This window comes from Tachyglossus aculeatus, chromosome 7, assembly GCF_015852505.1.
Source record: "Tachyglossus aculeatus isolate mTacAcu1 chromosome 7, mTacAcu1.pri, whole genome shotgun sequence".
NCBI classification, from domain to species: domain Eukaryota; kingdom Metazoa; phylum Chordata; class Mammalia; order Monotremata; family Tachyglossidae; genus Tachyglossus; species Tachyglossus aculeatus.
This window is the reverse complement of record NC_052072.1, coordinates 32,033,801-32,176,875: the sequence shown is the minus strand read 5'-3', so window position 1 is coordinate 32,176,875 and position 143,075 is coordinate 32,033,801. Positions and strand designations below refer to the sequence as shown.

The 143,075-nt window shown below is 44.3% G+C and overlaps 2 protein-coding genes across 2 annotated transcripts; both read left to right on the top strand.

The window, feature by feature from the left end:
- The first annotated feature begins 11,385 nt into the window (after positions 1-11,385).
- On the top strand, positions 11,386-41,010 carry AMPD1 (adenosine monophosphate deaminase 1). Its single transcript, XM_038749432.1, has 15 exons — positions 11,386-11,497; positions 22,235-22,409; positions 24,269-24,434; positions 26,536-26,701; positions 30,903-31,122; positions 31,887-32,016; positions 33,129-33,323; positions 33,776-33,907; positions 34,086-34,249; positions 34,609-34,735; positions 34,937-35,100; positions 39,169-39,289; positions 39,999-40,172; positions 40,409-40,519; positions 40,846-41,010. Exons 1-15 carry the CDS (start codon positions 11,386-11,388, stop codon positions 41,008-41,010), a joined length of 2,322 nt encoding a protein of 773 aa, XP_038605360.1.
- A 16,801-nt stretch (positions 41,011-57,811) lies between these two features.
- On the top strand, positions 57,812-141,643 carry DENND2C (DENN domain containing 2C). The gene is made up of 19 exons (XM_038749301.1): positions 57,812-57,878; positions 98,794-99,856; positions 100,426-100,574; positions 101,424-101,536; positions 102,521-102,691; positions 117,683-117,779; positions 123,345-123,389; positions 125,573-125,760; positions 126,784-126,893; positions 130,747-130,816; positions 131,531-131,608; positions 133,231-133,371; positions 133,754-133,902; positions 134,803-134,980; positions 136,504-136,545; positions 137,206-137,311; positions 138,249-138,488; positions 139,009-139,095; positions 139,544-141,643. The coding sequence occupies exons 2-19, from the start codon at positions 99,021-99,023 to the stop codon at positions 139,573-139,575; spliced, it is 2,832 nt and encodes a 943-aa protein (XP_038605229.1). The 5' UTR covers positions 57,812-57,878; positions 98,794-99,020; the 3' UTR covers positions 139,576-141,643.
- The last annotated feature ends 1,432 nt before the right edge of the window (positions 141,644-143,075 follow it).

Here is a 143,075-nt window from a genome sequence, read left to right as displayed (position 1 = left end):
CCCCATTCCTCAAAAACCTGCAACGGTTGCCCATCCGCCTCTGCATTAAACAGAAGTTCCTCACCGTCGACTTAAAGGCACTCAGTCATCTCTCCCTCCTACCTAACCTTGCTGATTTCCTGCAAACCAGCCCGCGCACTCTACCCCCCTGACACCAGTCTGCTTTCTGTACCTCAATCTCATCCATTCCACCACCTACCCCTTGCCCACATTCTCCCTGGGGCCTTTATATTCTCCCTCTGCCTTTATACCCAATAATCCAACACTCTCCCCACCTTCAAAACTTGCCTAAAATCACATCTTCCAGAGGCCTTCCCAGACTAGCCCTCTATTTACCCTCTGCATCAGCTATGAACTCACCCCAGCCCAACAACACTTATTTAAATAATCTTACGCTCCACTATTTCCCCTATCTCTAATCTATTTTCATGTCCATCTCCCTCTGTCGATTGTAAGCTCCTTCTGGACAGGGGTCGTGTCTACCAGTGCTGTGTTTAGTACAGTGCTCCGCACTCACTATGCACTTAATAGGTACCATTGACTGCTTAAGTGAAAAGAACTTGCCCTAGCTCAGGAATCACAGGAATAAAGCTGGTTTTATGAGGAAAGCTAATTTGGTTTTCTTTTGATCGGTTAGGTTTTATTATCTACCACTGATGCCTATGTTTTGTTTTGGCGGAGTTTTTTCATGGAATTTGCTTACAGTGTGTCAAAAGCAGTTTTAAGCGCTGGGGTGGATAGAAATTAAATCAGGTTGGATATGGTCCATTTTCTGTGTGTGGCTGACAGTCCAAATGGAGGGGGGAACAGGTATTGAATCCTTTGCACAGAGATGTTTAAGCGACAGTGCCCAAGGTCACACAGCAAGCAATAGACAGTCATCATCATCATCAATCGTATTGAGCGCTTACTATGTGCAGAGCACTGTACTAAGCGCTTGGGAAGTACAAATTGACAACATATAGAGACAGTCCCTACCCAGCAGTGGGCTCACAGTCTAAAAGGGAGTCGGAAATAGAACCCAGGTCCTCTGCCAGACCTGCGCTCTCTCCACTACGTCATGCTGCTGCTTATCTTTGCTTGGACCCACGAATTATCTGGAAAGCCATAAAATACTTGCTTCACATGTCCCTTATTTCCGGAAGCATTTGGCTTAAAATGATACTGTTGTGAAACATAGCTGCCAAATAAATATTATCATGATCTGAGAGCCGTCCATAGGAATGTAATTTCAGTGGCATCCCTTTGTATGAGGTTTATTCTTGGGAGGAGGAAGCTAAGGGTCTTTTTGGAAGCCATAAAATGTACTTTATATGTTTTTTCAGTCAATCGTATTGAATGCTTACCGTGTGCAGAGCACTGTACTGAATGCTTGGGAGAGTAACAACATAGCAGGCACGTTCCCTGCCCACAAAAAGCTTACAGTCAGATGCCAAATGCGGGAAAAATTATTAACTACAAACCTGCTATATTGCCCAAAACTGATGGCATTGAGAGCCTAATGAAAGGGCTAGTTGTTCATTAAGATGGATTTCTCTGTTCTGAAATACATTTAAAGTTTTATTTAAATTTCAAAAGTGCTTATTTTTCTTGCTAAGAAGTTAAACAGAGCAAAGCTAAATTCACTATTCATTTTTTTCCCACCAAAGTGCCATAATTAGAAACAAATATCAGTCATAGCTCTTGAAATCTAGCTTAAAGACAGTGAAAGAAAATGTAATTTCCTTATTCCATCAATATAACTTTCATTCATTCATTCAATTGTATTTACTGTGTGCAGAGCACTGTACTAAGCGCTTGGGAAGTACAAGCTGGCAACCTCTAGAGACGGTTCCTACCCAACAGCTGGATCACAGTCTAGAAGAGGGAGACAGACAACAAAATTAAACATAGTAACAAAATAAAATAGAATAAATATGTACAAATAAGAGTAATAAATATGTACAAACATATATACATTCATTCATTCAGTCGTATTTATTGAGTGCTTACTGGCTACCTACCTAGCTTAAACTCTGGCATTGTCAAGTGACTCTTACGGTGAAAACAAATCATTTAAATATTTTAAAGCTTTTATTCTACATCATTTTGGTTATCCAACCAAGCCCAGCTGAACCTAGGGCGTTTCTCCAGGGGCAAGCCCAGAGCCCCCAGTTTGCTCTAAAGTCTCTGCATTCCCCTTTCAGATCTCCCTGAACCCGAGAGACACTTTTAAATCATCATCATCATCATCATCAATCGTATTTATTGAGCGCTTATTATGTGCAGAGCACTGTACTAAGCGCTTGGGAAGTACAAATTGGCAACATATAGAGACAGTCCCTACCCAACAGTGGGCTCACAGTCTAAAAGGGGGAGGCAGAGAACAAAACCAAACATACTAACAAAATAAAATAAATAGGATAGATATGTACAAGTAAAATAAATAGAGTAATAAATATTTAAATCCCAGAACTGTGCCAGAAACTGCGGTGGGGGGAGGCTGGGCCTCAAAATAAAAATACCAAACGTGCCCAGGGCCTTTTCCTTTCGGGCCCAGTGAAGGCTATATGAAAACTGGATGAGCGGCCAACGCTGTCGAGATTCTTCCTCCCAATGTCCGTTGATGTCACTGTCAGAATACGGGGCTGGACATTTGCTCTGTATTCAGAATGACCATTATTTAATGTTCTCAGTTGACTTCTATGACACATCTAGAAGAACTCTCCCCACAAATATACCAAGTATTTTTTTCTGCTCTGCTCATCTCCAACAAAGAACAAAATCAAAACTTGGGAGATTGGTAAGGAACTGTTTTTCTCTGCTGGCAGAGATCTCCATAGCACATCAAGAAGAAGGCAGCGTGATTACTTTCCTGGCTCTAATGCTGGCTTTTTTAAATACCTGGCACAAAGCTTCAGAAGGGCTTTCAAAGATAAACGGCATAAAGAACTAAAGCGAGAGGGCTTTGGTTGTTGCAGTTCTGAGTCAGCTGTGTATTTCTGCTAAGTCTTCATTAACTGCCCCTCTCAAGGTCTCAAAGGTCAATTCCAGTTGCACAGTTTATTTGATATAGTCAAAAATAAACATGAGGGGAATGAAAAGTTTCACTAGTGATCATTTTGCTAAGCAGGAGTGACCAAACTCACTATCTCCATAAGGTAACACAAGCAACATGCTCAAGAAAACTTGGTGTACATAAGCAGAGGGAGGGTGGATAATAAAATAAGGTTCTTTATAAACCATATAAAGGTACTGGGCCTTTTTCTTAAGTATCTTAAAGATGCTTTCAGAGTTTAACTGCTGAATTTTTGTACTGTTTAGCCTTGAAAAGATGGAGGAGAAAACTGACTAGGCAACCAGTGACTAGCGTAGAAAAGTAGAGAAGCAGTGTGACCTAGTGGAAAGAGCACCGGCCCGGGAGTCGGAGGACCTGGGTTCTAATCCTGGCTCTGCCACTTCTCTGCTGTGTGGCCTTGGGCAAGTCACTTAACTTCTATGTGCCTCAGTTACCTCCTGTAAAATGGGGATTAAGACTGTGACCCCTCTGTGGGACAGGGACTGTGTCCAACCTGATTAACTTGGTTCTACTCCAGTGCTTAGTACAGTGCCTTGCACATAGCACTTAACAAATATCAAAAAAACAACCAACAAACGTAAAAAAAAAAACAGGTTTCTTTCCAATTAGAAAGGTTAGCACCATTCCAGATCTTGGGAGGGAAACAAGCTTGTAGAAAATATTCCAACCCCTATTTAGGTGCTGTTTTTATTTTCCAGAACACAGTTCTTAAAGGAAGTATTTTAGATTTAAATTAAGTACTCAGGCAGAGCACTGGATTTCTCAACTACACTTTGGTTGGCTGCTGGCCGATCATCATCAATGGTATTTATTGAACGCGATCATCATCAATGGTATTTATTGAACGCGATCATCATCAATGGTATTTATTGAACGCGATCATCATCAATGGTATTTATTGAATGCTTACTAAGTGCAGAGCACCGTACTAAGCACTTGGAAGAGTTCAATACAACACATTTGGCAGACCCATTCCCTGCTCACAATGAGCTTACAGTCTAGCGGGGCAGATGTAGAACAGTGCTTTGCACATAGTAAGCACTTAATAAATGCCATCATTATTGTTATGTGTGAAATAAAACAGGTGCAGTTCAAAGGATCCACATTAAAGATAACAGATGGACAGCATTGTTGAAAGCAGAGAAAGAAGGAAAAGCAAAAGCAAGTACAGGATATGACTCTCTTCTCTTCTACAGTATGGAGTAAAAGTAACACTGATTCCAGGTTCTGTAAAACTATGCGTCCTACATAGGAAAAATAGAATTACCAAGAATCATTTTAATGCTATGCCCTTAAGATTTATTTCCTTCCCCCATATTAGTAACTAGATAAGTGGAGTTGTGCTAAATTACAAGTTGTGTATTCATTCAATCGTATTTATTGAGTGAGCGCTTGCTGTGTGCCGAGCACTGTACTAAGTGCCAGATGAGGTCACTGAGGCACAGAGAAGTGGAGTGACTTGCCTAAAGTCACACAGCTGATAAGTGGCCCCTCCCCACCCCCCCACCTTACCTCCTTCCCCTCCCCACAGCACCTGTATATATGTATATATGTTTGTACAGATTTGTTACTCTATTTATTTTATTTTGTTATTTTTATTTTTAATTTTTTATTATTTATTTTATTTGTTATGTATTTTATTTGTACACATTTATTCTATTTATTTTATTTTGTTAGTATGTTTTGTTTTGTTCTCTGTCTCCCCCTTCTAGACTGTGAGCCCACTGTTGGGTAGGGACCGTCTCTATATGTTGCCAACTTGGACTTCCCAAGTGCTTAGTACAGTGCTCTGCACACAGTAAGCGCTCAATAAATACGATTGAATGAATGAATGAATGTTAAAACACTTCTGTCACAAAAGTTTAGGACTGTGCTCTGTACACAGTAAGCACTCGATAAACAGCCTGGCTTAGTGGAAAGAGCCCGGGCTTGGGAGTCAGAGGTCACGGGTTCTAATCCTGCTCCGTCTTTGCCAGCTGTGTGGCTTTGGGCAAGTCACTTCACTTCTCGTGCCTCAGTTACCTCACCTGTAAAACGGGGATTAAGACTGTGAGCCCCACGTGGGACAACCTGATTACCTTGTATCTACCCCAGCGCTTAGATCAGTGGTTGGCACATAGCGCTTAACATATGCCATCATCATTATTATTATTATTATTATAAACACCATTGATTGATTAATAGCAGGCCAAGAAATCATAAATGTGGGCCTTGAAGGTTACTCTTGGCTGAGACGTGCACTCAATGACCTTGACACTGAACATACTGTATAAAGATTAAAATGAAACTGAATCATGATACCTCTCAAGTAGTATGAATGCCGAAATTGTTTAACACTTTCGGCTCTTCATCCCAGATCCTGCAACATTGTGATTCTTTGTTTTAGGGAAGCACCGTGGCCTAGTGGAACGACCGCCGGCCTGGGAGTCGGAGGGCCTGGGTCCTAATTCCATCTACCCCCTTGACTGCTGTGTGATCTTAGGCAAGTCACTATACTTTTCTGTGCCTTAGTTTCCTCTATCTGTAAAATGGGATTAAATCTTTCTCTTATTCAGACTGTAATTTGTGTCAGCACTTAGTACAATTCTTGGCATAGTAAATGCTTAACAAATGCCCTAATTATTAATTTTTATTACTCAGGAAACCACCACAGGATTCCCCCACTGTAGAAACAGCAGCAAAAATTGCCCAAATGAGCTCAAAATCAATATAGTAACTTGCCTGTAGACCATATTCCAGAACTCTTCAGCATACACCTTCTAATTAATATCAATCTTCCAAATCATCATCATCATCATCATCAATCATATTTATTGAGCGCTTACTATGTGCAGAGCACTGTACTAAGTGCTTGGGAAGTACAAATTGGCAACATATAGAGACAGTCCCTACCCAACGGTGGGCTCACAGTCTAAAAGGGGAAGACAGAGAACAAAACCAAACATACTAACAAAATAAAATGAATAGATATGTACAAGTAAAATAAATAAATAAATAAATAGAGTAATAAATATGTACAAACATATATACATATATATTCGAAATAATTCCCTTGTGATGTCTGCCTGTTAGATTTTGATATTTGCCCCAACCCCACAGCACTTATGTACACATCTTTAAATTATATATTATAAATTACTTATATTAATGTTTGCCTCCCTCTCTAGATTGTAAACTTGTTATGGGCAGAGAACGCCTCTGCTAATTCTGTTGTACTCTCCCAAGTGCTTAGTAAGAGCTCAATAAAATGAGCTCAAAAATCAATATAGTAACTTGCCTGTAGACCATATTCCAGAACTCTTCAGCATACACCTTCTAATTAACAACAATCTTCCAAATAATTCCCTTGTGATGCCTGCCTGTTAGATTTTGATATTTGCCCCAACCCCAGCACTTATGTACACATTTTTAAGTTATATATTATAAATTACTTATATTAACGTCTGCTTCCCCCTCTAGGCTGTAAAATTGTTACGGGCAGAGAACGCCTCTGCTAATTCTGTTGTACTCTCCCAAGTGCTTAGTAAGAGCTCAATAAATAGGACTGATTTATTGATTTTTTGATTGATTTTTTCATGCCAGTTACCAGAGACATGCTGCTTGTTCACGGAGGCCTTGGACCATAATTATTGCAGTAATGAATTCCACTGGTCCATGCCCAGGGCAGACCCTGGGGTCTTGTACTCTGAATTTCCTGACTGAAGACAAAAGGGGGGCTGCCTCTCCTCCCCTTTATTCCAATGGTGGGGATCAATCCTAGATTCCCCTCAATATCCAGCATTCTCCCAGCTGGCTAGCATACATTTTCCATTTTATCCCAGTTGGGCAAAAACCAATCAATCAATCAATTGTATTTAATGAGCACCTACCCTGCTCAGAGCACCATTCTAAGTGCTTGGAAGAGTATATTATAACAATATAACAGAGTTGGTAGACACATTCCCTATATGTTGCCAACTTGTACTTCCCAAGCGCTTAGTACAGTGCTCTGCACACAGTAAGCGCTCAATAAATACGATTGATTGATTCCCTGCCCACATCCAACTTACAGTCTAGAAGGGGAGACGGGCATTTGTATAAATAAATAAATTGTAGGCATGTACATAAACGCCGAGGGGCTGGAAAGGAAATCAGGGTGATGCAGAAGGGAGCGGAAGAAGAGGAAATGAGGGCTTAGGGAAGGCCTCTTGGAGGAGGCGTACCTATAATATGCCTTTGAAAGTGGGGAGGGTAATTGTCTGTCAGATATAAAGAGGGAGGGCATTCCAGGGCAGAGGCAGGATGTGGGCGAGAGGTCGGTGGCGAGATAGATGAGAAGGAGATGCAGCGAGTAAGTTGGCATTAGAGGAGCGAAGTGTTTGGACTGGGGTGTACGACAGCAGAGAGATGAAGTAGGAGGGCCAAGGTGATTGAGTGCTTTAAACAACAACAACAACAACAACAATCGTATTTATTGAGCACTTACTATGTGCAGAGCACTGTACTAAGCACTTGGGAAGTACAAATTGGCAACATATAGAGACAGTCCCTACCCAACAGTGGGCTCACAGTCTAAAAGGGGGATTTAAAGCCGATGCTAAGGAGTTTCTGTTCGATGCGAAAGTGGCTGTGCAGGGGGTTCTTGAGGATCAGGGAAACATGGACTCAATAAATACGATTGCGTGAATCGTACTGCATGGCTCAGTGTAAGGAGCGTGGGCTTTGGAGTCAGAGGTCATGGGTTCGAATGCCGGCTCCGTCACATGTCTGCTGTGTGACCTTGGGGAGGGCACTTAATTTCTCTGAGCCTCAGTTACCTCATCTGTAAAATGGGGATTAAGGCTGTGAGCCCCAAGCCGGACAACCTGATCACCACGTATCTCTCCCAGCGCTTAGAACAGTGCTCTGCACATAGTAAGCGCTTAACAAATGCCATTGTTATTATTATGAATGACTATGTATATATGTTTGTACATATTTATTACTCTATTTGTTTTACTTGTACATATTTATTCTATTTATTTTATTTGGTTTATATGTTTGTTCTGTTGTCTGTCTCCTCCTTCGAGACTGTGAACCCGCTGTTGGGTAGGGACCGTCTCTAGATGTTGCCAAAACTTGTACTTCCCAAGCGCTCAGTACAGTGCTCTGCACACAGTAGGCGCCCAATAAATACGATTGCGTGAATGTTTTAGTAGAACAACGAGCCAGGCAGCGAAGTGAGAAATGGACTGGAGTGGGAAAATACGGGAAGCAGGGAGGTCAGCGAGGAGGCTGCTACAGTAATCAAGGCAGGATCGATTAATCCTTCAGTGGTGTTTACTGAGGGCTTACTTTGTGCAGAGCACTGTACTAAGCACTTGGGAGAGCACAATGCAGCAGAATTAGCAGACGTGTTCCCTACCCGTAACGAGCAGTGCTTGGATTAACATGGTGGCAGTTTGGGTAGAAAGGAAAGAGTGGATTTACATTTATTCTCTATAATTATGGAAAACGGCATAGCTTAGTGGAAAGAATACAGGCCTGTGGGTCAGAGGACAGGGATTCTAATCCCTGCTGGCTGTGTGACCTTGGGCAAGTAACTTAATTTCTCTGTGCTTCAGTGACCTCAATTGTAAAATGGAAATTAAGACTGTATAGCTTGTATCTATTCCAGTGCTTAGTATAGTGCCTGGCACATAGAAAGCTCTTAACAAATACCATAAAAAAATAGTATTTAAATCCCAATTTGTCTCTTGTCCAGTGTCTCCTCTAAAACATAAAACACAAAACGCAGTGTCTGAGAAGCAGTGTGGCTTGGTGGAAAGAGCCCGGGCTTGGGAGTCAGAGGTCGTGGGTTCTAATCCCGGCTCCGCCACTTGCCTGCTGTGTAACCTTGGGCAAGTCACTTAACTGTGCCTCAGTTACCTCATCGGTAAAATGGGGATTAAAAGTGTGAGCCCCACGTGGGACAACCTGATTACCCTGCATCTACCCCAATCAATCAATCAATGAATTGTATTTATTGAGTGCTTACTGTGTGCAGAGCACTGTACTAAGCACTTGGGAAGTACAGGTTGGCAACATATAGAGACAGTCCCTATCCAACGGTGGGCTCACAGTCTAAAAGGGGGAGACAGAGAACAAAACCAAACATACGAACAAAATAAAATAAATAGAATAGATATGTACAAGTAAAATAAATAAATAAATAGAGTAATAAATATGTACAAACATATATACATATATACAGCTGCTGTGGGGAAGGGAAGGTGGTAAGATGGGGGGGATGGAGAGGGGGACGAGGGGGAGAGGAAGGAAGGGGCTCAGTCTGGGAAGGCCTCCTGGAGGAGGTGAGCTCTCAGTTGGGCCTTGAAGGGAGGAAGAGAGCTAGCTTGGTGGATGGGCAGAGGGCCTGGCACATAGTGAGTGCTTAACAAATACCATAATTATTATAATCATTTTTATGAATAATGTCATTTTCATACCCTATTGTAAAATGCCATAATGATTTATTATTATTCATCAGGGAATCTTCACAGATTCCCCCACTGTAGAACTGACAGAAAAGATGCCCAACGTTGTAGTTTAAGGAATAGAATTTCCAGAGTTAAGTAACACAATGGTATCAATGCTGAACAAGTAATTGAGAATAAAGATAAAAGCATAAATGTGGGCATGAATGGTGAGGACAGGAATAGATTGCATACACCCTAAGCGGGGAGGTGCGTTGATACAAGTAGGGTGTGTTTTGTTGTCTGTCTCCCCCATTCTATACTGAGGCCCTTGTTGGGTAAGGATTGTCTCTATCTGTTGCCCAATTGTACTTTCCAAGCACTCAGTACAGTGCTCTGCACATAGTAAGCGCTCAATAAATACGATTGAATGAATAAATTAATCAGGGAGACTTCCTGGAGGAGGTGAAATTTTTAGGAGGATTTTTAAAGACGGGTAGGCATGTAGAGAAGCAGCATGGCTCAGTGGAAAGAGCACGGGCTTTGGAGTCGGAGGTCATGGGTTCAAACCCTGGCTCCGCCAATTGTCAGCTGTGTGACTTTGGGCAAGTCACTTAACTTCTCTGGGCCTCATCTGTAAAATGGGGCTGAAGACTGTGAGACCCCCGTGGGACAACCTGATCACCTTGTAACCTCCCCAGCGCTTAGAACAGTGCTTTGCACATAGTAAGCACTTAATAAATGCCATCATTATTATTATTATTATTATTATTATGTAGTTTGGCACATTTACGGGGAGAGAGTTCCAGATGAGAGCAGTATGAGCAAAAATAGAGCATGAGCTGGGGAGTAGCAGAGGAAGAGAGCCAAGATGTAAAATGGAAAAGGCTGGTTTAGAGCCTTGACACCAAAATTAAGGCTGAGTATGCATAGATAGAGCAGATTTCTGAGGAGTGGAGAGAAATGTGTGACTCTAGCCATCTTTTCGTTTTTTTTTTTCATTCCATCAGTGATTTATTCTGGGCCTGTCTCCCCCTTCTAGATGGTAAGCATCTTAAAGGCAGGGATTGGATCTTTTATTCCTATTGTACTCTCCTAAGTGCTTTAAAACAGTGGTCTACATAGACTGTGAGCCTGTTGTTGGGTAGGGACCGTCTCTATGTTGCCGACTTGTACTTCTGAAGCTCTTAGTACAGTGCTCTGCACACAGTAAGCACTCAATAAATACGATTGAATGAATGAATGAGTAGGGCCTCCACCAATTAACTGATTCGGTGGCAGAAACATCGAAACAGAAACCAGACCAAAATGTCTCATTATAAACCTTGAAAATTCCAGGACACCCATTTAGCCAGGTTTGAGCCCTTAAAAGATGGATTGCACTTCAGCAGGCTGAGCGGCAAAGACTCTTTCCAAGTAGCAATCAATCAATCAATCAATCGTATTTATTGAGCGCTTACTGTGTGCAGAGCACTGTACTAAGCGCTTGGGAAGTACAAGTCGGCAACATATAGAGACATATAGAGACAGTCCCTACCCAACAGCGGGCTCACAGTCTAGTAGCAAAAGCTCTCTAGAGTAAACGAGAAATATGGAAGTTTGACTCCCAAGATGAAATGCAATTCTAATCATCTCCTATTAAAATTAAATCTTGGTTCAGAAGCTAAAAATGAGGAGCTTCATCAGTTGGGGTGAAACCGCTCCAGGACTACGGCCCCGGCCCGGTTAGGCCCCAGTGAAAAACGCCAGCCGGCTTGCAGCCTGCATTCTGGTGCCAAGAGTGTTAAAGAGCCCCCGCTTCACCTGTTTCACTGTCAACTACTTACGGCTTTAAATAGGCCCCGATCTAATTCTGCTGCTTCTTTTAGTTGGGTAGAGTCAGGTTACGGGAGCGGGGACAAAATAATAAAATTAATGTCAGGCAGTTTTATCGTATCCACCAGTCTCCCCTACTTTCCGTCCCCTCTCTCCAGCCCTGTCCCTGCACCAAGGTTCCCGGCAACCATGCCGCTGGTTAAAGTTCCAGGTAGGTGACTTAAATTGCCCAGACAGCTCCAATTTGGTTGTTGGGTTTTTTTTCTTGTGTAAGATACAAATCTTTTACGTCGGTGTTCATAGCAACTTGAAGCGACGTGTAGAAGCAGCATGGCTCAGTGGAAAGAGCCTGGGTTTGGGAGTCAGAGGTCATGGGTTTGTATCCCGCCTCCACCACTTGTCAGCTGTGTGACTTTGGGCAAGTCACTTAACTTCTCTGTGCCTCAGTTACCTCACCTGTAAAATGGGGATTATGTCTGTGAGCCCCATGTGGGACAACTTGATTACTTTGCATCTACCCCAGCGCTTAGAACAGTGCTTTGCATGTAGTAAGCACTTAATAAATGCCATTATTGTTATTATTATTATTGTTATAATGGATTACCACAAAATTGGTCATTTCCAGGACTGTGGTTGGGAGAGGAGATAAAGAATCACCATAATGTGTTAACTGGATTTGAAAGAGATTATTCAAATTGAGCGTGAATCACATCCATGAGGCTCTCTAAAGTCCTCCGGGGCTGTAAGGTCAGCCGGAATTCTGAGAAAGGGAGTGACAGGGTCTCCTGTGTGAGGAATGACTACAAATTGGAAGAAAGGCAAAAAACGGTGACTGCCAAGCCTCACTCAAATGCATGTTGTCAGCTGAGTGTCTGGGGATTTGCTGAAAGCAATCTGAAGGGCAAGGAGCAGAGAAGGAAAGAAAATGCACAGAAAATGGCCCGCTCCCAAAATCATTGAGTGGTGATAAATCTGAGGCAAATGGGGGTGGGGGGAGGAAGAGGAGTAATAATGATACCCTACTGTGATTCTCTTTTACATTTATCTGCACATTATTTTGTTTGGGAGAAATGACTCATAACACTTTCTGCAAACAGCTCAAGAAAACTGTGAGTATTATATTTATTCTGCCATTTTTTGAAGCCTCAGTTGGATGAACAGTGATTACATTTTAGTTTAGAAAAGATGGTGTTTTCAGCAGTGTTTATGAAATGATACTAATAATAATGATAATGATGGTTACCAGTGTCACAAATAGTCTTTTTAATTGGCTAGCATTTTTCGAGAGTTTCAAACTTTTAACTTTTTGAAATGGAGTTCTAATATTTTGAATATTTTGACTTCTTTCCCATCACTGTAGACAATACCACTATCCTCCCTGTCTCACGAGTCCATAACCTTGGCGCTGTCCTCGATTCATCTCCCTTATTTCACCCAAATATCCAATCTGTCACCAAGTCCTGCCAGTTCTCCCTTCACAACATTGCTAAAATCTGCTCTTTCCTCTCCTTCCAAACTGCTACCGTGTTGATCCAAGCAGTTATCCTATGCCCCCTTGACTCCTGCCTCTACTTCCTTGCTGACTCCTATCTCTCCCCATTCCAGTCCATACTTCATTCTGGTGCACAGATGATTTTTCTTAAAATACATTCATTTGTCTCCCCACTCCTCAAGAACCTACCTCCAATCGCTGCCCATCCATCTCCGCATCAAAACAGGAACTCCTTACCACAACTTTAAAGCACTCAACGAACTCGCCCTACCCTAACTCACCTCACTTATCTCCAACTCACTGGGCCCTAATCTAATCTATCTCACCACCAATCCCTTTCCCAAGTCCTTATCTCCCTTATTTCACCCAAATATCCAATCTGTCACCAAGTCCTGCCAGTTCTCCCTTCACAACATTGCTAAAATCTGCTCTTTCCTCTCCATCCAAACTGCTACCATGTTGATCCAAGCAGTTATCCTATGCCTCCTTGACTCCTGCCTCTACTTCCTTGCTGACCTCCCTGACTCCTATCTCTCCCCATTCCAGTCCATACTTCATTCTGGTGCACAGATGATTTTTCTTAAAATACATTCATTTGTCTCCCCACTCCTCAAGAACCTACCTCCAATTGCTGCCCATCCATCTCCGCATCAAAACAGGAACTCTTTACCACAACTTTAAAGCACTTAGTGAACTCGCCCTACCCTAACTCACCTCACTTATCTCCAACTCACTGGGCCCTAATCTTATCTATCTCACCACCAATCCCTTTCCCAAGTCCTCCCCCTCCCCTGGAACTCCCTCCCTCTCCATATATGCCAGACCACAACTCTCCCTACCATCACAGCATTACTGAGGTCACATCTCCACCAAGAAGCCTTCCCTGATTAAGTCCTCCTTTCCCTGGCTCTCTCTCCCCTCTGTGTCATCTGTACATTTGGATCTTTGACCTTTGGGCATTTGACATTTGCCCCACCCTCAACCCCACAGCACTTACATACATATCTTTAAATTATATATTATAAATTATTTATTTATATTAATGTCTGTCTCCCCCTCTAGACCATAATTCGTTATGGACAGAGAAAGCAACTGCTAATTCTATCGTATTGTGCTCTCTCAACCTCTTAGTACAGTGCTCTGCACATAATAAGGACTCAATATAGATCATTGGTCAATTGAGTGATTCATTCATTTATTAGGCACAGACAGGAAATGTCCTTTTGGATGCCATTTCTTCCTATTGGTTTTACCAAGTCCAGGAGAGAGTATTTAAATGACTGAAAGGAAGGGTCTTCCCTGCTTTATCCTCTTCCTAAATGAAATAAACATTTCCCAGTTCATTTACAAGGACAGTTTATGCAGTTTCCCCCTCCATCCTAATCCTAATGGAGTGTTCTCCTTGGACTGTCTTATTGTAGTTAGGCTATTAAGGTGACTCTAGCAATAAGTCATGATGTCGGATGCAAGACTCCACGGTCTTGCCTTCCAAGCAGGAATTTAGAAAGCAGTGTTGAGAAATAGACGTGTTATCCTGATTTGGGGTAAGGAGCCAAGCATGACTCCCTTTTCCCAAGTTTCCTGCAACCGCTAGATTCAGGGTCATCGCCCTCCCTGAGTAGCCCTTAGAAGCTGGAGCTCGGGAGCAGAGAGCCAAACTTAGAAAAAAATCAAATATCTTGTAACTCAAAATCTCTGTGAAAGTGTAACGATGAGGGAACTCATGATCATTCATGAAAAAAGAAACAGTGGTTCCTCTGGTTATGATTACCTATCCCAAACTTGCAGATATTCCACTGTGTAGACAGTACTAGGATTAGGTTTGTCAGCATAATTATTCATTCATTCATTCATTCAATCGTATTTATTGAGTGCTTACTGTGTTCAGAGCACTGTACTAAGCACTTGGGAAGTACAAGTCGGCAACATATAGAGACGGTCCCTACCCAACAACAGGCTCACAGTCTAGAAGGGGGAGACAGACAACAAAACAAAACACGTAGACAGGTGTCAGAATGATCAGAACAAATAGAATTAAAGCTATATGCACATCATTAACAAAATAAATAGAATAGTAAATATGTACAAGTAAAATAAATAGAGTAATAAATCTGTACAAATATATATATACAAGTGCTGTGGGGAAGGGAAGGAGGTATGGCAGAGGGTATGGGGAGAAAGAGAGGAAAAAGGGGGATCAGTTTGGGAAGGCCTCCTGGAGGGGGTGAGCTCTCAGTAGGGCTTTGAAGGGAGGAAGAGAGCTAGCTTGGCGGATGGGCAGAGGGAGGGCATTCCAGGCCAAGGGAAGGACATGGGCCAGGGGTCGATGGTGGGACAGGTGAGAACAAGGTACAGTGAGGAGGTTAGTGGCAGAGGAGCAGATGGTGCGGGCTGGGCTGGAGAAGGAGAGAAGGAAGGTGAGGTAGGAGGGGGCGAGGTGATGGACAGCCTTGAAGCCGAGAGTGAGGAGTTTTTGCTTGATGTGTACATTGACAGGCAGTCACTGGAGATTTTTGAGAGGGGGAGTAACATGCCCAGAGCGTTTCTGCAAAAAGATGATCGGGGCAGCAGAGTGAAGTATAGACTGAAGAGGGGAGAGACAGGAGGATGGGACATCAGAGAGGAGGCTGATGCACTAATCCAGTCGGGAGAGGATGAGAGATTGAGCCGGCCAGGTAGCGGTTTGGATTGTTGGCTGGTGACAATTTGCCTAAAACTAAATGCCTTTAAGTCAATAAACCAAAAGCCTGAAGTTCCATCCCCAGTCATCCTACCATCTGGCAATCAATCTCGAGCAGGCAAATTGAAGCTGCTTTTCAGATGGCCAAACCCGAAGTCAATCAGTCAATCATATTTATTGAGCGCTTACTGTGTGCAGAGCAAATCCCCACTCCACCACTTGTCTGCTGTTGACCTTGGGCAAGTCACTTCACTTCTCTGTGCCTCAGTTACCTCACCTGTAAAATGGGGATTAAGACTGTGAGCCCCACGTGGGACCATCTGATTACGTTGTTTCTACCCCGGCACTTAGAACAGTGCTTGGCACATAGTAAGCACTTCACAAATAATATCATTATTATTATTACAAAATAACAATAAACAGACATATATACATGTATATATGTATATATGTTTGTACATATTTATAACTCTATTTATTTATTTATTTTACTTGTACATATCTATTCTATTTATTTTATTTTGTTAGTATGTTTGGTTTTGTTCTCTGTCTCCCCCTTTTAGACTGTGAGCCCACTGTTGGATAGGGACTGTCTCTATATGTTGCCAATTTGTACTTCCCAAGCGCTTAATACAGTGCTCTGTACATAGTAAGCGCTCAATAAATACGATTGATGATGATGATGATGACACATTCCCTGCCCACAGCGAGCTGGTGGAGGTGGTCCAGAGTGGACAAGAGGTTGCCTAAACTCCTTCCCTTTCTTCCCCTCCTCTCCCTTCTTTTCTTCAGCAGCTGAACTGGGTCATTCCTTGAAATTTCCAACTTGACTCAATCCATCAATCTCTCATTCGATGATATTTATTGAGCACTTACCAAGTGCAGAGCACTCTACTAAGCTCTTGGGAGAGTACAACAGCTTTAGCAGACATGTTCCCTGCCCGTAATGAGCTGACAGACTCCAGTGATGTGTTTCTGGCCAGGCTGGAGACTCAAAGGAACAATCCTAGGTGGGCCAGGTGGGCTATGGGGGGATCACCGCCACTACTGTCTCTCAGCAGTCACGCCTTAGCAGCTGCTCCCAAATGGCAGGTGGAACTATAGCTACCTGGACAACAGCACGGCCTAGGAGATAGGACATGGGCCTCGGAGTCAAAGGACCTGGGTTCTAATACCATCTCTGCCATTTGTCCGCTGTGTGACCTTGGACAAGTCACTTAACTTCTCTGTGCCTCAGTTACCTCATCTGAAAAATGGGGTTAAGACTGAGAGCCCCATGTGGGACAGGGACTGTGTCCAGCCCAATTATCTTGTATCTACTACAGTGCCTGTTACAGCGCCTGGCACGTAGGAAGTGCTTAACAGATGCAGCAATTATTATTATTAATAATTATTAGTCGGGGTCCTGGCTAGTGGCGCTGTGATCTGGACCAAAGACAGATAAGGAGTGGTTGGGAGAACGAGTGTCTGTCTTTCTGCCTATCTTCCTTTCCCTCCCCCATCTCTCCCCCTTTCTCACCCTCCTTTCTCTCTGTCTCTTTCAGTTTTTTCCCCACTCCCTCTCACACTGCTTTATGTGAGGCAGGGGATGGGGAAGAAGGGAAGGGTCCTTGCCTCTTGCCCCAAAGCTGAGGGTTTTGGATGGGCTTCTCAAAGTCACCTTAATGTGTCTGGAATTGATTTGGTTTTGTCAGTGACCGGCCTTCGGTCAGTTTGGTTTTAGGCCATCTATTATCTGTTGTTTTCTTAATGCTACTAGTTAAATGCTTACTCTGTATCAAGCTCTGTACTAGGCGCTGGGTTAGATACAAGATAATCCGGTTGGGCATAGTCCCTGTGTCCCACGTGGGACAGCCTATGTAGTTTCTCACAGTTTACTCTGTATAACAGTGCTCTGCACATAGTAAGCGCTTAAGAAATGCCATTATTATTATTATTATGTATATATGCTTGTACATATTTATTACTCTATTTATTTATTTATTTTACTTGTACATATCTATTCTATTTATTTTATTTTGTCAGTATGTTTGGTTTTGTTCTCTGTCTACCCCTTTTAGACTGTGAGCCCACTGTTGGGTAGGGACTGTCTCTATATGTTGCCAACTTGTACTTCCCAAGCGCTTAGTACAGTGCTCTGCACACAGTAAGCGCTCAACAAATACGATTAATTGATTGATTGATTGATTCCCCCAGATCACAGACTTGGGCTGCAGGTGCTTGCGGCCTAGGGAGGAATCGCTTCTTTCCCTGGGGAAATGAGTTGGGATTTGAATGTGTTTACTCTTCTGACTGTAAAATGTACTTAAGATTTCTCCAGAACTCAGCAGAGACTTGCATTCGTCAACAGGGTTTTTATGATATCTGAATTCTTGTTTTCAGTTCCCCAAACTGTGAACTTTATACAACAAATAAACGTTGCAGAAAAGCCCAAGTCAATGTCTTAGACTTTTTGGCGGGGGCTGGGGGGGTGGCTAAATTTTCCATGTGAAAAGTAGGTCACATTCTAGATTGCAGACTTCTCTAATTTTGACCATGGTGTAATCACCCTCTCCTTTTATAACAGTAGTAGTAGCATTTATGGAGCACCCACTTGATGCGGTGTTCTGTAGTAATTATGGTACTTTCTTAAGTGCTTACTATGTGCCAGGCACTATACTAAGCGCTGGGGTGGATACAAGCAAATCGGGTTGGACACAATCCCTGTCCCACGTGGGGCTTACAGTCTCAAGCCCCGTTTCATAGTTGAGGTAAGTGAGACCCAGAGAAGTTAAGTGACTTGCCCAAGGTCACATAGCAGACAAGTGAAAGAGCCAGGATTAGAACCCATGCTCTACCCATTATGCCATGCTCCTTCTGTGAGCCCCATGTGGGGCCCTGGGCTATGTCCAACCTGATTACGTATTTATTCTGTTTACTTTATTTTGTTAATATGTTTTGTTTTGTATTACTCTATTTATTTATTTTATTTGTACATATTTATTTATTTATTTTATTTTGTTAGTATGTTTGGTTTTGTTCTCTGTCTCCCCCTTCTAGACTGCGAGCCCGCTGTTGGGTAGGGACCGTCTCTATATGTTGCCGACTTGTACTTCCCAAGTGCTTAGTACAGTGCTCTGCACACCGTAAGCGCTCAATAAATACGATTGAATGAATGAATGAATGATTATCTGTATCTACCCCAGTATTTAATACAGTGCCTGGCACATAGTAAGCACTTAACAAACACTAACAACAACAAGTACACTTTTCTGCTGTTGTTTTCTCCCTTGGAATTTGTTCTGACTGCCTATCAGAGAAGCAGCGTGGCTCAGTGGAAAGAGCCCGGGCTTGGGAGTCAGAGGTCATGGGTTCTAATCCCGGCTCTGCTGTGTGACCTTGGGCAAGTCACTTCACTTCTCTGAGCCTCAGTTCCCTCATCTGTCAAATGGGGATGAAGACTGTGAGCCCCACGTGGGACAACCTGATCTCCTTGTATCCCTCCAGCACTTAGGACAGTGCTTTGCACATAGTAAGCGCTTAACAAAAGCCTTCATTATTATTATTATAATATGATCATTATTACATCATGATCATTAATGACATATCAATGAAAATGATATAATATAGAATAATGATATTTTATCAATGATAATAATAGTGTAGGGCCTGTTCCATGTCCCACCCCCACCCACCCCTATAAATATAAGATTGCTTTCCTTGTAGACGGTGAGCCCACTGTTGGGTAGGGACTGTCTCTATATGTTGCCAACTTGTACTTCCCAAGCGCTTAGTACAGTGCTCTGCACACAGTAAGCGCTCAATAAATACGATTGATTGATTGATTGACTGGTATTTGCTAAGCGCTTACTATATGCCAGGCACTGTACTAAATGCTGGGGTGAATACAAGCAAATCGGGTTGGACACCGTCCCTATCCCTCATGGAGCTCACAGTCACACTCCCCATTTTTCAGATGAGGTAACGGAGGCGCAGAGAAGTTAGGTGACTTGTCCAAGGTCACACAGCAGGCAAGTGGCGGAGCAAGGATTAGAACCAATGACATTTTGACTCTCAGGCCCGTGCTCTATCCACTATACCACGCTGCTGGGAAGCCCTGGAGAGTCCCAGCCTAACTACATCCACAGTTCTGGGAATCAGCGGGTCTCAGAACTAACCATCTCCCTGGAATTCTGAGGCCCAGGATTATGCGGGAGCCGGTCTGATGGGAGTCCATGGCCCAAGGGAATGGAGCCCTCGGAAGAAGACCAGAGTCGGCTGGATCCTGGCCCAGATTGAAAAGGTTTTGATGGGGCTAGGTCAGTCCCGACACACCGGGAACAGAAACGAGAAGCCGATCAATGGCTCAACCTTCGGGGATGTAATCTTCTTTAATTAGATCCCTTCTCTGCGAGTTGTCCAAAACTGCGCAGATGATCTCACTTCCTTTTTGCTTAAAGCTCCCAAAATACCTCGCTGATTTGAATCTGCCTAGAAAACGTTAACGGAGAAGCTTTCTGGAACTGGAACTGAGCCTAGTGAAGAAGACAGTCCCCTGTGCTCTCCTACTGTAACTTCCTAAAGAGGAGTGCATAAGTAATGAAAAAATGATTTATATTAACGCCTTTACTGGACTCTAGACCGTGAGCTCGTTGTGGACAGGGAATTGTTGTACCGTACTCTCCCAAGGGCTTAGTACAGTGCTCTGCACACAGTAAGCAGTGAATAAATACCATCGATTGATTGGTAGTCGTTATGAATGAATGAGTGAAAGAATGAATATATATGCCTCCCTGCCACGACTAGATTCATTCTATCTTCTCTCATTATTGTATCACTTTGTCTGGCCGTTTGCCGTCCTCATTATTGCTACCCTTGATAGAATGAGGTACTCCAGGAGGCTGGGACTTATAATAATAATAATAATAATAATAATAATAATAATAATGGCATTTATTAAGCACTTACTATGTGCAAAGCACTGTTCTAAGCACTGGATCAAAAGATATGTCAAATGCCAAACGAAATGAGGGCTAAGTGTGCATGTCAAGCTCAGGTAAACCAGGCCAGACCTCTTTCCCAACAACATGGGAGCTTTTGGGGAAGATTGGCTCTCTTCCTCTGAGAACCTGAAATCTCTTTACTGATAAATAGAGAAGCAGTGTGGCTCAGTGGAAAGAGCAAGGGCTTTGGAGTCAGAGGTCATGGGTTCAAACCCCGGCTCTGCCAATTGTCAGCTGTGTGACTTTGGGCAAGTCACTTCACTTCTCTGTGCCTCAGTTACCTCATCTGTAAAATGGGGATTAAGACTGTGAGCCCCCCAAGGGACAACCTGATCATCTTGTAACCTCCCCAGCGCTTAGAACAGTGCTTTGCACATAGTAAGTGCTTAATAAATGCCATCATTATTATTATTATAAATTATTGCTGACATTCTCATTTTAATGGCTTAGTGGAAAGAGCCTGGGCTTGGGAGTCGGAGGTCATGAGTTCTAATTCTGACTCCTCCACTCATCAGCTTTGTGACTTTGGGCAAGTCGCTTAACTTAGAGAAGCACCGTGGCTCAATGGAAAGAGCACGGGCTAAGGAGTCAGAGGTCATGAGTTCAAATCCCAGCTCCACCAATTGTCAGCTATGTGACCTTGGGCAAGTCACTTAACTTCTCTGTGCCTCAGTTCCTTCATCTGTAAAATGGGGATTAAGACTGTGGGACAACCTGATTACTTTATATCTACCCCAGCGCTTAGAACGGTGCTTGGTACATAGTAAGCACTTAACAAATACCATCGTTATTATTATTATTTTACAGAAACTAGAAAATACATAAAGGAACAGAGAAAAGCAACTGAAATGATAGGGAGATGGTGTAGCTTCTGTAGGAGGATAGATGGAAAAAATAAGGACTCTTCAAGTGGGGAAACTGCAGATCGAGAGGAGATATGTTTGAAGTTTTTATAAAAGTGCGAAGGCTTAAAAGGGGCACAGATTGTTTTTCACCAAATCCCCTAACAGGAGGAGGAGAAGGAGGCAGGAGTCACTGGAGTTTGAAGGTAGTAGTTCACTTCAAACAAAGGACAACTTCATCAGAAAAGAAAGTGTCAAACATATGGGATTTATTACAGTATGAAGCCATACAGGCAGAAAATAGCAATGCACTCCTGGAGGGTTTGGATCAATTCATGTTAGAAGAAAAACGTGCGGAAGGCACATCCCAGACGACTAGATTGCATGTTGAGGAGAACAACCATACCACAATTTCTCTGAGAGTCCTTTGATGCCACTGTCTGAAGCAGGACTGAACATAGTGGACCACTGGTCTCATCCAGTGAGGCAGTTCTTAGCAGTTACTGTAAAACAAAGACATACCAGAGGTGAACGGCCTTGATCGAAGCCAGACATTTAGGTAAGGTCATAACTTAAAGAAAAGTAGAGGAGTTCTGACCTCTAAATCTTTACCCTAAGACATGTATACTGAACCCTTCACCATCATAAAGCTACTTTCTCAGAGTTGGTGGATGGTTGGGATGGGAGAAGTGTGCAGAACTCACAGAAACTTTTGCACAGAGGAGGGAAAGGATAGATCTGCAAGGAATAATTGAGACCCATTTAGGGAGTTATGCTGATTTAAGGAACTGCGTTGTAAATAGAAGTTGAGCAAACAGGAGGAGTGTAAATCAGATAGTTGAATTCTGCCATGTTTTCAGAGCCCAGATGTGAGGGAAGCACAGTTTGCATCCTCTGCAATCCCTTGTTAGGAGACAGCTGCACAATGATCTGTAAAAACTTCCTTCTTTAGGTATGGATGATGCAATGCGTAGCTTGGCTGAAAGAGTTTTTGCCTCTGAAATGAAGGATGAGGGAGGTCGACATGAACTCTCCCCATTTGATGTGGATGAAATATGCCCCATTTCTCACCACGAAATGCAAGCTCACATATTCCAGCAGGAGATGAAAACTCCCGAAGGAAGAGGGTAAGACGCGTGGGATGGGAAAATAAAATATTCTCGGAGAAATTGCCAGGGCAGTAAACAGCAGAAGGACGAGACTGAATCGGTCAATCATACGTGTTGAGAGCTTACTGTTTGTGGACAACTGTACTAAGCGCTTGGGAGAGTACAATATAAAATTATAAAGGGCATATTTCCTGCCCTAAATGAGCTTACAGTGCGGAGGAGACTATCTGGACTGCAACCCAGATCAATGAGTGACCCTTTCCTCCGAGTCAGCTGGGCCCAATCCAGAGACGAACAAGATGCCATTGTCCAGAAGGAGGTCTGGTGTCAGGCATACTTGTACACAGCAGTTATGTACACATCTTTAAATTATTTTTTCATATTAATGTCTGTCTCCCCCTCTAAACTATAACCTCACTGTAGGCAGGGAACATTTCTGGTAATTCTGTTGTACTGTGCTCTCCAGTAGTGCTCTGCACATAGCAAATCAGCATAGCTTAGTGGCAAGAGCATGGCTTTGGGAGTCAGGGGATGTGGGTTCTGATCCTGGCTCCGCCACTTGCCTGCTGTGTGACCTTGGGCAAGTCACTTCATTTCTCTGGGCCTCAGTTACCTCATCTGCAAAATGGGGATTGAGACCGTGAGCCCCACGTGGGGAAACCTGTTTACCCTGCATCTACCCCAGCGCTTAGAACACGCTTGGCACATAGTAAGTGCTTAACAAATGCCATCATCATTATTATTAATAGTAGTAGTAATGCTCAATAAATACGATTGATTTGATTGAATGATTGAGCCACCTCTGCATTTGCTCCCCACTGGAAAAGTAGATCAATCAAACAATCAATCGGAGGTATTTACTGAGCATTGACTGAGTGCTGAGCTCTGTACTAAGCACTTGGGAAAGTACAATACACAGAGTTGGTAGATATATTCCCTGTCTACAAGGAGCTTAGAGTCTAGAGGGGAAGACTGACATTTAAATAAATTAAGGATAGGTAAATAAATGCTGTGAGGCTGAGGGTGGGGGATACAGCTCCAATTGCAAGGGTGACAAACAATCTATGCCTTCAACATCTAGTTCAATTTTTAATAATAATAATGATAACTGTGGTATTGTTCAGCATTTATGAGGCATCAAGCACTGGGGCAGAAATGACAAAGTCCAATCAAATACAGTCCTGGAAGAGTTGTTGTTCTATGGTATTAAATTTGAGAAGCAGCATAGCCCAGTGGAAAGAGCCTGGGCCTTAAAGTCTGAGGACCTGGATTCTAATCTCAGCTCTGCCAATTATCTGCTCTATGTCCTTGGGCAAGTCACTCAACTTCTCTGTGCCTCAGTTTTCTCCACTGTAATTTGGGAATTAAATCCTACTCCCTGATTAACTCGTACCTACTCCTGTGCTCAGAACAGTGCTTGATACATAGTAAGTGCTTAGCAAATATAATAATAATTGTAATAATCATAAAAATTACCACCACTGCTAGAGGAGGACCCCTGACTTTGCCAGGGCAGGTGAAAAGATAGCTGCCACCCCTGGGTTGGACTAGTGATGGATGATGTGTTTCCTTAGCAGGACTGAAGTTGGACCAAGTTGGAAATTCCTCTGCCTCTGATCCACACCCAATTTCTTAGGCTTTTTATGGCACTGCAACAATGGGCTTCTCTGTGAACATAAATGTCGCCTGCTACAGCAGGTAGAGGTGGATGTGAACGCACATCCTGGAAATACTTGCCTTGATCATTCTCCAACCCCTACTCTCCTAAACGATCGCTTCAGAGGGTTTCAAAGTTGCCTAAAATTTCATTCCACAGTGAAACAACATCTGTCCCCGAGGGACAGCTGGTGGGGCTGAGTTTGCTCTCTTTAACCCAGGAAGAAACGTTTTCAGAGTCGGAAGACGGTTGTTCTGTCTCATCCATCACTGGAGGAACCTTCAACAAATCTGCCTGCTACTGATGACCGCGTTTCCTCATCCCCATTATACCAGACAGTGCCTGACTTCCAGAGAGTTCAGATTACCGGTGACTACGCCTCTGGGGTGAGCTTCTCTTACCTAAAACACTGCAGTCAGACCGCAAAGTGCCATATTCTACTTGTCTATCGGAACACCCTCTTCTGGGCACTCCCCTGGCCCTCTCCCTCGCTATTATTTTTCTTCCTCTAGAATGTAAGTTCGTTGTGGGCAGGGAACATGCCTTGCTAACTCTCTTGCATTGTACTCTCCCAGGACCTTAGTCCAGTGGTCTGCACATAGTAAGCACTCAATAAATACCACTGATCGATGATTGATTGATTGTTTTTCATAGCAATGCCGCCCTGTGCCATGAGCATTGGAAGGATAGATTAGCTCACACTTGGACAGATCGATCAATCAATCAATTGTATTATTGTTTAAAGTAACACTAGTAATAATGGTATTTGTTAAGCACTTACTTTTTGCCAGGCACTGTACCAAGTGCTGGGGTGGATACAGAGAAAATCGAGTTGGACACAGTCCCCGTCCCATGTGGGGCTCACAGTCTCAATCCCCATTTTACAGACGAGGTAACTGAGGCACAGAGAAGTGAAGCGACTTGCCCAAGGTCGCATAGCAGACAAGTAGCATAGCCAGAATTAGAACCCATGAGAAGCAGTGTGGCTCAGTGGAAAGAGCACGGGCTTAGGAGTCAGAGGTCATGGGTTCAAATCCCGGCTCAGCCACTTGTCACCTGTGTGACTTTGGGCAAGTCACTTCACTTCTCGGGGCCTCAGTTACCTCTTCTGTAAAATGGGGATTAAGACTGTGAGCCCCACGTGGGACAACCTGATCACCTTGTATCCTCCCTAGCACTTAGAACAGTGCTTTGCACATAGTAGGCACTTAACAAATGCCATTATTATTATTATTATTATTGTTCTGACAACCAGTCCCATGCTCTATCCACTATGCCATGTATTTATTGAGTGCTTGCTTTGTGCAGAACACTGTATTCCCTGGGAATTCCCAAAACAGAGGTAGATGCTCTGGTGCCACTAAGGGTCGTAAGTGCATTGACAGGCAGAGAGATGGGAGGGAGAGCCTGGGAGCAGCATAAATAGAAAAATGACTCCTTCAAACAGAAAGTGGAGCTACGTTCTGAAATCCGCAGCTTACTCTCTTCTCTGTACTGCAAACCGCATTGCTCCCCTCTTTGGTTTCTTGTAGATCCTAAGAAAGCACTGCACCATTTTAAACAAGCTTTTGTAGTGGGGAGCAAGGTTTCTATTTGAGAATGCAGGACACTGGTGACAATCTGGTTTCACCCATCCTTTGCTGCTGAGGAGAGGAGAATCTTACCACTAAAATGTGAGCTCTTATGTGTTCCTTCCCAAGAGTTCATTTCAGGAAAATGGGACAGGGAAGTGCCATAAGGTACAGTCCCATATATAGGGAATGTCAAGAAACCCTGTGATTTGATGTACAGGCTAGTAAATCCACAATAAACCAATCCGGCCTCCCTACCCTTCCCAGAGCTCTTGTCCAGGTAACAAATCTCTACCACATGGACTGGCAACACCAGCAGGAAATCGACAAAACTAAAGCCAACGAGCACACACCCCAACTGCAGTTTTTATAGCCAGTCCCTGGCCCTCTTCTCAGGTGACTGTTTGAGTTTTAAAGCTCAAATCCCAAGGGTTAGCCCCTTAAAAACTACTGGCTCTTTCTGTGCTGAGAAATCCACTCTCAGGGATTTCCTCAGGTCAGGTAACACTCCTCAAAAATACTCCATTGACACCTGCCTCCCTCAGACTTTACAGATCTTTAAAGATAATAAGCTTGACCTGAATCAAGATGGGATAATAAACTACGGGAGTTAATTCTGCAACGATCCAAGGAAAAGGGTCCGGCAGAATCCATAAATGCCTTTCTGCCCCAAATTCTTGACTCTGTTTGCTTCAGAATGGTAGGACTGATCTTTGCCTACAAAATGATGACATTTAGTGAAGGGAAAACGAGTCCTTCTAGAAGATTCCTAGCTACTCTTGCCCTGCATATGTTCAGTTTCTTCCTGTTTTTCGATTGCCGAAACAAGCCTCATTATATTAATTACTACATTAAGCGTCTCTGAAATACATGAATTCTCAAAGGCCAGGGTTTGAGATTCAGTTTCTTTTTGTAGGTCACGGTTGAAGATTTTGAAGTTGTGTGCGCAGGTTTCTATCGGGCATTATGTATTCGGGAGAAGTATATGAACAAGTCATTTCAGAGGTTCCCTAGAACCCCTTCCAAGTACCTTCGTAAAATGGAAGGAGATGTTTGGAAAGTAGACGAGAGCTTATATCCAGGTAATTATTTTTCTTACTTTGATACTGACGGAAAGTCTCTAAGTTCCACTAATACAATGCAATGTTTCCATCTTAAATAAAACCCAGAATTCACCTCCTCCAGGAGGCCTTCCCAGACTGAGCCCCTTCCTTCCTCTCCCCCTTGCCCCCCTCCATCCCCCCCTTCTTACCTCCTTCCCTTCTCCACAACACCTGTATATATGTATATATGTTTGTACATATTTATTACTCTATTTATTTATTTTACTTGTACATATCTATTCTATTTATTTTATTTTGTTAGTATGTTTGGTTTTGTTCTCTGTCTTCCCCTTTTAGACTGTGAGCCCACTGTTGGGTAGGGACTGTCTCTATATGTTGCCAATTTGTACTTCCCAAGCGCTTAGTACAGTGCTCTGCACATAGTAAGCGCTCAATAAATACGATTGATGATGATGATAATTACCACAATTCAATAGACATTTATTGACAATTCAGGCATGCATAGTTGAATGGGAATAACTCCGTCTTCCTCAGACTGAAGATCACAGAGTTACGATGGGGCCTCAAACTCTGACTTCCACAACATATTCCCCTCCCCTTCAATCACCACTTTCCTCCGAAGCAATATGGTGTCCATATGTGACCTACCGTCTCCACCCAAGGACCTTTCTCTCCCAGAGCAGCATGCTGGTTCATCGTTGTGTGTGGTTGTTGGGTTTTTATTTTCTTTTTCTGTGCAGTATTGCAGAAGTCACTGGGGTTCCAAGCTGAAAACCTTTTAGAACCTCTGGCCTAGGACCTCAGAAAGACAACATCAGGGAACCTTCCGTAACACAGAAGACTGGTGGCCTATTTAATTGGTGTCCGTGCCCTGATACGCACAGAGGAACGCAAGCTGGTTGCTACACTGTACCTTGTCCCTTTAAGAAATTTGCATGTTCTTATTACGTTGATTTTTGCTACTATTTTTCTGGGCATAGAAGTGAAGTTTATAGGCCCATTAAAATACCCAGAGCCATCTGTTTGCTTTTTATAAATGACACAAACTCCTGGTGCATCCAATTTCCAGGCACATTCTCAAAGAGCCTTGCATGAGTCAAAATCCTGGCTCCCAATCCAAACCGACATGGTGTCCAGATCATTTTTTCTAAAAAACTGTTCTGTGCATGTATCCTCACTCCTCAGAAACCTCCAGTGATTGCCCATCCATCTCTGCATGAAGCAGAAATTCCTCACCATCAGATTTAAAGCACTCAATCAGCCCTCTCCCCACTGCTTCTCCCCACTCCTCTCCCACTCAACCCAGCCCACACACTTTGCTCCTCTAACACCGACCACTGGGCCTCGATCTTTATCTCATTTCTCTCATCATCAGTCCCTTGCTCAGGACCTCCCTCCTGCCTGGGACTCCCTCTTCATATCCGTTAGACTGTCCCTGTTACCCACCTTCCACCGCCGCTCCCCCCCACCACACACACTCCCCATCTTCAAAGCCCTACTAAAATCACACTTCTTTCAGGAAGTGTTCCCTGACTAATCTCTTATCTTTTCCCCCTAACTTTCCCTCCCTTCTGTTTCAATTACCTCACCCTGTCCTAACTTAACTCACTGCTCTCCTACTATAATTCAGCCCACACACTTCACTCCTCTAATGCCCACCTACTTGCTGTACCTCAATTTCATTTATCTCTCTGCCAACTTCTTGCCCATTCTTTCCTTCAGCCTAGAATGCCCTCCTTCTTTATATCCGACACACAGTCACTCTTCCCACTTTGAAAACCTTATTGAAGGCACAGCTCCTCTAAGAGGGCTTCCCTGACTCCCTTCTGCATTGTCCTTGCACTTGGATTTGCTCCCTTTGTTCACCCCTCCCTCAGCGCACAGCACTTACATACATATCCGTAATTTATTTATTTATATTAATGTCTGTCTCTCCCTCTAGGCAGTAAGTTGGTTGTGGTCAGGGAACATGTCTACCAACCACACTGTTATATTGTACTCTCCCAAGCGCTTAGTTAAGTGCTCTGCACACTGTAAGCACTCAATAAATATGATTGATTTATTGATCAATTGACCTAAGCACTTAAGTCCATACCCACTAAGCACTTGAGTACTCACTCCACCCCTGTCCTCAAAGGATTTATGCACATATCCTTATACTACGCTAATAGTAGTAGTAATATGGTATTTGTTAAGCACTTATTTGCCAAACGTTGGTCTAAGCACTTGGGTAGATGCAAGTTATTCAGTTTGGACATGGTCCCTGTCCCACATGGGACTCAAAGTCTAAGTAGGAAGGAGAACAGTTCAGTTGCTTCCCCCACCTCTAATTTATTTTAACATCTGTCTCCCCCACTGGACTGTAGACTTCCCGAGGGCAGGAATCGTGACTACCTTCTACTGATGTTTGTAGATTCAGTACTTACTTATGGATTTCTAGATATGCACAAGACTTATTCATTCATTCAACCTTGTTTATTGAGCACATACTGTATGCAGAGCATTGCACTAGGATTTATGCACATATCCTTATACTACGCTAATAGTAGTAGTAGTATAGTATTTGTTAAGCACTTATTTGCCAAACACTGGTCTAAGTGCTGGGGTAGATGCAAGTTATTCAGGTTGGACATGGTCCCTGTCCCACATGGGACTCAAAGTCTAAGTAGGAAGGAGAACAGTTCAGTTGCTTCCCCCACCTCTAATTTATTTTAACATCTGTCTCCCCCACTGGACTGTAGACTTCCCGAGGGCAGGAATCGTGACTACCTTCTACTGATGTTTGTAGATTCAGTACTTACTTATGGATTTCTAGATATGCACAAGACTTATTCATTCATTCAACCTTGTTTATTGAGCACATACTGTATGCAGAGCATTGCACTAGGTGCTTGGAAAGTACAATTCAGCTACAGAGACAATCCCTACCCAACAACGGGCTCACAGTCTAGAAGGGTGGAGATAGACAAGTAGACAGGCATCAATAGCATCAAAATAAATAGAATTATAGATCTATACACATCGTTAATAAAATGAATAGAATAATAAATATGTACATATATACACAAGGGCTGTGGGGAGGGGAGGGGGTAGAGCAGAGGCAGAGAGTAGGGGAGATGGGGAGGGGAGGTCAGGAGCAGAGGAGAAGGAGGGGCTCGGTCTGGGACGGCCTTCTGGAGGAGGTGAGCTTTCAGCAGGGCTTTGAAGGAGGGAAGTGTGCTAGTTTGGTGGATGTAAGGAGACAGGGCATTCCAGGCCAGAGGTAGGACATGAGCCAGGGGTCGACGGCGGGATGGGCGAGAATGAGGAACATGCAGGTCTGATGGCACTGTGGTCAGTGCTCTTACCGGCGGCTGGAATTTTATCACGGTTCACATTGCTTCACCCTGCCAAGCCCCATCCCAAACCACCTGACCCACGCAAAGATCTACTTGCACTCTGCTACAAGTTTTCTACCATAGTAGCTGTTGGCACTGAAGTCACTTCGGTCAATTACTTTTACCAATTTGGCAAGCAATCCACCACTGACTGCAGACTTTAGTATGCTTAGCCCTGCTGCCACTTGGTTTCCCACTCTCCCAATATTTCCATGGCCTGTTCCTCTTCCTGATTCATTTAATGGGTTGACAGGCACATTTAAAAAAAAAATAGTATTGAACTTCTCTATCCTTTTGGTTTCACTTATTAGATGACTTCCCTTTTCCTAATAATGGGTGATGCTTTTCTTTATCTTTCCCTTATTCCTACTGTCCTTTTGTCCTGGCTCGTTTTTTTGTTCTCCAAGTTGTATCTCATCCTCAGCATTGACCTGTGGGTAGGTCTTATGCAGAAAGTGGTCATTAGGAATGGCCTTAATGTGTGTACATTGCATTTCATTTTGCAATGATTTCTCAGCTCCCCGCTGATCAAATTTGATCAGAGAAGCAGCGTGGCTCAGTGGAAAGAGCACGGGCTTTGGAGTCAGAGGTCATGGGTTCAGATCCTGGCTCTGCCATCTGTCATCTGTGTGACTTTGGGCAAGTCACTTAACTTCTCTGTGCCTCAGTTACCTCATCTGTAAAATGGGGATTAAGACTGTGAGCCCCACCTGGGACAACCTGATCACTTTGTAACCTCCCCAGTGCTTAGAACAGTACTTTGCACATAGTAACTGCTTAATAAATGCCATTATTGTTATTATTATTTGCTGATCTATTGTTATGTGTTTTTCTTTCCAAAGTCTTTACCCCTCCCGTGAAGAAGGGAGAAGATCCTTTCCGAACAGACGATCTCCCTGAAAACCTTGGGTATTATTTAAAAATGAAGGATGGTGTGGTTTACATATACCCTGATGAAGCAGCTGCCAAAAGAGATGAGCCTCAACAACTGCCTTACCCGGATTTGAACATCTTCCTGGAAGATATGAATTTTCTACTAGCATTAATTGCTCAGGGTCCTGTGTAAGTATTCAGCATGAATCCAATGACAAAAAAAAACAAACAAGGCACCCCAAAACCCTTCTTATCTCTATGTTGATTCATCCTTACCCCAAATTTAACTGAACACTGGACACAAATGTGTTGCCTGTGTAGTATATATGAATATATAAGGTTTTTTATTTATGTTACTGTCTGCCTCCCCCTCTAGACTCTAAGCTCATTGTGGGCAGGGAATGTGTCTACCAACTCTTTTGTATTGTACTTTCCCAAGTGTTTAGTAATAATAACAATAATAAGAATAAAAATGGCATTTGTTAATTGCTTACTATGTGTGAAGCGTAGTACACACAGTAAGCCATCAAACATAGCCTAGACAAAGAGCATGGCCTTGGGAGTCAGAGGACCTGGGTTCTAATCCCCCCTATGCCAAATGCTTGCTGTGTGACCTTGGGCAAATAGCTTAACTTCTCTGGCCTCAGTTCTCCTGTTCTCCCTCCTACTTGGGCTGTGAAGCCTGTGTGTGATAGGGACTGTGTCCAACCTAATTAACTTCTAACTACTCCAGTGCTTAAAAGTGTTTGACACAGAGTAAATGCCTAACAAATACCATAAAAGTAAATGAATAAATAAGTAAATAAATACCATTGTTGATGCTGAGGATGATGATGACATAGCTTTAGACTGATGGTACCACTAGATAATGAGGGTTCAAAGACCATAAATGGTAACTAAATGCAGAGAAAAACATCTTAAAATGATTCTGACTGTAATTTTCTCTTCGTTAGTAAAACCTATGCCCACCGACGCCTGAAGTTTTTGTCCTCCAAGTTCCAGGTTCATGAGATGTTAAATGATATGGAAGAAATGAAGGAACTGAAGAACAATGCTCACCGAGACTTCTACAACTGTAGGAAGGTAATAATAATAATAATAATAATAATAACATTTATTAAGCACTTACTATGTGCAAAGCACTGTTTTAAGCGTTGGGGAGGTTACAAGGTGATCAGGTTGTCCCATTGAGGGCTCACAGCCCTAATCCCCATTTTACAAATGAGGTAGCTGAGGCACAGAGAAGTTAAGTGACTTACCCAGAGTCACACAGCTGACAATTGGAAGAGCCGGAATTTGAACCCATGACCTCTGACTCCAAAGCCCGGGCTCTTTCGACTGAGCCACGCTGCTTCTCCCGACAACTGTGAAGCGAGGTCGTCTCCTGAGACCAGAGTTGGAAGCCTTTGCTTTGTCCACTTTCCCACCAAGTCATAGGAATATTTCCAGCTATTTGGCAGGCTGCAAGGAAGCTGGAAAGGGAAGAAAGAGAGGGAAAGAAGTGTAAGGGGAAAATAAAAATGTGGACTAAGGGGAGAATGGAAGTTTTCCTGGAAGTTGTCTTTAGAGAAGCAGCGTGGCCTAGTGATTAGAGCACAGCCCTGGGAGTCGGAAGGATCTGGGTTCTAATCCCAGCTCTGCCACTTGCCTACTGTGTGAACTTGGGCGATTCACTTAACTTCTCCGCGCCTCAGTTACCTCATCTGTAAAATGGGGATTGACCGTGAGCCCCATTTAGAATGTGGATAGTGTTCAACCTGATTACCTTGTCTCTACCCCTGCGCTGAGTACAGTGCCTGGCACATAGTAAGCACTTAACAAATACCATAAGAAGCAGCAGTGCTTCTTCAAAGCACGCTGCTTTGAGAAGCAGCGTGGCTCGGTGGGAAAGAGCACGGGCTTTGGAGTCAGAGGTCATGGGTTCAAATCCTGGCTCCGCCACTTGTCAGCTGTGTGACTTTGGGCAAGTCACTTCACTTCTCTGTGCCTCAGTTCCCTCATCTGTAAAATGGGGATGAAGACTGTGAGCCCCTCGTGGGACAACCTTATCAACTTGTATCCCCCCAGCGCTTAGAACAGTGCTTTGCACATAGTAAGCGCTTAATAAATGCCATCATTATTATTATTTATTATAAAAAAAAAATCAGAAAGGTGGTGAACGGGGACCATTGGGTTTTATTTCTCTTCCTGCGTAGGTGGACACACATATCCACGCTGCTGCCTGTATGAATCAGAAGCACCTGCTACACTTCATTAAGAAATCCTACCGGCTGGATGCTGACAGAGTGGTCTACATCTCCAAAGAGAAAAAGCTGACCTTAAAGGAGCTCTTTGCCAATTTGAAAATGCACCCCTATGACCTAACTGTTGATTCTTTGGATGTTCATGCAGTAAGTGGCATCCGTCTTCCATCCGATGAGCTAGGTCCCCTTTACTTCCTGAGCCGTCTCTTCTAGAAACCCCCTCCCATTCCTGCCTCTCTAGATTTCTCTGATCTCAGCCAATTCCCTGGTAAAGGGGTTGTTAATGTCAATCAATCAATCAATCAATCAATCGTATTTATTGAGCTCTTACTGTGTGCAGGGCACTGTACTAAGCACTTCCACCTCCCCTTCTAGAAAACCCTCTCCCATTCCTGCCTCTCTAGATTTCTCTGATCTCAGCCAACTCCCTGGTAAAGGGATTATTAATGTCCATCTCCCCTTCTAGACTGTGAGCTTGTTGTGGGCAGGAAATGTATCTGTTTATCATTATACCGTACTCTCCCAACCACTTAGTCAGTGCTTTGCACACAGTAAGTGCTCAATAAATATGATTGAATGAATGAATGAATGATTTGCAGGGACGTCAGACTTTCCAGCGTTTTGACAAGTTCAATGATAAGTACAACCCCGTGGGAGCCAGTGAGCTGCGGGATCTCTACCTGAAGACAGACAACTACATTAATGGGGAGTATTTCGCCACTATTATCAAGGTGAGATGGAGGCAACTTCCACTTTGGAGGGTGGACAGGTCAGAGCCATCCACCTTCCCCTGTTGCCGAGGTACCTTGAAGAGTGCGTTGGTGGTGGTGGTGGGGAGGTGGGGTGGCGGTGGTCTTCTCAGCCCTGCTTGGCTCCCCGGAGCAGCTGAGGCCTCGATTTGGCCTTCAGGAGGTGGCCGCAGACCTGGAGGACGCCAAGTACCAGCACGCAGAACCCCGGCTGTCCATCTACGGCCGCAGCCCCGAGGAGTGGCCCAAGCTGGCTTCCTGGTTTGTCCAGAACCGAGTCTACAGCTCCAACATGATGTGGATGATCCAGGTCCCTAGGATCTAGTATGTGCCTGCTTCCCTGGGTGGTCTCGGTGGAAATGGGAGAGAGCACAAAGGGCAGAGCCCCCAGCCTTGCCATTCAAGTAGGCCTCGGATTTATGCTCTGCCACATGATCCGAACTCTAGCTCTTCCCCCTGGCTGTGATTAATATGCCAATTCTTCCCAACTGTTTTCCCCTCCCGCTTCTCTCTCCCTCTCACTGCCCCTGTAACTTCTGAGGGAGTTAGTGCGGTGTCATGGGGGTCTTAAGGGCTGTGGCTCTCCCAAAGCCATAGAAGTAGAAATGAGGCTCTCTGCCACCCAGCCCCACGCTGAAGATGCCGAGCCCGGGTACCTCCACTTACCTCTCTTCTACCCCCAGTGATGTGTTCCGGGCCAAGAATTTCCTCCCACATTTCGGCAAGATGCTGGAAAATGTATTCCTGCCAGTGTTTGAGGCCACAGTCAATCCCCAGGCCAATCCGGACTTGAGCATCTTCCTCAAGCATGTAAGTGCGGTCCCTTAAGTCTCCCCTCACCCCATCACGAGGCCAAACTTCCTCTGGTTAAGGCCTGGACATGTGACGTGAAGCCACTGAGGTTCCTCTGCAGGCCTCTCGCCCATCCCATGGTCGGCTGTGGGACAGAAGCACTGAAGGGGAGACTGGGCCTAAGGTCTCACTGGGGATCCATCGCACTCTCCCCGGCAGATCACCGGCTTTGACAGCGTGGATGATGAATCCAAACACAGCGGCCACATGTTTTCGTCCAAGAGTCCCAAACCTGAGGAGTGGACGATGGAGAAAAATCCATCGTATACATACTACGCATACTACATGTACGCCAACCTCGTGGTGCTCAACAGTCTAAGGAAGTATGTGAATGAGGGACTTTGGGGAGGGGCAGTGTGGAGTGAGAGAATTTCAGTCTGACACCTCCTTGCTTCCTTTCCAGGAGTTGTATCTGGGTCCAGTGTCCCCCACATACGACTGAATTGGTGCTAAGCTGCCAGAATCAGGAGTGGTGCATCTGGAGCTGAAACTTAAAGGCATTAAGGAGGCTGTTGGGGAGGCAGAAGCAGGGAGACAAAGATTGAGAGATGGGAAAGGGAGGATTGACTGTTAGGAGCTGCCAAAAGACCAGTTCATATAAACAGGAGGTGGGGTTTAGCGGGCATCAGGAGACGAGAATACTTCACAAGTAGGGTGTAATCAGAGGGGAGAAAACTTTGAAAGCAACCCTCAAAAAGCTATAGTTGATCCACAGGATGATATGGAGCCCCTGGAGTAGTAGGAAGCGGTGGACATGAAAGATGATTTGGGCTGTAGGATGTGCAAATTATTTTGTGTGAGATGAATATAATAATGATATTTGTTAAGCGCTTACTATGTGCCAAGCACTGTTCTAAGTGCTGGGATAGATACGAGGTAATGAGGTTGTCTTTTCATTCATTCATTCAATCGTATTTATTGAGCGTTTACTGTGTGCAGAGCACTGTACTAAGCGCTTGGAAAGTACAATTCGGCAACAGATAGAGACAATCCCTTCTTTTGTGGGGCTCACGATCTTAATCCCCATTTTACAGATGAGGTAACTGCGGCACAGAGAAGATGGCAAAGAGAAGTGAAGTGACTTGCCCAAGGTCACACAGCAGACAAGTGGCAGAGCAGGGATTAGAACCCATGACCTTCTGACTCCCATCCCCATGCTGTATCCATTACACCATGCTGCTTTAGGAGACTGGCAGAAGAAAGGTTGTTGTAGATGATGAGGTGGAGAAGAGGTGGCCAGGATCTGGACAAAGAATTTAGTGAAGGGGACAGAGAAGAAAAATCAGATTTGAACAATATTACAAAGAACAGACGGAAATTGTCAACTGCTTTTGTGGGGGTGGGGGTGAAAGTTTTGGAGGCACAAGGGTTACAGTGCTTTGAACTTAGTGGGCAGGTAGGATAGTGGCTCAGGTCTTGGAAATTGGGAATATGATCTACATGTCAAGACTGTAGGGAAGACAAGAAGTCCATTCTCCACTTTATTGAGTTTAAAGAAACATCAGGATATCCAGATAGAGAGAGACTAAAGACTGTTGGTGATCTAGGACTGAAGAAAGGTATTTGAGCGATTTATGAGACCAGTTGACTGAGAGATAAGATCCTGAGAGTGGAACAACTTCCTGAGAGAGTGAATGCAGAGTGAGAAGAGTAAATGAACCTGAGTCCATAAGATCAGGTCCATAGGGTGGTGAGGGGAAAAGTTGTAAACTGTTAGAGTTCTGATTTGTATTGATTTTCAACCCCTTTGCCCTGTGCAACCCTTCACAGTTAAATTGCAACACTTTTCAAAATCAAGGAGCACAGTGCTTCACGAGAATTAAAGTTATGATCCATAGGTGCCAATTCTTCATTCCGAGGCTAGGAGCACACTTGGGAAAGGTCTTCTGGACGACGGAGCCTCTGAGGGGCATGTATTTTGAGAGGAAGGATGGTCAATGGCTAGGAAAGAGTGACCCAGAAAAACAAATCCAAAAACAGATGAGAACATGGAGACAAGGACTTACCTGATTTTTTTTTCCTTGGGTTGATGAAGGGAGGATTTACCAGGGGGTTGGGCAAATGGCAATCAATCAATCATCCATCAAGGGCAATTACTGAGCTCATGCTGTGTGCAGAGCTCTTTACTAAGTGCTTAGGAGAATACAGTACGATAAAGTTGGTAGATGCGATCTCTGTCCACGAAGAGTTTATAATCACCATGCCACTGTGGCCCGCTCCTGATTTGGTCCACCCTGACTCTGTAGCTGGGGTGAGGGGAGGTGTGCTGAATTACCACTGTATTATCCACTGAATTATCTGGAATCAATAGCCAGGGTCAATCAAGCCCTCTTGACCCTACAAGTTGCTCTGAAGCTGGGCGGGGATGTGAAGGGCTTTTTCTGCTTCTTTCCCTCCCTACCCCCCTGCCCCAACTCCAAAATTAGGATAGCAGCTGAACAAGACCCTGCCCAGGCTATGGCTGTTCCCCCTGCCCAAAAAGCCGTAGGGGCAAAGCTAACGCTTTACTTCCACGGGCCCAAATCCAAGGGACCCCTCCCCACGTTTCTCCCCTGGAATTGCCAACCCTGGATTTTTTATCCCAATTGACTAGTTACTTACATTACTGTGACTGCAAGAACCGAGTTCTGTGAATCGATTCAAAGCCCTCATGTCTCCACTGTGTTTAATTTTATAACTTCAGGAATATCTCCTTTTAATTCAACTAATCAGGGTGAAGATTTTATTATTATATTTGAGTTTTTATATAGGAGACTTTTAGAAAGTGTATTAATCAATCAGTTATATCTATTGAGCCATTGCTCTGGGCTCGCTGTACTAAGTACTTGGAAGAGTACAGTGTAACAGAGTTGGTGGACACATTCCCTGCCCGCAAGGAGTTTGCAATCTAGTAACTTAAAATTCCATTGGATTAACAATTAACAAATATAAATGCTTATAATTAATCATTAACAATAATGATTTAGAGTATTAAATTTTCCATTGGATCGTCAGGATCCACCCCAAAATTTTTGTTTAAAAGGAGTGCATAATAAAGGAATTTTCATGTGCATATATAACTGACTTTTGTATTCAAAAATGATGCCTTTCTTGTGAATCTACACTGCATGTCCACAGCTCTCCCCACCTTCAAAGCTCTCCTAAAATCCCACTTACTCCAAGAAGTCTTCCCTGATGAATTCACAATGCCCCAAATCAGCTCAATGCAAGAGCCACCCCTAGTTCTTATGTATCCTATGCCCATGCTCAGCATTCACGCTCATGCTCAGCATCTCTAGACTAAGTTGGTTGTGTGCAGGGAACATGTCTACCAACTCCGTTGTATCGTACTCTCCCAAACTCTTAGTACAGTGCCCTGTATGCAGTAAGTGCTCAATAAATAGCATTGATTGATTTATCTGTATATATTTTACATAGTTTATTCAACTCTTTCACGTGAAATATTCAAACTTCAAATAATAGCTGTCATATTGGTATTTACTGAACACCCATTGAGTGCACTGCACTGAATTAAGCACTTGGGAAAGAATAATAATAATTACTATTGTGGTTTTGTTAAGTGCTTATTATGTGCTAGGCATTGTTCTAAGCACTGGGGCGGGGGGGGTGGGGAGAGAGAAGAGTACAAGTAAATTGGGTTGGACACAGCCCCTGATCCACATTGGGTTCACAGTCTTAATCCCCATTTTACAGATGAGGTAACTGAGGCACAGAAAAGGGAAGTAATTTTCACAGGGTCGCACAACAGACGAGTGGTGAAGCCCGGATTTACTCCCTTCATTCACCCTTCCCTCTGCCGCAGAGCACTTATGTACATATCTGTAATTTACTGAATTTGTAAATTAAATTTGTCTCCCTCTCTAGACTGTAATAAGCTTGTTGAGGGCAGGGAATCATCATCAATCGTATTTATTGAGCGCTTACTGTGTGCAGAGCACTGTTCTAAGCGCTTAGCACTGTACTAAGCGCTACTATGTGGTTTTGTACTCTCCCAATCACTTAACGCAGTGCTCTGCACAGAGTAAGTGCTCAGTGAATACTGATGATTGATTGAGGGTAGTTATTATGCCTGCCAACTCTATTGTATGGTACTCTCCCAAGTGCTTACGACAATGATCTGCACACAGCAAGTACCACTGAAGGATTGATTTGCAATCGGTAGGCACTCAATAAACAGTATGGATTGATTGATGCCATCTGAAAAAAGTAACGGTTACTTCAAAAAATAAAAGCATTGGTAAAGACAGTCCTTTGTACTATCTGCAGCACCTAGTGCTCTTTACAACTCTCCCGGTCTGAGTCATGCATGTTCTGTGTAAAACTGCAAAACGGCTGGCCTTTTCCCAGCTGCTCACCTGCAAATCCTAAAGACAGTGTTCCCTTTTCTCTAGGGAGAGAGGAATGAACACCTTTCTCTTCCGCCCTCATTGTGGGGAAGCTGGAGCTATTACGCATCTAATGACAGCATTCATGACGGCAGACAATATCTCCCATGGCTTAAATTTAAAAAAGGTCAGTTGATGGTACTTAGGCTGGAATTTATGTTGGAACTAGGCAATTCATTGTTTTCTCTTTTCCTACCATCCTGGGTACTTATCATTCCTGTAGATCCAAGGGGAATTTAGCATCCCAAGGCTACATTTTCCCTGATCGTGTCAGTGATTAACTATGGATAAGATGTACAACAAACTTCCTAGAGAGAAAAAAGTGTTTCCATCTGAAGTCTTTTCCTTGGATCAGAATACCAAAAGTTAGAGAACTGATAGCATTTATTAAGCACTTACTATGTACAAAGCACTGTTCTAAGTGCTGGGGAGGTTACAAGGTGATCAGATTGTCCCACGGGGGGCTCACAGTCTTAATCCCCATTTTACAGATGAGGTAACTGAGGCCCAGAGAAGTGAAGTGACTTGCCCAAAGTCACACAGCTGACAATTGGCGGAGCCAGGATTTGAACCCACGACCTCTGACTCCAAAGCCCAGGCTCTTTCCACTGAGCCACGCTGCTTCTCTGATGCTCAAAGACCCCAGTTAGCTCAACTTCCAGGAACAGAGAAGCAAAGATAAACGACACCAAAAAGCGTCTGCAAAAAGATAGCAGAAATCCTTTATTTGGGGATTTGAAATAACTGGTGATAATTTTGCCTGGAAGTTTGCGCTTGGTGAATATATTAAGTTAGTTAATTGGCTGATCAAACTTTCTATATTTTTCTCTCCCTAGAGTCCTGTGCTGGAATACTTATATTTTCTGGCTCAGATTCCCATTGCCATGTCACCTCTAAGTAACAACAGCCTCTTCCTAGAATATGCTAAAAACCCACTGTTGGATTTCCTTCAGAAAGGCCTGATGATTTCACTCTCCACAGATGATCCGATGCAATTCCACTTCACCAAGGTATGGTTGGCCAATGCCCCCTTTTACCAGTCTATGAAAATACGGCTGCCTCTTCTGTTGACTTGCCCTGGGCTTAGCGCAATGCCTAGCGCTCCAGGGACTTCCAATAGTGATCCTAACTTCCCCTACTGGATCATAGGACCAGCATGCTCTAAATTCAGGAAATTGATTTGAGTCCGCTGGCAGAACTACACTTATTTTCTTTGCTGATCTACTGTTTTGCCCAATGATTCAAGGAGCCGCTGATGGAGGAATATGCCATTGCTGCCCAGGTCTTCAAACTCAGCACCTGCGATATGTGTGAAGTGGCAAGAAACAGTATCCTGCAATGCGGCATGTCCCATCAGGTAGACTTGGCGACCGTACGAGTCAACCCCATCGGCACGTGATCTGATTGTCTGTGATGACAAATGAGTCGGTAAAAAACCAGAAATGAAACCCCGATGCCTTTCATAAGTGGTATTATAAATACTGCCCAAATACTGCTTAGAGAATGGAAAGTATGATTATTCCTATGTGCTCTTTCCTGACAGATGTCCTAGAAGGTTGATTGCCAAGAATTATTTTCCTTATTTCTGGGTCCGTAGAAGGAAGGGGTTCTGTGGAGAAGCGCTTATTGTATTCATCCGAGGGACAGTGAACAACAGTTGATCTCTTTCCCTTTCTCTTCCAGGAGAAAACAAGGTTTCTGGGAGACAATTACCTCGAGGAAGGCCCTCGTGGGAATGACATCCGGAAGACAAATGTAGCTCAAATCCGCATGGCATATCGCTATGAAACCTGGTGTTATGAACTCACCTTAATTGCTGAGGGCCTTAATTACCAGGTGGAACCCTGAGAACCATAATATATTAAAGTGAATTTACAAACAATTCTACCGCTTGGTATTTCATTCATTCATTCAATTGCATCTATTGAGCGCTTACTGTGTGCACAGCACTGTACTAAGCGCTTGGGAAGTACAAATCGGCAACATTTCCCCCTCTCCATCCCCCCCATCTTACCTCCTTCCCTTCCCCACAGCACCTGTATATATGTATATATGTTTGTACATATTTATTACTCTATTTATTTATTTATTTTACTTGTACATATCTATCCTATTAATTTTATTTTGTTAGTACGTTTGGTTTTGTTCTCTGTCTCCCCCTTTTAGACTGTGAGCCCACTGTTGGGTAGGGACTGTCTCTATATGTTGCCAATTTGTACTTCCCAAGCACTTAGTACAGTGCTCTGCACATAGTAAGCGCTCAATAAATATGATTGATTGATTGATTGATTGATATAGAGACGGTCCCTACCCAACAACGGGCTCACAGTCTTCTTGGATCTTCAGGAGGAAGAGTGCTAGTATTATTCAGACAGAATAATTAACAAGTCCAGTAAAGTGGAAGTTGGATGTTTTTACCCCAAAAGTTGATAAGAAAAATCATTTTAGAGTGATCATTTTGATTGCTTTTTTCAGTGGTATTTCTTAAGCACTTACTACGTGCCAGGCACTGTACTAAGTGCTGGCGAGCTAATAAGGTTGGGCACAGTCCTTTTTTCACATGGGGGGGTCACAGTCTTAATCCCAATTTTATAGAGAGAAGTTAAGAGATTTGTCTAAGGTCTCACAGCAGACAAGTGGCAGAGCTGGGATTAGAACCTGGGTCTTTCTGATTCCTTGACCAGTGCTCTATCCACTAAGCCATGTTGCTTCTCTGTTTGCTTCTCTGAAATGTCTAGGCCCTGTTGTTGGTCCAGTGGGAAGAACACCCCTTGGGAATCAGGAGACCTGGGTTCCAGTCCAGGGTCTGCCTGTAACAGGCTAATGTGCGTGACGACTATACATGCACCTTGCAAACCATCAGCGGAATTTATTGAGCACCTGCTGTGGCCCTTGGGAGACAAAAATAGAATTAGGAGGCATGATCCTGGCTTCAAGGAGCTGGCAATCTATTGGAAGAGATAGACAATAGCTGAAATCACAGAGAGGAGGAAGAATGAAAAGAGGGCTATGTACACGAGTTACTGCTTAAGATAAGGATGTATTAAGCATTTACATCAGCTGAGGATGAAGGTATTCCCTGCTTGGGAGTCTTGGGAATGGTGAACTGGCGGTTAGGGGGACTATAAACTGGGGAAGTTAAAATTAGTCAGGGAAGGACTCCTGGGGCAGATGTGATTTCAAAATTGTCTTTGAAGATGGGGAGAGCTGTCTGATTGATGTGAAGGAGGAGAGCACAGTATAGCAGAATTAATAGACGTGTTCCCTGCCCATAATGAGCTTACAGTCTAGAGGGGGAGATAGATATTAATATAATCAAAGAAGTAATTTATAAGTGCTGTGGGATTGGGAGTGGGGTGAATATCAAATGTTCAAAGGTCACAGACTGTAGTGCATAGATGATGACTGAGCCAGAGAAAAGAGGGCTTAAGTGGGGAAGACCTCTTGGTGGAGATGATAATAATAGTGATGGCATTTGTTAAACGCTATGTGCAAAGCACTGTTCTAAACGCTGGGGTAGATACAAGGTGATCAGGTTGTCCCACGTGGGGCTCACAGTCTTAGTCCCCATTTGACAGATGAGGGAACTGAGGCACAGAGAAGTGAAGTGACTTGCCCAAAGTCACACAGCTGACAAGTGGTGGAGCCGGGATTCGAACCCATGACCCATGACTCCAAAGCCCGTGCTCTTTCCACTAAGCCACATTTAGTAATGCTTTGAAGGTGGTGAGACTGGTGGGCTGGCACATATGGAGGGCAAGGGAGTTCCAGGCTAGGGGGAGGACGTGGGAAGGGGATCGGCAGCGAGATAGACGAGATCAGGGCACAGTGAGTAAAATGGTGTTAGAGTGGAGTTTGCTGGCTGTGTTGCAGTAGGAGATTAGTGTGATGGGGTAGGATGGGATCAGCTGACTGCTTTCAAACCAAAGTTAAGGAGTTGTTTCTGTTTGATGTGGAGGTGGATGGGCAACCACTGGAAGTTCTTGAGGAGTGGGGAGAGACAGGGGGCTGGGAGGTTAGCAAGGAGGCAGATGCAGTAGTCAAGGAGGCATAGGATAAGTGCTGGGATCATAGTAGCAGCTTGGATGGAGAGGAAAGGGCGGATTTTAGCAATGCTCTGACAGGATTTGGTGACAATGAATATGTGGATGGAATGAGAGAGATGAGTTGAGGGCAGTGCCAAGGTTATGGGCTTGTGAGGTAGGTAAGATAGTGGTGTTGTCTATAGTGATAGGAAAGACAAGGGGAGGACAAGGCCCTACAAGGCCCTACAAATTCCCTTCAAGGCCCTACTGAGAGCTCACCTCCTCCAGGAGGCCTTCCCAGACTGAGCCCCTTCCTTCCTCTCCCCCTCGTCCCCCTCCCCATCCCCCCCATCTTACCTCCTTTCCTTCCCCACAGCACCTGTATATATGTTTGTACATATTTATTACTCTATTTATTTTACTTGTACTTATCTCTTCTATTTATTTTATTTTGTTAGTGTGTTTGGTTTTGTTCTCTGTCTCCCCCTTTTAGACTGTGAGCCCACTGTTGGGTAGGGACTGTCTCTATATGTTGCCAACTTGTACTTTCCAAGCGCTTAGTACAGTGCTCTGCACACAGTAAGCGCTCAATAAATACGATTGATTGACAGGGTTTGCGTGGGAAGATAAGGAGCTCAGTTTTGGACATATTGAATTTGAGGTGACAAGAGGACATTCATTCATTAATTCAGTCGTATTTATTGAGCGCTTACTGTGTGCAGAGCACAGTACTGAGCGCTTGGGAAGTACAAGTTGACCCAAGCAGAGATGTCTTTAAGGCAGGAGGAAATCCGAAATTGCAGGGTAGGAGAGAGGACAGGGCTGGAGATACAGATTTGAGAATCAATAAATTTATTGATAAATAAAGTTTACTGAGCACTTACTGTGTGCAGAGCACTATACTAAGTGTTTGGGAGAGTACACTAAAGAGTTGGTAGAATAGTTCCCCGCCCACAAAGATCTTAGAGTATAGAGGGTGAGACAGGCATTAAAATAATTACTGATAATTCTTAACAAGCGCTTAGTACAGTGCTAAGCGCTTAGTACAGTGCTCTGCACACAGCATTCAGACGATTGAATGAATGAATGAAGCACCTAGAAGTGTGTTGCCACCTAGTGGCTCGTTGAAATTTCTAACCTTGAACTGCCTAGAAAAGAATCTTCCTTTTTAAGGGAATTATTACTTTTTAAACAAAGTTCCCCGGAATTTTAAAACAAATTACCTTCTTTTTTTCCTGATTCTCTCCAGTGACTTTAGAGTTTTGAGGAGCATGGCGGGGGGAGTGTTAATGAGGGCCTGGGTCATGGACAAAAACTCCACACCATTGACTTTAAAGCACAAAGTTGACCCAAGTAGAGATGTCTTTAAGGCAGGAGGAAATCCGAAAATTACTTTCAATCAATCAATCAATCAATCAATCGTATTTATTGAGCGCTTACTGTGGGCAGAACACTGTACTAAGCGCTTGGGAAGTACAAGTTGGCAAAGCCTTACCGAAGGCACATCTCCTCCAAGAGGTTTTCCTAGAATAAGCTCCACTTTTCCTCATCTTCCACTCCCTTCTGCATCACCCTGCCTTGTTCCCTTTGCCCTTCCCCTTTCCCAGCCCCTCAGCACTTATGTGTATATCTGTAATTTTATCTATTTATATTTATGTCTGCTTATTTGTATTGAGGTCTGTCACCTCCCCTCTAGACTGTGAGCTCGTTGTGGGCAGAGACCGTCACTGTTCATTGTTGTACTTTCCCAAGCACTTAGTACAGTGCTCTGCACACAGCAAGTGCTTAATAAATACGATTGAATGCATTAATGAATGTCATGATGCCGCAGAGCTCCTGTCTTGCTGCTTTCAGCAGTGTTTTTGGTTGCTGGAGGCATGTAAAGCCCTGAGAACCTCAAAAACAGGACGTAAGTTATTGTGATTAAGGGTTATTGTGTCCTGATCATTGACATCCAACACTTCTGGCTCCCTCGACCTCCTTTTTATTTTGCATTTTTAAGAGCCAGAATTGAACCTTAAACATTTCTGGGGAACAAATTAATTGAATATAATCTAAAAATAAAGGGTCCTAGATGTATGTACAAACATCACTTCAAGATGTTTAAAATCTCCCCCTTTTAGACTGTGAGTCCACTGCTGGGTAGGGACTGTCTCTATATGTTACCAACTTGTACTTCCCAAGCGCTTAGTACAGTGCTCTGCACACAGTAAGCGCTAATAAATACGATTGATGATGATGATGAGTAGAACTCTGAGAGTGGATTTGGGAGAAACAAAGAGAAAAAATCAGATCTGAAAATAGAAAAATTTGCTAATGGAAAAATTTAGGAGGTACTTTCAGACAATTTCCACATTTCGAAACCCTCTGGCCTAGGAGTGACACTAAAAGCTTGTTAGAACCCATCCTGCAGTACGAATCATCTTCCCGGTTTCAGCTATTGGCAATGACGTGCACTGTGATCTCAGAAGTTTTCTTCGGAGAAGCTATTTTGGTACATTTCGAGGGGTGGGTCGAATTAAAGCGTCTAAATTTTCCAGAGCCAGGACTATTTGGAAAATGGAAAAGTTCTGTTTTCTGTTGTCTGCTGTCAATCATCCAAGTTGTCTGTCGAGGTTTCATCGTCAGTGGTGAAGGTTTATGACCGAAGAACCGCCGAGGTATTTCGGGTGACAGGCTTTGCAGGACTCCTGGAAATAGCTAGCTAATGTGGGTGGCATAGATGGCAGTGGCTCCTTTGTCATGGTGTTATGGCACGGTACGGGCACCCTGTTAAAGTCACTTTTATGTACCAAGCCCATTTGCAGCCAAAGTATTGCAATGTGTTGCACCCCAGCCTCCCTAGTTATTGCGTACCCATTTCTCCAACGGGAACGTGACTGGCTGTGCACAGCCACAAGCACTCTAATCAATTCCTTCATAGGGATTCTTGTCCCTAGGTCTTCCAGGCTGGTCAAAGGTTTATATTTCGTTTCCAGCAGGAGACTCTACCATCGGCAACTTTTCCAGAAGAGGGCAGTAGAATATGCAGGTGGAAATGTATTTATTGAGCGCTTACTGTGTGCAGAGCACTGTACTAAGCGCTTGGGAAATGCAAGTTGGCAACATATACAGTCCCTACCCAACAGTGGGCTCACAGTCTAAAAGAAATCCATTAATCACCCTAGAAAACCCATCCTAGAAATCTTTGGGTCTTGAGGTTTATTTTTGCCAAGCGATTTTTCTAAATGCAAGATAAATACAAAGAAATAAATGCCAAGATTCCCCCTTAGGCAATCCTTTATTTAACTCTTACAGCATTTTATTCAGGATTTTTTTTGATCAATGCTCATTTCTAACAGATCTGGCCTTGGGGACCCACCTTAATGTGGAAAAAGCGGGAGCGTTCTGAATTTTTTTTAAATCCTGGAAATCATAATATGCCATATTATTTAACTCCTGGTATCACACAAATGTGTTTACCACACTTGACCTTAACCGGAGCTTCACACATCTCGCTTTTGTCGGTCGGGTAAGTTGTTAATCAATCAATCAATCAATCGTATTTATTGAGCGCTTACTGTGTGCAGAGCACTGTACTAAGTGCTTGGGAAGTACAAGTTGGCAACATATACAGTCCCTACCCAACAGTGGGCTCACAGTCTAAAAGAATCCATTAATCCATTAATCACCCTAGAAAACCCATCCTAGAAATCTTTGGGTCTTGAGGTTTATTTTTGCCAAGCGATTTTTCTAAATGCAAGATAAATACAAAGAAATAAATGCCAAGATTCCCCCTTAGGCAATCCTTTAACTCTTACAGCATTTTATTCAGGATTTTTTTTGATCAATGCTCATTTCTAACAGATCTAGCCTTGGGGACCCACCTTAATGTGGAAAAAGCGGGAGCGTTCTGAATTTTTTTTTAAACCGTGGAAATCATAATATGCCATATTATTTAACTCCTGGTATCACACAAATGTGTCTACCACACTTGACCTTAACCGGAGCTTCACACATCTCACTTTTGTCGGTCGGGTAAGTTGTTAAAACAGGCACCCATGTTACAAAAGGGGCAACGTGTTAGGCTTTCCTTCCTTCCCTTGCTGCTGGCCTCTATTTTTGAACCACTTGATGAACAAATGTGAGTGGAAAGAGGGTTTTTGTTACCAGCCTGACGTCAGGGTGCTTTTGAGGCAAGAGTGCTCGACTTGTGAAGCACGCTTAGCCTGTCTGTCGGTGCATAATCTACTGAAACTGGGCCATTGCCTGCTTTGGGCATGGGCCCATTCTAAATCCCTGAGTGTACTGCAAATGGGCAAAGCAATTATGGATCATGGATGTTTATCACTTTAGGGTGTGGAGGGCAAGAGTCTGGGCAGAGAGCAGCCAAGAGGCCTTTGCTCTGAGATCCTAAGTGATATCTGTACATTTCGATTTTTCCGTTTGGAATCAGACTCTACCCTTCGAACGATTGCTCCGAACTCAAGAGATGAGTTCAGCCCGGAGCCCCTCCGCCCCCAGCTACAGACACCAGACTGGCCGGGATTATAATCATTTTGTCTGCCTGATTTGGGGATTCCAGACGCAGGACTCCCTCAGGTTTCTGCTGTCTGACTGAGGGAGAAGGAGGAGGAAGAGGAGAAGGAGGAGAAAGAAAAGGAGGGGGAGGAGGAAGAGGAGGAGAAAAGAGAGGAGGAGGAGGAGAGGAGAAATAATAATGATGGTATTTGTTAAGCGCTTACTATGTGCAAAGCACTGTTCTAAGTTCTGGGGAGGTTACAAGGTGATCAGGTTGCCCCACAGGGGGCTCACAGTTTTAATCCCCATTTTACAGATGAGGTCACTGAGGCCCAGAGAAGTGAAGTGACTTGCCCAAAGTCACCCAGCTGACAGTTGGTGGAGCTGGGGTTTGAACCCATGACCTCTGACTCCAAAGCCCGGGCTCTATCCACTGAGCCATGCTGCTTCGGAGGAGGAGGAGGAAAAGCGCTTAGTACAGTGCAAGCGCTTAGTACAGTGCTCTGCACATAGTAAGCGCTCAATAAATACGATTGATGAAGAGGAGAGGAGGAGGAGAAAAGGGAGGAGGAGGAGGAAAAGGAGAGGAGGAGGAGAAAGAGGAGGAGAAGGAGAAAGGGGAGGAGAAAAGGGAGGAGGAAAAGAAGAGAAGGCGGAGGAGGAGGAAAGGGGGAGGAGGAGGAGAAAAGGGAGAAGGGGGAAAAGAACAGGAGGAGGAGGAGGTAAAGGAGAAAAGGAGAAAGAGGGGGAGGAAGAGAAGAAGGAGAAAAGGGAGAAGGAGGAAAAGAACAGAAGGAGGAGGAGGTAAAGGAGAGAAGGAGGAAGAGGAGGAGAAGGAGAAAGAGGAGGAGGAAAAGGAGGACAAGGAGGAAAAGAACAGAAGGAGGAGGAGGTAAAGGAGAAGAGAAAGAGGAGGACGAAGAGGAGGAGAAGGAGAAAGAGGAGGAGGAAGAGGAGGAGAAGGAGAAAAGGGAGGAGGAGGAAAAGAACAGAAGGAGGAGGGGGTAAAGGAAAGAAGGAGAAAGAGGAGGAGGAGGAGGAAAAGGAGAAAGAGGAGGAGGAAGAGGAGGAGAAGGAGAAAAGGGAGGAGGAGGAAGAGGAGGAGAAGGAGAAAAGGGAGAAGGAGGAAAAGAACAGAAGGAGGAGGGGGTAAAGGAGAGAAGGAGAAAGAGGAGGAGGAGGAAGGGGAGGAGGAGGAGGAGAAAGAGGAGGAGAAGGAGTAAGAGAAGGAGGAAAAGGAGAGGAGGAGGAGGAGAAAGAAGAAGAAGAAGAAGAAAAAAGAGGTGAAATAGGAGGAGGGGGCACCGCACGCAATCTTTGGCTGTCGGCAAAGGTCCCGGACGCTTGGTTCTCGGCCGCGGGGACCCTCCCCACCCCCCCCCAACGGGAGCCCGGGGCCCGAGGGAGAGAGGGAGGGCGGGGCCGGGGACGGAGGGGCCGGAGGGCGGGGGGAACGGGGGCCGGGGGGCACAGCGGGGCCTCCGGGAGCGACGCCGCCGCCGCCGCCGCCACCAGCAGCTCCCGGGCCGGGCCGGGGCAGGTAGGAGCCGGACGGACGGAGGGAGGGAAGGACGGACGGAGGGAAGGACGGACGGACGGAGGGAAGGACGTCAGTTGGCGGCGGCGGGGCGGGGCGGGGCGGGGCGGGGGGCTGCGGGGGGCCCGGGGCCCCGGCGCGCGCCTTCAGAGTAAGAATAATCATAACGGTGGCATTTGGTAAGCGCTTACTGTGTGCCAAGCACTCTTCTAAGCGCTGGGGGGATACGAGGTGCTCAGGTTGTCCCACGGGGGGCTCACAGTCTTCACCCCCGTTTTACAGATGAGGTCACTGAGGCCCAGAGAAGTGAAGTGACTTGCCCAAAGTCACCCAGCTGACAGTGGGCGGAGCCGGGATTTGAACCCATGACCTCTGACTCCCAAGCCCGGCCTCTTTCTCTTCAAAGCCCTACTGAGAGTTCACCTCCTCCAAGAGGCCTTCCCAGACCTCCTTCCTCTTCCCCTCCCCACAGCACCTGTATATATGTGTGTACGTATTTATTACTCTTTTTATTGTATTTGTACGTATTTATTCTATTTTGTTAATATGTTTTGCTCTCTGTCTCCCACTTTGAGACTGTGAGCCCGCTGTTGGGTAGGGACCGTCTCTATCTGTTGCCAACTTGGGACTTCCCAAGGGCTTAGTACAGTGCTCTGCACACAGTAAGTGCTCAATAAATATGATTGAATGAATGTTGGCAACTTGTACTTCCCAAGCGCTCAGTACAGTGCTCTGCATACAGTAAGCGCTCAATAAATACGATTGAATGAATGAATGAATGAGCGAATGAACTGAGCCACGCTGCTTCTCCACGCCTTCCCTCCCTCCCCGGCCCGGGAGCGGAGCCGCTGGGGGAAACCAAGGCAGAAACCCGGCAGAGGGTCCCACTGCCCGGCTCTATTCAAGGGGGAACAGGCCCGGAGCCCCCACGATGCGAGTCCCAGAGACCCCCCTGTTGCCAATACATCCCCTCCACCCCCCTTCTACCCCCCATTCCCCCCTAATGCTATGTATTAAGCGCTCACTAGGTGCCAAGCACTTTTCTAAGCACCAGGGTAATAATAATAATGATAATGATAATAATGATGGTGTTTGTTAACCACTTACTATGTGCAAAGCGCTGTTCTAAGCGCTGGAGGGATACAAGGTGATCGGGTTGTCCCACGTGGGGCTCACAGTCTTTTAATCCCCATTTTACAGATGAGGTCACTGAGGCCCAGAGAAGTGAAGTGACTTGCCCAAAGATACCAGCTCAGCAGGCTCTCCCACGTGGGGCGCCCAGGCTTAATCCCCATTATACAGATGAGGAAACTGACGCCCAGAGAAGTGGAATGACTCGCCCCAAGTCACACAGCTGATAAGTGGCGGAGGCGGGATTAGAACCCACCATCTCCAATCCCCATTATACAGATGAGGAAACTGACGCCCAGAGAAGTGAAATGACTCGCCCCAAGTCACACAGCTGATAAGTGGCGGAGGCGGGATTAGAACCCACTATCTCCAACTCCCAAACCCAGGTTCTTTCCACTGAGCCACGCTACGCCCCCAGTTCGTCCATTCAGTCGTATTTATTGAGCGCTTACTGTGTGCAGAAGCACTGTACTAAGCGCTTGGGAAGTACAAGTCGGAAACAGATAGAGACGGTCCCTACCCAGCAACGGGCTCACAGTCTAGAAGGGGGAGACAGACAACAAATTAATCAATCAGTCAATCAATCGTATTTATTGAGCGCTTACTGTGTACAGAGCACTGTACTAAGCGCTTGGGGAGTACAAGTTGGCAACATATAGAGACGGTCCCTAACATGTAGACAGGTGTCAAAACCATCAGAACAAATAGAATTAAAGCTATCTGCACATCATTAACAAAATAGAATAGTAAATGTGTACAAGTAAAATAGAGTAATAAATCTGTACAAACATATGTACAGGTGCTGTGGGGAGGGGAAGGAGGTAGGGCGGGGAGGATGGGGAGGAGGAGAGGAAAAAGGGGGCTCAGTCTGGGAAGGCCTCCTGGAGGAGGTGAGCTCTCAGTAGGGCTTTGAAGGGAGGAAGAGAGCTAGTTTGGCGGATGTGTGGAGGGAGGGCATTCCAGGCCAGGGGAAGGATGTGGGTCGACGGTGGGACACCTTCCTCCACCTGTTGGCCTGTTAGGCATTTTTGGAAGAGGCCTAGTTAGTCTTTACAAAAGCTCGAAACCTCAGGCAATGGCAGAAATCCCCTCTTTAACACCCCCCCCCCCCCCCCCCCCCCCAGTAATTTGCTAGTAAAGTAGAAGTGTTGGCCTCGGTGGTACTCTTCCGAGCACTCTGAGCACAGTGAGCGTTCAGTACATACCACCGATCGGTCGTGCGCAGCTAAAATCACTAGACCCTCGCATGAGATTCAATACGGACTTGTTCTCTAGAATAGGAATACGGTGACCCGCTCTTTTCACGAAGCGATTCACTGAAAATTGGCCCGTTTTAAACGTTTTGAAAGTTGGGAAGGATGGGGCGGTAATTTGGTGTCGGCCGCTTTGGGGGCGAGGAGCAAATTAAAGCGGTTGAATGATAGGCACTTTTTAACTGAAACCCCCAAAATGGAAAAACATCGTATTCATAAGTAGAAGTTAATGATGTGATAAGGATTCATTAAAGCCCCAAATCGGGCACCGTCAAGTGGACTATCGCTATGGTACTATGAACTAGGTAATAGTGATGGTGTTTGTTTGCCGAGCCCTGTTCTAAGCGCCGGGGTAGATACAAGGTAAGCAGGTTGTCCCACGTGGGGCTCACAGTCTTAATCCCCCTTTTACAGATGAAGCAACTGAATCACAGAGAAGCTAAGTGACTTGTCCAAAGTCACCCAGCTGACAAATTGAGGAGCCGGGATTAGAACCCACAACCTCTGACTCGCAAGCCCAGACTCTTTCCACTAACCCACGCTGCTTCTCTCAGAGTCTGTGCCGATATTAAAGCATGGATATGAAGGTCTCTTCCATGTATTTCTTTCATTGGCTGCTTCTGACATCTGTTCTGTGGTATTTGTATCAAGATTCAGTCGTCTGCCTCCCCTGCTAAGGATTCTTCGTGGGAGGCTTTGTTTTCTCACACCTGTCGATTTTCCACTGGATGGCTAAATGTGAGAATGTTTTAGCTCTCCATGCATATATTCGGTGTAGATGTAACAAGTCTCCTTAGAGTTGGCAGTAAGCTTTTGATGATTAACATCAGGAAGAAGAATTTCAGCTTGACACACTACTATTTACAGAGCAAGTTGTTTTTAGATTCCCAAGAATAAATACAGACACTGACACCAGAAATGGAATAATGACCAAAAACCTCAGTGTCCTACACTACACCAAGGTCACATTTCCTGTGAGAATTACTGTGAAGTTGAAATGCCAAGAAACAGGCCTAGAGCTGGCCCAGAGCCATTGGATTTAGAGAAGAGGTGAGGGGTTTGACAACTAGTAAGAGGTGTTTATTGGTATGGGGCTGGAAAAGGTTCTTGTCTGAAGAAAATGAGATAAGTGCTACAGACTGGAGTGGGAGCTCCAGAGTTAATCTGGGAAGGTAGTTGGATTGGAAGTGGAGAGAGCAGCATGTGATCAGGAAAGTCTGTGGTGTGTGTCAGGAGGGCTGCTAATAGATTTCAGGTGCCCCAAAGGAAGTCCTTGGGTAATCAATCACTTTGGACTGCTGCTGCTCACAAACAACTGGGCCATTGCTGCAGGAAGAGGGGGAAAAAATATAGGAAGGTAATAGAGTTTGAATAGTGGAATTTTATAGGGATAGGTTTGGAAGTGGGATCCCAGCAAAAATCAGGAAATGTAGTAATTACATCATTTGACCTTTTTGTGTGGTGATATAACAATGGAGAACACTCTAAAATAAGAACAAAGGAAGAAATATGGATTTAAAAAAAACAAAGCGATGCCTGAAGAGTCTTGTGACAGTTGCAGCCCTGAAAAGAAATGAACCCGGGCACCGTAAACCGTTGAAGAACAAAGTGAATTAATAAAAGGAATAGTACCGTGTTAGTGAGCATCAGTTTGGGGGTTTCTTTTAAGTTTCAATAGCACATGCTTTTGACAGTTTTGTTGAGAGTTTGTCATTTTGAATTTTTAAATATTAGTTTTAAACATTTCCTCCCTCCCACAAATTATATGCTTTTCGAATAAGATTCCTGGTTTACCTTTTGAATGGAGTGTCTCTTGTATCACAACCTTCCCACAGTGCCAATCTTCCATTAGTAGAGAGGGTTGTAAAGAACTCATCGTAGAAATAAACTGGTATTACAAGACTTAGGTGAGGACATGTCCCAACTGCGACTTAATTACCCTTTGTAGGTGAAAGCATTTTTTCCTGTTGAACAACTGAGGTTCCTATTGTTCCTAAGTGGGAGGAAACTGTTTATGATAATTGTGGTTTTACCTTAATGATGAAGTTGGTGATGATTTTCATGAGGAGATTGAAATGTCTGACCTTTTAGCCAGCAGGTAAAATGATCAGGTTCAGGAAGGTGAAGATATTTTAAAGCGTGGTGTCAAGATCTTCAGAGTGGTCAGCCTTCATGGTACAAAACTGACAGACAAGATTCTAACCAATTACACTTGTCTAATCATTTTGTGGCAAGTGCAGTCTGAATTAAATACTTATCAGAAAAGCTTAAGAAAAAACTTTGATCTATAATTGTTCGGCTTTATTATTTGACGGAGGTATAATGTGGAGGGATGTCTTTTAAAATGCTCTCACTAGTAATAGCAATATATATATATATATATATATATAAAACCTTTCTTCTGAGATGATTAAAGCACTTTATGGGCATCCTCATTCATCCCCCCAATTTCCCAGTGAAATTGGATTCAGGGAAACATTCCCATTTTATAGTTTTGGAAACTGAGGCACAGAGAAGTTGTTAACTTGCTCAGTCACCTATTGTCGGAGACATGATTGAAAGTAGAACCAGATCCCTAATTTCTATTTGAGCCACCAGATTGCATTGGAAAGACCTCATTAAAAATCTTTGGGGTGGTGGTAGGGAAGTGGTAGGACCTCTTTCATTCAGGACACTGCTTCTAGATAGGATGCTGCAGGGAGCTCCCCATAACCATTCGCGTAAGAGCGGATCGTCCGGGACCAAATGTGCCTTTACTATTTCTGCTATGGGAACACCATTTCTAGCCTGAAGAAAGAAAGCACGATGAATTCCTTTTCTTTGGTACCTCTTTATAACTGCTGCATCTCAGACTGGGAAAGCACATTGAATGGTTGGGAGAGGTAATGGGAAATTGAAATTGTTTTCGCGTTTGACTAACATCAAAAGTACCGTAAAGGTTTATGTAGAGAATTGCATCTCCTCTCTCTGTGATTTCACTGATGAAGTTTTCACTTTCACCGAACCTTATTTTTGAAATATCTGATAGTCTTCATCATCATCATCAATCGTATTTATTGAGCGCTTACTATGTGCAGAGCACTGTACTAAGCGCTTGGGAAGTACAAATTGGCAACATATAGAGACAGTCCCTACCCAACAGTGGGCTCACAGTCTAAAAGGGGGAGACAGAGAACAAAACGAAACATACTAACAAAATAAAATAAATAGAATAGATATGTACAAATAAAATAAATAAATAAATAAATAGAGTAATAAATATGTACAAACATATATACATATATACAGGTGCTGTGGGGAAGGGAAGGAGGTAAAAGATGGGGGGGATAGTCTTCCCAAAGAGTGAAGACTTAAAGCAGCAGTTATCCCTTTACTAGTAGGAGTAGTAGTATTTCTTAAGCACTTACTACAGTAGTAATGGTATTTGAGTGCCCACTTGGTGCAGTGCACTGTACTAGACACTTGGGGAGTTCAGAAAAAAAGACTTATACTTTTCCGTAAAGTACAGGACTAAGGTCAGGGAAACAAATGTCCAGGTGAGGATTAGGCAGAGTTCATGTACCGGTGTTCGTGTCGGGGGGGGTTTGGCCATTGACCCATAAGAACAATATACAAGGTGAGGAAAGTGAAAAGTACAAGAGCAAGAGGACACTGTGATTAGAGAGCAGTTTGCAGCTCAGAGCCACAGCTTCAGTCCTCCCAATGCTCTCCCCAAGCGCTTAGTACAGTGCTCTGCACACAGTAAGCGTTCAATAAATGCGATTGATGACGATGATGATGATGTTCTAGAATCTGTAAAGGCCATGCACTACCAATGTGGAAATCCTTTCCCACCCCATTGGCTAATGGCAAATGGAGGGCCAAGCCCCAGGCTGGTGGGCTTTCGGGAAGGAGACGAGGGGTTTCTGGTAGTGTTACTCGCCCTTTGGTGGGTGGAAGAGGGTATCTGCCACAGGCTTTCCCACATCCTACAGTTTGAACCACTGTCACGTGAAGAGCCGAAATTGGGAACCCATGAACAAAGAGGGCAGAAGGTGCATTGTAAAGGCATCGTAAAACAAAATCTCAGGCAGTGTTGCATCCCAGCTGAAAACTGGATGTCAGTTGCACCGGATAAACCAACAAGAGGAATGACTATCAGGAAAAGAATGGCTTTCTGCAAGTAAAACCTGCGTGCAAAATGATAAACAAGGAGGCAGAAGAGCAAATGTTGTCAGGGCTGCAAACGGTAAACATGATAGCTTCATGAGGAATAGGCCAGGACTGCGGATCCTGCGTTGGCCTTTTAAGCCACACGTGCATCCCCTAGGTGAATTTCACTGTCAGTGATATCTTCTCTGAATGCACAGAACACATTTTGAGATTTGAAGCTCAAATCAAAAATGAAAAAATGAAAAATGAAATGAAATGAGATTTGAAACTCAAGTCAAAAATGAAAAAATGAAAAAAGACTGGGATTTGAACCCAGTCAGAGGTCATGGGTTCAAATCCCAGCCCAGCCACTTGTCAGCTGTGTGACTTTGGGCAAGTCACTTCACTTCTCTGGGCCTCAGTTACCTCATCTGTCAAATGGGGATGAAGGCTGTGAGCCCCCCGAGGGACAACCTGATCACCTTGTAACCTCCCCAGCGCTTAGAACAGTGCTTTGCACATAGTAAGTGCTTAATAAATGCCATTATTATTATTATTATTATTATTATTATTATTTTAAGTATGTCTGAAAGACCTCACTCCTGATGTGTCCTCTCTCTTGCCACACCGGACAGGGGGCTGATAGGAAATTGGTTGGTGAGGGGGCCGGCCTCGCCTTGGCGCCGTACCCACTCTGTACTGTAGACACTCATGAGTATGACTCCTTTGACTCATTATTGAGGTGGCAAAGCACTTTTTATGAAAGGGAATCAGTCTCTGGCATTTATTTTGTCTTTGGAATGGGAAATTCAAGCCAACTCTGCAAACTTATGTTTAATGCCTTCATTTCTCCATGGAAAAAATACAAAATCTAAGTTGCCATAGGTAAAACAGTAAGATAGATGAAAATGGATTATTGCCAACAACTGAGTGTCTGTCGTGTTCAATTCACTTTATTTTGGCCTTCATACCTTTTAACATTCGCAAATTTCCAAATGAATCTTAAAGCGAATTATTCTAGTTTGTTGGGTAGAAAGAAATTTGTGTATCCCAATTGTAAAAATCCAGGCGAAGTTGTGAATGTTTCATTTCATTTCAGAATTTCATGCAGCAGTTGTAGATCCTTATTTTTCCGGCTTATAAAGGGACATATTCATCGTCAAAGAAGGTGAATGAAGCCATTCGTTGTGGAAAAGTCAATGCATGTTAATCACGACTATGATTCAGATTTGGCAGGAGTAAAAATGACCAAGTATACTATTTGGTTGAAAAGACCACAGCTGTCTCATGCAGATGAGTTTCAAGTAGAGCAGTCATTGTTTTGCTTTTGCAGGCTTGGCAAACCCCAAATTGGAATGTTTTTGTCTTGGCAGTTCAAACTGTGGGGCCTGTTGATCCCATCCTCTATTTTCAATTCTGAATATTCACTTGGGGGTCATACTCTGGAAAAAAATGAACAAGAAAATTACTTGGACAAAGAAAAAAACATTAGTGGTCATCTGATATGTGGTGCATCAGATTTGCAACTGCAAATCCATATGTGGCATTCTGGGGCACTACCATATACTATGTAGGGTATTTTCCTTTATCGGATGTTTTCCAAATAATAATAATGATAAATTACGGTATTTAAGTGCTTAACTGAATGCCGGGCACTGTACTAAGCACTAGGGTGTTTATAAGCAGATGAGGTTAGACACTACCATATAATATGTAGGGTATTTTCCTTTATCGGATGTTTTCCAAATAATAATAATAAATTACGGTATTTAAGTGCTTAACTGTATGCCAGGCACTGTACTAAGCACTAGAGTGTTTAGATCAGGTTAGACACAGTCCCTGTCCCACGTGGGGCTCACAGTCTCAATCCATGTGTTGATATAGGTACCATTTTTATAGGAAAATCTTCAATATTGCTTGTGCTTTGCTTACTGTTCTAATTCCTTCCCACTTTTTTTGGTCATCCAGTGCGATGTGGTTTTCTTTCCTCATTTCTACCCAGCCAAAATATCCCACAGTCATTAAAATTTTGTAATTCTATTTTTCCTAATTGTGAATCTCTTTATAGATAACAATTTGTCATGCAGTTCAGATCACTGAAAGAGGGATGCCTCTCCAAGGATTCCTTGACATTGAAAGGTAAAGCTCTTTGAAATGTACAAAATGGAATGACCAACCAAACATGTGTGCATGTGTGAGCAATCAGGGATGGATTTCATGTTAATACTGATCATTTCAAATTCAGTAGTTTTTTTGCCAAAACTGGCCTGTGTAGTCCCATGTTCACATCTGAATGGTTTCCCTTTGAAAACAAAGCATCCATTAATACTAAGAAGGCCTCAACGACAAATGGTTTAGGAAAAAACAAAAAACAAAAGAAAGATTGACCAGATTGATGGAATTTTTTATGTTCCTTGAATGGGTTTCTAGAAAAAAAATTAGGGATACAGAGGGGAAATTGGGAGCATTAGATATCATATCCCTAATGATTAGGATCAGTGTCAGAGAGAGCAGTTAATTAAATGGTACATCCGAGTATTCTGTTGCCTTCAAATACAGGGCTAGCTGTACGATGGTTTTGACGTAGTAATGACTTTCCTTGTATTTGTAAATGGGGAAAAAGAAAGTGCCAAGAATTGCAGTATTGCAGCCACGTGCATCATATACATCAGCAGCAAAGTGAGAGAGATTGTGGATAAGTGGATCAGTCGATCAGTCATATTTACTGAGTGCTTACAGTTTGCAGAGCACTGTACTAAGCGCTTGGGAGAGTACAATAAAACAGAGTCGGTAGACACGTTTCCTGCCCACAATGAGCTTGCAGTCTAAATGGATAAAATGTGAACTCATCTGTAAATGTGTGGTACTCGAATTATATGATTGGGTGTGTGCTTTTCAGTCACTGGTGTTTTTTCAGCATGTGTGCGGAGAGTACAGTAGCGTTACAATTCCTGCTGTCCAGGAGCTTGCGGTCCAGTGTGGGAGACAGCACTTACAGATAGAAGAAAAGAAAAATGGATATCAGTAAGCACTTAAATAGGGCATGTAAGACAAAAAGTAAAAAAATGTGTACGAGTTCATAAATTCTCAGTTGGCATAGAAATGCTGAGGCACCTTGGGGCAGTCCATTTTGTGAGGCCTCATATTATGTGTGACATCACCTAGTCATACTGTATGTGATGTCATTAGGCAGCTGCAGAACAGAAGCAGAGGAAGCTGTCTAGGATTATCTAGGAGAGGATTCCCCCTGACACCCCCGACCTTACAGCGAGGACTGGAAAGGGGAGGCTTGTTGACATCCAGACTTTTCTAACCACACATTTAGCTTCCTGGCAGCGTTCTCCAGTGCCTTCCTATGGTGAGGAAGGGTGGGTCTGTGTGGGGGGGAAGAAATGAATAGTTTCTTTTCCATATTTCTCTTCTTCACCTTTTTTCCCTGGGCCAGGAACTTTCAGATGCTCCCTGGGAAAACAGCTGCTGGATACTACCATGCAATGCTAGAGAGAGCAGGCCGGGAGATATTCCAATAGAGTGGAATTGCAGTAGCAATAGTAGTGGTAGTTGTCGGAGTATTAAGTGGTTACTGTGTGCAGAGCATTGTACAAAGTACTGGGAAAGAGTATACGGGTAATTACACACAGATCCTGTCCCTCTAGGGGTTCACCATCTATGAGTATAGTTTGGGGGAGAGGACTGGAGACAGACACATCAAGGGCAATGAAACAATAAAACATTAAATAGCATAAGGGACAAGAACATATACACAGAGTAAAAACAGTAATAGGGAGCTGGGGCTAGAGTGGAATTTCAGGCTCCTTATAATTCAGAGTCCGTGGCATAGCTGTCACCACAGCAATAGCTTCAGTAACCACTAGCCTTTTTGAAGTTATATGAGGCCTCGTTCTGCAGGTGCCCGCTGCTGTTCTCTTCCTGCAACATACCAGGGGCAGGCAGTTGGAGCTCAGTTGGGCCATGGTGCCAAATTGGCCATGGGCCATGGGCCAAGAGTGTGCAGGGAAGCAAGGCTGTAGTTCCCAGATGCTTTGCTTGACCATGGAGGTGAAAAGGGGCCACAAAGGCACAGCAGCAACTTTTATATTTGGCCCGGTGTCCACAGAGCATGACAGGAGCAGGCAGTTTGCGCCCAGGCAGCCTCGGTTTGCCAGAGCCAGGGGTATATAGGGAGGCATGGTTATAATTGCTAGATGTTTCACTTGGCCGTGGCGATGAAGAGAGAATACTGCTGGCTGTCCTGGACCTTCCATTTGGAAGGAAGCAACCAATCTGTGAGCCCCATTGTCTTCTTCCTCAAAGATGCCACATTTCTGCTCTCTGGAACCTCACTTTCCTGTCGCCTTTCCCTGCTCCTACTTCTTCCAGCCCAGATGTGGGCCACTTTGCCAGCCAGTGAGCCACATGCTAAGATTGTCCCCCAGACTAGGCCAGAGCTATGTGGAAGGGAGGGAGTTCCAGCACTGGATGGGGGTAATTGTAGGGGAAACATGCTCCATCCAGCCACACTTAATGGCATCTTGTGGTGGGGCAAGGGCTACCACAATGGCAGAATCTCAGGTGTCTAGGGGGGTAGCTTATCGGGACTTTGGGACAGCCTCCCCCAACCGCCTTAACCCAAAGTCTCTCAGTTTCAGCTCCCTGAGCCTGTGCATTATTCTGACTCTGGTTGAAGTGGTAGTTGAGGGGATGTGACCTGGGGGGAAAAGAAATTGATCAGCGATGGCCTCTGGAAGAGATTTGATTTCAGGAGTGCTTTGAAATTGGGATGAGTTGAGCCTGGCAGATGTGAAGGGATGGTGTTCCAGGAAGGCAGAAGGGTGGCAGAAAGGGGTTGGAAATGGAAGAGACAGTGAGCAAGGCCCAGTGAGTAGAATCGTTTGAGAGAAATGAAAAGGGCAAGCTGGGGTATAGTGGGAGAAGAGTGGGTAAGGAGGAGAGAGCTGATAGAGTGCCTTGAAGCCTGTGATCAGGAGTTATTGCTTCGTACGGAGAGGAATGGGTAATCACTGAAGCTTTGAAGAGAGTGGGGAGACATGTGCAGAACAATGATTTAGAAAAGTGATCCAGGCAGCAGAGCTCAGATGGAATGGTGAGGGGAGAGACTGGAGGGAGAGAGACCATTGGGGAGGTCAATAGAGTAGCCAAGCCTGACTATAACAAGTGCCTGAAACAAGGTAATGGCCACTTGGATGGAGAGGAAAAGATGAATTTGGGAAATGCTGTGGAGGTAAAAGAGACAGGATTGAGCACAGACCAAATATGAGATTTAAAAAGAGAGGATGGAGTCATGAATAATGCCAAGGCTGTTAGCTTCTGAGACAGGGAGTATAGTTGTGTTGTCATTTGTGATGGTAAAGTTGATTGGAGGAGATACAAGAGAGAAGATGAAGAATTCAGTTTTAGAAAATGGGAGCTTAAGGTGTCGGTGAGACATCTGGAGGCAAGAGGAAATGCAAGAGTGCAGAGGTGGAGAGAGGTGGGGACAGTAAGGGGAGTTTGGGCTTCATTCATGGTCATGGAAGCCATGTGAGAGAAAGAGCTCCTCAAAGGAGTGTGTGTAAAATGAGAAGGGAATCCAGAGCAGTTAAAGGGTGAGAGTCTCAAGTACAAGCCAGTGAAAGAGATGGAGATAGAATGGCCGCAGAAGAGGGGAATCAGAAGAGGACTGTGTTGAGAAAGCCAAGGTTAGGTAGCATTTCCAGGAGTAGCAAAGGCAGCCGAGGGGTCAAGGAGGATTAGGTGAAAGTAGAATCTGTTGTATTTGGCAATGACCTTGGTGACCTTGGAGAGTGTAGTCTCAGCAGAATCAAGGGAGCAGAAACCAGTTGGTAGAGGATCAAAAAGGGAATCGGAGGAGAGGAAGTGGAGGTAGCGGTTATAACCTGTTTGAGGAGTTTGGAATAGGAACAGGAAGACGGGGCGGTAGCTGGAAACCAGAGAAGACTCTTTTTGTATAAGGAAGATGTGAGCATGTTTGGTGGCAGAAGGGAAGGAGCTATGAAAGAGTAATTGAAGATTGTGGTTAGGGTGGGAAAAAGGGCAGGGGTACAAGTGTTTTAGGAGGCGAGAAGAGTCATAGGTAGAGGGGATGGATTTTGACGGTAGGTGGGTGATATCTTGAGAGGTGGCTGGAAAAGATGAGCGAGAGGATGTAAGATGGGAGGGAATTGGGAAGTTGAGGGGACTTGGGGAACTCATGTAATTGGGAAGGTCATCAAAGGAGAGGTAATAATAATGATGGGGTCACTGGAGTCTTCTGGAGAGAGTTAAAGACCTGGAATTCTTGATGTGGGCATTGGGAATTGATGATTGGACAAGTAATGTTGCTCAGTGAAAAAGAGTAAGAATTGTAGCAGGCAAGGATGAATTTGAGAAGCAGTATGGCATAGTGGATAGAGCATGGGCCTGGGAGTAAAAAGGTCATGGGTTCTAATCGTGCTACACCACTTGTCTGCTGTGTGACCTTGGGGAAGTCACTTCAGTTCTCTGTGCCATCTGTAAAGTTACCTCATCTGTAAAATGGGGATCGAGACTGAGTCCCACGTGGGACAGGGACTGTGTCCAATCCAATTTGCTTGTATCCACCCCAGCGCTAAGTGCAGTGTTGGGACGTAGTAGGTCTTAACAAATGTCATTATTATTATTATTATTGTTATTATTAATGCTAATAATTACCAAGTGACCAAAGGTTTGATTTACTGTACTGCTCCACCCTCATACTTTAGGAGACTATGGCTTCAAAATGAAAAAATTATGTTATTTAAGAGTTTACTTTGTGCCAGGCACTGTCCTGATTAGCTAAGGCAGATACAAGCTAATCCGGTTCAGTACAGCGTATGTCCCTCATGGGATTCACAGGTTTAATTCTCATTTTACAGATGAGATCATTGAGGCACAGAGAAGTGAAGTGATTTGCCCAAAGTCACACAGCAGACAAGTGGCCGAGCCAGGACTAGAACCCAGGTCCTTCTGACTCCCAAGTCTGTGCTCTATCCATGAGGCATGCTGCCCCTCCCAATACCTGCATTAAGCCCAGTAACGGAAATTACTAACAAAAAGCCACCAAAAATGGTATCGGAAACAAAGGTAGAAATACTGCAGAGGGAGTTTAATGCGTTCCTTCATTTCCTGTTGAAGCAATCGTTCATAAATTCCCAGCATTTAGTACAGTGCATGAAGCCTGGTAAGCACTTAGCAAGTACCAGTACCAGTACAGTGCTCTGCACATAGTAAGCGCTCAATAAATACGATTGATGATACCATAATTATTAAATAATGATGTAATTCAGAACAAAGCCTTAACATAACTCTTGACTTCAGAGAGGGACTCCTTTTTTGGTATCTGTTAAACATTTACTAGGTGCTCAGCACTGAACTAAATGCTGGGATAGATACAGGCTTATCAGGTTGGACACAGTCCCTCTCCCACATGGGATGCACATTCTTAATCTCCATTTTTCAGATGAGGTAACTGAGGCACAGAGAAATTAAGTCATTTGCCCAAGGTCACATCAGACAAGTGGCAAAGCTGGGATTGAAACCCAGGTCCTTCTGATTTACCGGCCCTTTCTTTATCCACAGAGCCATGCTGCTTCTGTACTGTTCAGTATTAGAACATTTTGTTTTCAACTTCCTTGAATAATCGTAATTGGCAAATATTTTCTAGAGAGAGCTAACAGAAATTAAACTGAAAACACATGACGGGAAAAGTGCTAGTAGTGTAAGACCTAGGAGTTGTAGGAGTTGGGAATTCCCTTTCTCCCAATCTCTTCCCACGTTCATGTTCTTTCTCTAATCCTTTCTTTTCCCAGTAATAATAATAATGATGATGATGATAATAGTTATTAAATGCTTATTCTGTGTCAAGCACTCTAAGTGCTGTAGATACAAGTTAATCAGGTTGGACACAGTTCCTGCCTCACATGGGGTTTGCAGCCTAAGTGGGAGAGAGAACAGGTATTTCATCCTCATTTTTCAGATGAGGAAACTGAGGCACAGAATAGTCAAGTGACTTGCCCATGGTCATACAGCAGGTAGTTGGTGAAGTCAAGATTAAAGCCCAGGTCTTCTGACTTTCAGGCGTATGCTCTTTCCATGAGGTTATGATGTTATCACTTAGTCCCCTTCTGTTTTTCCCAAGCATGATCATTGATGCTGCATCACTTGAGACAGCAACGAATGTCAGCCATCTGTCCCACCACCTGAAAAAAAAAAAGTTGGATGGGATCTCCATTCATTCATTCAGTCATTCATTCAGTCATTCATTTAATCATATTTATTGAGTGCTTACTGTGTGCAGCGCACTGTACCAAGCACTTGGGAGAGTACAGTACAACAAAAAAGACACATTCCCTGCCAACAAAGAAGGGAAGCAGCGTGGCTCAGTGGGAAAGAGCACGGGCTTTGGAGTCAGAGGTCATGGGTTCAAATCCCGGCTCCGCCACTTGTCAGCTGTGTGACTTTGGGCAAGTCACTTCACTTCTCTGGGCCTCAGTTCCCTCATCTGTAAAGTGGGGATGAAGACTGTGAGCCCCACGTGGGACAACCTCATCACTTTGTATCCCCCCAGCACTTAGAGCAGTGCTTTGCACATAGTAAGCGCTTAATAAATGCCATCATCATCATCATCAACAAAGAGCTTACAGTCTAGAGGAGGGGAGACAGACATTAATATAAATAAGTAAATTGCAGATATGTACTTAAGTGCTGTGGGATTGGAGGGAGGAAGTACAAAGGGAGCAAGTCAGGGTGATGTGAAAGGGAGTGGGAGAAGAGGAAAAAGGGGCTTAGTCGGGAAAGCCTCTTGAGGGAGATGTTCCTTCAGTAAGGCTTTGAAACCCATTAAATCAATCAATTGTGTTTATTGAGCGCTTACAGTGTGCAGAGCACTGTACTAAGCGCTTAAAGAGTAGTTGTCCGTGGGCTTTGAGGAGGGAGGGTGCTTCAAGCCAGATGCAGGATGTGGGCAAGTGGTCGATGGCGAGATAGATGAGATTGGGGCACGATGAGAAGGTTAGCGTTAGAGGAGCGAAGTGTGCGGACTGGGTTGTAGTAGGAAAGCAAGGAGGCGAGGTAGGAGAGGGCAAGGTGATTGAGTGCTTTAAAGCCAATGGTGAGGAGTTTCTGTTCGATACTGGAGTTAGATGGGCAGCCACTGGATTTTTTTGAGGAGTGAGGTGACATGTCCTGAATGTTTTTATAGAAAACTGATCTTTAAAATCTCTAAAATCCTGCCTTTGGCCAGGGTGGCAGGAGTGGCTAAGCCAGTGGTGGCAATGAGCTCAGCAAGGGGCAGCCACAGGAAGTAAGTGAGGAAAGAGGAGAGGCAATTGGACTTCCCCTTCGGGGATTAGGACTGTAAGCCCCCATGTGGGACAACTTGATCACCTTGTAACCTCCCCAGTGCTTAGAACAGTGCTTTGCACATAGTAAGCGCTTAACAAACACCATTATTATTCTTTTAGACTGTGAGCCCACTGTTGGGTAGGGACTGTATATGTTGCCAACTTGTACTTCCCAAGCGCTTAGTACAGTGCTCTGCACACAGTAAGCGCTCAATAAATACGATTGATTGATTGATTGACTGCTCCTGCCCTGGCTGCAGTCCTGCTGTCACTGGGTTTGCAGCTTCTGCATCCTGTTTCCCAGAGCTTTTCAGTGTGGCTGGAACTGGATGCTAGAAACCTTCCTGGAACAGCTTCTGGAAGCTAAGCAGTGGTGGTGGCGGAGGTGGTGACATCAGCAGAAGCTCTTCAGTAAAGCTCCTGGTGGAGACTTCGGCAAAGGAAATAGTAACTTGGCTCCTTCTCTTTCTTTTTACCTGCCACAGAGCACAAGATTGTAAGGATGAGTGTGTCTGTGTCTTTGAGTGTTTGTTGTTTTCTTTTAGGGGGGGTGGGTATGCGTGTGTGTTACTTCTGTTCTTCCCCCACCTACTTTCTGAGGGTGTGGATGTATTTGCCAGTTCCACCCTGACTCTAGACTGTAAACACACTGAGGGCAGGGAATGTGCTAACTCTGACAAGCAGCATGGCCTAGTGAGAAGCAGTGTGGCTTAGTGAATGGAGTCAGAAGGATCTGGGTTCTAATCTCAGCACCGCCACATGTCTGCTGTGTGATCCTGGGCTAGTCACTCAGTTTCTCTGTCCCTCAGTTCCCTCATTGGTAGAATGTGGATTAAGATTGTGATTACCCTCGGAGGACAGGAACTGTGTCCAACCTGATTAGTTTGTACCTACTCCAGCACTTGTACAGTTCCTGGTTCATGGTAAGCACTTAACATCATCATCATCAATCGTATTTATTGAGCGCTTACTATGTGCAGAGCACTGTACTAAGCGCTTGGGAAGTACAAATTGGCAACATATAGAGACAGTCCCTACCCAACAGTGGGCTCACAGTCTGAAAGATCTTAACAGATACCATTCAAACAAACAAAAAGCTGTGTTGCATTGTACTCTCCCAAGTGCTTAGTGCAGTTCTCTGTGCATAATAAGCTTTCAGTAAATATCATTTGATGATGATGACCCTGCTTCTAATCTCTGTTTAGTTTCCCTTTCCTGCATTTTTCTTCCCTTCTATTCTTGTATCCTGCCTCCATAGAAATCCCACCATCAGAGATGCCCCTCAGAACCCTTACCTCATTCCAATTTGACCGCCCAAAAATGTGGTCTCTATAGTTATCTGCAACTTATCTCCTTTTCTTCTCTGCCCCTCCCCACTGCTCTTTGTTCTCTGATTTCTTGCCTCCACCCTGTGTTTATCTCTTTGGGATTGCTGAGTCTCACTTTCTCTCTCTGTAGCTGGTCTGTCATTGTATGACTGTTCTCTTGTGTCTGTATACTTTCCAATGTGCGTTTCCCCGGGGACATTGTGTGCATGTTTCTGGATTTGTTTTTATTGGAATTTAAACGCTTAATGTCTGCCAGGTACAGGCTCTGGGATAGATACAAGGTAATCAGGTTGGGCATGGCCCGAGTCCCATGTGGGGCGCACAGTCTTATTCCCATTTTACATATGAGGTAACTGAGGCCCAGAGAAGTTAAGTGACTTGCCCGAGGTCACGCAACAGATAAATGGCAGAGCCAGGATTAGAACCCATGTCCTCTGACTCTCAGGCCCGTGCATTAACCACTGGGCCACACTGCTTCTCTGTGTGTCCGTGTATATGTCTACATGTCTCTCTCTATATATCCAACCAGATATTTGTGATTCCAAATCTACGCATCGCCGTGTGTATTTTTCTGAATGTAATCGTCCCATAAGTATTTCTGCTTTTCTGCGTGTATTTGGCCCTTGTTGGTTAAAATCTCCGCATGTTCCACATTGTGAGCCACTCATAAAATTGTAATTTTGACTGCCAATCGACCATCTGAGTGGCAGGCCCCACTGAGGTCCTGTTTTAGCCAGAGAGGCAGCCTGTAATTGCAGAGGAAATAATCTTGGATGTTGAGGTCAACCCTGGGAATGTGATGGTAATAGAGGAAAAAGGGGGAAGAATTCTCCATGGCCAGGACTTGTTGCCACTGATGCTACTACTGCTAATGTTACTGTGTTGCCTCCCCACCACGATTGCTCAAATCCCAGCAATGACTGTGGGAAGCAGGAAGAGAGGGAGTGAGTCCTCCATTTTGCTTACCTGCCATGGTGACAGCCGGCTCCCAGCCTAGACCTTCTTTTTTGCTTTCCTTCTCTTTTTTCCCTTCCTCATCCGTGTTTTCCCTAGGCCCTGTACATCACACACCCTGTGTCACCCAGTAGTGTTTTCTGGGTGCTGGGGTAGCAGCAGTGATAGCTCAGCAGTCCCCAGGTTCTTCCCTTCAACTGCCGGTTGCTCAAGAGGGTCTGTCTGTCTTCTTGCCCCAGGCCTATTTGTTGGTGACAAGCTAGGTGGCCATAGCAACGATTATATAGATGACAAATTCATGGTAGGTAGGAGCTGAGTTCAAAACAACACCAAAAATTAGACGATTAAAAAAAGTAAACGGCTGATTTTCGGATGAATGCTTAAATGGCTGATGGGTGACAAAACCAAGAAGGTTTTAGGGAGTCCTTGAATGAGAAGGGAGAAGTGGTTTTGTGGATTTGAGGAAGGCAGGAGCTCCATGCAGGAGGAAAGGAGAAGCAGTGGGTCAGACGGTAGAATGGTGGATGACAAACTTGGGAAAAGTGAAGAGTGCAAGCTGAGGTGTACTGGGAGAAGGGAGTAGAATGGAGGGCTTTAAATTCAAAGGATAGCAGTTTTTGTATAATGCAGGGAGAAACAGCCTGGCCTAGTGGAAAGAGCCCAGGCCTGGCAGTCAGAGGACCTGGGTCCTCTGACTGCTGTATGACCTTGGTTAAGTCACTTCTGATTGTTTCGTTCGTTCATTCAATCATATTTATTAAGCGCTTATTGTGTGCAGAGCACCATACTAAGCTCGTGGGAAAGTACAGTACAACAATAAGCAATGATAAACCTTGCCCACAACGAGCTCACAGTCTAGAGGGGGGAAGGTAGACATCAATACAAATAAACAGACATCAATACAAATAAATAAAATTACAGATATATTCATAAGTGCTGTGGGGCTGGGAGGGGGGGAAAGCAAAGGTAGCCATTCAGTGTGACACAGAAGGGAGTGGGAGCTGAGGAAAAATGGGTCTTAGTCGGGGAAGGCCTCTGAGAGGAGCTATGCCTTCGGTAAGGCTTTGAAGAGGAGGAAGAGTAATTGTTTGGCAGATTTGAGGAGGGAGGGCATTCCAGGCCAGAGGCAGGACGTGGGCCAGGCGTCGGTGGTGAGACAGGTGAGATCGAGGCACAGCGAGAAGGTTAGCACCAGAAGAGCAAAGTATGCAGGCTGGACTGTGAGATAGGAGGGGGCAAGGTGATGGAGAGCTTTTAAGCCAATGGTGAGGAGTTTGTGTTTGATGTGGAGGTGGATAGGCAAGCATTGCAGATTTTTGAGGAGGGAGATCGTATGTCCTGAACATTTTCTAGAGAACGATGATCCGGGCAGCGGAGTGAAGTATGGACTGGAGTGGGAAGAGACAGGAGGTTGGAAGGTCAGCAAGGAAGCTAGTCGGGCTAGGATGAGTGTGTTGTCTGTTTTCTCATCTATAAAATGAGGATTAAATCTTTCTCTTCAGACTGCGAGCCCTGTATGGGACAAGGACTGATTGTCTCGTATCTGCCCCAGCGCTTGGCACAGAGTAAGCACTTAACAAATGCCTTTTTATTATCATCACTATTATTATTATCACGGAAAGAAAATGGATAGCCAGAGTAAGCCCTCAATAAATCAATTGATTGGAGTTGTTTAAGGGGATTAGTGAATTCTGAATATAGGATGGACTGAAGTGGGAGAGGCTTGCTGTCAGGGAGATCAGTCAACTAATCAATGGTCTTTGTTGAGTGCTTACTGTGTGTAAAGCACTGACCTAAGCGCTTGGGAGAGTATAGTCCTACAGAGTTGGTAGACATGTTTCCTGCCCACATCAAACTTGCAGTGTAGAAGGGGGGGATCAGAAAGGAGGCTCTTGCAGCAATATGGCAGATGAATATGAGGAAGGAGAGTGAGTTGTGGACTTGTGATGGGCAGGCTATAGAGAGGGATCAGATATGGGAGGTAGAAGACAAAAAAGAGCCAAAGATGACATCAAGCTTGTGAGCTTCCAGAACAGATAAAATGGTATTGTCATCAGTAGTAATGGGAAAATTAGAAGTCGTAGTAAAGGTATTTATTGAGTGCCAACTGGGTCAGTGCTCTGCATTAAGCACTTGGAGAAGTGCATGAGAAGCCTGAGGAACACTCCCTGCCCACATAGAATTCAAAGCGTGCAAGGGAAAACTCTAGACCATAAGGTCCTCGTGGGCAGGGAAGTTCTACACACAGTAAGCATTCAATCCGTACCAGTGATTGACTGAACGCTATCGTACTGTACTTTCCCAAGCGTATAGCACAGTGCTGTGCACACAGTAAGCACTTAATAAATACCACTGACTGATTGATTGATCGATTGACTGAAGATGAGTTCAGTTTTTGTCCCTTTGAGTTTCATGGTGATGGTGGGCTGTCTCGGTGGCAGGAGGAGATTTGAAACTGTGAAACAGGTGAGAGAATTGAACTGGAGAGGCAGATTTGGGAGTTGTTCACAGATGGGTGATGGCTGAAGCCTTGTGAATGAATTTATTCATTCATTCAATTCAGTCATATTTATTGAGTGCTTACTGTGTGCAGAGCACTGTACTAAGTGCTTGGGTAGTACAAGTCGGCAACATATAGAGACAGTCCCTATCCAACAACGGGCCCACAGTTTAGAAGGGGGAGACAGATAACAAAACAAAACATATAGACATGTGTCAAAATCGTCAGAACAAATAGAATTATAGCTATCTGCACATCATTAACAAATAGAATAGTAAATATGTACAAGTAAAATAGAGTAATAAATCTGTACAAACATATATACAGGTGCTGTGGGAGGGGAAGGAGGTAGGGCGGGGGGATGGGGAGGAGGAGAGGAAAAAGGGGGCTCAGTCTGGGAAGGCCTCATGGAGGAGGTGAGCTCGCAGTAGGGCTTTGAAGGGAGGAAGAGCGCTAGCTTGGCGGATGTGTGGAGGGAGGGCATTCTAGGCCAGGGGGAGGACGTGGGCCAGGGGTTAATGCGGGACGGGCGAGAACGAGGCACAGTGAGGAGGTTAGTGGCAGAAGAGAGGAGGGTGCGGGCTGGGCTGGAGAAGGATTCGAGAAGGGAGGTGATGGGAGGTGAGGTAGGAGGGGGCGAGATGATGGAGAGCCTTGAAGCTAAGAGTGAGGAATTTTTGCTTGATTTGTAGGTTGACAGGTAACCACTGGAGATGGGAGGAGGATGGGAGATCAGAGAGGAGGCTGATGCAGTAATCCAGTCAGGATAGGATGAGGGATTGAACCAGGAAGGTAGCGGTTTGGATGGAGAGGAAAGGGCAGATTTTGGCGATGTTGTGGAGGTGAGACCGGCAGGTTTTGGTGACGAATTGGATGTGTGGGGTGAATAAGAGAGCGGAGTTGAGGATGACACCTAGGTTGCGGGCTTGTGAGATGGGAAGGATGGTAGTGCTGTCTACAGTGACGGGATGAATGAACTCCCTGAGTGAATGAGTATGGAATAAAAAGAGTAGAGGACTCAAAACAATATATTTTGAGGTATGCTTTATTAAAAAGTAAGGGGAGGATGAACAGCAAGCAAAGGAGACTGAGAAGGAGTGGTTAGACCCCGGAAGAAAATCAGGAGAACGGAAGCCAGTGAACTTCTTAGGGGTGAATTTATGTTATCAGATGGAGTAGACCCATTAAACTTAGCCAGAAGCAAATCACTGGAGTCCTGGATGGAGCCTGGTCTCAGGAGAGGAGGGTGAAATCCAAATTTCCCTTGTCTGCTAATGCAGCTCCATGTCAGGCCTTGCATGTAGCATGAAAGCACAGGCACGGGGAGACTGCTACCCTTCCAGGGCCTGCCTAGGTTTTGACAAATATAAATATGTATTACTTCCTCTTAAACTGAGTCCTGTAAGGTGACTAGGAGTAACAGTAATAACAATGATGGTATTTGTTAAGCACTTACTATGTGCCAAGCACAGTTCTAAGCCCTGGAGTACCATTTGCCAAATAGACTTTTGAGGAGAGGGAAGAAAACATGGGATGAGAAGAAAGGGTATTTATTGCGGGGTTTTAGATATCAATATCATACATTCTTCATCTCTAAGCGTTTTGACACCACCTTCTGTTGGGATGCCTTGTCTTGTCTGTTGAAAATAGATTGTGAGCTCAGATGCCAGGGGCAGCGTAAATCTACTATATGGCCCATAAAATAATAATAAAAGAGACTGGACAGTGGCAATTGCAGAGGAAGGAGATGAATTTTATTGGGGGGGCGAGGATCAGAATGAATTTAAATCCTAATAATAATAATGATAGCATTTATTAAGCGCTTACTATGTGCAAAGCACTGTTCTAAGCGCTGGAGAGGTTACAAGGTGATGAGGTTGTCCCACGGGGGGCTCACAGTCTTCATCTCCATTTTTACAGATGAGGGAACTGAGGCCCAGAGAAGTTAAGTAACATGCCTAAAGTCACACAGCTGATAAATGGTGGAGGCAGAATTTGAACTCATGACCTCTGACTCCAAAGCCCGGGCTCTTTCCACTGAGCCACGCTAATGAGATTAGAATGGATAGTGGAGAAAATCCCATTAGTGGGGGGAGGGAAGAAAGTTGTTCCTCAGTAATCAATCTGAAAAACATTGGGTAAGTGGATACTTAAGGAGGGTTGTAATGCTGCGTCATCCACTGTCAATGTTTTCTATTCAGGAAGGTGAGTCAAATTTGGTAGGAAACAATTTTCCCATTTAAATTGCTGGAAAAATCTCTTGAAATTTGAAGTGAGTGGGGAAATGTATCCTTGTTCAAAGATAGTGGACTTGATTGCTTTTAGATGAGTTGTTTGAGTGTAGATGGCTTCCTGTTGGGAACTGATTAACTTGTTCCAGACTTGCTCCATGTGCTTTCCGTGATAACTTAAAAGGATTTGATGCATGATACTTTCGAAAACTATTTAAATACCATTCCTTGTCCTATGTATAGGCAAATGGCATAAAATTTGTCACACAGCTGACAATTGGCGGAGCCGGGATTTGAACCCATGAACTCTGGCACGGGCTTTGGAGTCAGAGTTCATGGGTTCAAATCCTGGCTCCGCCAATTGTCGGCTGTGTGACTTTGGGCAAGTCAATTAACTTCTCTGTGCCTCAGTTACTTCATCTTTAAAATGGGGGTTAAGACTGTGAGCCCCCCGTGGGACAACCTGATCACCTTGTAACCTCCCCAGCACTTAAAACAGTGCTTTGACATGATAAGCGCTTAATAAATGCCATCATTATTATTATTATAAAATCAGAGTGGAAATTATCTAAAGTTCTGTTTGATTTTATAATATAAGGACTGTGTTTCTCCTTTTATTGATTTTGAAGCAGACTTAAAATGGGCAAAACAGGAATGTCTTGCGTATATTTTAATCTTTTTTTAGTTTTTGACTCATAAATTGATGGTGGTCTCTGGATTATTTTTTTAAGCTCAAAATGTTTTCTGGGATAAGGATTTTGTTGCTTCTGATGCCATACCAGCTGTCTAGAAGGGAGCCAGCAGAGGGACAATCCTATTTAAATTTATCATTTTAAAACCTAAGTATTCTGAATGAGGAATCAGGACTGGGAAAGTTATTCCTTACTTTAGTGGGCCAAATGTAAAAAAAGGCAAAAGCTAAAACAAATGTTATTGATTTTTAAGATGTGTATTAATATTGCTTTTTAACTACAGAAGAGTATAGTTAGGATTGCATATTTTATTACTCATTTGGCATAATTTTTCCTTGACAATTTATGATTTCTTTTGCATTTAATTGACTTTCATAGCAGTTCACAAATTTGTATTTTAATCAAAACACCTTAAAAGTTTGAATTATGAGAATGTTGAGAAACATACTTTGTGTATTAATATTTTTCTCTACTGAAAAACAGTTGAACTTTGAATGCCAAGCTTCATTTTTACATTTTTTTTTAGTAAGTGGTATCTTGCTTGACAGGTTTGATTGTTTTATGGAGTGATCTAGCCAGAATATTTGTAAAATGGAATATTTTCATATAGTTGTAACTCTCATTAATCAAGGAATAATTTTGTCTTTTAAATTTAAGGAATTGTGACCTCAGGGTTGAGGGACTTGCCTAGTATCACAGTGAACCATCGGTCACACTGGAATAGAAACCAAGCCTCCTAAATTTTAGTTTACTTGTAGGCAGCAGCATCTAAAATTGGAAGTCCTTTTCTTGTGAAAAATTCAACATTACACTTTATTGCTAGCTTTTCCCCTTCTTTGCAGCTGGAATTCTGAGGGGAGAAATCTTTGTACAAGTAACTAGAACTAATAGCAACTGAAGTGGTTTGGTAGAAGAATGAGCTATGACTCCTTTGGCTGATTTCTTAGTTAATTCAAGCCCATTACACTTGGGTGGTATTACATGCATTCCCTATTCTCTTTGCACCTTGTTCCAAAATATTATTGCAAAAAGCTAAAACGATAACACAATAACGGCCCAGATTGAACTACACTCCTTTTTTTCCAGCCAGATCTCGGATATTGCATTTTTCTGTTTCCTTTCAACACTACAGTAATTGAAAAAAAATGGCTTAACTGATGACTGATTGATGTGGACACTCTCCCAGCATAAAAAAATGACTGTGCACCCCTCAGAGATATTCCTGGTCACAGAGAATTTCTTCAGTTTCCCTAGGGGGACACAGCTAAAATCTTGGAATTTTTTTAAATGGTATTTGTTAAAAGCTTACTATGTGCCAGGCACTGTTCTAAGCATTGGGGTAGATAGCAGATAATAATAATGTTGGTATGTGTTAAGCGCTTACTATGTGCCGCGCACTGTTTTAAGCGCTGGGTTAGATATAAGGCAACGAGGTTGTCCCACGTGGGGCTCATAGGCTCATAGATGAGGCCCAGAGAAGTTAAGTGATTTGTCCAAGGTCACACAGCAGACATGTGGCAGAGCTGGGATTAGAATCCAGGTCCTCTGATTCCCAGGGCCATGCTCTTTTCTTTAGGCCACACTGCTCGTTACTTCCCTTGGCACCAATACCTTAGCAAGAACTACAGAAGAAATTAACTTTGGTGTTTTAAATTTCACATTATAGTTTCTACCCCATCCTCATTCGACACCACCTACTTTATTAGTTGGGAAGCCTTTTCCACCTGCTGTAGGAAGAAGCACAGGCCCATTGATGCTCAGTCTAAGCCTGTGGGTAAGGAGATCTTATGTTTCAGAACTTCCTAGTTTTGATGCCTCTTCTACTTGCTGGAGAGGAGAGTGGAAGGAGGAAGCTAGATGAAGGTCTGGGGATTGGGACCCCACAGGGGATCTGTCACCTCAGGCCTTCTTCACCTCTTCCCTTCCCTGCCCCTCCTGCTTTATTCAGACACTCGCATATCTGCAGATACAGAGGCAAAGACCTTAAGCTGGGCACGCACAGGAGGTGAACGCATTTCTAGGTGGTAGGGTGAAAAGGGAACCGAAAAGAGTGTGGGGAAGGCTAAGAGGATGAGGAAAATGGGAGAAAATGGAAAAAGTGAGAGGAAAAAAAGGGCAAGAGGAGAGGGATAACTAATTGAAAAGGTATTGGTGGCAGTGGTCATTAGAAAAGAATGTTAGGGAAGTAGGAGGGGGAGTGGAAGAGACTTTTTCATCTCCTCTTTCTCCTCGTCTTCTCTTGCCAAGACTAACCTGGCCCATCTTGCACCCTTGTTGGGAGTTTCCTGTGCAGCTGGAAACCCACCATTCTGACGGCACCAGGGTTCTTGTGAACTGCCACAGTGCCATTGGTAGAGGCAGCTGTTGTTGCTGTCGAGGAGCAGAAAAGAGGACTCCCTTTTTCCTCCCTGCTGCTGTATGGCGTGTCACATTCCCGCCTACCCCTTTGGCTGACTGTGGGACCCTAATGGATCCTACCCGAAGCCTTTTGTTGGCAGGACAAAACCCTGAAAAGCATGACTCCTTTGCCAAGTTTGGGCATCTGATCGCCTAAAGAGCATCCATCCACTGTCACCCACATGCAGATATACCCATCTGAAGGAAACACAAAGTGACAGAGTAGTACTGGGCCAGAGGAGGAGAGCAGGAAAAAAAGAGAGCATAAGGAGAAGACAGAAAGTAAGGGAAAGGAAACAGAGCAAGAAAGCAATCGTATGTCTAGCCTGGGCCTAGAATAGGGATGTTTGGTATTTTGGGAGCACTGAGAGCTAGAAATGCGGTGGCTTAAATATTAGGAATGTACTTGGGATTGAAACGATGCCTGGTCATTATGGTTTTCACATCCTTGGACTCTTCACCCATGAAATCAAGCTTCAAGCCCACACCTTGAAAGTTGAAATTATAGAGCTGTAGTAGAAGTAATGGTACTTATTGAGCTCCTGCTGGTTGCAGTGCAAACGACTAAGCACTTGGGAAGTACAAAATAGAGAAATAAAGTGTACCACAAGGAACTTACACACTAATAGGGGAGACAGGCATAAAGCATTTACAAGTACAGTAATAAAAGTAAATTCATGAATGTTCAATTGAATAGCATATATTTAAAGGTTCTCAGGATGGATATAAATAGGCACCCAAGTGCTGGAGATTGCTGGTTAGCTTGTTTGACGTGGAGTGCTGCATAGTGATTGGAGAATTACAACTTTTAGAGAGTTAACCCCCTGAGGAACTGGGACTGGGGCTAATCCCATTTGTATATTCTTTCCCTGTGCATAGTACTGTGCTCTGCACGCAGAAGGCACTTGATAAATACTACTGTTACTGTTAGATGACTTTTTGGAGGTGTTGGTTTTCAGGAAGGCCTTGAAAGTGGAGAGTGTCGTAGTCTGTCAGATTTGGGGAGGGAGGGAGTCCCATTATACCCAAAGCCACTCCAGAGTGAGAGAACCAGCTGACGAATTCCAAGAAATCAAGGCTAATTCTTTCATCTCTGAGTGCAGGGTAGATCATTCAGCACAGGTAGAGGGGAAATCCCTGACTTCCAGAGAGCCAGCTATGAGCTCTTTACTGATTGAAGGAATGGTAAAAGTGTACCTGACCTTTGGGAAATTTACGATGAGTGTAAGAGGTGCCTCTGTGGGAGCTGCAAGGGTCTGTAACGCAAGCGAAGTAGTGGCCTCCCAACTCACCTCAGAGGTTCCAAATAATTGGTTGTTTGGGAATCTTCAAGGACTTTTACCCTTCACCAAAAGGACCCTTACCCCTCCTCCAGTTGTCTTTCTTGAGAGAGATTTCTAACATGTGCCGGGCCCAGTGGCCATTTCAGACAATCTTCTTCCCAACTCAGGTTTGCCATAGGTACTTGGAGATGAGCTGGATCAAATGCATTTATTTTTTTATGGTATTTGTTAAGTGCATACTATGTGCCAGGCACCGTTCTAAACTCTGGGATAGATACAAGCTAATCAGGTTAGACACAGTCCCTGTCCCTCAAGGGGCTCACAGTCTTAACCCCCATTTTATAGATGAGGTATCTGAGGCACAGAGTAGTTAAATGGCTTGCCCAAGGTCACACAACAGACAAGCGGCAGAGTGGGGATTTATGCTGGTCACTTACTCTGCCCCTTAGTTTAGAGGAGCAGAAAAATTAGGATCGGGGTTCCCTTTCCTGCTTAGGCTCTGGCAGGTAGGAGGCAAGAGAATCAATCAATCGTATTTATTGAGCGCTTACTGTGTGCAGAGCACTGTACTAAGTGCTTGGGATGTACAAGATGGCAACATATAGAGACAGCCCCTACCTAACAGTGGGCTCACAGTCTAAAAGGGGGAGACAGAGAACAAAACCAAGCATACTAGCAAAATAAAATAAATAGAATAGATATGTACAAGTAAAATAAATAAATAAATAGAGTAATAAATATGTACAGACATATATACGTATATACAGGTGCTGTGGGGAAGGGAAGGAGGTAAGATGTGGGGGATGGAGAGGGGGGCGAGAAGCAGTGTGGCCTAATGCATAGAGCGTGAACCGGGAGTTAGAGGACTTGGGTTCTAATCCCAGTTCCGGCCTGCCTACGCTATCTGATCAAAACTATGTGCTCTATTATAGGGCATTCTCCCAAGAGCTTAGTATTATGCACACAGTAAGTGGTCAATAAAAATGATTGTTTGATGGATTGATTTGACTCTCAGCCTTCTGCTCCTCCAAGCTGTGGGTTTGGCTCCTCCTTCCCACCCAGGAGGCTGCGGCCCGGAGAGCCTGCCACCCAGTGAAGCCAGAAGAATACTTACCTCTTGGCTAAATCACAGAAGTGGAGTGTTTTCTACACAGCTGACTTTTTCTCTTTAATTAGCAATTGTTTTGATGACGTTAAGAACTGAACTGTTGATGCTAGGAATGGAATGGGTATGCCTCTACTTGACTCTCTCACCTGTAGCTGAGACTGGGAGAGTACTGGAAATTCTCCAGGTGCCATCCTGAGAGGGGAGGGATTGATTGTATAATACTACAATTTACTTGTCTCTTTTTATGTTATTAATTTTCCTCCAGATTTTAGAGTAGATTGAAAATAGCGACAGTTTATCGGCAAGAAATTTCACCTGGGAATGTATTTGGGTAGGAATGAACTTTTCACTAGCTCCCTCTAGACTGTAAGCTCGTTGTGGGCGAGGAACATGTCTGCTATCTCTGTTGTGTTGTAATAATAATAATAGTAATAATGATGGTATTTAAGTGCTTACTACTGTCTCAAGCACTTAGTACAGTGTCCTGAACATAGTAAGCATTCGCTATATTCCATTGATGATAGAGTAATAAAAAAGCAGTTCTGAAATCTAAATTCTAAAAGCCATCAACAGTTCAGTTCTTAATGTCATCAAAACAATTGCTAATTAAAGAGAAAAAGTCAGCTGTGTAGAAAACACTCCACTTCTGTGATTTAGCCAAGATGTAAATCAGAAAATAGATCTCAGGACCATTTGGAAATTTGGTACTGCTTTACTGGACTGTTTTGGTGTAAACTATCATTTAAAAAACCCTCACTTGATTACCACTGGCAAATTCTGGGAATGATCCTTTTCTTCCTCCTGGCAGGAAAAATAAAATGTTGGCCTACCCATGTATACTAGAAGAACTTTGTTCTGGTTATTATTGTTGCTGTTGTTATTATTGTATTTGCTAAGCATTTACTATGTGCTGTTCTAAGTGCTGGGGTAGATGCAAGTTAATCAGGTTGGACACAGGCCGTGTCCCACATGGGGCTCACGGCCTAAGTAGGAGGGCGTGAGTAGACACACAAATAATTTACACCCTCATGGATATACGTGCTAGAGTAGACAGAAGAGAGGCTATGGCTCAGGGTTCTGGGACATTAATTGGAGGAAATGGGAATTTAGGAGGGTTTGGACCTAGGAGTCAGAGGACCTGGGTTCTAATCCTCACTCTGCCACGTGTCTGCTGTGTGATCTTGGGCAAGTCATTTAACTTCTCTGTGCCCCAGTTACCTCATCTGTAAAATGGGGATTAAATCCTCCTCCTTCCTACTTACACTGTGAGCCCCATGAAGAACAGGGACAGTGTTCAACCTCATCAACTTGTATCTACTCCAGTGCTTAGAACAGTGCATGGAATGTAGTAAGCACTTAACAAATATCATAGTTATTATTATCCGTCTGTAGGGAGGGAGGTTCAAGCCAGGGGGACAGTATGAGAAAGGGAATGGAGGTGGGTGAGTTGCGAGTGAGGATTGGCTTGGAAGGAATAGTAACAGGAATTAGGGAATAGTGGGTGAGGAGAAGATAGGTAAGGTGGGGCCAGATGTTGGAGAACCTTGAAGCCAATAGGAATTTTTATTTGATGTGAAGAGACACAAGGAGCCGGTGGAAGGTCTTGAGGAGAAATGTCGGCCAAGCGATGCTTTGGGATCATCCTCAAACTGTGGTAAAGATTGGAGCGGGGAAAGTCTGAGAGACTGGCAGAGAGACTAATTATTATTATTATTAGCTATCTCCCTGAAGAAAGAATTCTTAGAATTCAGATTTAATGTGCCCAGAAGAAACAGTAATGGTGTTTTATATGATAGACCCACATCTGGCTACTGAGGAATGTGGGACCTTTTGAAGAACTTGATCTTCTTGATGTTTCCCATGCAAGTAGGAAAGCTTACCTTTCTGGTTCTCCTGCCCCTAGGAACCAAAGGACTAAGCAGATAGATGTCAATGCACCTTATAGGCGTGTACTAGCCTGTTCCTTCTTGCCAAAGAAATGTTGCCTGTTTTCTTCTTCAACAGAGCTTAATCGTACCACACCTTATTCTTGTGTTTCAAAAGACCCAGCTGACTGTTTGGCTGTTGTACCAGTGGGGCAATGGCTTCAGAGGTCAAATTCGAAACCGCAGGCTGTAGTACAATTATCCCTCCTATAGAGATTATGAAGGAAAACATTTGAGTTGCACATATGAGAAGTGTGAGAACATTAGTATTTAGCAATGGATGTAGACTCGAGTTTCTCTCCCAGTGCCATTGTAATTGTTAATATGCCATAGTAACCTATTTTTAAATGATGAGGAGATAACATTTTATGGCTTCAATTCATCTTGGATTTTTTTTTCAATTTGCTGGTCTGACAGTGGTTCATTTTCACAGCATCCCCATGGGGTAAGTGCGTGCCAAGCATTGTTTTCTCCATTTTACACATGAGGTGATTTAAATCACAGAGCGGCTCACTTTTGGAGCCTGAACTAATTCTCACAAATTTATGTATTCAGCTAAGTATAGTAATCTGCTCTGGGGAGTATGCTGCAAGTGCTTTTTGCCCAAAAGGTACCTTGCCTCTCGTGGTTTACATCATTCTGTGTTTCTGTAATAACAAGGGAAATTGTGCATATAGGGAGACTGTTATATAAAAAACTTTTTTATTTTTTGGAAGAGGTCATTAACATCCTGAGCAACAGTGAGACAGTCCCAAGATTAGCATTACAGAATTCTCTTCCTTGACTCTTATGCCAAAATTCTTCACTTAAATCTCACTGAATGAAATTGGGTTGTATTTCCATTCTTCAGCTTTTAAAACTTTCGTAAGTCTCGAATTCAGAAAGGTTAAATAAGTTTGATATAAATCTTTTGGATATTTGCGTGAAGGAAACTGAAGTTACCTACCCCTTCCTAGACCACAATCTGCTTTATGAGTTTACACATGCTACACACAATTCTGCTCTAGTTAGTGAGTTTAACAGGCCCTCTGTGGGACAACTCTTATTTGATCCCCACCATTTATACTGAAGTTAAAATATGAAGAGAGAGAGTACATTTGTGTAGCATGTGCTAACTTCTTTAAAATACTTAAGTAGAACTTGTTATGCTTTGTGATTTAGACTGGTGCTTTAATTTTTTTCTTTTTTTTTATGTTCTTTTGCTATTTTTGAAAACCATTTTGCTACTACCTATGAGGCTGTTTCCTCTGATAGGAATGGGCTAAGGATGCTGATATCCTGTATATAGTTGCTTTGAAGATAGAGTATTAAAAGAGCAGTGAAAAGTGAATTAAGGAGAAGCTAATTTGCTAATCCTTTTTTTGTTGTTACTTTTGTTTAACCTTTAATTTAGCTTTCAAAACTCTGGCAGTTTTGGGAGAAGAATGAATCATCTTTGGTATGCTACCACGATTCAGTGGTAAACAGTTAAGTAGTGCATTGTTATCTTCAATCATGAACCTATCCAGATAATCTAAAAGGACCACATTTCAAACATGGCAAAAACTGAAATGTAGTAGGGCAAATTCCCTTCTATCTTTGGGGAAATTTTGATTACTTAAAATAGGCTGTAAGCACCTTAAGTGCAGGGGCTCTGTCCTCTAATTTTATTGGAGAATTTCCAAGTGCCTAGTACTGTGTTCTCCACACAGTGGCACTCACTAAATAATAATGATGATGATGTAAGTTCCTTCAAAATAGCCCCTCAGGTTTTTGCATTTAGCCACTGATGGTAAATCCTATTGCACCGGGATAAGAAAGACGTCTTTCTAAAAAAACAGTTTATAGATGCAAAGAGTACTTTTATTATCTTAATATATTATGGCTTAATTTTTAGAGATGGGTTGAGCCTTTAAGATGTCTTAAGGTTGGAATTATGATAAAACATAGAACTGCTGTTATATTTTAATGTATCCTTTTCCAGCAATAATGTGAGAAATGTAAAGACGCTAGCATTCCCATTTAAGAAACTTCCCATTAAGAAACTTGCACTCTCCACGAAATAATAATAATGATACTATTTGTTAAGTACTTACTATATGCCAAGAACTGTACTAAGCACTGGGAAAGATATAAGCAGATTTTCTGTCTCCCCCCTTCTAGATTGTGAGCCCGTTGTGGGCAGGATTGTCTCTGTTGCCGAATTGTACTTCCCAAGTGCTTAGTACAGTGCCCTGCACACAGTAAGTGCTCAATAAATGCAGTTTAATTAAATTTAACACAGTCCTTGTCCCTCAGGGGACTCACAGTCCTAAAGGCGAGGGAGTACTGGAATTTTGTCCCACATGGAGCTCAGCACACATCTGAGGAGGGAGAACAGGTCTTAAATCCTCATATTTAGAGATGAGGACACTGAGATACAGAGAAGTTGTGACTTGCCCAAAGTTACACAGGAGGAAAGTGACTGAGTAAGGGATTAGGACCCAGGTCATTCATTCATTCAATCACATTATTGAGTGCTTACTGTGTGCAAAGCACTATACTAAGTGCTTGGGAGAGTTCAATACAACAACAGACACATTCCCTGCCAAGCCTACAGTACTTTCCCCCATCCCATCCCCACTCAAATCATTCTGCAGCCATTATTATTATTGTTGTTGTTGTTATTTATTAAGTACTTCATTGTGCCAGGAACTGAACAATGAATTGGAGTAATTGTACAAAAACCATTTAAGACATTTTTGCGGGCCCTAAAGGAGTTCATAAGCTGAATCGAGGAGAATAGACACATGTAACAATAAGAACATGATCCAAGAGCAATAAAAGCAAACCCAAATTGTATAAATTATCAGTGGTAAAATATTAATTTAAACATTATTTGGAGTGGATGGTGTTTGGGCAAATGGTTCAAGAGCCCTTGGCGAGAAACTGTCACAAGCTTCCCAACATTGGAAACTTTGCTTTCCCTAGGGAACCTGTTTTGGGTGGAGCTGGAGAGAGAAGTTGCCTTGAAGAGCTGAAGCGCCTCCATGACTTTAGCAACCTTGCTAGCATGGACGCCCTAGTCCCAGGCCTAGCAATTCCAAGACATTTTAAGTATCCACAGGTTGAAATACTCCTCATATAGGTACTACTTTCAAGGATTGTAGGGGATGCAATCAGTCCATCGACCAGAGGTATTAATCGCTTAGTGTGTGCAGAGCACTGTACTAAGCGCTTGGGAGAGTACGATATAACAGAGTTGGCAGTTCCCTGCCCACAGTGAGCTGACAGCCACTATGTGCTTGAGCGCTGCAGTTCCTGCTGTTGAAGAAGAGCTTATTGCTAAGCCCTTCATGAGGAACTCAGCAAAAAGTTAAGGAATCTGAAGAAAAACTGCTCCTGTGGCTGCCACCTTGGCCAGGTTCCCAGAGTTTCTGCTTCTGCCCAGGAACCCAGCAAAGGACCCTGCAGCCTGGAAGCGAGAACTCTGAAGAATTAGTAGCAGGAGGAAGAGGTTCTCTTTTCATCTACTCTGGCTGCTGTTACTTCGCTTCCTCTGCTCCAGCTCCACGCATATCCCTTTGTGTATAAGGGAAGATACTTCAGGGGAACAGTTTCCAATTTGGTTGAAAAATCACTGTTCTATTGCATCATTCTTCTCAGAGTTGAAATTCCAGAATTTTCACTTTGGTGTGAAAGCTGTTTTATTTTTCATCTGGTAATATTTGGAGCATGTTTAATTGGACTCTATAGATGTAGGTGTGTAAATGTGAAGTATTCCATGTCTTCCTCCGGGTTCCTTCTGAGCCCTGGGATTTGCTCAGTGAGAGATCCAGGTGGCTAACGGCTGGTAGTGTTAGGCCATGGGAAGGGCAAGAGGGAAGAGAAAAGAGAAAGAAGGTCAGCAAGGAAGAGGTGGAAGAAGCTGGGGAGCAGGAGGGCTGGAACCAAAGCACCTGGACCAGCTGGGGGAAAAGAGAGGACAGTAAAGAGAATCAGTCAATCAATCAATCAGTTTATGGGAAGCAGCATGGGCCAGTGGAAAGATGACGGGCCTGGGAATCAGAGGACTTAACCTGGCTCCACCCCTTGTCTCCTGTGTGACCTTGGGCAAGTCAGTTCATTTCTCTGGGCCTCAGTTCCCTCATCTCTAAAATGGAGATTGACTGTGTCCAACCTGATTAATTTGTATCTACCCCATCACTTAGTATAGTGCCTGGCACATGTTAAGTGCTTAACAAATACCATAATAATAATAATGGCATTTACTAAGCACTTACTATGTGAAAAGCACTGTTCTAAGTGCTGGGGGGGATACAAGGTGATCAGGTTGTCCCACATGGGGCTCACAGTCTTAATCCCCATTTTACAGATGAGGTAACTGAGGCACAGAGAACTTAAGTGACTTGCCCAAAGTCACACGGCTGACAAGTGGCAGAGCTGGGATATGAACCCATGACCTCTGACTCCAAAGCCTGTGCTCTTTCTACTGAGCCACGCTGCTTCCCACTGCCAATACCAATCAAGGTATTGATTGAATGCTTATTGTGTGCACAGCAGTGTGCTAAGCACTTGGGTGAGTACAGTATAGATTTGGTAGACATGATACCTGCCCACAATGAATCTGGCTGCAATGGATGTAGGGTCAGGACGAGGATCAATGACAGAGTGAGAGGCACGAAGCCGAGGATGGGGTCATGGGTATGTCTGCTTGTGTAATAGATATCTAATATGAATTGAATATTGCTTCATCATCATCAGTGGTATTTATTGAGCACTTACAGTGTGCAGAGCACTGTACTGAGCACTTGAGAGAATACAGCAGAGTGGATAGACACTTTCCCTGCCCACAACAAGCTAACAGTCTAGAGGGGAAGACATATATTAGTATAAATAAATAACTTGCACCCAAATCGTTTTGAAAATCTAGGTGTATCTTTTGTTCCAAAGTTTTGTTGTTGTCTTTACTTTTCTGAAAGTTATGTGATAATGTCTTTCCTCTGCACCCTGCCTTGTGCCGTGTCATAGTGAATTAGAACAACTACATCGTTCAGGATCAAAGAGTTATTTAAGGAAGTCCTAAAGCTCCATTTCCATCCATTGAACATTCCCTCCTGTCTCGACCTTTGACGGTTGTCTGTGGTTATTGTCAGAGGATGAGGAGATGTAGAGCCCCGCGGTAGGAAGAGCAGGTTCTGGAGAAAGAAGGCAGGGGATGGTGGAACCTTGGGAAGAGATAGAGCTGAGAGATGGCAAGAGAAAGGAGATTGAGAATCCTGTGGAGTGGAGTCAGGATAAAAAAGAAGAATAACTGGGCGGGGGCAGTGGGAGAGAGACTCCAGGCTAGCCAGCAGCAGAGGAACCGGGAATAGAGATGGTAGGTCTGGGGTCTCTAATAATGAAATAGTAATAATTGTGGTTTTGCTAAGCAGTTACTATGTGCCAAGCACTATATTAAGCACTGGAGAAGATACAAGTACAATCAAAGCAGATTCAGTCCCTATACCACCTGGGGCTTTAAGCATGAAGGAGAGCAGATACTGGATTCCCCCATCATATATATGAGGAAACCGAAGCACAGAGAAGTTAAGTAACTTCCCTAAGGTCTTACAGCAGGCAAGTGGCTCAGAATTGGAAGGGCCCAGTGAGGCTAGGCAGAAGGTGGTGAAGAGCTGGGTCGGTTGGTTAGGTGCAAGAAGGTGTAAGACCTACCAAAGCCGCAGTCAGCAGTCCACCAAGAGGCCTTTCCCTCACCTTCCTGCTCATGCCTTCCTTCAACCACCTCTGAGTTTGTTCTGGGTAAAACATTTGGGTTATGTGCCTCTCAGAATGGAGTGCCAACTTTTCATTTTAAACACAGGAGTGAACTTGGGGGTGGAGCATCAAGGGGGCAAGGCATTAAGGGTGGAACTTTGAGGGGATGGGGCCCAGAAGAGAGGGAAGGAAGGAAAGAGGGGCAAGCAGATTAAGGGGGAAAGGAAGCAGACTATAAATCCTATAGGGGCTCTGTCTGTCTTGAATGGCTTGTATCTACCCCAGCGCTTAGAACAGTGCATGACACATAGTAAACATTTAATGAATACTTTAAAAAAAAAGAGGAAAGGATGAAGGGAAGAGGAAGCAAGAGCAATTCACTTGAGCTACTCCTCCTCCTCCTGCTCTGCCACCTCACTGGGGCTGGGTGCCAATGGAGACTGAACATGAGAAACTGAGGCTTTGGAATAGGAACGCTCCTCTTATCTCACCTCTGTTCAATCTGCCCGGGTAGACTGGTGTGGGGGTCCGCTGGGAACGGACCAAGGGTCATAGCCCAGAGCCACCGGGACCGCAACGTGCACCCCATGGGGCCACACTAGTGCCAGTCGCTTTGAGACTGGGATCCAGTGGCCACTTCAAAGGGTACAGCAGCCACCAAGCAGCCTAACGCCATTGCTGTGAGCTGAGTTGCTTCTCAAGGGGCAGTGACATCCTCGTCATCATCTTTTTGTAGCTGCTATCCTGGCTCCACCTCTGGTCCTTTCTCAAAGGCTGGGATGGAGCCAACTCCAGCTGCCCATTCTGCCCGCAAACTTAGGGGAATAAAGCCAGTACCTTCACTCTCCCTGTACCAGTCTCATGGAGATGATCACTCCCTTTGCCCTTGTAAAATTGGTGCCTGTGCTCCCAGGTGAAAAATATTCCACGTCAACCTGCCTTATTCATTATGATTTTCCTCAGTAGAGATTTTGTGCAGATATGTGAAATAATATATGCAAAATCCCTTTGAGATCTATGTAAAACCAAGACATATTGCTAAGAAAGCACCCATTCTGTTACTGCCCTGACTATCCAACTTTTTGCACCTCTGTCTCTCTTGTTCCCTATCAGGTGTCCCCATCTATAGTCTTATGAATGTGTTTAAGTTTCTGGGAGCATCCCTGTTATGTATAATTTTGTCCCTGTATATGCTTATCTGAATATGAATACGAGAGAAGTAGCGTGGCTCAGTGGAAAGAGCCCGGGCTTGGGAGTCAGGGGTCATGAGTTCTAATCCCGGCTCCACCACGTCTGCTGTGTAATCTTGGGCAAGTAATTTAACTTCTCTATGCCTCAATTACCTCACCTGTAAAATGGGGATTAAGACTGTGAGCCCCACGTGGGACAACCTGATCACCTTGTATCCCCCCAGCACTTAGAACAGTGCTTTGCGCATAGTAAGCACTTAACAAATGCCATCATTATTATCTGAATGCTTGCCTGTGTATGGGTTTCCTTGTGTGTATCCATTGCCCTTTGTGTTCATTCTGTCTATCATTTATTGACAGTGTGCTTATTCTATGTTAACATATTTTTTAAAAAATGTCTCTATCTGCCTCTGATAGAGAAGCAACTATCTGTAACTATTTTGACCCATCCTGGGCTGCATGTGTAAGAAGAAGACTAGTGAAAATCACTTGCAGCGTTGCGAAAAATCCTCTCTACTGAGAGGAACTGTATTTTGGTGCAATAGGCTGGTGAGCTTTTGATCCCATCTACACATCTCTTCCTCAGATTCTTAAAAACACCTTTCCACTCAAGCTTGCACACTGACAACATCAGCAGTCACTCCAGTTACCCTTGGCAGTGCTCCTAAAACAGGCCGGAAAGCTGGGATTGCACGGAGCGATAAGCAGTCACTCTGGCACCAACCCTGAAACTGGTGGTTTTGAACGATTTTCCCTGGAGCAATGACGTGATGTAGAGTTTACTTCCAACTTACAACTCAATAGCAGGATTTCTCCCTGGAGGATTCATCACCAAAGGAGATATATCAGTTTGCTTCAGAATATGAGTGTGGGACATCTCAGTCATGAGATCTTGAACAGTTGCAGAGCACTCAGCTCTGCTAGAACATGTGTTTTCTAGTGATTGTGGGGTGTGACGGGGGGAGGTGAGTGGCTCCTAGGTGGGAATGTCCCCTCTCATCTCCAGTGGGGAGGCCAGAGGAGGAGAGAGTCCCGAACTGATTGTGGATGCCAACAAAGCCCTAGCCAGCACCAGAGTCCAGTGGGCTACGGAAAGCCCCAGGCTGAATTCCAGAGGCCAGTGGAAGTGAGATGAACCCCCATCTTCCCTCTAGAAGCCCGGCTGAGCCTAGGGGAAAAGATCCTCCAGTTCAGAGCCAGGTGGGGATGAGAGGAGCGTTCAGCTCACTTTCCCAGATCCCCTATCTCTCCCCTGGCCAGGCCTCCTGGAGCCCTTTGCCGGCTGCCTGGCCAGATCACAGATGAGATGGATACCCGCCATGTTCCTTGGCCAGAGGCAAGAATGTTGGATCAGGACTCCAATCACGGTAGATGGGATTCAGGGAATGGCCTAAAGTGCGTAGGGCCAGAAGGCAACAGGGAGAAGGGGCGGCTGGGAGGGAGGAGGGGTGTGATTTTTTTTTTAACCTGCATTCGTTAAGAACCTACTTCATGTCAAACACCATTCTAAGCCCTGAGGTAGATGCAAGCTAATCAGGTTGGACACAGTCCATGTTCCTCAGTCCTAGTAGGAGGGAGAACAGGTACTGAATCCACATTTTGCGGCTGGAAATTGAGGCACAGAGAAGTTAAGTGACTTGCACAGGGTCACACAACAGGAAAGTGGTGGAGAGGAATTAGGAGGTCCTCTACCTCCCAAGCCCGTGCTCTTTCCACTAGGCCCCGGTGCTTCAGAAGGAAAAAGAAGAAACAGGAAAACAGAGTTGCCTGATGGAAAGAGTACAAGATTGGGAGACCTGGTTTCCAGTCTTGGCTCTGCCACTCTGCCGTGTGACCTTGAGAAAGTCACTTAACTTCCCTACGTCTTCTCTTTTGCGAAACGCGGATGCGTTGTCTGTTCTCCCTCTCTCTCTCAGACTGAAAACCCCATGTGAGGCAGGGACTGTTCCCAATCTGATTGTATTGTATCTACCCCAGTGCTTAGCACAATCCTGGGCACATAATAAGCACTTAGCAAATGCCCGGTTATTATTTTTGTTGTTGTTAGTCAACAGGGTTGAGAAGGGAAAAGAAGGAATTGAGTAACAATGGTAAAGAAAAAGTAGGGAGAAAGGACGAGGGGAACGGGAGAAGAGGGAAAAGGGAAAGAGAAGGGATGAGGTGAGAGGGAAAAGGGAGCGAGAACTCCACTTCCAGTGACCCACCACGCAGCTGCAGCTTCGGCAAGAGACCCGGGGTAGGTGAGCTAAGCTGGATTCCGTGTTGTTTGGGTGCAGTGTCAGAGTCTTGGGCCTGGTCACAAAGCCCATCAAGGGTAAGAGGAACTCTGCCGGTTCCTGGGGCTCCACCTGAGAGTCATGGCCAACCAGGAGGAGGCAAAATTCCACCCCACACCCCACAAATCTGGCTCCGAGGGACGGAACAGCCACCTACAGCTGCTTGCCCCCACCAAAAGCTGTGGGGTGAAACAAATGGCTTGTTCCCAATAGTGCCAATCCTATGGGGGCAATGGCCTTCCTGGAGCTGGTACCCCGACAGAAAAGTAGACCCCCAGATAGAAAGTGCCAACTGTTCATTCTTTCAATCGTATTTATTGAGCGCTTCGTGTGTGCAGAGCACCGTACTAAGCGTTTGGTTGTTATTTTGGCCTCTGACTTTTCAATACTGAGCATATTCATTTATTCAGTCAGTTGTATTTATTGAGTGCTTACTGTGTGCAGAGCACTGTACTAAGCATTTGGAAAGTACAATTTGGCAATAGAGACAATCCCTTCCCATACCTGGCTTACAGTCTAGAGGCAGGGGAGACAGACATCATCATCATCAATCGTGTTTATTGAGCGCTTACTGTGTGCAGAGCACTGTACTAAGCGCTTGGGAAGTACAAGTTGGCAACATATAGAGACAGTCCCTACCCAGCAGTGGGCTCACAGTCTGAAAGGGGCTCACAGTCTAAACATCAAAACAAGAAAACAGGCATCAGTATAAATAAATAGAATTCTAGATATATACACTTCAAAACAAGTTAACACACATCAATATAAATTAGAATTATAGATATATACAAGTGTATATAAGTGCTGTGGGGAAGGGAGGAATCAATCAATCAATCATATTTATTGAGCACTTACTGTGTGCAGAGCACTGTACTAAGCGCTTGGGAAGTACAAGTTGGCAAAATATAGAGACGGTCCCTACCCAACAGTGGGCTCACAGTCTAGAAGGGGGAGACAGAGAACAAAACCAAACATATTAACAAAATAAAATGAATAGAATAGATATGTACAAGTAAAATAAATAGAGTAATAAATACGTACAAACATATATACATATATACAGAGGAAGAGGAAGAGCAGAAGGAAGCGAGTCAAGGTGATGCGCAAGGGAGAGGGAGCTGAGGAAAAGGGGGCTTAGTCTGGGAAGGCCTCTTGGAGGAGGTGAGCTTTCAGTAGGGCTTTGAAATGGGGGAAGAGTGATTGGTGGATTTGAGGAGGGTCGGGGTTGACGGCAGGACAAGCGAGATCGAGGCACAGTGAGAAGGTATGAATGTGGGCAGGGAATGTGTCTACCAATTCAGTTATATTGTACTCTCCCAAGTGCTTAATACAGTGGTCTGCACACAATAAGCACTCTATAAATACCATTGATTGATGAGTGTGACGGGAGCGGTGCTGATGCTTTTGAACTGGATGAGATTCAGAAATTTCACGAACAAGAGAAGCAGGATGGCCTAGTGGAAAGAACACAAGCCTGGGAGTCAGAGGCCCTGGGTTCTAATCCTGACTCTGCCACTTGTCCACCGGGTGACCTTGGGCGTGTCACTTCATTTCTTTGCGCCTCAGTTGTCTCATCTATAAAATGGGGATTAAATAGGTGTTCTCCCTCCTACTGAAAACTGTGAGCCCCGGGTGGGACAGGGACCGGGTCCAACCTGATTAACTTGTATCTACCCAAGTGCTTAAAGTAGCGCTTGATACGTGGTAAGTGCTTAACAAATACCATTTTAAAAAACCCATACAAACAATGGCTTAATAGAAGAACAGCTGCACCTATTCTGGGTGGGCCTGACCTCAGCAAAGAAGAGTATTTTGTGCTTAAATAGTATTGGCAACATTTTATCTTGGATCAGTTGCAGGAAATGGAATACTGTTGGGATTTTTTTTTTAATGGAAAATGCTCAGAGTGCTCTCCGACTTCTTTGACAGGGTGAAAACATTTTGGAGTTGCTCATCTGAATTATTAGCATTTGGTACAGTCTGCTGAAAGTTTTAGAAAAGTACGTAAAAATACATGTTGGTGAACAAGTTCATTAGACGCCTCTTTACCTCAGAAATAATGTGGGTGTCAGGACCAAATGTAAAAATAGTTTTACAGCACTTACATACATACCCGTAATTTATTGTAGTGGCTCTCTTGCCCTTTACAATGTAAGCACCTCGTGGGCAGGGACTGTGTCTATCAACTCTTCCGAACTCTTAGCTCAATGGACATGCCCAGAGAAAATGCTTAATAAATACTGTTGATTGGTTGACTTACAAAATGAGACACTCATCATTTTCTCATAGTAAATAATAGATTGAGAAATGACTACTTGGATAAGACCTGTCTCCCATGGTAGATGATTTGGATTGCAAAATGAAGCACGTGCTGTTTTGCATCCTCTTCCTTCTCCAAGAAAACTAAGTCCGCTATTGTGCAGCTGCGTATTTGGGATTGATTCATGTTATCCCACTTGGATGCAATGCTCCTAGCAGGTGGAACTCAGAAATTTACGCTTCTGAATTCTGTAATGAGTCGTTTTCCAGGTTGAAGTGCTGTAATTGAAGTTATCTTTTTGTTCCTTTTTTTAATGGTATTTAGTGTTGTCTAGTGGATAGAGCATGGGCCTGGGCATCAGAAGGACCTGGGTTTTTATCCCAGCTCTGCCACTTGTCTGCTGTGTGACTTTGGATAAGTCAGTTAACTTCCCTGTGCCTTACCTAATCTGTAAAATAGGGATTAAGACTGTGAGCCCCAAATGGGACACGGGACTATGTCCAGCCTGATAAGCTACCCCAGCACATAGTGTAGTACCTGGCACTAGTAGTAATAGTAAGTGCTTAACAAATACCATAAAAAAACCACTTACTATGTGTAAAACACTGTTCTAAGTGCTGGGGTAGTTACAAGATAATCAGGTTGGACTCAGTCTCTGTCCCACATGGGGCTCACAGCCTAAGTAGGAGGGAGAACAGGCATTGAATCCCCATTTTACAAATGAGGAAACTGAGGCACAGAGAAGTTAAGTGACTTGTCGAAGATCCCACAGCGAGCAATTGGCAGAGCTGGAATTGGAATCTAGGGCCTCTGACTCCTAGGCATGTGCTCTTTCTACAAGACTGTGCTGCTTCTGGTGTTCCACTGGTGAAGGTAAATATCCAAGTGGGATAGAAAATGAAATGGAAATTATTAAAATCTAGGAAACAGCTCAGAGGATACTCTGTATACCTTTATTTTTTTTCAGGGGCCATCAGAACATTAGCTTGAATGTCAGCATGAATACTAGCTTTTTTATTGTTGTATTGTGCTTTCCCAAATGCTTAGTACAGTGCTCTGCACTCAGTAAGTGCTCAATAAATATGACTGAATGAATCATTCTGTGCTATGAACTGCCTATGCTTCTATGCAGTTTTGCTTTTTGTGGGGAGTATGGATGGCTCAATCAGTCAGTGGCATTTACTGAGCAAGAGCCCTGTACTAAGCACTCGGGAGAGTACTATAAAATAGAGTTGGTAGGCACAATCCCTGTCCATTTTAATGTCGGCTTTCAGCTCCTTTTCCAATCAATCAGTGGTGTTTATTGAACTCCTACCATGTAATGAGCATAGTACTAAGCACTTCAAAGGATACAGTGGAATTACAGTGAAATGTTCCAATCCCTATCCTCAAGAAGGGCTGAGTCTACTGGGGAAGACTGACATTAGAAGAGATTTATGGATAGGAGGCAGTGATAGGGTATGTCAGATAGGTAAGTGCTTGTGGGTACTTCGGTGCTTAGGTCCTGAAGTGGCAGTTGAGGAAATACCAACTGGGGAGATTAGAGAAAGACCTTCCGGAGAAGATGCTGTTTCCGAAGGTAATGAAAGATGGGGAGAGCAGAGGTCTGTTGGATATGAAGGGGTAGGGAGTTCCAGTCGCCACCTGGGAGGGAATGAGCGAGGGATCACTGGCGGGAGAGATGAAGAAGAGGCACAGTGAGTAGTTTATCTTGAGAGGAGTGAAGTGTGAGCGAAGAGACTGCACTTTCGTCCGCCACTAAATGACAGCTGAATAAACAGGTATCAGGCTTTCTCTGGGCTGATATTACCTCCGGAATTCAGTTGGATTCTAGGGTTAATATCTAAGAAGGCCTCATGTTTTTATTTTGCAAAGACTTTTGAATTCCTTATTTTACACTTGATTCTGATTCATTCATTCATTCAATCGTATTTATTGAGCGCTTACTGTGTGCAGAGCACTGTACTAAGCGCTTGGGAAGTACAAGTTGGCAACATATAGTGACGGTCCCTACCCAACAGTGGGCTCACAGTCTAGAATGGGGAGACAGAGAACAAAACAAAACATATTAACAAAATAAAATAAATAGAATAAACATGTACAAATAGAATAGAGTAATAAATACGTACAAACATATATACATATATACAGGTGCTGTGGGGAGGGGAAGAAAGTAAGGCGGGGGGGATGGGGAGAAGGGGGAGAGTTTTAGACACTCCAGTTTTAGACACCCAAACTCAACTCATCCTGGCGGGAGGTTGGCGGAGGCCATTCATCTTTCTAGTTTAGGAGCCCCAGAGAGACAGGGATCGCATCTAATTCCTGACAGTGTCTCTTTTCCCAGCGCCTAGCTGCTTCCCATAATTCCCGGAATATTTGCTCCCCTACTTACTAGTGAGACTCTCTCTATATAGTTGTAATTTGTATTAAAAAAAGGATGCCAGGGAGATGTTTTTTCTTTTAATCCTAATGTGTGATTGTGGTTGATAAGGATGATGCGTGAAAACAGTCTCTTGCACATCCGTGCACAAAGACTGTCCCCCTGGTGTGTTAACTCATTTTTCGTGAGGGAGACATTTAACCTTCCTGCTTGCTCATTCAGTCCTCAAGGGACAGGAGAAGTGTCAAGGCGCAGCATGGCATAATAATAATAATAATCACATTTATTTAGTGCTTACTATGTGCAAAGCACTTTTCTAAGCTCTGGGGAGGATACAAGTTGATCAGGTTGTCCCACGAGGGGCTCACAGTTTTAATCCCCATTTTACAGTTGAGGTAACTGAGGCCCAGAGAAGTGAAGTGACTTGCCCAGAGTCACACAGCTGAAAAGCGGCAGAGCAGGGATTTGAACCCACGACCTCAGACTCCAAAGCCCGTGCTCTTTCTACTGAGCCACGCTGCTTCTCGTTAAAGTGCATATAGCACTGGCCTCGAATTCAGAAGGTCATGGGTTCCGATCTTGGCTCTGCCATGTGTCTGCTGTGTGACCTTGGACAAGTCACTGTATTTCTCTTTGCCTCAGTTACCTCGTCTGTAAAATGGGGATTGAGACTGTCCAACCTGATTTGCTTGTAATAATAATAATAATAATGGTATTTGTTAAGTGCTTGCTATGTGCCAAGCACTGTTCTAAGCACTGGTATAGGTACAGTGTAATGACGTTGTCCCACATGGGGCTCACAGTCTTAATTTCCATTTTATAGGTGAGGTAACTGAGGCACAGAGATGTTAAGTGACTTGCCTGAAGTCACACAGCTGATAAATGGTGGAACCGGGATTAGAACCCACAACCTCTGACTCCCAAGCCCGTGCTCATTCCATTAAGCCAGCAGTTAGTACAGTGACTGGCACATAGTAAGTGCTTAACAAATACCACAATTATTATTATTACAGGAGAAATCTTATACTTATTGAGCCAATTTCTGACTTCTTTCAAACTTTCTCATCCTGTGCTTTTAAAGGAAAAAAGTCATCTGTTGTCACTGTTGTTATTGAAAGTTGAGCATAGTCATGCAGGAACAGTGTGACAGTTGCAGTATGAGTTTGTAGGATTTCCTTTTCTATCTTTTCAAAGTGTTAATGCAAGTGCAAGTCATATGAATATGACTTCTAGAGCTAAAGATGGCTGGCTTTTTAAGAATTTCTCCATCCGGTATCCATGCTCCATAAGCACATCTTCAGTGGGAGATCCTTATCCCATTAGAGAATTTTTGCACTAGAGTTTGAAATTTCCAGTGGTATCCATTACCTTTCCATCTGTTTAAAAAAAAATGCCTGCAGTTTGTCAAAAATCTTAAGGAATGAAAGAGTGCTTAGGAGTAGGCCCGGGAAGAGATAGACTCATACTATTCAAAAGGCTCCAGTGTTACTGCAGCCCCCATCAAACCGATATACAGAATTTTGTAACTCAAGACTCAGAAACCCTTGGAACTTGCCAATCCCCAGGTTGAGAAACAGTGTTCTAGAGCAAGCAAAATGATCTGCAAAATAATTTTTTAATGGAAAGACTTTTTCCTGTTCGCTTCTGCTGTTTCCATTTCTTTAGAGCAGAATTTAAACCAGCATAACAGTCATTGTTCCGGACATGAATACCTTTCCCTCCCTCTTCCTTATTCTGTGTAACAATGTGGTGTCCCCTTTTCCATGTATGTCTTCCCTGGAGTACAGTGCTTAAATTGTAATCACTCTTTAGTAATCTTTTTCTTTTCCTACTATCAGCCGCACATGTAAGGCAGGCCAGATCTGAGCTAGGCCCTCTGGAGTTGTGGATGCAGCCTTCCTGTAGGCTTCTAGGTAAAGATGTTAACTTTCCTGTGAAAGTTGATGAAAGTTACGATCAGCAGAACTGCCTGGAAAACGTGCCTAGAAAATGACATATTTTTTTTTATCAATTTTGGTCAGCTGTGGGAACGAAGAGGCCGAGACACTTTCCTGCCTGCTAATCAGGGCCACGCAGACAAAGCTTAAGGAAGGATGACCCCTGGCTCAGGAAGTTTTGAGTCAATTGCTATTTATAACTAGTATACAGTAGAACTGGAGATCAGGTCTCCCGTTCAGTAGAGGAGGGGATGGTTTTCTGCCAGATTCCACAGCTTAAAGGACTGAGTTGGTGGAGGTGGTGTGAAAGGAAGGAATGGAGAACTGAGTGTAAGTAATATTTTTCTGTAGCACACATTGGTTTGGATTAGGGGGTGCGAGAGCAAGGTCCCGTGAAGTTCAGGTTGCCACTGGCCTTGTCGGCAGACAACTCTAAAATGGGCTCTGTCAGGAGGGATTAAAATAGGCAGGGTGAAATCCTGGGAACTGGTGATGTTAGGGCTGGTGCATTTTTGGATTTGTCCTGGCAATGGAAAGAAGGAGGGAGAAGATGGGCTTTTGTTGTAATTATAGATAAATTTGCTCAAGCTTTCACTGTTTGCTGAAGCCTCTCTGTCTTCAAGATGCGGCTCCACTGTTTGTATGGTGTTTCATTTACTGGGTCTCCGTGAATGCATTTTGGAGAAGGATTGGTGAAGACTTGATTATAAGTAAAATCATCAATGCTTTTAGCCAATCTTCTAGCTGAGCCTTGCTGTCGATTCTCCCGCTGCCATCCCATCGTTCGTGCTGTTCTCCCGGCTTGGAACTCCATTTGTCTCCATATCAGACACACCACAGCTCTCTCCATATTAAAATCCCTCCAAAAATCCTATCTCCAATTAATTTCTCAGCAACCTGAGCCATATCACCTCTTCAGTTAACTCTAGCACTTAGGGTCTTATTTACTTCTTTTTTTTTTACGGTATTCTTTAAGTGCCTACTAAGTGCCATGCATGGTTCTAAGCGCTGGGGTAGATACTAGCTAATCAATTGGGGCACGGTCCGTGTCCCGCTTGGGGCTCACAGTCTTAATCCCCATTTTACAGATGTGGTAACTGAGAAGTTAAGTGACTTGTCCAAGGTCACACAGCAGACAAGTGGCAGAGCTAAGATTAGAATCCAGTTCCTTCTCATTCTCAGGCCCGTGTTCTATCCACTAGGCCATGCTGCTACATTCTCCTTAACAGTTGTGAACGTATGCCCACTCAACTTTTCATTTGACCATTCTAGTTGTCAATATTTTTATGTTTGTCTCCACCATTAGAGTGTAAACTCCTTGTGGGTGGAGAATGTATCAGTTCACTATTCTGTACTTTCCAAGTACCTAGTATGGTGCACCATATGAAGTGGGTGCACAGTAAATGCTGTTAGGACTATTGTTATCGTCTTTTAAAACCACACAAATCATTTTCAGAAATTTTCATGTATATATCACAAGTAATTAAATAGACCCATGTTATTTTAAGGTGGCAAATTGAAGCCTGCAAAGACTAAAACTTAATATCTTATCATTATTGCTATCCTCATTCCTAAATAACTGAGGCTTCTTTACTCTGTGGAGCTCTGCAAGGCTCGGGCTGAGTTTTTTTAGATCTCTGCTCAGGCCAGGCTTGGGTCCTACAGAATCTGACTCTTCCTCATTTTCGTATTACCTGCCCAAAACTGGATGAGGCAACAAATAATTTCTAAAATTGGTGTATGATTTCTAGACTGTGAGCCCACTGTTGGGTAGGGACCGTCTCTATATGTTGCCAACTTGTACTTACCAAGCGCTTAGTACAGTGCTCTGCACACAGTAAGCGCTCAATAAATACGATTGAATGAATGAATGAATGAATCAAGTCCCCAAATTTCGTTTTGCATGTTATACTATGGTATTTATTAGGCACTCTCTATTTGCCAAATACTGATGTAGATAATAATAGTAATAATGGTACTTTTAAGCGCTTATTATGGGCCAGACACTGTACCAAGTGTTGGAGTGGTTACAAGCAAATCAGGTTGGACACAGTCCCTGTCCCACGTGGGGCTCACGGTCTCAATCCCCATTTTACAGAAGAGGTAACTGAGGCACAGAGAAGTAAAATGACTTGCCCAAGGTCACACAGCAGACAAGTGGCAGAGCCAGGATTAGAACTCATGACCTTCTGACTCCCAAGCCTGGGCTCTTGCCACTGAGCCATGCTCCTTCCTGTAAGATATATAGATTTAAGGTAGTCTGATCAAACACCATCTTTGGTCTCATAAATGTCCACAATCTAAGCTGTTGAGAGAGTAGGTAGCATATCCGCTTTTTACAGATGAGGAAACCAAGGTCCTGAAAAGTTAGATGACGTTTTCTCCAATGTCATCCAAGGCAAGCCAGTTGGAGAGCCAGGACTTGAACCTAGGACTCCTGACCTGGATGTACTTGGGCCAGTCCAGGCCCGGTCAAAAACACTTGACCCTATGGGCCTTGGGCTGGGCTGATCTGTGAAGCTGGGCACAGCCAGGCCAAAAAGAAAAGGCGGGATCGACATGAGCTGCACCAGATCGCTACCCCCCTACCCCCCTCCACACTCCCTTTTTCCTCCCCTTCCCCAGTGAAGACTGGAGAGAAAAGTCCCTGAGCAGTGACTGTGGCCCTGCTGAACACGTGAGGTTGTCTCCGTAGTCTTTGGGGATAATTATACATGCTTGGATTACCCGCACACATATATAACCCACCTCTCCCCTTCAGAGGCCTTATTGAAGGCACTTCTCCTCCAAGAGGCCTTCCCTAACCAAGCCCTCCTTTCCTCTTCCCTCACTCCCTTCTGCATTGCCCTGACTTGTTCTCTTTATTCATCCCCCTCCCAGCCCCGCAGCACTTATACACATCTGTAATTTACTTATTTGTATTAATTTCTTTCTCACCCTCTAGCCTGTAAGCTCCTTGTCGGCAGGGGATATGGCTGTTATTGTTGTATCTTAATAATAATAATAATAATAATGGCATTTATTAAGCTCTTACTATGTGCAAAGCACTGTTCTAAGCGCTGGGGAGGTTACAAGGTGATCAGGTTGTCCCACGGGGGGCTCACAGTCTTCAACCCCATTTTACAGATGAGGGAACTGAGGCCCAGAGAAGTTAAGTGACTTGCCCACAGTCACACAGCTGATAAGTGGCGGAGCCGGGATTTGAACCCATGACTTCTGACTCCAAAGCCCGGGCTCTTTCCACTGAGCCATGCTGCTTCACGTACCCTCCCAAGAGCTTAGTGCAGTGCTCTACACACAGTAAGCGCTCAATAAATATGACAGAATGAATGAAGAAATTAAGTTGAGTCCCCTTCAGGAATAGTCAGTTGTTGGGCCCAACCAAATCCCTTGGTCCTGGGGCTCATTTTATACAGGGGCCTTGCTGGATTGGAGAGGGCCCAAGTACATCTGGAATATAAATTAACAGATGGTAACCATTTGGGAGAATTAACCTATTCCTTCTTCTTTTTACAACAGAACTGATGTACAGCACGCTTTAACAGTATTCTCAGAAGAACAGTCCATCAGAGCTCTGAGGTTTTTTTGGTTGAAAGTGAAGCGATTTCTAAACTGCAGGTGAAAGGAGACGAATAGGCCTCTTGTAACTGTAACTCTTCAGGGGACACGAAAACAGTATCGCTCTGGCGCTTGCAATGGAGTCGCTCTAGAACCGCAACCACTCAACAGCGCACCGAGCAGGGATCATGGATGGTGGTTTTTCTCGTTCTTCCGTACAGACACTGTCAAGAAGCCATTGCAAGAATATCAAGCAAAAAATTTCTCAGTGGGAGGGAAGGACTAGTGGGGGATCTACCCCAGAGAAGCTGCAACTGAAGGACTTTGGCGTGAGATACAATTGCGATCAAGACGTCCTTCCTAAACCGAAAGCTGATTCTGGAGAAAGGAACAAGAAATTAGATCTCATTCATTTACGTAGCCTAGCTTTGGAACTTAGGGAAGGTACTAAAAACCAAGATCAAAATGAGGACGAAAATGAAAGCTATGGTTTTAGCAACACCGTAGATTTCCTGAAAAATGGGATAGAAACCAATTTGGTATGCTCTCAGGTCAAACAGAATGAAAATTGGAGAGATGATGTTTTAGATCCAGAGAAGACATTGCCTCCAGGAAACTTCTATACCTCACGAGTACTGTGGAGAAAGATAGAAGCACTTCCTCCTGATAAAGTGCTGGATTTGGCTTTCGACTTGAAAAGAAAAAGAGAAAATTGTGGTTCAACAGAGAAAGGACTGAATTTCAGTGTTCTGGAGAGTCAAAATGGAATTACCAAGAGCTTGGAAAATATTTACTCTGACCCTGAGGGACAAGAAGCTGGATCTTCTGTAAATCCTCTGCCAAAACCTCGAAGGACATTCAGATATTTATCAGAAATTGATAGTGTTCCATTTAAAGATAACAACTGTGGGAGGGAGTATTGTGTTGAGCCACTGGAAAGAGCTCGTCCAGAACCACCTGTGCCATTGGTCCAGGGACCTGAAACAAGGAAGTATGGGGGGAAAATCAGAAGGAGATCCAAAAGGTTTGTTTATTGCTGACGTTTACGGCTGGTGACCTAAGTGATGTAGCCAATGCCCCTTCCTACCAATCTTCCTCTCTAGTCTGTTCCTCAGATTGTAATCCTAATTGGAACCCAAGAGGACTGAACTGCTTGAGGAGAAAAATAAATTGAACAGGAAAAGGCTCAACCTAAGATGAAAGGAATTGTGTAAACATTTTGGTTTTAGAGTCACAAAAAAGGGTTCTGATCTGGAGAAATTGGTTTGATAATTTCCAATGCTTAGTGGATTATTGAGGGGTGTCCAATTTTTAGCATCCCCTTCATTAACCGGGTGAACTGTTCTCCAAGAGATGCTAAAGTTATTGGCCAAAAGCCAAGATGTCTTTTCTCAGCATATTCACAAAAGACAGCCTTGCCTCTTTCTTTTTAGGTATTTACTCACTATTCTTACCCTTTAACAATACCATCGTCACCCAGTGCTTCTGGTTGCATTTCAATTTCTGTTCTCTGTTACACTGATTCTGAAGGATTTCTTAGGAAGAATCATTTGAAAAGGAAGAATCATTTGAAAATGTTCCATCTTGCTCTAGGAAATCTTTTGAGTTTGAAGATGTCCAACACTTCAGAAGTCGTCTGGCAATTACAAACACCCAAAAGATCCAGGAAGAACTTGGAGGAAATTCTGGAACAGCACTTTACTACACCCAGTCTGAGGATAACATCTATGAAGATATTATCTGTAGGTACCTAAGTCTGGTCTGGATCCAGCGCTTAGAACAGTGCTCCAGCGCTTCGAATAGTGCTTGGCACATAATAAGTGCTTAACAAATACCATTATTATTGTAAATATTTAACGAGCCTGATTCTTTCCCCACTGCAAGAGAGAAAACAGCCTGCAGAGGCATGTTTTGGCATTCCTGTGCCTATTTACGTTGGGATGGGAAGTTGTTTCCCTGACCCTGGGTTTTTGCTAACTCAGGGGTACGAACCTTTGGCAAATCAGCTGAGAGAAGGCAGACACGGACTCAACAGTTCTGTGCTCTGCACATAGTAAGGGGATCAATAAATACCCTCCACTTAAGGTGTCTCCTGTGTCTATCTCAGGTGGGAAAAGGAAGTGTTGGAACCGGGGGATTAGAGGGAGAGAGGATGGCCTCCTGAGAGTGTCTTGCAGCACCCTTGGGAGTTCAGGCGGGAGAATTGGGGTGTATTATTATTTGTTCAGTGAAGCCCTTAAGTGTAGGGCGGGGTTTTCTTCCACAACCAGTCACTCCTTGCCCTAAGGAAAAATCCAAATGACCCATGGATAATTTACTTTTTCTTCAGTGGATGGTGTGACTGACTTAGTGCGCTCTCTGGATAGAAAGTGGATGGTTGTAGGGTACTATCTTACGCTTATTGTTGAATCTGGTGCCTGGGTGTTGAATAGGATTGAGTGGGGTTACTAGGGTTAGGAAGCCCATCTCCCTGTAGCAGAGTATAAGTCTCGGAACCTGTTGGTTCACATTTCATTTCTCCTGTTAGCTGTACTGACCTTACTTTCACTAATTCTTTTTTTTCCCCTCATACTTCCTTGTTTGATTTCTAGATCCCACCAAAGAAAATCCTTATGACGATGTCAAAGCGTCACCTTTACCAGTGTGGAAAGCCCCCTCAGTGTGGAAGCTGCCACCCCCCAAAAATACCTTCAAGCCACCCAAGGTATGAGCAGCTTAGCCTGACTACTGAAATGAAACATTCAAGCCCTCTTTCTCCCCAAAAATACCTTCAAGCCACCCAAGGTATGAGCAGCTTAGCCTGACTGCTGAAATGAAACATTCAAGCCCTCTTTCTGCTCCTGCAGGAAAGAAAATTAAATGGATCTAAAGCAGTGCCTCCTCACTTTTTTTTTTTTTTTTGAGGACCAAAACAGCATATGAGCCGGAATTCACAACCAAGCTTAAACTACGCTCCCACCCTTCACAGTGTAATCAAAGAGGATAGCACCCTGAAATACCAAAAGGCAGTAAAGTTCCGAAGTCACACCAGGTTCCACTGAACACCAGTTTGCAACCATTAAACTGAAATGAAGTCTTCCTTGAGTTTGATGTGAATGTACCCGAGCAGGGTATTTCTCTTCTCAAACTGGAACGAATAGGAAAAGGTGTAAATTGCAACAGGAAGTATTTAGGTTAGTTGTTAACAAAAACTTCCTGACCGCAAGCATTATGAAAGGCTGAAATGTGTTTCTAAGTGGGGTTAATAGACATTTTTAAGAAATGAACAGTTATTTTTCTCTTATGTCTTGAGTGACATGTTATATTGGAGTCCAGAAAATTGTCATCATTGATGGTATTTACTGAGCACTTACTGTGTGCGGAGCTTTATACTAAGCGCTTGGGAGAGTACAGTACAACAGAGTTGACAGACACATTCCCTTCTTTTAGACACATTCTTTTAGACTGTGAGCCCACTGTTGGGTAGGGACTGTCTCTATATGTTGCCAACTTGTACTTCCCAAGCGCTTAGTACAGTGCTCTGCACACGGTAAGCACTCAATAAATACGATTGATTGATTCCCTGCCCACAGAAAATGAACTGGATGGCTGTGGATTCCTTCCAGGTGTACGATAATTGTCCTCAGCTCTAGGATATTAAGTGTTAAATTCAGGGAAACCATTTACTTATGATTGTCTTTTTCCCTAGCTTCCTCCTAAGCCTCCCTTCCTTCATCGCAAGACTATGGAATTGAAGAGCTCGCAAACTTATTTGTGTTCAAAGCTTTCGAAGGATACCACTCTGCCTGTTACTTTGACTGAATGGAAGCTCTTCCGAGCCGGGGAAGTAGCAAACAGGAAAAGAAAAAGTCTCCCGAGGGTAAGAAGAATTCCAAAGTCTTCCTGTTTCTTTGATACCTTGGTATTGTTGTTCTACTGAAATGTGATGCCAAATCTGAATAAGTTGGGGCTGAAATATAAGGTTTGGAACTGGTCATCTCCTTGACTGCAACTCTAGCATAATTTATTACTCACTTTAGGCAAATGGATGAGTTGCTATTTGCAAGCCTGCTTTAGGTAATTGTTATGAAGTGGAACCTTAGTTTGTTAGCTAACTAGCATCAAAATTAATGGCCTGTTCAAAGGGAGGTTAAAAGCCCAAATGGTACTCTCAGCCCAGCTTCAGTTTGGCCCCTTTCACTTTTACCCTGAAAAAAGATAAAATGAGTGTATTTGTATCTGTAAATTCCCAGCATTCACAATGCCAATGAAACTGAACGGGGCACAAACTTACACTTGCAGGAAAGAAAGTTAAATGTTCTAAAAAAAGTGAGTTTTGGGGGACAGTCACAACATGGTATGTGTTGAGGTAAAATTTATTTTCTAAATGGAGGGAGGATCGGGGAGAAGAGCAAGGGACCTGGGTTCTAATTCCTGCTCCGCCACTTACCTGCTGTGTGCCGTTGGGTAAGTCACTCCACTTCTCTGTTCCTCAGTTTCATCATCTGCAAAATGGAGATTCAATGCCTGTTCTCCCTCCTACTTAGAATGTGAGCCCCATGTAGGATCCGATTATCTTGTCTACCCCAGCGTGTAATACAGTACTTGACACATAGTAAGTGCTTAACAAATACCACAGTTATGATGGTGATGATTTATCTAGACTAGAACTGCTAAACTTGAGACGCTGGAATTAGGCAAGATTCAGTCTTAAATCCTGGCAGACTTTCTATATTTAACAAGGAGGTAGTACTGGGATTGCCCTTGGGATAAAAAAAAATTATTACTTGATAGACATGTTAAATAGTGCTTTCATGTCATTCCCTATTGAACACTGTTGTGTAGTATATATACATAAGATGTTAACATTTGTTATATGATGGAGTATAGCACAATTTAGATCATTTTAATACTTGCCCTTTGCCTCAGTCATGTTTGGGCTAGTTTGGCTCAGTCATTTAACACATTGGTTTGTATTTTCCATTTTAACACTTAAAAAAAAAAAACCTTGCAGCTGCTTCATGGTTCAGAAGCCAATGAGTGGTTCCATTGGAATGATCCTGTTTCATAATTGTTTTAATTCTTCAGTTCTATTTCCTCCCACTCCCTTTTTTTACAGTGAGAGGGTTAGGAATATACGTAATTGAAAAAAAGTGCTGAGGAGTTGTAGTGTCTTAGTGAACACTTATTTATCCCTTCTCATTCATTCATTCAATCGTATTCATTGAGCGCTTACTGTGTGCAGAGCACTGTCCTAAGCGCTTGAGAAGTACAAATAGGCAACGTATAGAGACGGTCCTTACCTAACAACGGGCTCGTTTGCATGTTTAGAATCCTGCTAAATTGGGGCTTTTAAGAAGTGTTAAGACCACAGAGCAATGTACTGCTGGCCTGTGAGAGCCAGGAGGAGGCAACAAAAGCAGCCTTCCCTCAAAACTGGAAGGAAACCTGGGAAGGGCAGCTGGTCCAGCCACATCTTCAGATAGAGAGGCTGATCAAGGACAGATGGTTGTGTAGCAATCCTAATTACATTTTTCTCTGAAACATCATCATATTTTCTGTGGTATTTGGTATGCGCTGAGTATGTGTCAGGCACTGTACTAAGCATCATCATCATCATCAATCATATTTATTGAGCACTTACTATGTGCAGAGCACTGTACTAAGCACTTGGGAAGTACAAATTGGCAACATATAGAGACAGTCCCTACCCAACAGTGGGCTCACAGTCTAAAAGGGGGAGACAGAGAACAAAACCACACATACTAACAAAATAAAATAAAAACACAGACTAGACTGTTGCTCAAACAATAACTTACCCATCTGACGCCTCCCCCCCCGCCCACCCCTGACAAAAAAGTCATTTCCACCTAGAGGATTACATTTTTTCAGGCTTTAAAGATCAGTATTTCATCTTTTTCTTCTCCTAGAATTCTGGGCATATATTTGGAGAGGCAGAAGTATCAAATCTGAATCCTAGTTTGGCCACTCATGTTCCATCCCCTTCTCTGTGCCACACATACAAGCTTTTAGTGAAAAAGCCAAACTGACATGTACTTTCTCTGTCCAAAGCCTGCTTACCGGCCCAGTCTTACAAAGGCGATGGACTCCCTCACTTTCAAGAAGCCTGGCACGTCAGTAGACGAGAACCAATAGATATAACATATTTAGAGTTTCAAAAGACCTTTGATAAGCTTCCAGATCCAAGACTTGAGAAGACTGGAAGATCACGAGTTTGCCTGCATCACTACTCTCCCGGCCCCCATCACTGCATGCTTCAGAGATATTTTTCCTGCAGCAGCAGCGGGATTCTAAACGCCGTGACTGTACCCCCTGAAGGTTGTTCAACTGCCAGGGCATTGCCCCCCCTTGCCTCAGTCATCTTAGTACAAAGTCAGTATAATCTAAAGCAGACCCACTTACTCATACTTCCCCATAAACCCAGTCCATAACAGCACCACTTTCCCGGTCCTGGAACCCCACAGTGTCACTGTCATCCTCGATTCCTTGATGTCTTTTAACTCGTACATTCAGTCCACTGTCAAGTGCTGCTGGTTTTTCGTGCAAAGCATCTCCCAGACCCATCCCTTGCTCTCCATCCTAATCCCTGGTACAATAGTCAGAGATTGTATCAACCTCCTTGCTGGTCTCTCTGCCTCCAGCCTCTTTCCCCTTCCCAATCTTCTGCCTGGATCATATTAGTCAGCGAGTCAGTTGTATTTATTGAGGACATACTGTGTGCAGAGCACTGTAGTAAGCCCTTGGGAGAGTACACTATAACAGACACTCCCTACCCACAATGAGCTTACAATCTAGAGGGAGATACATTATTAATATATTACATATTGTATAATATTATTGAAGTGTCGCTTGACCCACATCTCTCCTCTCTTCAGAATCCTTCATCGGCTTTGTGTGTCCCTGCACAACAAACAAAAACTCCTCAGGAGTAGCTTCAAAGGTCTCCATCAACTTGCCCCACTTTTCATGTCTCCCTTCTTCACCCACAGTTCCTCACTTGCTCTCTTCGTTCTTCCCAAACGAACCCAAGTATATCTTGCTCTTTTCTCTCCCACCTCTGTTCTCTCACTCATGCTGTTACCCCTGCTTAGAACTCCCTCCTTCCACAAATCCAACAGACCACAGTTCTCTCCACATTCAAGGCCTACCACATGCTTCAGAAAGACTTTTTTCTTTTATGGTATTTGTTAGGCGTTGACTACGTGCCAGGCACTGTACTAAGTGCTGGGGTAGATACAAGACAATCAGGTTGGACACTGTCCGTATTCCACATGGGCCTTACAGTCTTAATCCTGGTTTTGCAGATGATGTAACCGAGGCCCAGAGAAATTAAGTGACTCACAAGTAAGGTCACAAATGAAACGAGTGGCAGAGTGAGGATTAGAATCCAGGTCCTTCTGACTCCTAAACCTGTGCTCTATCCCCTAGGCCACACTGGTTCCAGGTCATTTCCCAGCACTGTAAAGCGTATAAAACCGTTAGCCATCTCTAGTGCCTATGACTTCATTTCTATCCGTCCTCAGCATTTTTGTACATATGTTTATTCAGTTATGCTTTCTGGTATGTATTTTGACTACTCTATATCTAAATATGGGTATATGTCATCTCCGCCTTATAGCGTAAGCTTCTGTGGGCAGCAAATGGGTCACTTGGCTTTGAACTTCTCAACTTCTTGGTACGATGCATTGCACCAAGTGGATGCAAATACTGCTACAAATGCTACTACGACTATTACTAAAACTAGTAATAGTAGCAGTCGTATTGTTCATTAAGTGCTTAGTATGTGCAGAATACTGTATTAAGCACTTGCTCATTGTGGGAATGTGTTTGTTATATTGTAATATTGTACTCTCCCAAGTGCTTAGTACAGTACTCTGCATACAGTAAGCACTTAATAAATGCAATTGACTGACTGACTACAGTGCAGCAGAGTTGACAGTCATGTTCCCTGCTCCCTGCCCACAGTCTAGAAGGGAAGACAGACATTAAGATAAATAAATAATTTATAATATATAATTTAAAGATATATACAGAAGTTCTGTGGGGTTGAGGGTGGAGGGAAAATCAGACGTCCAAAGATCACAAATCCAAGTGTATAGACGATGCAGACGAGAGAGAGAGTGTCAGGGAGAAGAGGGCTTTATTGGGGAAGGCCTCTTGGAGGAGATTTGACCTTAACACTGCTTTGAAGGTAGGAAAAGTGGTGGTCTGAAATATATATTTGATTGTGGGGGATGTGGGGGAGGAATTCCAGGCTAAGGGGAGGATGTGGGAAAGCGGTCGGCAACAACATAGATGAGATCGGGGTCAGTGAATAATCAGGTAGTGGAGGAGTGAGGTGTGTGGGCTGGGCTGTAGTAGGAGAGCAGTGATGTGAGGTTGGATGGGGTGAACTGATTGAGTGCTTTAGAGCCAGTGGTAAGGAGTTTCTGTTTGATGCAGAGGGGGATGAGCAGCCATTGGAGATTCTTGAGGAATGGGGAAACTCGAACTGAACTTTTTTTAGAAAAATAATCCATGCAGCAGAGTGAAGTATGGACTGGAGTGCGGAGGGACAGGAGGCAGGGACGTCAACGAGGAGCAGGTATAGTAGTCAAGGTGGGATAGGATAAGCCCGTGCTCTTTCCACTGAGCCACGCTGTGCTCGGATCAGTGTAGTACTTTGGATGGAGAGGAAAGGGCAGATTTTAGTAGTATTCTGAAGATAGAAGCAACAGGATTTGGTGACAGAGTGACTATGTGGGTGGAATGAGGGAGATGAGTCAAGGACAGTGCCAAGGTTACAGTGAAGGGAAAGTTGCACAGAGTTTCAAAAAGAAGGGGGTGGTTCACAGTATCGAAGGCAGCTGAGAGGTGGAGGAAGATTAGGACAGAGCAAAGTTAAATGAAGCCTCGTGGTGCAGGTGCTGTTCTCTATCATCATCAATCGTATTTATTGAGCGCTTACTATGTGCAGAGCACTGTACTAAGCGCTTGGGAAGTACAAATTGGCAGCATACAGAGACAGTCCCTACCCAATAGTGGGCTCACAGTCTAAAAGGGGGAGACAGAGAACAAAACCAAACATACTAACAAAATAAAATAAATAGGATAGATATGTACAAGTAAAATAAATAAATAAATAAATAGAGTAATAAATATGTACAAACATATATACAGGTGCTGTGGGGAAGGGAAGGAGGTAAGATGGGGGGATGGAGAGGGGGATGAGGGGGAAAGGAAAGGAAGGGGCTCAGTCTGGGAAGGCCTCCTGGAGGAGGTGAGCTCTCAGCAGGGCCTTGAAGGGAGGAAGAGAGCTAGCTTGGCAGATGGGCAGACGGGAGGGCATTCCAGGCCCGGGGGATGACGTGGGCCGGGGGTCGATGGCGGGACAGGCGAGAGCGAGGTACGGTGAGGAGATTAGCGGCGGAGGAGCGGAGGGTGCGGGCTGGGCTGGAGAAGGAGAGAAGGGAGGTGAGGTAGGAGGGGGCGAGGTGATGGACAGCCTTGAAGCCCAGGGCTTCTCTTTCCCGCTGGGGTGGTGGAAAGCAGGACAATCAATCGGTGGTATTTACTGAGCGCTTACTGTGTGCAGAGCCCTTGGAAAGTACAGTATAACAATATAACAGACACATTCCCTGCCCACATGGAGGACAGGATGGGGTCTCCTCGACTGTTCGGAGGGGAGCCGGTGCCAGTCGCCAGGGAGCCGCCATGGCTGGCGCATTGTTTCCTCGGCTGCAGTGTGGGAGACCAAGAGCACCCAGAGAGGCAAGACTGCAGTTACCAGATGGTTCATTTGGCTGCAGGGGAAGAGGGAATGAGGAGGCTCAGCTGCGGCTTTTAGACCCAGCCTGGCGCACACAGAATATACTAGCACCTAAATGTCCTAGTGGCTAGAGCATGGGCCGGAAGGACATGGGTTCTTATCCTGGCCCCTCCAGTTGTCTTCTGTGTGACCTTGGGGAAGTCGCTTCACTTCTCTATGCCTCAGTTCCCTCATCTGTAAAATGGAGATTAAGTCTGTGAGGCCTGTGTGGGACAGGGACTGTTTCCAGTGCTTAGAACAGTGCCTGGCACATAGTAAGTGCGTAACAAATATCCCAACTAGCATTAAAAGTAGAAAGTGCTTAGTTCAGTGCTCTCTCTGCACATAGTAACCACTCAGTTAAGACCATTGTATGATAGTACATAACACTTAGTAAATTCCATAATTATCATTATCATAGTGATAGTAAGGCTTTTCTTAACAGGGATATGTTGAATCAAGTAGGTGTTTAAGGGAAATCTATCACTATCTGAATTTTATTTTATTTTTTAGATGTTAGAAGGAGAGCGGGAGTGTAAAACTTTCAGATCAGTAAGTGGATGGGAATAGGGACAGCCCTTTGTTGTTTCTACAAGAGAAATTTGTTTTTACTGAGTCCTCCTAGGATGTTCTACATTCAATCCCTGTTGCTGTTTTGGCCTTTCCTTGGGAAAAAACATATGAAGAAAAGCATTTTTGATTCACTTCCCCTGTGTTGACTAGATTCTTTCCTGGAAGGGAAATTGGCCTCACAGTTTGAGAATCACTGATCTAGTCCATATGCCCCCTCCCCGCCCTTCCTTTCTCTCTTTTGCTGCAGGGCCAGTGTCAGATTTTTTGCTAAAAGTATATTTCCAAGTTGTCTGAATAGTTTTAAGCATTTCAATCAACTGTTTTCTACCACTTTTATAAGGAATCTATTCCACTCTCCTACCAGGAAAGTGGGTGTTGGTTCCTCGTCCTCAGGTTTTCAAATAAATTTTAATTGCATTAGTAATGTAATTCTTACTTAAAATCAGTGTATTAGACTGTAAGCTCCTCCTCAAGACTGTAAGATCCTTTTGGGCAGGGAACACAACTCTCTTAAATTGTACTCTTCCAAACACACAGTAAATGCTCAATAAATATGATCGATGGATTGAATGAGTATTTTCTCCTTCCTCCCTATTGTCAAATATGTTGTCCCTATCAAGGGCCAAACTCCTCTTAGTCTAACCAGGGCCCTGATGATTTGGTGGGGAGGGAGGCATTTTTTGTGAAGGTCCTTTTCGGCAAAGAACTGTTGGTGGGTTCCCTGCCGGATAAAATATTCCCCAAAAGCTCAGAACTTAGATCATAACCTCCACCCCCCTCTTCTTTCCATTTATCTTTTCCTAATTATTTTTAAGTGTTAGTCTTGCCCTGCCCAGTCCTTTGTTGTTGACAGTTGACATTTATTAAGCACCTACTCTGTTCTTATCACCTCACCATTCTTTTCATCCATGTCTTCCAGCCTTACTCAGTAGTCATTGCTTTCCCAAGATAATCAGGGTTAACTCTTTGATCTTTCCCTCTAAATATCCCCTTATTCCCCCCTTGCTATCCAGTTTGCTTGGAAAATTAGGGAAGCGGAGGGAGATTTGGAAAATGTGGTTTTAGAGCGAAGCGTTCACTCTGTGCTGCTTTGGGTTCCTTGACAAATCTTTCCAAAAATCGAACTTCTCTAATCCAAAAATGTGGAAGCAATTTGCATTCTGGAAGCACATTATGCTTTTCCTGCCCTTGAATGACTCAGCAGGCTTCTAAGCGCCAAGATTGTTAGGGAAACAAGAAAACACAGAAAATCATATGAAAAATTAATCTCCTGAATAATAGTTATCTTTATTGTTGGCATTTTATTTAGTGCTCCAGACAGCTCTCATTCTTGATCGACAGCTACAAAATCAGGAATGAGAATCATCATCAATCGTATTTATTGAGCGCTTACTATGTGCAGAGCACTGTACTAAGCGCTTGGGAAGTACAAATTGGCAACATATAGAAACAGTCCCTACCCAACAGTGGGCTCACAGTCTAAAAGGGGGAGTCTAAAAGGGGGAGAGAATGAGGAATAGCAGAGAAGGAGAGCCAAGACATTCCTTCTGTAAAGGGGTTTGGCACCCCCTCTCCTCCCCTCAAATGCAGCATGGAAAGAATGCAAATGGGGTAGGTCCTTGCTCCCAAGACAGTCCCAGAAAATGTAAAGGAGCAGTTATGCAACAGTGTGAAAGTGAGTGGGCTGGGATACACTCACTTGCCACATGAACTGATGAGGGGCAATGAAACCTTAGCCCTGTCCCAGGATAATGTGTAAGTAGTAAATGTACAAAATGCCCTGAGAAGCAAGAGATCAAACTACTTCCCCTCAGGAGAGAAGCAGTTGAAGATGTCTTGTATCACTGGGATTATAGTGTGGTTCTCTACACGGCTCCGTGATATGTGCCTCCTGCCCAGGTCTCTGGGACGGAGGGAGAGGCCATTTCGGTTGGACAGAGGCTCCTAAATGGGTTTCCGTAGCCTTGCCTGCGTTCAAAATACGGAACTCGGTCCGTCTCAGGCTCATTTTTAGATGGCGGCCGAGTCTCCGTGAGACTGGAAGTGTCCCAAAAGTGACACTTTTGGGAAGGCTGCTGCTTGTGCACACTTGCCCTGCGGGCTGCTAGGAATGGTAGTCCCAGAACAACTGCGCACACACAGCTGCACTCCCTGGAAATAAGTCTCGGCCTATTTATGGTTCACTTCCAATTCAGCAGTGGCCCACCACTGGGCTGTCTCCCCTCCCTGTCAGAGTGCACTGCAGGAGGCCAAGGGGCCCACCGAACTTGGCCGGGTTCAGCTGTGGGCTCATCTGGCTTGACCCCAGAGACTTAAGGCCAGCAAGCTTTGGTTTTTCTGACTCCATCCTCTCTTGGTTCTCCTCCTACCTTTCTGGGCTATATTTCTCAGTCTCTTTCCCTGGCTCTTCCTCTGCCTCCCACTCACTGTGAGTAAGTATCCCTGCTCCACCTCTTGTAGGCTGTGTGATCGTGGGCAAGTCACTTCACTTCCCTGGTCCTCAGTTCCCTCATCTGTACAACAGGGATTAAGACTGTGAGCCCCATGTGGGACAGGGACAGTTTCTGACCAGATTATCTTGTATCTGTCCCAGCACTTAGAACAGTGCTTGGCACATAGTAAGTGCTCATCAAATACCATTATTATTATTATTATTATTATTATTATTATTATTATTATTATTATTATTTCTGAGGGAGTCCCTCAGGACTCAGTTCTGGGTCCCTGTTCACTCCCGCAGCTTCAACTACCACCTCTATGCAGTTAATCAATCAATCAGTCAATCATATTTATTGAGCGCTTACTGTGTGCAGAGCAGTGTACTAAGCGCTTGGGAAGTACAAGTCAGCAACACATACAGTCCCTACCCAACAGCGGGCTCACAGTCTAGAAGGGGGAGACAGAGAACAAATCCAAACATACTAACAAAATAAAATAATAAAATAAAATAAAATAATAAATAATATAAAAAAGAAATAATAATAAATAAATGATAAATAAAATAATAAAAATAAAACAATAAAAAATAATAATAACATAATAAAACTTCCAAATCTACATTATCCTACGTCTCAACTACCACCTCTCTGCAGTTAACTTCCAAAGCTACTTCATTAGCCCTGACCCCTCTCCACATTCTTGAATTTCCTCCTGCCTCCAATACACTTCTACATGGTTATCCCATCATCTTTCCTCCAAAATGTTTTCCTCCATCTCACTCCCCTCTCGGGTGACACCAATCAATACTATTTATTGAGCATTTACTCTGTACAGAGCGTTGCACTGAGAACTTGGGAGAGTTATAAGAGAGTTAGTAGGCATGATCCCTATCCTCAAGGAACTTGCATTTTGCAAGGGAGATCCACCACCATCCTCCCCACTTCTCCAGCTCTTAAACTTGGCATCATCCTGGACTCCTCCCTCTCCCTCAATCCCCATGTTTATTGTGTCACCAAATCCTGTAGGTGGTTGTTCTTGGTTTCCAGAATCCACCACTTCCACTCCATTCCAACTGCCGCCATGCTGATCCAGACACTTTTCATGTCCCGATTCGACCAGTGCATCAGTCTCTTCGCTGATTTCCTTGCCTCTGGTTTCTCCACGCTCCAGGGCACATCTTCACTCTGCTTCTTGGATTATCTTAATAAAACATTGTTCTGCACATCTTCCCACTCTCTAAAATCCTCCAATGGTTCCCCATTTCTCTCTGCATCACACAGAAACTACTAAACATCTGCTTTAAGGCCCTCAATCAGTTGTCTCAGGCTAATCTACTCAGTTATGCCTTGTTTTCTTCTGTCCCACCCCTGACCTCTTGTTCACTCATTCCCTTCTGCCTGGAACTCCTCCCTCCCTAACACATCTGGCAGACCCAAGAGGCTGCTCTCCCCATCTTCAATGCCCTTCTGAAATAATATCTCAAGATGGCCTTTCCTGATTAAATTCTCATTTCTCCCCGCACCAAATAACCATTTCATCAGTTTCACACCACCTACGCACTTGAATACTCACACACCTTTGAGCAGCGTGGCTCAATGGAAAGAGCACGGGCTTGGGTTCAAATTCTGGCTCCTCCAATTCACAGCTGTGTGACTCACTTCACTTCTCTGTGCCTCAGTTCCCTCATCTGTAAAATGGGGATTAAGACTGTGAGCCCCACGTGGGACAACCTGATCACCTTGTATCCTCCCCAGCACTTAGAACAGTGCTTTGCATGTAGTAAGCGCTTCACAAATGCCATCATTATTACTATTATTATCCCTCGGTTTCATTTATCTCTATACTCTCTTAGGTCTTCCTACCTGTAATTTATTCATGTGTCTTTTCCCTGCTAGGTGGTAAACCTGAGGTCAGGTGTTACTAATTCATTCAGGGAGTATTTAGTCTCATATCCTCTCCTAAATGCTTAGTACAGTGGTCTGCACATAGTAGACACAACAAATTATCTTGACTTATTGATTGAGCCTGGCCCATGCAGGTTTCTGGATTTTCCCTTTCTATTTCTCTGTGCCTCAGTTTCCTCACCTGTAAAATGGGGATTAAATACCTGCTCTTCCTCCCCCATAGACTGCAGACCCCACGTGGGACAGGGACTGTGTCCAACTTAATTATCTTGCACCTACCACAGCACTTACTTCAGTGCTTAGTACATAGGAAACACTTAACAAATATCATTATTATTAATAATATTATCACAGCTGCAAACCCATTTGGAGTTGCACCTACCTAAAAGAAAATCACATCTTGCACCTGGTGAAATCTAGGACAAAAGAAGATTTCCTGAAAAAATTTCCCATTTCTCTGAGCCTCCTTGCCTTTTCCCCTAACTGTGCCTCGACATTTCTTTGCTCTTCTAATATTTCAATATTCCAGGCACATTTCCTGTAATTTAGGCCTTCTCATGTACACTGTAAGAAGGTGCATAAGATATTTGTTGCACTGGGCACACAGCATAATGTGATGATGTCACAAGCACTATTTTCCTGAAGTATGTGCGTTTCATGCAGTCATAGTGTGTTTCTTCAAGGGGAGCCCACTTCAGAGCCGTTGTCCTTCCCTCCCTGGTTAAGGTGAAGTCTAAAGCTTCAATCAAGGGAGATTCAATCAATGGTATTTACTGCGTGAAGAGCAATGTACTGAGCACTTGGGAGAGCACGATACAACAGAATTAACAGACACATTCCCCATCCATAGGAGCTTCCAATCTAAACTCGGTACTGAAAATAAAGAAAACAACTTAAAAATGTCCTGTTCAGTTTAGGAACAGGACGTTAAAACTGTATGGCTCCATGACAGAATTGATCATGGAAACAGCAGTTCCATATGGGATCGGGACAGGGGGACGGATCATCTTGTTACCTAGCAGTCCGGTGGAAAACCAGATGACTGACTTAGAATCATACTTTGCTCCTCTTGCTGTATAGCCATTGAAAAATCACCAGACTCATGGCTTCTGTTACTATTAAAGGAATCAATCAATCAATCAGAGCTATTTATTGAGTGCTTTCTATCTGCACAACACAGTACTCCATGGGAGAGTACAGTAAAGTAATCAAACGATGACTCAACTGTATTTATTGAGCGTGTGTTGTGTGCAGAGCACTGTACTAAGTGCTGGACACATCCGTGCCCTCAAGGAACTTACAATTAGGAATACATCTTGGGGTTCTGTGTACAAAGAATGAAATTCAGACACCATTAAAATAGGGAGAAGATACTTGCTCTGGCGTGATGATGTAGTTGTAAATTAAAAAGGTTTCAAAACGTACATTCCCTCACCATCCTTTCTTGCCTAATTGTGAACAGCGTATTTTTTTCCCAGCATTTAATAGAATGCTTTGCACCCACTAGGCGCTAAATACATACTACTACCACTATTACTACTGCCACCGAAGACATGGGAGCAAATGAGCTTCCCAACAGAGTGAGTATAAAGTGAGAAGGCTAGGTGATCCAGAACAGAGACTTGCCAAACACTCATACTGTTCTCCCCTTCTAGATTCGAAGCTCCTTGTGAGCAGGGAACATGTCTGCCAAATGTGTTGTATTGTATTCTTCCAAGTGCTTAATACAGGGCTGTGCACATAGTAAGCACTTAATAAGTGTGGTTAGTTGACATTGAAAGAGGAACTTGCAAAAGAGATTATGGAGAAGCCAGTGAGATAGAAGAATCAGTCAATTAATCAGTGGTATTTACTGAGCACTTACTATGTACAGCGCACTGTATATATATAATGGTATTTGTTAAGCGCTTACTGTGTGCCAAGCACTGTTCTAAGCGTGGGGGTAGGTACAAGATAATCAGGTTGTCCCATGTGGGACTCACAGTCTTAATCCCCATATTACAGATGAGGTAACCGAGGCCCAGAGAAGTGAAGTGACTTGCCCAGGGTCACATAGCAGATGGGTGGTGGAGCCGAAATTAGAACCCATGACCTCTGACTCCCAAGCCCATTCTCTTGCCACTAGGCCATGCTGCTTCTCTATCCTCTGCTTCTGCTTCACTATCTTCTGCTTATATCTTCTGTTTCTCGCTATATTAAGCACTTGGGAGAGTATAATACTACTGAGGTGGTAGACACGTTCCCTGCCCACAGTGATAACCAGGGAAAGAACTAAGTTAGTAAAAACTAACAGTCGGTGTGATTCCGGGAGGTGAGGGTGGTCAACACTGTCATTGGGCTAAAAACCAAGAAGGATTAGGGTAGAGTTGAGCCAATTAGATTTGGATAGTAGGAGGTCATTGAGGACCTTGAGAAAGTGGTCTCAGTGGAGTAAAGGGGATGGAAATAATGTTGCAGTACACCAGAAAGGGAGTTGGAAAAAAGGAAGTGGAATAAATGGGTGTATAAAATCTGTTGGAGGAATTTTGGTAGGATTGGAGCGAGGAGTTGAGTGCCCCAGAATCCAGAGAAAGCTTCTTTTTTAAATGTAGGGGAGACTTGAACATGTTTGAAGACTAAGGAAAAGTTCCCATCAGAGGGTGAGTGATTGATGATGGCAGATAGGAAGGGGGAAAGGCTGGGGGTGCTTTTAGAAGGTTAGAGGGCATGGAATCAGAACCCGAGGTAGGAGAGAATATGTATTATCTTCGCTCATCACTGTCTTTCAGCTCTCACATTATGTCTGCCGGTAAATCCTGCTGGGTTTTTGTCCTCCTCATTTCCTCTGTCCACTCCTTCCTCCTCATTCCAGTGGTCACCACCATTGTCCACACACTTATCAAATCCCAGCCAGCTTATTATATTAGCCTCCTCACTGGTCTCCCTCACTGCCTTTTCTCCCCAATCCAGTCCATACTTCACTCTGTTGCCTGGATTATTGTGTGTAAATGTCCTTCTGCACCTGTCTCTCCACTCTTCCAAGCCTCCAATTGCCCATTCTTCTCCACATCAAACAGAAACTCCTGGACATTGGCTTCAGGGCATTCAATCACCTCTCTCCATTACTCTGTTCTCTACTTATCCACCATCTTTCTCCCATTTCCACCTCAGCGGCACTCATTTCTCCTCAGCTAATCTCACCATATCTCATTCATGACTCTTCTATCTCTAGACCTTTGCCGAGGTTCAGTCAGCGCTCTTTATTGAACACATACTGTGTGCTGAGTACTGTACGAAGTGCTTGGGAAAGTACAGAATGGTAGAGTTGGTGGATATAATCCCTGCCCACAAGGAGCTTATAGTCTAGAGGGGACCAGCAGACCATTGCTCTCCCTGCCTTCAATAACTCTCCTGAAATCCCACCGCTCCCAGGTGGGATTCATTCCCCAATTAATGTTCTCCTCCACATCCGCAGGTGATATCCTCCCAAATACAGTAAAGCACTTATGTACACTCAGTCACCTGTAGCACTCTTGTACATATTAATTTATGTATGCTACTATTTAAGCACCAATTTATTCACTTATCCATTCTTTCCAATCCTATTCTGTAAATTATTTCATGTCTGTCTCCCCTACTAAGTTCCAAACTCCTTGAGGACAGAGAGTGTGCCTTTCTCCCTCTATTGTATTCCTCTAAATGCTTAGTATTGAGTTCTGTGATTGATTGACAGTTGGGTAGGTTAAGTCCCTTTCCAGGGAAATGGAGAGTTAGGAGGTGTCATCTTTATGAAAGATGTACCTGTGACAGATCATCAATCGTATTTATTGAGCACTTACTGTGTGCAGAGCACTGTACTAAGCACTTGGGAAGTACAAGTTGGCAACATATACAGTCCCTACCCAACAGTGGGCTCACAGTCTGAAAGGGGGAGACAGAGAACAAAACCAAACATACTAACAAAATAAAATAAATAGAATAGATATATACAAGTAAAATAAATAAATAAATAGAGTAATAAATATGTACAAACATATATACAGGTGCTGTGGGGAAGGGAATGGGGACAGTGCCATTTTCCAGTTCACAGAACCCCCAGGACTTCTTTTTGGATGCAGTTTCATTTTATATTCTGGGTTTAATCCTTGTTTTTCTGTTTGGATTTCAGCTTGTGTTGAAAATACAGGATATTTTTGATTCCAAGAGAGGAAAGAAAAAGGTGAAATTGCACCCTTTTACTGGAAAGGAAGCTCCTCCCTCCAAAGGTAGGAATTTCTCATTTTTCTCCACTAACCTATATTTGCCTGAGTAAGCGACGATACTAAGAGCAAAGCATAACGTTTGACTTATGAAAGCTTTAATTATTAAATTGCAAGTTGGAGAGGTCAGTACAATCATAATTAATGTACTATGTCATGTGAACAGAATGCCCAGATTGTAGTCTTCCCTTTCGTTCAGTTTCCCTTTCCTTGGAATGTGTGGTGACAAATGATACCGGCTCAACCCAGGACTGTCTCAGCATCCCTGCTGGCTCAGTGGAAAGAGCACAGGCTTGGGAGTCAGAGGTCATGGGTTCTAATCCTGGCTCCACCACTTACCAGCTGTGTGACTTTGGGCAAGTCACTTAACTTCTCTGTGCCTCAGTTACCTCATCTGTAAAATGGGGGATCAAGACTGTGAAGCCCACGTGGGGCAACCTGATTACCTTGTATCTACCCCAGCACTTAGAACAATGCTTGGCATATAGTAAGCGCTTAAATGCCATCATCATTATTATTATTATTATTCAGAAGGCTGTTGTAAGTTCAGGAGTGATTGCTAGGGTCTTCGTACATTTTTTTTTGCGACAGTTTTTAAGCACTCACTTAAAAGTACAGGCACTGTACTTGCTGAGGTAGGTATAAGCTAAACAGGTTGGACACAGTCCCTGCCCCACATGGGGCTCACAGTCTTAATCTCCGTTTTACAGATGAGGTAACTGAGTCACAGAGAAATGAAGTGACTTGCCCATGGTCACACTCTAGACAAGTGGCGGAATCGGAATTAGAACCCAGGAGCTTCTGACTCCCAACCCCATGCTCTATCAACTAGGCCATGCTGCTTTTCTTACAGGGTAGTGTGACTGAGAATAAAATCTGAATACTGTACTGGAAAAAAACTTTGAAAGGTCACGTGGTTTGCCCCGCTGCCTTTAGACAAGATTTCATTTCAACCACCCAAGACAGATGAAACTCTCTCCTATTTTTAGACTTTTAGAAAATAGCCCACAATCTCCCTTGGTAACTCATGCCAGTGTTTACTAACCCTCATGTCCATTTCCTTTTGAACTACCCTCAGCGGAAATTGAGAACATCTCTATCCAAGGGACTTGAACACCTTTACTAAATCACCCTTCAGCCTTTTTGTGGGTATTAAGCGCTTACTCTGTGTCAAGCACTGTTCTAAGGCTGGGGAAGATATCAGTTAAACAGGCTAGACACAGTCCCTGTCCCTAATTGGGGCTCACAGTCTTTGGAGGCAGGAGACTAGGTATTGAATCCCCATTTTTCAGTTGAGAAAATTGAGGTACAGAGATGTTGTGACATCCCCAGGGTCACACTGTGGGCAGGGAGTGGAGCTGGGATTAGAACTTCATGCTGAATTATTCCTAATGCTTTGTCATAGGATTCACTTAACACTTTTCTGTATTTTTGACTTGCCTTTGAACTTTCCTACATTCTCCATATCCTCTACAGCTTTGAAGCCCAATTCTGGTTGCTGTACTGGAGGATTACTACATTGTTCCGACAATCCCTGTAGTATTTAGGAATCCTGACGTTGTGCTTTCTTTTTGACATTTTATAATGGCATCCAGCATTATTTTGCCCAGTCATGATCATCTTGAAATCCAGTGTGACTCTGATAATTAATAATAATAATAATAATGGCATTTATTAAGCACTTACTATGTGCAAAGCACTGTTCTAAGCGCTGGGGAGGTTACAAGGTGGTCAGGTTGTCCCACGGGGGGCTTACAGTCTTAATCCCCATTTTACAGATGAGGGAACGGAGGCCCAGAGAAGTTAAGTGACTTGCCCAAAGCCACACAGCTGACAATTGGCATCTTTTCCTGCCGTACTCACACTTTACCAATTCTTCTCTGTCTTACATTTGTGCAAGCAGTTATTTTTTTTCATCTCAGGTACATTACCGAGTATTTGTCTTTTCTGTACTTCTGTTTTCCCAATTATTTTTCCCATGTACCAAAGTCTCTTTGACTCCTAATCCTGCCTTCAAAGGTTCTGGTTAATATCTCCCTCTTCCTCCCAGTTTGGTGTCCTCTGCAATGTTAATGAGCATGTTTTCTTTCCCATTATAAGGATTGTCGATTGAAGATTTAACCCTGGCCAAATCCTGAGGAACACTACTTGTGTGACTCTCTTCCTCCTTCCCTAGTCTACTCTTTCAAGACTTGATCAATTGATTACCACTCCCCGAACATTTCCCTACAGCTGGTCGCATCCACCCTTCTAGACTGTGAGCCCATTGTTGAGTAGGGATTGTCTCTATTTGTTGCTGAATTGAACTTTCCAAGTGCTCTGCACATAGTAAGCACTCAATAAATGCAATTGAATGAATGAATCCACCAAACAGTTATGTGGCCTAGACCTCATTTTCCTAGTTTACCCATGTAGTTCCCAGTGTACTTTTTTTTTTGTAAAACTTCAGTTTTAAAAAAAGGTATCCTTTAAAAACTGGAAATCATATGCGAGTGATGTTACATAAGGTACAAAAAGCAGTAAGGTCTTTTCAAAGGACACAAATTATAATAATAAAAATGTATTTGCATTTATCAAAAGCAGGAAGCTGACTAGAGAATTGGTGGCTACCCTTGATGAAACTGGGGGAAAAGGTACACACAAGGATGAAAAGAAGATATTCAAGAAGTTCAGTTAGTTTTAACACTTTGAAATGTTCTAACATCCAGTTTTTAAGAATCAGGTAGCTTTTTGATGCTGGATCCAGTTGTAATAAATGTGCAATTAGAGCAAATTAATAAACTATATGTAAGCAAATCACTAGGACCAAGTGGCATCCGCCCAAGACTTGAAGGAAATCAGAGGGAAATCAATCAATCAATCAATCGTATTTATTGAGCGCTTACTGTGTGCAGTAATTGATTGGGAAAGTTGCAGAACTGCAGGAAAAAATGGACAACCTCTGATTAAACATGGTCTCTATTCTGATAGACCGTTTTCTGTTTCATATGATCACAAATGAAGTGATTGTATTAAAGTAGGGTACCAGACGAGGAAGATAGGAAACGAAGGGTGGTGGTAAATGACTGTTTCTCTTAATCAAAAGGTTTAAATAATAAGGGCCCTGAAGACTCGATGCTGGGAATAATTTTTATTTAAAGATTTCTGGAATGATCTGGAAGAGGGGAGTGGGCACTGAAATCTCCACATTTGGAAGAATAGCTGTTTCAAGTGAACTGCTTTGCTAATTGTGGATAAATGACATCAAAGTCTCGTAGAAGTTTAGTGAGTGGGCAGGCAAATGGCAGATGGGCATCAAAGTGAGTAAGTGCATAGAAAGGCTTCCATGCGTGAGAAGCAGCGGTGCCTAGTGGAAAGAGCATTCAATCAATCATATTTATTGAGCGCTTACTGTGTGCAGAGCACTGTACTAAGCGCTTGGAAAGAGCATGAGCCTGGGAATCAGAAGACCTAGGTTCTAACCAGAGTTTCGCCTCTTGTCTGCTGTGTGATGCTGAGCAAGTTCATTAACGTCTCTGTGCCAGGTACCTCATCTGTAAAATGGGGATTAAGACTGAGCCCTGTGTGGGGCAGGGACTTTGTCCAACCTAATTAACTTGCATCTACCCCAGCACTTAATGCAGTACCTAGCACATAATAAACACTTAACAAATACCATTAAAAAAATGCTTCCAGAAAAAATGTGGAAAAGAGACCTTAGAGTCACTGTCAGCTAATTCCCTCAAATAATTGGTACAGTGGCTGCCAGAAATTCCGACAAAATTGTGCGTAGTATGAGAAAAGATGTAGAAAACAGAACAAAAAGCATTTTTCTCTCTAGATAAAACGGAAGTACATTTACCTATGGAATTTTGTAAACAGTTGTACCTGCTGGGTTTAGGAAGAACATAACAGCGGAGCTTTTGTATGGGATTAGACTAAAAAGATTAGGACTCTTCATTCTGCAAAGACAAAAGCTGAGAAGGGACATGATTGGAATTCTATGAAAATATGAAAGCTATGGACAAAACAAAGTTAACAGCCACTGAAGTATGAGTGAAAGGAAGAACCTTTTAGCATAAGTGAGAAATATTTGGAAATCAAAACCACAAGAAGTTGTGCAAGCCTAAAGTACCTAGATGTTCAAAAAGCGTGTGAATAAATTCAAAATGATAGGATCTTGATGCATTATTAGAGGGTAAATTTAGGGATGATAGAAGATATATCTCTGACCATAAGGGCGGATGTCAAGGAAGGCAATTATTACACTTCTCCCAAAATACTGGGTTGGGTGGACTGTTGATCTGACCCGGTGAGAACACACAAACAAAAAAAAAATCACTCATCTGCTTTTTTGTGTTATGTCTTTGTGCTTTCCTCCTCATCCAATATAGGGGCACCCATTTCTTTTATCTTTTTAATGTCCTGGATAGAGTTAATAAATCCTGGCCCTTTCTATAGCCCTTCCTATGTTAGACCCAAGGCAACTAAAGCCTCAGAAGTGCCACATCCCAGTTAAAAACTGGGAGTCGATTGCCAAAGCTAAGCCAGCCTGGTTCAAGGCAGTCAAGAAAGAAGCAGCTATTTAGGAGCGGAAGCTTCGTTAAGGATTATGAGTTGAGCCAAAAGCGAAAATAGCAACGGGAAGGTCAAACAACAAACGTGACATCCCAACAAGAAACCACATTTACTCGTGCCCTCTGCTCTCATGCTGTAGCTCCAACATTGGCCTTCTCAGTCAGCCATAGGTGAATTTCACGCTTAGTGTCATCTTCTTCAACTATCATCGTCAGCTAGATATATTGCACACTATTTTTCATAGCTATTTTGAGTTTACCCCTTCAGTCATTCCTAGGCAATCTGCCTAAGTTTTCACTTTAAGTTGCATTCACATCCCCATTTGTGTGGAACTTTTAGTGCAGTCCTTCGACTTGTCAACGAGGTGTCACCTCATTTCTCCTCATTTTCCCACTTCGGGATGGCAGCAAAAAGGACAGCTGAGACTGTAAACACACCTCAGAGCTGGAATGTAGCATAACTGACCTCCAGAGACAAAGGAGAGGAAAGCTAGAGGAATAGCTTTATTTATTTATTTGTTTATTTATTTTACTTGTACATATCTTTTCTATTTTATTTTGTTAGTATGTTTGGTTTTGTTCTGTCTCCCCCTTTTAGACTGTGAGCCCACTGTTGGGTTGGGACTGTCTCTATATGTTGCCAACTTGTACTTCCCAAGCGCTTAGTACAGTGCTCTGCACACAGTAAGCGCTCAATAAATACGATTGATTGATTGATTGATAGACATCACATTTGCTATTATGATCATCTGGACTAACATCACCATAATGAGATGATGGAGAGAGAAGCTGCAAACCGTTGAAGATGCCCTGTGTGGTCTGCACATAGTAAGCGCTCAATAAATACGATTGATGATGATGATGATGATGATGCCGCGTGCCGCCTTTCTGATAGAGAGTTTCAGCACCTTGCAGGCCTATCAGCTCTTCTGAGTGGGGGTTTTAGGGTGGGGACATGCTCCCCTACTTCCTTTCACTGGATAATTGTAATGGACATTGTTTCTGTTTTTTTCAGGTGAAACCAGTGGGAACGAAAGTGATGCAGAGTATCTGCCAAAGAGTGAGTGAGTCAGTTGGGCTGCTCCCTTTCTCGTGATTAACGCGATCATAGGTGGAGGAGCATTTGCGTTGATTACTAAGTCTGTTTTTCTTGTGTAGATTCCTTCTTGCAGTGCATCCCGTCACCAATGACGTCGGTCGATTTTTCTCCTCTGTGTGTCTAAATGCCATGTTTGGTTGAGATTGTTTTTAACCCGAAATGCCCCTCAAACCGTCATCCCTGGCACCTAGACTGGAATGTGCAGAGGGGAGTGGTGTTGAGGTGCATGCCCAGACACATGGATAGCAACTCTTAGTTTCTGGCAGCCCGGCAGAGGGTGTGTGCATCATTTGGGGGATAAGTTTGATTTAAAAAAAGAGAGATACTCAGCATTAAGAACGTCATCTTTTCACCACCCAAATGCCCTACATTGGACATCTTTGACATTTAGAACAGAGTTTTTTTAACTGTTTGTACTGGCCCTGCCCTGACCAGTTCTGTCATTCAAAACAGAGCCACATTACTGCTCCCGATTCCCCGTTCCTCCACATTGATATTTGAAATTATAGGAAATTCATTCTCGCCATGTTGGCTCTAAGGCATTCTCCAAACTTCAGTTCCTTAATTCTAATATAACTTCTGCAGGACGCATTCTTTCTTTCCCATTTAACACTCCACCAATCTGTTAAATTTACTGAGCACTGACTGTATGAAGAGCACCGAACTAAGCGCGTGGTAGAGTGCAGCATAACAGAACTGGTAGTCACATTCATCATCATCATCAATCGTATTTACGATTTACGAATCGTATTACATACGATTGATGATGATGATTCCCTTCTCACAAGGAGCTTTCAGTCTAGATGGGGAGATGGGCATTAATTACGCAAGTGTTGTGAGGCTGAGGGTGGGGTGAATAAAGGTTCAAATCTGAGGGTGACGCAGAGGGAGAGGGAGTAGAGGAGATGAGAGCTTAGTAGGTGAAGGCCTCTTGGTGGAGATGTGATTTTAATGAGGCTCTGAAGGTGGGGAGACTGATGCTCTGTCTGATATGTAGGAGGTTTGAGCCAGTTTTGCAGGTCTAGAGACGATGCCAGTTCGAGCACTCAGGTTTCATGACTCCCAGCCCAGGATTTATCTCTGGGACCAGAGGGCTTCAGGTAGTTTCATTCAAAAGTCTACCTGGAGGGGACACGGAATGATAACCAGGTTTTGTTTGCCTGCTTAGTGGTGACTGATTGTGTGTAATTGGCACAACAGTAACTTGGAAACAAATCTTGAACGCCTCACTTACTGTAATTGAGACTCTTCCATTTTGTGGTGGATCAAGCTTTGCTCCAAAGCCCTGGATTTATTGAATGATTCTGCGGAGCCCATTCAAAATTGGAGGGGCTATTTAGAAATGGTTCTTTCCTGGGAATATTTTAAATAAGCTCTTCTGTTTTGGAGCCCCCGGCAAAACAACGTTTGGGTAAGAGGGTGGAATGCATCACGCTTTAAAATTACAAAAGTGAGTCACTGTGTGACTGTCTTGACTGAAATTATTGGGTCAGAATCATACATCAGCAAGAGCTGGAGGCCCTTTGGGTTTGACTGCGTTCTCTGGGAGTTTATGCAGTTTCCGCCACAGCCCTTATTTAGTAAGTTCCTCTGAGTGTGGGGAGAAATTTTGGGTGAGTGGGAGGAAGTGGAACCTACTCTGGTTTTGAGGGATATGATTGCTCACATTTAAATTGTGTTGAAATTGAAAAAGGAATCTTTACATTCCACATTTGGTCTTTAATTTTTACCCATTTAATTTGTTTGATACCTCTTTCTCAGTAATGGGTGCCAGAGAAACAAAAAGAGAAGGAAGGTTTCCTTAGCGAGAGTGGTCTCCATTTAAAAATTATGAAAATCTTCCCATGGTTTCCTCACTTGGCAAGGTTTGGTTTTCATACACCAGAGTTGACCTCAGTCTGCATTCTAAATCCGATGCCGGGTTTTCTGTAGAATCGGTTGCTTTTCGGTTACAGTTGTGTATTTGGTCTCCTGATCCTGATGGCACGACAGCAACAGTTTAAAAAATAAATATACTACGGGACATGAGGTAGACCAGTCATTTTTCTCAAAGTGGTGTCTCACTTCAGAAAAAAATGACCCCTGAGTTCTAGGGGCGAGGTAAATTAACAAAATCTGAATGTTTTTTCCTCCCTTCCTCCCAGATCGCAATAAACGCATCGCACAGTTGCAGCAGTCATCGAAGAGGAACCCTCACTACCAGACCCTGGAACGTGATCTGATCGAGTTGCAGGAACAGCAGCTCTTTGAACTCTTCGTAGTGGTATCTTTGCAGAAGAAACCTTCAGAAATAACGTACACTCCACAGGTCATACAGCAGTTTCCAACGAAAGTGAGTACAAAGGAGACCGAGAGGCCCTCTTACATGGCGGCATCCAGTACTATCCCTGGGGTCATGTGAATGGGATTGTCTGGGAGTAACACCTTTCAATTCAACCCGAATTGGTAGATTCCAAACCAGACTGCAGACCCTGACCAGGTCTCTGTTTTTTGCCACAAGTCCCCTGGTTGTTAGCTGCTAAAGAGCAGGAACTAAATCACCTTTCTAGTCTGCCGAAGAAAATTCCATCCGAGAGAGCAGGAAGGGCTAAATGTCTTATTTTTGCAATCTTCAGTGGCCACTCGGGAGGTGATATTTTGCGGCTGATTCATTAGCTGACTTGTTTTTCTTGCAGGACTAGCCAAACTAATGAATTTCTAAACATCTATCTGTTTAACCAGCTTAAATTTAGATTATTTTGTGAAGTATGATGCCAAGTTTGCACAAGAGGGTCTTTTGGACTAGCCTTCTGACAGGAAGCAGTAAACTAGTAATTTTGGAGCAAAGATTGTATGGTGGGGATGATGCTTCCCCAGTGTACCGCCTAGATTCTAAAAATAGCATTATTTCAAAATAACACATTTCTAGCATCAGTGTCTGGCCTAGCTTCTTTGATTATGGATCAGTGTCTGGAGTTTTCTGAATATCCGTAAGCTGAGAATCTTGTTCTCCGTTTCGTAGCCCCACTTGAGGTCTGTGTGATCACTGAATCGGAGATCACAGGCCAAATGCAAAGTAGCCCTTTGCCTTTCGTGTTTCTGAAGGGAATAACTTGATATAACAGGGGATTGCCTTTTCTCATTGCCTCTCAATCACTGAGCTGTCGGTTATCACCCAGTTGTTTCCTTTGTCTTTCCATGCAATTCACCAGTGCTTGAAAGCACATAAAGATGCACATAAACCCTGCTGCATTCACAAACGTACACTGCCTGCTACTAAATCGAATAAGTATTGTCCCTGAGGCCTGGCTGAAACTTGGCTTCCCTCCTTCAGTTGTGTAAGGTAATGTTCTCCAACTGTATTGGCCTTTTGCAGGCTGAACATCCCTTTAAGCAGTCCAAGGACACTGAGGAGAGGCTCAAAGTCATCCCCCGATTTTGCTTTCCTGACTCCAAGGACTGGATACCAACATCAGAGCTCAAGAGGTAAATGGACTGACTGCCACGTTGCAATCTTTTCATTTTTAGTTGGGAAGGAAAAGGGGAATGGGGGGGAACCGTGGAAGGTAGCAAGCTGAATGGAGTGTGGAAGTGGCAGGTAGTTCAGAGAAACCCAAAACTGGACCTTTTCAACCCTGCTCAGAAGCTTTAGGTCTCTTCAGAGGTTATGAAAATCCAGCTGGAAAAGTTATTGGAGTGAAAGCGAGGCGGCCCTCACCCCCGTCCCACCCTCCTCTGATTTTTTTTTAATGGTGTTTATTAAACACTTACTATGTTCCAGATACTGTACTAAGCAAACTAATCAGATTGGACACAATCAGTGTCCTGCATGGAGCTCACTGACTTAATCCCCATTTTACAGTTGAGAGGTAATTGAGGCCAGAGAAGTGAAGGGACTTCCCTAAGGTCACACAGCAGACAAGTGGCAGAGCCAGGATTAGAACCCAGGTCCTTTTGACCTCCCGGACCATATTCTATCCACTAGGCCACGCTGCTTCTCTCTATATTGTTGACACTTATATTGGTCTGCTGGGCCTCGGCACTCTAGGTTGCGTGTATCGATTAGAGAAGAGGGTCCAGTTGACTGAGGACCACAGAAAGAACCAAGTGGTTAAATTGAAATCAGGGGTGGTCAGTTGATGAGTGACCATTCCTGCAGAGTCCATTGACTGAATATATCAGTGGTATTTACTGAGTGCCTGTTAAGTGCTGAGGACTGTTTTAAACACTTAAGAGCATACAATAGAGGTAGAAGACAAGATTCTTACCTTCAAGGAGCTTAGGCTTTTAACAGATCAGGGCATAGTCCAGGGATTCTTTGGCTAAAGTCCCCCATTGGGAGCAGCTGCACAGGCTGAGTTCTGCACCTCTTGCTGCAGCCAGGAATTTCCCACAAACCAAACCATTGATAATAATAATAATAATAATGGCATTTATTAAGCGCTTACTATGTGCAGAGCACTGTTCTAAGCACTGGGGAGGTTACAAGGTGATCAGGTTGTCCCACGGGGGACTCACAGTCTTCATCCCCATTTTACAGATGAGAAGTGAAGTGACTTGCCTAAAGTCGCACAGCCGACATTGAGGTTTGCTTCTATAATCTCAAGGTTCCACCTTCCTTGCATATTCCTCCAGGAATGTTTCCCAGCTACAATAATCAATCAATCAATCAATCGTATTTATTGCGCACTTACTGTGTGCAGAGCACTGTACTAAGCACTTGGGAAGTACAAGTCGGCAGCACATAGAGACAGTCCCTACCCAACAGCGGGCTCACAGTCTAGAAGGGGGAGACAGAGAACAAAACCAAACATACTAACAAAATAAAATAGAATAGATATGTACAAGTAAGATAAATAAATAGAGTAATACCCTGAGATTAGCAATCTCCACCACCCCATGACTTAAAGTTAAAAGTCTCCCAAAGGCGTGGGAATTATTCAGGATTCTGCTCTCTGGTCCTGCTGTAAGCTAGAGTCGGGAGCTGTGTTTCAAGGGGTGTTTCGAAACCCTAAGTCCTCCCTAGGTTGAATGGAGGGAGTGTGGAGATAAAGAGAAGCATAATTCGGCGGACATCTTGAGTTTCACTATCTGTGCTTTCCTTTTTTGCTGTTAAAAAAGGGAACATGCTAAAAGGAATTCAGTATTAAATCCATAATTTAATATGCTGTTAATATGCAGCGAAATATGCTGTTTCAGAGAGGTTCTCCTCCATCTGCCTCCTTCCTAAACAAAGAGTCATAATCGCCCTCAAGTGGCAAGAGGAAGAAATAAGACTTGGGATGACATGGAATCTATCTGGAAATCCGTAGCGAGATCCTTCCATTCATTCAATCGTATTTATTGAGCGCTTACCCTGTGCAGAGCACTGTACTAAACGCTCGGGAAGTCCAAGTTGGCAACACAGAGAGACGGACCCTACCCAACAGCGGGCTCACAGTCGAGAAGGGGGAGACAGACAACAAAACATAGTAACAAAGTAAAATAAATAGAATAAATATGTACAAGGAAAGTAAACGGAGTAATAAATAAGTACAAACATATATACATATATACAGGTGCTGTGGGGAGGGGAAGGAGGTAAGGCGGGGGGGGATGGGGAGGGGGAGGAGATCAAATTGATATTTCCGATTTTCTCCTCCTTCAAGCTCATTACAAAAATTGCAGCCCAAATCCTTCGTTGACCTGTGGGATCTGTGTGCTCTCCCCCCTATCGTACCTTGCTGATCTACTACAAGCCAGCCTGTGCATTTGGCTCCTCTTATGCCAGCCTACTCACTCTACCTCAGTCTTGTCTTTTTTGCCACTGACTCCTTGCCCATATCCCCCCTTTAGCCTGGAACTCCCTTCCCTTTCACTTCATATTCAACAGACCACTGCTCTACTCATTTTCAAGCCCTCCTAAAATCACATCTCCTCCGAGAGGCCTTCCCTGACTAAGCCCTCATTTCCCCTATTCGCCTGACTTTCTGCATCACCTATGCACTTGGATATCTATATATCTGCTGCTGGAGAAGCAGCGTGGCTCAGTGGAAAGAGCACGGGCTTGGGAGTAAGAGATCATGGGTTCTAATCCCAGCTCCGCTGCTTGTCAGCTGTGTGACTTTGGGCAAGTTACTTAACTTCTCTGTGCCTCAGTTACCTCATCTGTCAAATGGGGATTAAGTCTGTGAGTCCCACGTGGGACAACCTGATCACCTTGTATCCCCCCAGCGCTTAGAACAGTGCTTCGCACACAGTAAGTGCTTAACAAATGCCATCATTATCACTATTATTACTCGCATAGCACTTGACATTCCCTCCACTCTTGGAACTTAATGTACATAGCCAGCGTGGCTCGGTGGAAAGAGCCCGGGCTTTGGAGTCAGAGATCATGGGTTCAAATTCCGGCTCCGCCAATTGTCAGCTGTGTGACTTTGGGCAAGTCACTTCACTTCTCTGGGCCTCAGTGACCTCATCTGTAAAATGGGGATTAAGACTGTGAGCCCCCCCCCTCCATGGGACAACCTGATCACCTTGTAACTTCCCCAGCGCTTAGAACAGTGCTCTGCACATAGTAAGCGCTTAATAAATGCCATCATCATCATCATCATAGCCTTACACTCTGCCATTTCCTCTATCTGTAATTAATTTTACTATCTGTCTTCCTGCTTAGACTGTAAGCTCCTTTTGAGCGGGGTCCGTGTCTACCACCTCTATTGTATCGTGCTCTCCCAAGCACTTAGTACAGTGCTCTGCACACAGTAAGCACTCAGTAAATACCATTGATTGGTTGATTGATTGTGTGGAAAAGTTACTCCGGGGCGTGTGGCGGAGGGATCCTGACTCAACATAGCATTCCCCAAGTCTAGGGGACTCATGGCCTGATGTTCCTTTTTTCACTTACCAAATGTTGCTCACCTGTTTCAATCAATCAGTCATACTTATTGAGCCGCTTATTGCGTGCAGTACTGTACTGAGCACTTGGGAGAGTACAATCTAGCAGAGTTAGTGGACACGTTCCCTGTTGGACTCTCATTTATCCTCCTCAAAATCTCTACAGACATATTTTTTGCTTAAAGTGAGTTGCCCCCATCTGATTGCCGTGTTCTAGCGTCCTTCAGTGCTGGGAAAACATCTGTGTCACGAAAGCCTTGTATGTGAACAATAACCCCATGAAGGAGTTAGGCCTGGGACCCTTTCCAGCTCAACATATGGGGGCTTTTGCAGGGCTTTATTCCTGCCCAGGCACTAGCACTGAGATTATATTTCCTCAGGTGGTGTTCCTTGTTACCACCCCCTGCCCAGCTGTAGAAATTCGGCCCCAAACCGGGTTGCTCACTGTTGTCTTTCTTTGCAGTGAAACCTTTTCCTTTGTGCTGACGGGTGAGGATGGGAGTCGGTGGTTTGGTTATTGTAAGAAACTGTTGGTAAGTGTTCTCTTGATAGCCAGATGGGTTCTGGCCTGGAACTGTGTAACTGTCTCCCGATTCTGGAGGAGTTTCTGGTGGCTTGAGTTTAGCAGCTGTGCCTAGATTCAGGCAGCTGGTCCGAGGCCAGATTTGGAGCAGAAGTGGCCCCAGAGGAAGGCAGTGCGGTTTTCAGCAACTGAGAAAGTTGATGATTGTATACTTCTGACATGGTTGTTAAATTTCAGCCTGGCGAAATCTCAGAAATGGGGTGTAATGTTCCAGGCAAGAGGCGCTCGGTCTGAGAAGGAGGTCCAAGCCACTAAGTGACTGAAATGGGGCCCCTCGGGAGCTTAGAGAAAAGCAGCGCGGCGGTTTTTTTCCAGGACAGCTCTTGTATTCCCAACAGGCTTCCAGTGGGGGTGGGGGAGAGGTTCCTGCAGCTCAATCAATCAATCAATCAATCAATCGTATTTATTGAGCGCTTACTGTGTGCAGAGCACTGTACTAAGCGCTTGGGAAGTACAAGTTGGCAACATATAGAGACAGTCCCTACCCAGCAGTGGGCTCACAGTCTAAAAGGGGGAGACCGAGAACACAACCAAACCTACTAACAAAATAAAATGAATAGATATGTACGAGTAAAATAAAATAAAATAAAATACCCATGCTTCGAGGTGGCCGGCAGTAGGGCTGCCTGAGTGTCATCGTCATCTGCTTTGCTTTCCCTTTCAGCCGGAAGGCAAAGGGAAGAGACTGCCTGAAGTGTACTGCATGGTTAGTCGCTTGGGTTGCTTCAACCTCTTCTCAAAGGTGAGTCCGGGAGCCTGGAGCGGACTTGCAGGCCTGCCTAACCTTCAAGACCTTCAAAGTGCTATTTTGGTTCCTGAGGAGCCCAGTAGGAAGCATGAACTCATATTTAATTCAAGGTTGTGTTAGAGAATGTTCTAGGTTAGTAATTGTACCCCGGTGGCATGGCCTGTGGAAATGCTGAGGGCATGATTTCTTGAAGAGGTCGGGAGAGGTTGAGGGACACATTTATTTCCAGGATCATTGGTGATTCTAGAGGGAAGCCGGAATCTGCCTGGGATCACCGCTTTCTTTGTTGGAAAGTCAACTACGAACTGTTGTCTTGATGCCTGGGTGGCTAACGCGCTTTCTCCATTAGTCAGGTGACCGGAGAGGTACCTCAGTGACTCGGAACCCAAGCCAGATCCTGTCTTGTGGAAGCATCTTTTTTTTTGATGGTATTTGTTGAGCACTTACTAACCAGGCAGTGTTCTAAATTAATCAGGTTGGACACAATCCCTGTTACACATGGGCCTTACCGTCTTAATCCCCATTTGACATCCGAGGAAACTGAGGCACAGAGAAGTTAAGTGACTTGCCCACGGTCACACAGCAGACAAATGGCAGAGCTGGAATTAGAATCCAGGTCCTCCTGATTCCCGGGCCCATGCTCTATTCACTAGGTAATGCTGTCCTGGTATTAGCATGGACAGGTATTCTGAAGCTCCATTTCCCCTTTCCTAGTTAATAATAATAATAATAATGGCTTGCATTAAGCGCTTACTATGTGCAAAGCACTGTTCTAAGCGCTGGGGAGGTTACAAGGTGATCAGGTTGTCCCACTGGGGGCTCACAGTCTTCATCTCCATTTTACATATGAGGTAACTGAGGCACAGAGAAGTGAAGTGACTTGCCCAAAGTCACACAGCTGACAATTTCTCCTAGTTGACAATCTGATCAAATAAATAAACATATTTATTGAGCGCTCACTATATTCATTCCTTACTATGCGCAGAGCACCGTACTAAACGCTCAGGAAAGTACAACAGAATTAGCAGACATAGTCCCGGCCCATAAGGAGCTTACAGTCTCGAAGGGGACACAGACATTAATAGGAATAAATAAGTCATTTATAATATATAATTTAAAGATGTGTACAGAAATGCTGCGGGATTGGGGGGTGGGGGGACTATCAAATGTCCTAAGGTGACAGATTGAAGTGCAGAGACGACGCAGAAGGGAGAGGTGGCCGGGGAGAAGTGGACTTAATCCTTTGGACAATTAATCCTTAATCCTTTGGCCGGGGAAAGGCCTTTGGGAGGAGATGTGACCTCAGTAATACTTCGAAGGCGGACAACGTGATGGGCTGCCGTATATGAAGGGGGAGCGAGTACCAGGCTAGGGGGAGGATGTGGGAAAGGGGTCGGCATCTCGTGAGTAAGCTGGCACTAGAGGAGCCGTCTGTGTGGGCTGGGCTGTGGTAGATTAGTGAGATATGAAGTGGGAGGTTGGATGGGGCAAGCTGATTGCTTTGAACCCAATGGTTAGGAGTTTCTGTTTGGTGGAGGTGGGTGGTCAGCCATCGGAGGTCCTCGAGGAGTGGGGAGACACGATAATGCCCTAAGGTCCGTTTTTTTCTCTTGAAGATTCTAGATGAGGTGGAGAAGAGACGAGAGATGTCCCCCGCTCTCGTGCACCCATTCATGCGGAGCGTCATGGAAGCACCTTTCCCGGCCCCCGGGCGAACAATTACGGTCAAGAGTTACCTCCCTGGGGCAGGAGATGGGGTGAGCCTTGGCTTCTGTTGTGAGGTCGCATTTACTGCTCCTGTTGACTTGCGGAGGAAGGTGTAGGGTAGGAAATGAGGAGGTGGGCTGTGAGACCTGGGCGGGGAGTTGGGGCTGGGACCCTCTGTGTGAACAGCCTCTCCTTCACAGTCTATAGGACACAGTCTTCTAGACCGTGAGCCCACTGTTGGGTAGGGACCGTCTCTATATGTTGCCAACTTGTACTTCCCAAGCACTTAGTCCAGTGCTGTGCACACAGTAAGCGCTCAATCAATATGATTGATTGATTGATTGACACTGATGAGAACTGGCAGAGCCAGCAGTGGTGGTAAGAAGCTTTCTACAGCACCCCTTCCTGACTCTTCCCCTCTTGTCTCTTCAGTCGATCGAGCTCTGCCGACCGCTGGATTCCCGCCTAGAGCATGTGGATTTTGAGTGTCTACTTAAGTGCCTGAGTGTGTGTCATCTCATCAGAGTCTGCGCCTCCCTTCTGCTGGAACGAAGGGTAATCTTTGTTGCTGATAATCTAAGGTGAGAACTAAGAACAGCTTGTGTTTTGTTTTTCATTTTCCCCATCTCTTCTTCAGTTCGGGCATTCCGTTCTTATCAGTATATCACTTCCTTTTCTTTTGTAAAAAATGTCTGAAGACACCTCTGTGCGTCTTTCTCTGGAGCAAGAGCACAGGTCCAGAGGGAGTCAGAGGGCCTAGGTTCGAATCCCGGCTCTGCCTACTGCCTGCCGGGTGACCTTGGACAAGTCACTTCACTTCTCTGTGTCTCAGCTTCCTCATCTGTAAAATGGGGATTCAGTGCCTGTTCTCCCCCTTCCTTCGACTGTGAGCCCCATGAGGGATGGGGACTGTGTCCAGTCTGATTATCTTATACCTTCCTTCCCCAGGGCTTAGAACAGTGTTTAACATATAGTCAGTATTTAATCATAATTATTATTATATTCGTTGTGTTTTGTGTCAAGCACTGTGCGAATTGCTGGGGAAGATACAAGATAATCAGGTTGGACACAGTCCCTGCCCTATCATCATCATCATCATCAATCGTATTTATTGAGCGCTTACTGTGTGCAGAGCACTGTACTAAGCGCTTGGGAAGCACAAATTGGCAACATATAGAGACAGTCCCTACCCAACAGTGGGCTCACAGTCTACAAGCTCCCTATGTGGAGCTCACAGTCTGAGAAGGCGGAAGAAGGATTAATCCGCATTTTACAGATGGGGTAACTGAGGCGCAGAGAAGTGAAGTGACTTGTCCAAGGTCACACAGCAGACAAGTGGCAGAGCCGGGAATAGAACCCAGGTCCTTTGGACTCTCCGGCCCTTGCTCTGGTTCAACTCTGGTTGCTGGGGACCCCACACTACGGGAGTGCCCCTCCTTCCTCCCCGTTAACTATTTTTCTTTACTTTCTCCTCCGACCAGCACCTTGTCGAAGTGTGGCCATGCTGTGGTGGCCACTTTATATCCGTTCACATGGCAGCACACCTACATCCCCGTCCTGCCGGCCTCCATGATCGACATCGTCTGCTCGCCCACCCCGTTCCTCATCGGCATCTTATCCTGCTCCTTACCGCAGCTCTGGGACCTTCCCGTCGAAGAGGTGAGAGAGGGAAGGGCGGAGGAAGCCTACATACGAGGCAGCCTCTCGTCTCTGGAAGAGTCTTCCATCGATTGTATTTATTGAGTGCTTAGTTTGTGCGGAGCACTGTACTACGCTCCTGGGAGAATACATTGTAACAGGGTTGGTAGCCCCATTCCCTGCTCACAGAGGGCTTCAACCTGTGAATCCCAGAGAACTCCTGACCAGTTTCTAAACTCACAGCCCAGTGGAACCATGCTCAGTGGAAAGAGCCCGGGCTTTGGAGTCAGAGGTCATGGGTTCAAATCCCAGCTCCGCCAACTCTGGGCAAGTCCCTTAACTTCTCTGCGCCTCAGCTACCTCATCTGGAAAATGGGGATGAAGACTGTGAGCCCCCAGTGGGACAACCTGATCGCCTTGTAACCTCCCCAGCGCTTGAACAGTGCTTTGCACATAGTAGGCGCTTAATAAATGCCATCATCATCATTTTACGTACATTTGTCTCAAAATGTTGAGGTCTGGAAAAGAGTCCCACAGTTCCCTGTGGCAGCTAACAACAGCTTCACTCTTGTGTGTGACCTTTTCTGGGGCACAACCTTGAGTTGTCTTCAGAAAAATTCAGTCATTCATTCAATCGTATTTATTTATTACTCTATTTATTTATTTATTTATTTATTTTACTTGTACATTTCTATCCTATTTTATTTTGTTGGTATGTTTGGTTCTGTTCTCTGTCTCCCCCTTTTAGACTGTGAGCCCACTGTTGGGTAGGGACTGTCTCTATGTGTTGCCAATTTGTACTTCCCAAGCGCTTAGTACAGTGCTCTGCACATAGTAAGCGCTCAATAAATACGATTGATTGATTGACTGATTGATTTATTGAGCGCTTACTGGGTGCGGAGCGCTGTACTAAGTGCTTGGAAAGTACACTTCAGCAACAAATAGAGACAATCCCTGCCCAGCAACGGGCTCACAGTCTAGAAGGGGGTGGACGGACGTCAAAACAAGTTAACAGGCATCAATAGCATCAATATAAATAAATCAATCAATCAATCGTATTTATTGAGCGCTTACTATGTGCAGAGCACTGTACTAAGCGCTTGGGAAGTACAAATTGGCATCACATAGAGACAGTCCCTACCCAACAGTGGGCTCACAGTTTAAAAGGGGGAGACAGAGAACAGAACCAAACATACCAACAAAATAAAATAAGTAGGATAGAAATGTACAAGTAAAATAAATAAATAAATAAATAAATGAATAGAGTAATAAATATGTACAACCATATATACATATATACAGGTAAATAAATAGAATTATAGATATGTACACGTCATTAATAAAATAAATAGGATAATAAATATGGACATATATACACAAGTGCTGCGGGGCGGGGAGGGGAGTAGAGCAGAGGGAGTGAAAATCTTTCCCAACCCTCGTAAGGGCCAAAACTCTGGGCAAATTGATTTCCTGGTTCAGCAGTCCACGCTGCGTCCCTCTGTGAGCGTCTCTGGTTTTACCTGCCTTTCTCCTTTTCTCCGTAGGTGCTGATTGTCGATCTCTGTGCAGACAAGTTCTTGCAGGAGGTGAGTGGCCAAACCAGTTAGGTAACGTCCCCAGCTAATCAATGGTCAGCATATGTTTGTAAGTTAAGAAAGGAGAGATTAAAGATTTCGAATCCATCTACTTGTCGGCAGTGCAAATTCTAAATTACACTATCGTGTCCTCCCTCCTTTCTTTCTTCCTTTCTTTTGTTTATGGTATTTGTTAAGCGCTTGCTGTGTGGTAAACACTGTTCTAAGCGCTGGGGTGGGTACAGGTTAAATTAGGTCACACACAGTCCCCATCCCGCATGGGGCTCACAGTCTAAGTAAGAGGGAGAGCAGGCATTTGATCCCGATTTTACAGTTGAGGAAGCTGAATTCCCGAGAAGTAACTTACCCAGGGTAACACAGCAAGCAGTTGGCAAAGCAGGGATTAGAACCCAGGTCCTCTGACTCCCTACTTTCCAGTAGGCCATGCTGATTTAAGTGTGTGGGGTGATGGTATGTTTCTGTTTGTGACACTCCCCCATTCCTGTGACCGGAGGTAGTTGTGTTCCGAACCCCATACGGACGCCTTCCTTTGGGGAACTCAGCCCGCTTTGCCGGCCGCAGGGAATGCCAAGCCTCTGTGTCTGTTTTCCCTGGAATTTGGCCACAGAGTGGCACAAGGTCCCCAGCAAACTCACCACCTCATCCGTCTAGGTCACTGATGAAGATGAGATTTTGCCACCCAAACTCCAAGCTGCTCTGGCGCAAATTTTGGAAGAACGGAATGACATCTTAGTTCAGGAACGGACGGCTTCCCAAGGTAGAGTTTAGCCGTGCGGGGAGAAGTTGGGTGTGTGCTGGCCTCATGGCTAGAGGTGGAGGGAGGGAGGGAGGGTGGAGAACGTGGGGAAATGATGGAATTCAGTGCTTTGGCTTTGGGAAGCGTTAGAGAGAGAACTGCCCCTGCGTTTTTCTGGCTTCGGGTCAAGGAAGGACCGGATTTCATTCAGTCAGTCAGTCAGTCATATTTATTGAGTGCTTACTGTGTGCAGAACACTGTTCTAAGCACTTGGGAAGTACAATTCAGCAACAGAGACTGTCCCTGCCCACAACAGGCTCGGTGGGGGGAGACAGACATCAAAACAAGTAAAGAGGCATCAGTAGCATCATTATAAATAAATAGAATTATCGATCTATACATATCATTAATAAAAATAAATAGACTGACCGTTCAGGCCACAAGCCTGAGGATGCTCACCGTGACCATCAGATCAGAGAAGCCTATACCCGTCTGCACCTTCCTCCCCTCTCCCCCACCCTCCTAATCTTTGCCGCAGCTGCTCTTCTGGGCTAAAAGTAGCCATAATAATGTCCAAAAGGGGCAAGTGAGGCACACAGGTGGTGGGTGTACATTTTGGCCTGGGCCACCCACTTCAGCCTCTCCTTACCCACACGCTGTAAGCTCCTTGAGATCAGGAATCACATCTTCTTGGTCTTTTGTACCCTCCCAAGAACTCAGCACAGTGCTCTGCACACAGTAAGTGCTCAGTGAATGTCACCAATCGATTGATTGACTGGGCTGTGATGCTGGACAGAGGGTGTAACTGCTCCTGTCTCGTCAGGCAAGCACTGGACGGGTGCCTGAACCTGATCTGTGGTTTTTATTTCAATTCCGACACCCCCTCCCATTTAGACAAGCCCCCCACGCTCACTCTGGGCCTTCCCATCTCCTACACTTTGCATCTTCCCTCCCACAGCGGACGTGACCCTGAACTGCCTGGTGTCCGAAGCCTTCGTCAGGTTCTTCGTGGAACTGGTGGGACATTACTCCCTGAACATGAACGTCACCGACCGTGGGGAGCGGGTGTTCCAACGGGAGCCCTTCCGCAAGTCCCACACCTCCCGGAGCGTGCGGCACTTCCTCGACTTGTTCATGGAGACGCAGATGTTCGCCGGTTTCATCCAAGACCGGGAGCTGCGCAAGAGCGGGGTCAAAGGTGAGTCCCGTGGCTGTTCGGACTCCTTCCTTTTCAGAGAAAGGGCAGATGATTCTGGAAGCCAAAAATAGGAAAGATCCGGGCCCAGGGCCGCTTGGTTAGGGGAAGGGCTCTCCGAGTCATGCCGGGCGGATTTGTCACATTTCATTTTAAGAGGAGAAATGTTAGCGTGGGAACAGAGGCAAACCGAAGGTAGCGTTTAAGCCGCCAGCTCCTGAGAGAGAGGGGCACAGACTCCAGAAGGCCGGGTGGCTTTTTAGAAAGGGCCTGGGCCCTAGGACCCTGAGGTTTCAGTCCCACTTTGGCCTCCACCCTGGCCTAGGGCAAGTCATTTAAACTTCTTCGGTCCTGTTCCTTCATATATGCCGAATGGGGATGCACTATTTACCGTAAAGATTTGGAGTTCCATGTGGGGCAGGGGTGATGCCTCCTCTGATTATCTTTTTATCTTCCCCGGTGTTTCGCGTAAGCACTTAAAAAAAGACCGTACCGTAATGAATAGTCTGAATTTCTGTCGTAGGACTGTTTGAGGTCCGTGCCTTGGAATACTTGGAAACTATTCCTGAGTCTGAGCCCAGTGGAATGAACCGGATCCTCCGTAGCCTTGGTGAGTTGTGATCATGTATTCAGTAAAAGGGGCCGTGAAGGGCTTTGGGGTGAGAAAAGGAAGACCGGGAAGAAATAGGAATAGCCCAGACTGACAGGGCCAAACGGAGGAACCGTACAGCCGGATCTTGGCTTTGTAATTCAGATACCAAACTTCTGGCGGGGGGAGGCAATAGGAAGAGAGAGAGAGAGAGCCAAACTTTGTTTCCACAGCTAGAAAGCAGCCTTCTCTCAGGCTGGATCAGCAGCCCATAGCTCACTGGCTGACTCACTCCTCATTTCAGCAGGCCTTCCTGCCCTTCCTCTCTTCCCGGCAGGAGGTGAAATCACCTGGCACAGAAGGCTTGGGGTGCTGCAGAACCTCTGGAAAAATGCTAGCACCGAATCTCACTTGGGATTGTCTACTTTTTCATGTTTATGTTTGCTGGCATTTTTTTTTTCCCGTGTAGGAAGCAAAATGAAGTTTCTGCAAAAGAAATGAGAGCCTGACTCTACCACCCGTGTGGAACAGAGAGTGCTGCAGAGGGCTGGAGGCACTCACCGGAGATTTCGAGCAATTCCTCAGGAGAAATCAGAGATTCAGAGGACTCTCTTGTTGCCTTCCCGGGAATTACTGGAGAATTATTAACCTACTCTGAAACCAATGAGGCCTGCACTCCGCACCTTGAAACTTCGCTCTTTTTAAAGAGGAGTCTTCTGTTTCTTGGAGTTCAGACACATTCACTCGGCGGCACTTATTCTTCCCTAACAAAAGCCTCGTCGAGTGTTCACTTAAAACCTGACTATGGATGAGTGTAAGGACCGGGCCGAGATTGGAGCAATAAATAGAAGTGAAAGGGCAGGAAGCTGTTAACTCTGGGCACCCACCTCCCTGCCCTGAGTTTTGGCAGCTTTAAGCTCTCTCTGCTGGTTGATACAAGCCAAATTGTGTGTTCACCAGAAGTGCCTTGTGTTTGTGTGTGTGTGTGGTGTGTGTGTGTTCTAATCAAGGAGCATTCCACAAATGGAGGAAATGTCTCGCTTATCAACGTTGGTGTTTAGTCTGTCATACAGAAAGAGCACTCTGCCCCTCCCTCTCCGGTCCTTTTCCCATCCATGTGCATGACATAGCATTGGACTCTACAGTGTTTTATTCCCACCACACATACCCAGTTGGTCCGGTAGGTTGCAAGTTGTTAACTGCCGTTCCATTAGTCTGAAGCGCTCCTGGGGTAGATAGCATTGCAGCTTTGAGGAGGAAAGTGTTATTTTCTTACCTTGTGGGTTGAGGTTTTGAACGAGAGTGAATAAAGCAATATATCTTTTTTAGTAGGTAAATGAAAAGGCCCTTACTTTGAGACACACCCCCACCTGGGAGCAGTAGACAAGGGAAATCTCCCAATCAGGACTAGTCTTTGAAAGAAAGAAGATGGGAGAGGTGAAGATAGGTGGCCTGGAGATTTACATTGAGTTCTGAAATCACTGTTCTGTGTGGCCATGCAGAACTGATGGGCACAAGCACACTTATTTATTTACATTTTAACAAATGCTAATGTCTTTTACTAGAGTAAGAGCCACTTTACTGACTCGTTCACGACTGGTGAGCCTGTGGGCTTTTGTGGCAGACCACAGCCTTGCAGTCCTCACTGTGGACGTGTTTGTGTGGGAGAGGCAGAGAAAATGACCGAGGGGGAGAAGCTGAAGCAGACACTATCTAATGGCTGATACTGCGTAATGCAAGTCCGTATTTGGAATTAAAATTCCCCCCAAGGAGGCAGAGCCTATTCTGAGTATCAGGCGGGGCCTGAATCTGCTGTAGAACAGCTACTGCTACCATTAGCTATTGCACTGGCTTTGTGTTCTGTACAGCTGGACTTCAGTCCTACTTTGGGGATAGGAAAGTCGTGGCGGAAAAAGGTTGATGGACTTGTTCTGGTTGGGTGGTTTTTTTTTTTGTTTATCGGTGGTTGTTTTTGTTTTTTGGGGAGGGGACCGGTGAAGGAGGCAGGGGATCTTGCACAGTGAGCTACCCATCATAGTGAGGCCTTTACAAGTTCAGCCCCAGCTGAGGGCTAGGGAGGAGAATTCAGTCCGTGTTTATGGAAATTGTTTACCTAGCATCTCCCAAGAGATGCCTTTTTCTAACTCTTTCAGTGGCATCTCCGACTGGACCGGACTCCTCTATACCTAGACAAGCTGGGCTGCTTTCCTTTTCCTGACCCAGTCACCCGTACTGCCCAATCCCAAGGAAATATGCTCCCGGGAATTGCCGGCAAGTAAAGCGGACCTCAGTGGGTACAGAAACGGGGTGAGGGCCAGCAGGAAGAACTCTGACCTCATGCTTTCCTGACTCAAGCACAAAGACCTTTCTTTAGGAACTCGCCCTCCACCCTCACAACCCCCATGCCAAATACCTAGGGAGTGTTTCAAGCTGTTGCTTTTTTTTTTTTTTTTTGGAAGTATGTTGGATCCTGGAGTGTTACGATGCCAGAGTTGTGCAAAACTTGTATGTTTACAGATTTATGTTTTCAAAAAAAGACTATTAAAAACCTTAGATATTTTCTCCCGGAGAGATTGTAATAAAGTCGCATGGCATTGCGGAGTGTTTCTGCCAGGTCCGTATTCCCAGGAATCGTGGGCGGTGGCAGCAGACGAAGCGGGAAAACTGAATGTACTGGACTCAAGGCTCAGGTCCAGGCCAATCAACCACAGCCCTGGGGGGCAAAGACACCGTCCGCCTGTTTTCTGTTCACAAGTGAGATCAAACTCCCGTTGATTCCCCTGAGCACAGACATGCTTTTAGACTGTGAGCCCATTGTTGGGTAGGGACTGTCTCTATGTGTTGCCAATTTGTACTTCCCAAGCGCTTAGTACAGTGCTCTGCACATAGTAAGCGCTCAATAAATACGATTGATTGATGCACCATCTGGACAAACTTAATGTCATCTGCCAACCTGAGCACACCTGCCTCATAATATAGAAAACTCCTAAGCAAGTAAAATAAAACCAATCCCAGCACTGATGTCTAGGGAATCCCTTGATTACACACTTCCACCCAGGTTTCTATTCATGCAGTGTTTGACATATAGTGCTTATTAAATAAGCACTAAATAATGGTATACTTAATAAACATCATTAAAAAATGCTCATGAGGCAGGGTCATCTGGCAAATTGGTTTGAGTTGGGTGAAGCGGACAATTTTTGGTGCATGCTTCTGGCTCTTTCCCATTTTGGGTGAGCAAGGCATTCCTAAATAGGAAATATCGCCAAATAGAAGCGTTGCTCATTATTGACTGGACGACAAATCCACTGCGCCACTTACAACCAAAGGACATTTTTCCTGAACTCTTCCACCAGCATTAGGCTGTTGCTTGAGGAGCTAAATCCCGTGGTTTTGAATCTTGACAAAGAGCTTTTGAAAGTCAAAATCTGTGAGTTTGTTGCATGTCCCCAAGAAGCGGCGTGGCTCAGTGGAAAGAGCACGGGCTTTGGAGTCAGAGGTCATGGGTTCAAATCCCGACTCCGCCAACTGTCAGCTGTGGGACTTTGGGCAAGTCACTTAACTTCTCTGTGCCTGTTTCCTCATCTGTAAAATGGGAATTAAAACTGTGAGCCCCCTGTGGGACAACCTGATCACCTTGTAACCTCCCCAGTGCTTAGAACAGTGCTTTGCACATAGTAAGCACTTAACAAATACCATCATTATTCGCTGGGGTAGATATTCATTCAATCGTATTTATTGAGCGCTTACTGTGTGCACTGTACTCAGTGCTTGGGAACATATAATAATAATAATAATAATGGCATTTATTAAGCGCTTACTATGTGCAAAGCACTGTTCTAAGCGCTGGGGAGGTTACAAAGTGATCAGGTTGTCCCAAGGGGCTCACAGTCTTAATCCCCATTTTGCAGATGAGGTAACTGAGGCCCAGAGAAGTTAAGTGACTTGCCCAAAGTCACCCAGCTGACAACTGGTGGAGCCGGGATTTGAACCCCTGACCT

Coding starts and splice junctions, on each gene's coding strand:
- AMPD1 (XM_038749432.1), top strand. CDS start 11,386: ATGTCAGGCAGTTTTATCGTATCCACCAGTCTCCCCTACTTTCCGTCC. Junction 26,702..30,902: donor AGACGAGAGCTTATATCCAG/GTAATTATTTTT, acceptor TTCTTTCCAAAG/TCTTTACCCCTCCCGTGAAG. Junction 31,123..31,886: donor TTAATTGCTCAGGGTCCTGT/GTAAGTATTCAG, acceptor TCTCTTCGTTAG/TAAAACCTATGCCCACCGAC.
- DENND2C (XM_038749301.1), top strand. CDS start 99,021: ATGGATGGTGGTTTTTCTCGTTCTTCCGTACAGACACTGTCAAGAAGC. Junction 102,692..117,682: donor AAAGAAAAAGTCTCCCGAGG/GTAAGAAGAATT, acceptor TTTGGATTTCAG/CTTGTGTTGAAAATACAGGA. Junction 133,903..134,802: donor TTTGTTGCTGATAATCTAAG/GTGAGAACTAAG, acceptor TCCTCCGACCAG/CACCTTGTCGAAGTGTGGCC.